This window comes from Strigops habroptila, chromosome 8, assembly GCF_004027225.2.
Source record: "Strigops habroptila isolate Jane chromosome 8, bStrHab1.2.pri, whole genome shotgun sequence".
In the NCBI taxonomy this organism is placed as follows: domain Eukaryota; kingdom Metazoa; phylum Chordata; class Aves; order Psittaciformes; family Psittacidae; genus Strigops; species Strigops habroptila.
The window spans coordinates 28,872,223-29,016,401 of NC_044284.2; the positions used below are offsets into that span (position 1 = coordinate 28,872,223).

The 144,179-nt window shown below is 38.1% G+C and overlaps 1 protein-coding gene across 13 annotated transcripts; it reads right to left on the reverse strand.

Annotated features, from left to right (window-relative positions):
• Nucleotides 1-30,665: 30,665 nt before the first annotated feature.
• Nucleotides 30,666-92,467, reverse strand: ZBBX (zinc finger B-box domain containing). 13 transcript variants are annotated; one of them, XR_003992751.1, is made up of 21 exons: nucleotides 92,015-92,174; nucleotides 88,818-88,905; nucleotides 88,122-88,235; nucleotides 86,467-86,560; nucleotides 84,133-84,181; nucleotides 83,908-84,017; nucleotides 77,836-78,003; nucleotides 77,177-77,351; nucleotides 76,179-76,299; nucleotides 75,749-75,885; nucleotides 75,412-75,515; nucleotides 74,921-75,027; nucleotides 73,928-73,959; nucleotides 72,870-72,911; nucleotides 72,403-72,650; nucleotides 71,465-71,621; nucleotides 70,798-70,953; nucleotides 69,531-69,758; nucleotides 55,291-55,367; nucleotides 49,321-49,405; nucleotides 30,666-30,980 (listed from the first exon to the last, which is right to left on the reverse strand). XR_003992751.1 is itself a non-coding variant. In XM_030495562.1 (20 exons), the coding sequence occupies exons 2-20, from the start codon at nucleotides 88,883-88,885 to the stop codon at nucleotides 66,733-66,735; spliced, it is 2,316 nt and encodes a 771-aa protein (XP_030351422.1). In that variant the 5' UTR covers nucleotides 88,886-88,905; nucleotides 92,328-92,467; the 3' UTR covers nucleotides 66,584-66,732. The 13 variants fall into 13 exon arrangements, 11 of the variants coding, with proteins under 11 accessions (XP_030351422.1, XP_030351421.1, XP_030351424.1 ...); XR_003992750.1 differs by lacking the exon at nucleotides 30,666-30,980 and adding an exon at nucleotides 48,099-48,266; XM_030495562.1 differs by lacking the exons at nucleotides 30,666-30,980; nucleotides 49,321-49,405; nucleotides 55,291-55,367; nucleotides 92,015-92,174 and adding exons at nucleotides 66,584-66,802; nucleotides 67,811-67,946; nucleotides 92,328-92,467.
• Nucleotides 92,468-144,179: the final 51,712 nt, after the last annotated feature.

The window sequence follows — 144,179 nt, forward strand, 5'->3', positions numbered from 1 at the left end:
TTACAGACACCAGCCCTTATCTGGCTTTTTTTTATACACATGGAGCCCAAACTCTGCACATGACTTCAGGTTATCTGCTTTTGTGGGTCTCATTACAAGATAATGACACAAACAGAACAGAGATGATGAAGACCTCATATATGTCTAAGGTTCGACAAATTTAGAGAAAATAAGCACCTATGCAATAACAAGTGCATGTGTTCAACTTATCCTACATACATATTTATCAGATGCTAAGGAAGTTTCATTGGAGAGCACGCCCTTACATTTTACAATCATGAAAAACTATCGGTTGGACTTTATACCCTCCTCAGACATCAAAGTCATCAAATACAAGCCACAGATTTCTAGCAAATGAGACTTAATTAACACCGGTGCTCCTGAATTTCCTTATTCCTGAACATTCCCCAGCTGCTATGGAAAATTAGTTAAGGCCTAAATCATGTGGTTCTTTCTTTAGTACTTGTTGCATGGCAACATTCATTTTTATGTATGAGCTTCTTCCTCCAAACGACTTTATAATAGGCTCATCCAAAAGATGAGCTGTTAAAGTCTTAAGACAGATATTTGCACATCTTGGTTTAGTTTTGTTCAGGTTTTCACTCAAAGGACATGAATTATTCACTGATAAGAGAAACTGTAAAGCTCTGGTTGGTTCCAGGCATCAGCTAAATCAGTCAGTCATTGCAGAGGATTTAACTGGCTTCTTTTTAACAGTCGTTCCCACAACTGTTTTTAAAGAATATCCAGTGGGACAAGCCTTGCTGATTACAAATAGGTGACCTCAGAAGACTGTTGTGTTACTTGCACACTCACAATAGAGTACTCCAAACCAGACTAACTCTGCCACTAAGAAGCACTGAGGCACTGAGCAGCCTACTCCCCCCAACTTCCTTGGTTGCTCTAGAACTTGCTGGATCTCCTGGATGGGGAACAGCAAACCCTGGCTTTGGTTTAGCCACTCCTCACACCTTCCACCAGTGGAGAGTGGGAGAGATATTTCACCTTAGCCTTGGACAAAGAGAAATAGCTCCTAACCAGTGTCCCTTTTTCATCTGCCTCTCAAGATTATTTGTTTTGTTTAAGTTCTGAGCAAGAGGCAGATTCCAGCAAAAACTTGCATAGGCGAACTATAGGTGACTTTTCCTTCCACTGAATTACAGATCAAATTCACTACGTGATGAAATATTCATGCCATGGCACAGTAAGATTAAAACACCAATGGCACAACTTAAATTGTTACTCTTTGTAACTAATGCTAATTAATACTATTGCTGATTTCAGTGAATTTTTCTCAATGGAAAGAAACATAAATCTTAGGAGAAAAGCAACACGTCTCCAGAAAACATTTGTCTCTCTTTGAAGACCCATCATCTGCAAATTCCCCATTCATATTACCTTTTAAACAGAGGATTAATTCTCCTGTGTGTTCGACATGTGATTTCTAATACTCAGCTCATTTTCCAACTGCAGGATCAGTGGGACTCCAGGCATCAAATTGAGACAAAGATTTGCCTGAGAATTTGTATATGAATATACTAACATATTGCAGGTGACTTCTGCTGAAATTCAGCTCTGCTTTGTGCCCATCAGCATTTTGTTTGCTTCAAAATATGAAGACCTGGGATGATGGTAATGGCAACTAATATTTTTTTTCATGTGACAAGCAATCAACTCATGCCAAACTCCAAATATGTTATTAGTATAACTCTTACCATTTCTTCCCTGTTAGTGCCTATTTTGGAGGTTTAAAGCCTTGGCTGCAATAAAAACAGCTACTAAGAGAAACAACTGGCACCTTATTTTATTTCTGAGGAACCACACAAGTTCATATTCCATGAAGGTTAAGATTTCTGATTGTGGATTACTTAAAGCTAACCAAAAAAAAGTAATGAACAAAGTCATAGACTAAAACTAGTATGTAGATAAATGTGAGCTAAAGTATAAATTTTTGATAGTAAGGGTAACTAACAGTGAAGGCTGCTGTAGACTGTCTCTCACTTTGAAATCTTTAAAGTATGACTCAATATCTTTCTGAGGTTCCAGTTCATCTGCAAGATATAGAATTGACGTAGGAAGCACTCAATAAAGCTTGGTGGGCTTCATTTAGCATGCAATGAACTATCAAACCTGCAGATCTGTAAAAAGCTCAACTTTTTTATCTACTGATCCTGTCTTCTCACTTACCCTGCACGGACCAAAAACTATCGTCAAGGAAAAGCAGACTTTAGCTTTAACCACAATAGTAGTATGAAACCAAACTTCAGGTCTCATCATGCTTAGATTTATGCAATGATGCTTATGCAAGGTAAAAACTGTAAGACTTCAGCCTACTGATTTTGGGAGAAGTAATAAATTTAAAAGAAGAACAGAGATTAACAGAGAGTTCAGCTGTCTGCTGTTCACTTTGCATAGTACCCACATAAACAGCAGTTTGGTGCGTTTCCCTCCTCCCCCTTTCTCTCTCCCCCCCTCCCCCTTTTTTTAAACAAAGAAACCCCAAAACATAAATTCCTAAAAAAAAAAAAAAAAAGAAAACAAACAAACAAAAGAAAAAATAATGACAGTTCACAAGAATTAAACTGAAATAACATGGAAAGAATTATTGAAAATACAGACTGAGAGAATGTTATAAAGTTCAGATTAAAAAAACCCAACTTTCCTAGCAGAGCATATATAAGCTTGGAGTTTTCACTATGGCTCTGCGACACAAATGCTAAGGAATAACATCAAGGTGAGAGAACAGTTTCCTTAAAGTTTTAGTTCTCTTGTCACAGCTTCATTTCAAATCCCAGCACTTCATGACATCAGCTGAGATGGCTATGGAAACATTTTAATCCACATATTGTCAAAAAGATCACAGTAACATTTAGAAAGATGGGCTTAAATTCTACACAGATAATTACTAAATTGAGGCTTAACTAATTAAAATTAGTAATTAAAATAAATTAGGAATGAAAAAACCAAGAAATTTCTAATAATTATGAATTCAAAACAATAAATTATACTAAAAACACTGTACTCAAAATCCATTACACAACTTTGTAAATAAATATTAAAAAAAAATCATACTGAACTGATTTTTTTTGCAGACCAGACCATGCATTAGACTAGGAACAGTTACTTCCCATGCTTTGTTCTCTTCATGCAATAGACATTATTAAGAGGCACAGGATCTCATCCATGTACTTTGAAGATTTTAACAACTACTAACCTTAGATTTTGAAGCTGCAGCAAAACTTCCCTAACAAAGACCTAAATATATTTCAGTCTTCAAAAGAACACTGCATTCCTCTGTCTGGAAATCTCTGATCACAAACACCAGAAGTACCATCTTATAAAAGGGAAAAAAAAAAAAAAAAAAGAAAAAAGAAGCAAAAGAAGTATTTCAAGGCAAAATAGATTCCGTAAAGCAATGGAGAAATGCAGGATGATCCGCAGTGACAGAGCAATCACTGGATCTTCGTGTGTAATGTTTAATACCACTTCATGCACTCCAAGACTATCCCATAACATTAATCACAGCATGCTAAGGGTGACAGGTACATTCGCTTGAAAGGTGCTCTCCTGATGGAAGGATGAACACTCCTGCAGCTGCACCCATGGCTTCCTCACTGATAAGCACCTACCAGGAAATACTTGGAGGAGATGAGGCTTAGTCGCTCACGAACATCCCCAAAAAAACATTTCCTCAAAGAAACTGCTGAACTAATAGTCTTATTCTGTTACCTTATTATGATCAATGGGGTTTTTTAAGTATATTAATTTTCTGTCTCTGCCAAAACAGGAATTCTTGTCTAATCAGTCCTTAATATTTGAGTGAACTGGAATTGTTTGCACTGACAAAACTGCTGCATCCAGTCTCAACTGCTGCACCTCTTCTAAAGACATTTTTATTCAAAAAGATAAATAATACTTCAAACTGCCACTGTAGCTCTGCAATCTGTTGGTATATACAAGGACCAACAAGCTTGTTCCCAAAAGGAGATGAGCTCAAAATGGGCAATTCAGACCTCAGTGGCAAATTGTCAAAACCCAGTGAACGCTTAAACTCCATTATAAGAAGAGAGGTGATCTTTAGATTTTGAATCAGCTCAGTAAGAAGATTTGAAGATGTTCAGACAAAAGCTGTTTCAGAGAATTCACAACTATTCTTTCTCATTAACTTTTCACAGTATTTCAGTATCATGAAAACTGCAACCAGCCCTGAACAGAAAGCATACACGGTACACGCATTTATTTAATATTACCTCTTTTTGTCCCACTGAAGCTGTAAATGTCCAGGAGTCTGCTCCCTGCCACTCTTTGGCACTGAATTGGTCATATTACCACAAAATCCAACTACACTCATTCAAACAAGTTTTGCATTTGCTTTCCCTGCTACTCTAAAATACTATATTCAGAGTAACGAGGAATGAATTATGTGCACAGAATAAACAAAACAAAACATACCAATGTATCCACATTCAAACATTTACATCAAGTGTAAAAGAAAGCTCCTGCTGGGAATGTTTTTGGGGGGTTTTTTTTGTTTTGTTTTGGTTTTTTTGAACCAATTCACCACCTTCAGTAATATCTCCACAGTTATCAAAGGGATGTGCAAACAAGTCCAGCAGTACTGAACTTGCATTGCACTCAGAACTAGAGAAGGTTGTACTCATCTATCATTTATGGCAACACACGGGGAGCAGCTGTGAATGCCATGCTGACAATTTGCTTAGGACAATGTAGTGTAACTGGAGAGGCAAACTAGGGTACATTACCCTTACAATAATGCATGCAGACAGAGGGCTATCTGTTATGCAAATTAGCTATGGTGACGTAGAGTTTAAAGTACCAGCTACCAAAAAGGTGGCTCATTTGTATTTTCCTGTGGATAACAGCTATTACAAGATAGCGTTGTACTTGTGAAATTCCTAGGATAGCATGGTATATGCCAAGGCAATAATTTTGTGTTAGCCAGCACACCGAATGCCAGGAAGATCTACTGTGGAGATGATAAGAACCTGCTGTTATCTTTGTGAATAACTAATCTACTAAATGTACTAGTCATTTATTGATAATTTACAAATGGAAAATGCTGGAGAGTTCTGCCTGCTGTTGGCAACCACTCACTGAGCAATCCCCAGAAACTTGCTCCATCCAACACAGAAGCCCCCCTACTCTTTGTTATTATTCAAGTTTAAGAGTCAAGCAAATCACATGTTGGGTTGGAAGCCTCCACACCAGACCCAAGACCACAGGTCAAAGGCCTTATGAATCTAACTTCACTGAAAACATTCAAAGGAAAGTAACAGAGGTGTGGATATAAAATTCACAGCAAAATGGGAGAATGAGAAGAACATTTCTCTCCTGTATTCAGAAAATGTCTGTGATAATTTACGCTCTTCCTTTCACATATTCATGTGGCACAAGCAGCTCCTTAAAAAGGTATTAGAATGAGAAGAGACCTCCTACTTCAAGAAAATATGTTCCTTGACAAAGAAAAAACATGAAAGATATTTGTAACAGCAATAAAAGAAAACCAGTGATAAGATTGTTTTTCTTTTTTTGTTTTTTTTTTAAACTGTGAAGGACAATACAGAAATCATAAAGGAAGAAAAGAAAATCAAAAATAAAGAAAAAAAGATGAGGCAGAATTAGCAGGGACTAAAAGCAAGGACAAATTACAAATCCCTGATGGTGTAAAAAAAATTACTAAACAGGGCCGATGCCAACCTTATGAAGTTTAACCAAGCCAAGTGCAAGGTCCTACACCTGGGTTGGGGCAATCCCAGGCACTGCTACAGGTTGGGCTGAGAAGAGATTCAGAGCAGCCCTGCAGAGAAGGACTTGGGGGTGCTGGTTGATGAGAAGCTTAACATGAGCCAGCAGTGTGTGCTTGCAGCCCAGAAAGCCAACCGTATCCTGGGTTGCACCAAGAGAAGCGTGACCAGCAGGTCAAAGGAGGTGATCCTGCCCCTCTACTCTGCTCTTGTGAGACCTCACTTGGAGTACTGCGTACAGTTCTGGTGTCCTCAACATAAAAAGGACATGGAGCTGTTGGAGCGAGTCCAGAGGAGCGCCACGAGGATGATAAGAAGGCTGGAGCACCTCCCGTATGAAGACAGGCTGAGAGAGTTGGGGCTGTTCAGCCTGGAGAAGAGAAGCTGTGTGGAGACCTCATAGCAGCCTTTCAGTATCTGAAGGGGGTCTATAAGGATGCTGGGGAGGGACTCTTCCTTAGGGACTGTAGTGGTAGGACAAGGGGTAATAGGTTCAAACTTAAACAGGGGAAGTTTAGATTAGGTATAAGGAAGAAGTTCTTTACAGTGAGGGTGGTGAAGCACTGGAATGGGTTGCCCAGGGAGGTTGTGGATGCTCCATCCCTGGCGGTGTTCAAGGCCAGGTTGGACAGAGCCTTGGGCCACATGGTTTAGCGCAAGGTGTCCCTGCCCATGGCAGGGGGGTTGGAACTAGATGATCTTAAGGTCCTTTCCAACCCTTACTATTCTATGATTCTATGATTCTATGATTCATTATTGTCCTCTTTACTCTCTGAAGCCACTGTAAGAGTTTTTATAGAAAAAGTAATTTCTGAAAAGTGAAATGAATGCAATATCCATGAGGTGATCCTACAGACCATGTTCAAACAAGCATAAAATTATCTGCCTATGAAGGTCAATTAGTTTTGACATTAATTTTGGTAGTATGAGTCAGACCATCTTTTTTCTACACTAGTAACAATATATATAAAGCAAATTCTAGAACTTTTGCAAATTGCAAAAAGTTTTCATTATTCTTCCAATTTACAAGTAAACTAAAATATCACTAAATACTTTTAGATTATTTCAACTTCACACAATGAGCATGTGCTTGCACATTCCTGTTATGGAGATTGTGTCTGATTATTTTGCAGGACACTTAGGAAATAGCTGTTTAAGAAAAATGCTGAAGAAATTGATGTAAATTATAAGTTTGAATCAAGCATTGAAAACCATAATGAAAGCATATTTCAAATTAATTATACCTTTTAATTAAAATAGTAGATATGGTGCATATCTAAACACATCAAAATGCAACAAAATCTGAAGTTAAAATAATTAGTTTAAAGACTTCCAAGTAAATTATCATTCTGCATGAGAATTTCATTTCCTGCTTTAAAAAATATGACTTGCTAAGCTAATCCAGCAATAACTGGAAACAGACCAATTTCCACAAATGAATGTTTTACATTTTCAAGTATACTTCTGTTAATTAAAAAATTAATTGCCCTTGAAAATACTGGAGACACTATGTGTCCCCCCCCACCCCCAAGCATATGGGGGGACATTTGTAACAAAATCCAGTTCTAAGAGAAAGCTTCAGGAAGTAGCATTAGTAACTTAAAAAAACAAAAAACAAACGAACAAAAAACTACACTCCTTTTTTTGTAATAGCAGCACAAAACTGCAGTTTGAGGCTCTAGGAAAACCTAGCTTCCACCAAGGAAAGTGGGAATGGGCACGTGTGGAAACTTAAGAATAACATCAGCATGTTTCTCACTCTTGACATTATAGACCTTTTAGGATATTTCCCAAAAAAAATTTCATTAATTCCTGTCAATTCCTGACCGAAATTCCCAAAAAGAGAAAGCTGCAGTCCAAGACTGACTTTGAGCACTGTTTAGTGGTGTTTTCCTGAACAGTTTATCTCCACTGAAAAGTGGCCCTTCTGGAAATCAGTCAGCATGGTGGGGGATTTGGGGATTTTACCTCAACTCTACTCTGCCCAAAGCTGTATTTTCACCCCCACTTCCACACTGCCTCATGGGAGACAGGACTTCTCCCCCAGTTCCTGAAAATAAATTTGCTCTAGTCCTTTCCTAATACATAGGATGCTAGGAGGTAAGAAGGAGCAAGCATGGCTTTGAGAGATTTATGAATAAGCTTTACAAATGAATAATTTGTGGGTTTCTTTCCAGCAACAGGAATAAATATAAAGAATTAACCATTGCTCGATTTACCATAACCAGCTGAGGGAAATTCTGCCATGGCAGATGGTGTTTCTGATCAAGAATTCCCATTATTCCTTGAAATACCAACATTAAAGTGTTCCTATGCGTATATTAATAATTTCTCTTTTCTCATTTATTGTCAATTCTAATATCAATGTTATTTCTTTCTCTTCTTTTTTTTCATTTTTTTTTTTCTTTTTTGAGAAGAAGTCTTTTCTGGCAGACAATGAAAGTCTAGAGCAGCCATAACCGCCCAGCCACGTCCTGAACAAAAACCCCCTATTTGGTGACTACATCTGCCAAGCACATCACATCAGAAAGAAGCTTCTCAGCCCAGCGGCACAGTCTCCTACATTCTACCCAGCCTTTCATTATGGAATACCAGGGCTCAGTTTAGTTGCCAACACATGCACCTTTATTGTCATATAATATATCCTACGGTTTCACAGACGTAGGCCTCCCAATGAAGTATCAGAAAGAAATGGTCTATCAACAGCCTCACATCATAGCCATCAGCACCATGCAGTGTCCCTCATTCAAATAACATGTGGCTTATGACTGGGCAACTGAAGTGCACCCTTAGGAAATTTTAAGGGAAAGAACTATGAAACTTACAGTTATAATACCAAGAAAAACAAAAATCACATTTCATACAGATACACTTCTCTATCCCTCTGTTTTTATTCAAATAGTAAATCAGAACCAGTAAATTTTTAACAGCCTGAGAAGAATGCTTGCTTTGAAAAGTTTATTATTACATATCTATGGCTTCTTTCAGCCTCGGGGAAATGTAAACATCTGGTTATTCTGGCCAAGATACTCAGCATCCTGCTCCCATTAAGTGCTCAAGTCAACAGCTTACAGTTTTTCCCCTATATGCCCTTTTGCTGGCTGAAGAAAACCAGAACTACAGGTTACCCTTTTCTACTTCTTTGTGCACACATTGGTTTCGATGTATTCTTGCACTACTATTAGGCTGCCCTGCTTCATACTGAAATTCCTCCTACAGTTCCCAGCAGGATGCCAGTCACTGGCAAGCTACAAGAGCCTGAAGGCTGTGCATCTGTTCAGAGACTGACAGGTAACACAGCAAGTTAAAAAGCCTATAAATTTGCAACAGGAGGCTTAGCCTAGACAAATAAAGTCCCTGCTTCACTTTGTTTTTCAAAGCACCAGGTCATGCCATGCCACTGTTTTCTTGCAGGGAACCACTTCCCATTGGGGTGCAGTCCCAGCATTCCCTGGAGATGGATGCTCAGTGTTACAGGGCAGATCTACCTGCACCTTGTGGCAAGTGCTGGTCTAACTTGCATTGTCCCTTTTGAGGAAGGTGACTGGCAAAGAGGGATTGTGGATGTCAAGTTTTGTCTGTCAGGCATTGATTTTTCTGGGAGTGTTTTACTATTGCCTTTACTGTCTGTAAGACAAACCGACAGTGCAGAGCTCATGCCATTGTTTCTCCAGTGCATGAATGGGCCTGATCCATGGGCCAGGGATTCAGGAGGTATAAACTGACTTAAGTGTTGAAGTCACCCACACTACATCAGCTAGCAAAAAGTAGAGGTAAAGCTCACACAAAACAACAGAAATAAAATCATTGCAAGAGGTCCAGTAAAATGCATCAGCACGAAGTTTCAGTATCATTAAGAGAAGCAACTGAGTCAGGGCAATCCCAAGTACACATACAGGCTGAGCAGAGACTTGATTGATAGCAGACCTGAGGAGAGGGACTTGGAGGTGTTGGTTGATGAGAAGCTCAACATATGCTTGCACCCCAGAAAGCCAATCATATGCTGGGCTGCACCACCAGCAGCAGGACCAGCAGGTTGAGGGAAGGGATTCTCTCCCTCTACTCCGCTCTCGTGAGACCCCATCTGCAGTACTGCATTCAGCTCTGCGGCCCCCAAGACAAGAAGGGTGTGGAACTGCTCGAGTGAGTCCAGAGGAGGCCACAAAGATGCTGCGAGAACTGGAGCACCTCTGCTATGAAGACAGGCTGAGAGAGTTGAAGTTGTTCAGCCTGGAGAAGAGAAGGCTCCGGGAACACCTTAGAGCAGCCTTCCAGTACCTCAAGTGGCTGACAAGAAAGCTTAAGAGGGGCTTTTTACAAGGCATAGGACAAGGGTGAGGATGACTTTAAACTGAAAGAGGGTAGATTTAGATTAGATATTGGGAAGAAGTTCTTTATCATGAGGGTGGGGAGGCACTGGCACAGGTTGCCCAGAGAAGCTGTGGCTGCCCCAACCCTGGCAGTGCTCAAGACCAGGTTGGACGGGGCTTTGAGCAACCTGGTCGAGTGGAAGATCTCCCGATCTTTAAGGTCCCTTCCAACCCAAACACATTGGCTTCTATTCTCTATGAAATTCTTATCAAGAAAAATCTCAAAGTTGACAGAAAGGTTGGAAAAATGAAATTAATGTTTACTAGTATCATTCAAAACACCAGCTCACTATTACACCTAGATCTACTGTCTAAGTGCTTACTAATGCTACATTATTACAAAAGGCAGATATAACCCTGAACATAGCCAACACCAAGATCTGAAATCTCTTTAGAAGGCAGATGGCCCCTTGAATAGAACATCCAAGCAGGTATGAAGGAAGTCCTCCAAAATTCTTCAGCATCTGGTAACTGAATTACCAGATTCCCAATGAACAAAGCCCAAGCTTGGCCCACACCTTCTCAATGTCATTAAAATCCCAGCGGAGCATGGCCTTCTGTTAGGCAGCACAAAGCCATCTGCTTTCAGATCTTACAGCCCCAGAGAAGGTCTGACCAACATCATCTTTCCCTCCCCAGCACACAGCACCATTTCTCTGGGCTACTGCTAACAAGAAGCTGTTATCTGAGGCAAAGAAAATAACAAAAAGAAAAAACAAACTCAAAAAGTCAAAATGCTAGTTGAACTAACCCATGTCTCATTAATATTCATTTTGCATGGTACATTAGAGAAAACATAGCGCTCTGCAGAACTATCTAGTTCATTGATATCCTGCCCCTGCTCCAAGGATTTTAGGGCTAGGAGACCAAAAGCTGCAAGTCTTTAATACAATTCTGACCACAAGCCCAGAATAAAGATCTCTAGCAAGCTTATTTTTACTACAGTTTTAATTACTTTTTGGTTTAAAACTACATGAACTTTTGGTTTTTTCAAAACCATCTCTGAAAATCCTCACATTAAATTGATAAAAGAAATAGGAAAAAATTAAACTCAGTGCTTAGCCTTCAAAAATCAGCAACCCACTGGGATGAATGATAATAACTCATATTCCTTGTATTGTTGTTATTTCTATCCCATGGAGACTGAAATTTTGTCTGTATTAAGGAAATGTTTCTGAACTCCTTATGGGCATTTTTTCTAGTTCAGTCTACTCTAATGTTAGCAACATTTGGACACAGACTATCTACAGACCCCACCTGTTACCATCTGTGTTTAAAACAGTGCGTCTTCTCAAAGACAATCTAATAAGACAGTTGAGAATGTAAGTTACATTTTTGTCCTGTGACTACAAGTGGAAAAACTCTTGGTCTCACAAAAGCAAAGACTAGGAATTAGTGCTTTTGAAATGCACCTCTCGACTCAAATTCATGCGGCTGTCAAAAACCTATTGTGTACAGCTAATTTATTCAGTCTCTTTTCTCTCACATATTCAACCTTTGATGAAATATTTTCAGGCACTGTATTTCTAGGCTATTGTACTCATTTAGTGGGAGAAGCTCAATACAGAGGAGTGGCAAATGTTCAGCCTTGATAGTATATTCTTAACTCACTTCTTCAGATTCGTGGACACCGATTATTTGGTATTTTAATAGCCTGGGATCTGTATGACTTGAAGGAAACAAGGAGAGGGGAGGGAATGGAAACACCTAAGCAACATCTTTCTTCTGCAACATTGTGTCCCTCCCTACAGGCATGGGAAAATGCAGTTACAAAGAAAGAAAGATTCAGCTTCTGGAGCTAAAACTTAGCCTGAAACAACTTCATCCACGCCAAGTCCTCCCACTCTGCAACAACCTGCAAGTAGCCAATGGACAGAGTAATTTGCATTTACTCAATTAGTAATACTAATTCTGAATAAAGAGAAAGAACAGGAAGACCTTCATCCAAAGCAGCAGAAGTCTAGACCCTGTTGCTTCAAAAGTATGATTAAATAAATATCAAATACTAAATAGTGCCTAACTACCTGTCTTCTAAGGCATATTGTGTGAAACTCCTATGAGGAGTTGAATTCTATTCTTATACTTATATTCCAGCAAGGAAAAAGAGAACACATACCTTTGGAAGAGTGGGTGCTGCCATTATGAAGGTTGTCAGTTCACAAATGTGACAAAAATGGGTTAAGATATATCCGCACCTGTTCTAACTCACAGAGTTTCCCTCACTCACACATTACAAATCAACAAATACAGGATGATTACCTGGTCTGTGAAGAAATGAAGTATCCAGGCAAACATCAAAATCATTACATAGGCACTTCCTGAAGACTTTGTTCACATTCTTATACCACAAATCAATTCATAGGCTTCAAAAGCAGACGGATAGTTATAATCATCTAATTGACTACTTGTGTAATACAGGGTGAAGAATTTCAAATGAGAATTTTTGTAGTCTTGTTATTACGCTTCAAGCATAAATCGTATGTAGAAAGTTATCCAATCTGGATAAATCTCAGCCAGTGAACACTTGGGAAAGTTCTGGAAAAAAAAACCAAAACACCAAAAAACCCACACATAGAAAGAGCAAACATTTTCCTCTGCTTATGTGAGCTATAAATGAGTGCTTTCTTAATTCTGCATACAAACCTAGAAATCGCTGTGCCTATATGAAATAACTGGCTTCAGATCAGTGTTGCACTGGTGCTTAAGGCAGAAGGGGACAGTGAACTGCTCTGATTGCTGGATCTTCAGGGTGGGGTATGCTCAAGGCCACCAGATAGTACTGGAGATGAGAGAAGCATCAGAGTGGGTTAAAGCCTGCAGCCAACTGAGGTAGGATTGCAATGATTGCACTGCTATGTAAACTATCACACCAGTTCCACTGTTCCTTCCCTAAACTATTGCTCTTCTGTCACACAGCTCCTCTTAATAAACTCCTCTTACCTAAGCTCAGGAGAGATTTATTCTCAATCTGTTACATAATTTAAGATAAATTTTCAAGCATTTGCATTCTGTATTTTCTCTTTCTTTCCTGCTGAGATGCTACAGTGAATCTCACTGAATATTAAGAAAAAGCTTTAAAAAAATGTTGCTAACTGTATTCACAGCACCATTATCTATGTACAGGACAAAAGAATTAAAATAAGGATGTAGAAGAAAGGAACAACTTCCCATACAGTTTAATGGAAACAATCTCAGATAAACTAACACGTATTTGCCCACATCTGTGGTTCCAAGAATCCCACCAGATTGCCCAAAGTACGCAAAATAAAAAATAAAAAATAAAACAACAAAAAAATCACCAAACCACCGCTCCCCCGCCATGTTAATTGTTAACTACTGTGTAACCAGACATTTACTTCTGACTGCCTTATTGATTACAGGACATGTTAGTAAAAGCAGACTAAAATTCTAAGGGTTTGGCTTTGGCTGGTTTATTATAGTTGTTCTGTGTTTGTAAACAGACAATCTGTAAAGTCTGACTATTTGTATTACAGATGTTCTGCAGCTGCCTTCTGAGGGCTCCTTCTTACTTCTTGGAAGTACCAGTGCCAAGGAGGAGAAAAAGGGCAAAAGAGGTTCCCAGGCAGAGCTCTTGTGCTCTGTGCCCTCCGAGAATGATAAAAGCTCTTTGCAGAAGGTCTCTGCAGTGAGGAAAAGCTTGACCCACAAAGCAAAGGCCAGCGATGTTACACTTCAGGTCAAAGGCTGTGTGTCAGGCAGTGTCCCCCCTAACAGTGGGAGCCACAGGTCCTCTGACAGGTACCAGCAGCCTCATATGGTCTCTCTGACTTATATCTCTCAGGAGCATCTCGACTCAGGCATTGGGTCTCTGGAGAACCAACTGTCTGACATGTGGCCTTACAGATCTACCAGTCACTGTGATCATTCCCATGCTGATCAGGTGGCAGTCTGCACCTGCGGTAGGCAGAGACCCGTCTACCCACATTCTCCCAGCTTAGAGCAAAATGGTCTGGTCTCTTACAAGCATACAAAATTTACCTTTTTATTTTTTTCTTCTCAGTTACACTGAACAGGTTTTGGACCTGGCCTCTATTAAAGCAGTTTGAGCTTTTCGTTGGCCTTGTTGTTTGTTCTTTAGGACCAGCTATAAATTCATATTTGTTAATTAATGAGAAAATACTTTTTTTTTTTTTTTTGTCAGGCTGCTGTGTGGTTGCTGCCATTGATTTTTTCAGGCCATTTCTTTTTCACATAGCTATTACACATTAACTTAATTCCTGTTTCATACAGCCATTAGTTATTAACTTTGTTATTTTTTCCTCAATTCAGTAACAAAAATACTTTATTCAGCATTGCAGCATGCATCACTCTGACTGCAGATTTCAGCCGGTTGTTACTATATATGAACTGGTGACTGCTAATATGAGACAGTGTCTTCTGCTGCATCTTCAGAAAGTTAAACAGAAGTGGTTATTTGCAGTTTATACCTGTAAACCTTAGTAATGCACTCATGCCACCTATTGGCAAATTACACAAATCACAGCTGAGTTTAGATTTCTGATGAGCACAGATTAAGTATTTAAATACAGTCTTGTATCCATAACAGATAATAAAGTCAGAAAAAAGCAAATATTCTCCTTTTATTTACAGTAGTTGATTTCCATGGGCAAAGTGTCTAATCTTTGGCTAAATATATCTTAGGTTATCAAAAAGACGTGTGTAGAAATAAGAATTTAGTAGTATCACAGAAAGCTGTAACATCTCCTTCATTCCAATATTAACCAACACTTTGCAGCAAAATTAATAGAACCTCATCAAACTTACTTTCATTGTGGGAAGATATGAGAGAGAGGCAGTGATGATTTATGCTGTTGCAAGTCTCACAGGAAAAGTAGCATGATGGCTTTTTTGATTTAGAAAATTTTCTAAAATTAAGCAATGCATTTTGGAATGACTTTTTTAACTTCAATTGCTCCAGTTCAGAAGAGTTTAAAAAATAAAAGGGGGGTAGGGGGAAAAAAGGGGTGGGGGGGGGGGGAAGAGGCAGAAAAAAATTTCACAAATTCAGAGCTCCAAAAGAGCATGCAAACTGCCGCATTCTCCACAAAATCCAGGAAATTCCACAGTGAGTCCTCCAGGATTTTGAAAACATTCTGCCAAGTCAAGTTTCTCATTTCTTAAATTTCTGCTTAGCAAAAACTTATGAACACATCACCTATCAGTAGAAGCACAGTTTGAATGATACTTGAATGTTTCTTCATTTCTAAATATTTATATTTTCAAAACATTTTACCAAAATACAGTTTCACAGACATGTTATGATAAATTTGTCAAATACAGCAGGGTTCTCCAATCAGTAGAGTATCTCGCAGAATATTTTCTTGTAAATCAAAATTCAGTGTCTAGTCAGCATTGGGAGTTCTGCCATTAAGATGGCAATAAAGAACACTACAGGAATATTTACTGCTGTCAGCAAATCAACAGATATGCATTCATTACCTCAGGTTAGAAACTGAGAATTCTTTTCCTGTTTAATTATTTTTCTAGCCCAGAAGGTTGATATAAGGATGCAAGACATTTATGAGCACGTGTTTTATGAAAATACTGTGTGCAGTATCTCAGAGGCCAGGAGTACATAACATCTGCAATTTTTTAAATTTCTTCTGAAAACTGAAGTAAAGCTGGCTTAAAACCTAGTGCTGTGTGTGGCTGGCTTCACTCTGAGTTCTTTTCATCTTTAATAGAAGCATTTCCTTCTGCATAGGATGGTCATCCATTTAATTGCATGGTACAGAGAAAAAAGCAAAGGAAAACTCAGCTGTGGAGATAAATCTCAATAGAAATGTAATGAGTACTCCTGCCAAGAATCATTTACAAAACTTCCTATTCAATGCTAACTGTCAGAAGTGGGACATCCACAATCCCATCTGTGAATCTGGAGATAAGAAGCTGCTATTCAACACCCAATGTAGTTTGCTCCTGGCCAGTAGCAAATCCAGTACTTCAAATTACCAGGAGCATGATATATGATAGCATTCTGAACTGCAACAATTACAGTCCCCTAAGCTAGTGAACTCACTGCCTTTGGGCCCTTGGATCTGTTCTCCTTTGTGAGTTTAGTATCATTCATTAGGTTTGGAGTGGAAAAAGGCAAAAATTGGGGCACTGACTCAGCCATCCTGATGCTATTACTCAAACAATTCCAACAGCATGAGCCTAACAGAGTTATAAAAATGCCCAGTGAGATAAGCACAGTGAGGTTCTCCTTCATAGCTGGGTTTCTGACTTTTGTAACTGATGAGCTAAATATCTGACAAATCAGACAGACAAAAAGAAGGGGAGAATCTGAACTGACATAATCTTAAAACCTTTACAAGATAGGACCACAGAAAAGAATTTTAATTATGAACTTCAGACAAAAGAACAGAAGTGCTAGCCTTTTTAATTTCTCCCAGGTAACAGATGCTTTTCTGTATATCTCCAACTACACTTTAAACTGTAGAATACTCTAGGCATTTGTGGTCTTTTCCAGACTTCCTAACTTTGCTTAGGACTTACAGGAAGAATGAAAAGGGGAAGTCATTCTCTTCCCAGCTGAAGATATTTGGAAAAGACTCTTCAGCATCTGCTAAAGCTGCTGTCAGCTGTCTGGTGGGAGGATCAGTAGACCCGAAGTATCTTACTCCCAACAAAACTTCAAGCCAAAAAGCAACACTCATGAATTCAACTGAGATTGTACTGAGATAATGCTTATGTTTGGATAATCTTCATCTACTTCATCGTGTGTGTCAAGGCAAATTATTCCTAATAACTGTTCATTATTCTATCATTATTATTAATCCATTCTTTCTACTTCCTATGGGGGGGGGGAAGTTAAAACCTAAATGTCTTAAGACCAAAGTAGAGCTACTGTAGTCAATCTTTTCACTCAGGAAAAATGCTGGATCAATAAAGAAAATGCCCTAAGCCTATAACTCTCTGTTTATATATTGGCATTAATGCGAGGAGCTGAGACAGATGTGTACCTCTTCACTACAAAAGGGACAAACATTTTTATAATGATACAAATATTCAGATAACAGATTCAGCATCTACTGTCCTGGATTTGGTACCATCTACCCACTCCAGCAATTATTCCTGTAGTTCCTTGAAGACAAGCTCCCAGGGCTTTTCCCTAGTTTCTTCCTGCTCTCCAGAATCAGTCCCTGATGAGTCTACCCTCCACTTTGTATACAAATTTATTTTGTACATTGGAACAGGACACTTACCAAATCTAAACCTTTGTTTTCTTCTGCTCTGAACTGACAGAGAACTATTTCACTATCATCCAGCCAATGTCATTCTTGACTGCCAGGTAACTAGCACTTGTATGAAAGCTTTGATATTTTTTGAACATCCTTTCCTTCAATCTCCAAAGTTCCCAGCATTACCTAGACAGTGTACCTTGGAATAATACAGAGTCAAGTGCAATGTCCTGAGACCAGTCTAAAAGAAGGCTGAAGACAGAGAGGGACTGGCACCATGAGGAGATGCAGAACCTTGCCTTCTCTTGGGACGCAGACAGACACATGTTCACATAAACATATATTAATGATACAGGAAGGATTCCAGGAAACATGAGAATGGTATGGCCTACGATCCATTTAACCTGTTATCCTGTCTGCAACTGGGGGCAAAGAGGAAATGGTTAGTGTAAACACTGGCAATCACAGAGCGATACTTAACCTCAAAATCTTTTCCTTGTCTGCTGTCTGTGGATCATGGTCCATTCTGAGGCAAACACAGCATTCTCATATCTAAACAACCCTCAAAAGAGGGATAGAAAATTGACCTTCATTCTACCCCGATGGGCCTAGCCACTCCAGGCAGACATTCTTCTCTTCCATCCACTCAGCGACTTTTCATCTGCTGCTATTTATGCAGTGAGAAAGCAAATGGAAGCATAAACATTAAAATAACAATAAAAAGAAAATCACTCATACAGCATGCACATAAAAAAGCACAGCTCGAAAGAGATCGAGCCATTCCTCTCTTTTTGATCCTCAACACAAAATCACTGCAACAACCTTCATAATTCTGCCCAGAAGGCAGCACTGCTGCATTTAAACTGTACTTGAAGACAGTGAAGCAACAACCCCTAACACTTCTCAAGAAACCAGGCACTTTTATCGAGCCAACGTCTACACTGTGATCTGCTATAGGCAATGCTGCCATGTATCTCGTACACTAAAGTGTGGTAATATTTAGAATCAGCACACAAGTGTCTCTCTTCCCCACCCACATGTCCCTTAAATGCTCTCCAATCTATAACATACCTCAGTTCAGTCTTATCTCGTATTAACCCATATCTAGAATAAATCCTTCTGAAACCTAAAGAGAAATCAAAAGAGATCACCTATGGCTCCTGAACATAAAGGAAAGCTTATGGGCTGAATAATGCGATAGGGATCAGCAACATGAAAGCTGCAGAAAAAATTACATTCTGCTGCTTGATACGCAGGACTGATGGTTATTTTGGCAAGATATTCTATGAAATTTATGATCATGTACTGCAGGGCTGAGATGAGGAAAAAAGGCTTGCTCCCAGTGCAGTGGTTTGTGCACATCTTAATAAACAGGAGCTCTCTAATGGCAAATAGAAGGTGCATCAACCTTCCCAGCAACAGTGAATTTCACCTTTCATAGGTATAAGATAAAAGAATTATAATAAAACTAATCCAAGCAGGCTCTCAGGGGAACAAGTAGTATTCAAATGCAATCAAGGCAATACGAAACTGACTCAGTGGAAACTACAGGCACATACTCATAATGTATTGCTCAAATATGACAACAAGTACGCTGATTTTTCTCTCTAAGGCACATTAAGACAGTTGCTCTAAAAACACAAGAGTGCTTTCAGATTCATATGACTAGTGCTTTGAAATTAATTTTTCCAGTATTGGGTGAAAAAGTTGTGTGTGACAATGCAAAATCATTCAGATTTGCCACCCTCCAGAGTGGTGTTAAGAGGTAATATTGCTAAGCAAATACATGCCCACTCAAGCAGTGCCATCCAGCATGATCCATAAATTAAAATTAATTTAGCTGAAGTATCATATTTGATGGGAGCAGAATTTGCATGTGTACATTTAATAATGAATAACTGTGTAATATTTTTATCAAATATAATTCTGTTAATCTTTAATTGCCTTGTGGCACCTTAATTTCACATTTCTCATAGTTTTTGGAGAGGAAAACTGAAAATGTAAAAAAAAAAATGGTTTTAAAAGTATTAGTAATTGAAGTTGAATATTTTTTATTAGATGCAAATCAATACTGTAAAGATAACCAGTGGATTTCCTATCAGTTTTCTAGGAATCCAATTCCTTTATATCTAGTCCAGCAAAAGTAAGATTAAATATCACCAATATTCACTAACCCTGGTATTTTACTGGCAAAATTCTATTGACTTCAAGGTACTTTATGGAAAAGTATGATACAAGAGAGTAAAAAAAATAGCACCCTTTAGCTAGATAATTTTATGTGTGGATAGAAAGATGAAATAAAAATTCACACCATTAAATGATCTGGGAAGTGGCAGGGAAGATTAAAACAAAGCAAGCAATTTATTTGTTTTCTTGCCAAGAAAAGTACTGCTTTCAAAAAGAATCAGAGATTGATGCCCACAGAAAGGGAAGAAGGGAATATGTGAAAAAGTGTGGGAGGGTGAGTTTGTGGCTGGAAATCTAGCAGCAAAACTACCTGCATCAGCTGAAGATGTCAGCACCCAACCTTTTCTCACCATCCTGCACAGTGCAGGCAAAAGATTCTGTGTAGCTGCACAGTCAGCTAGACTGGAAGCCTATTCAGCTATAAAATAATTAGCAAAAGAGGGTTTTTTTATAAAGGATGGGAACAAATCATTTGGATACAAGAGATAAAAAGAGGAAAAGAAAGAGGAAATGACAAAAGAGGGGGGAAAGATTAAAGTCTTGTATTTATAACATTAACTCCAACACAGAATGGACTAAAATATAGACCCCAAATAAGTATAGGCATTAAATCCAGTTTCTAATTATTTCTGTGGAATTCAACTGTTTCCTCCACATTAAGAGGGCAAGAAAGGCTGAGGATGAGTGAACTGAGTACAAAACATATGTAGACTGGGGCCCAAGGGACCAGGTGACCCTGGTATTCCCCTTCCACTGCAATTTTATCTCCATTCTGGCATTTCAGAGTAACACACAGAGCACAGACTATACTAAATTTACTTTTTATTGGCATTCGTTTAAATGGAGGCAGGTGCTTTTCTTCCCTTTCATGTTTTTTTAGACTACTGACTTTTATGTGACCACTTTACCGCAATTAAAAGTTGTATTTCTCACCCCAGCGTAACCTCCATCTCATTACACCCTCTGGCAGTCTTTAGCTTAAACATAATCTCATTCACCTCATCAGAAAGAACAAATGGGAGACCTCGCTCCCATCTAGATGTGTTCACAGAACATTCTTTCATTGAACTGCCCTGGCAGTAGCAATTTTCTTGATGGTTGCTGCATGGAGTCTATACAGTTCATCTTTTCTTTTCAAATGCCACTTCCTGTCTCCAGCGCTATTTTCAGTTTCTCTTTTACACTGCAAGCCTTGATATTTGTGAATAATACCTCTACTAATGCCTCTGGGTAACCAAAAGATTGCCATTAATTACCGCAGTAAGAACTGAAGAGCGGTATTATCTGAACAGAATCTCCCTACCAACAAGCCCTCCCAAACACTGCAAGTTCAAAAAGGTTGTACAAAAAGCCTAACAAAATTAATATTAGACAAAATTCATAAAAGAGATGGAAAAGCAGATAATATCTTCTGTGACTTGAGTGTTTATATAACCTTATTTCTTTTTCTTAAGAGTATTTAGACAGCCAGTGCCCTTCAATTATTTCCGTTATTTTTCACTATTTTAGAGTGGAAAGTTTTGAATACAAAACCAGGGTCTTCTAAAGTTCATAAGCAATGACATTTTTTCCAATAATGGAATTAATATTCTTTTAATAACCAGGGGTATACATTACTTACATTTCTGACTGCAATAGGGATTCTCCAGCACTCTTTAAGCAAGTGCTTTCTACTGCCATGTGTTGGAAAAGATATTTCACATTCTTTTGAAAGAAGAGAATGCGTTTAGTTTGAGAGCATAACATCTGACACCATACAAAGATAATAGTCATATTATCTTTCATGCATTTCATCATTTTTTCCACTAATATGATTTAGAAACAAAACGGATGTAAAAGAAAACCAGTACACATCTTAGAGATTACTCTGATAATGCTAATATGCCCAACTGAGTCCAGCTGGGAAATTGAAAGGGTGACAAGTGGAACCAACTTGTATTAGGTTGGCATGAGACCAGTCACTGGCATGGCCAAATGACAGTTACTGCATCTGGAAAGTGGTTGATAAGGAAATCCTGTTACAGTGCAGTGCTAGATGGTTTGGGTTGGGGTTTTTTCTTCTTAAATTACATCCTTCATGATTTTATTTTTGTCATTTCTTCATTTTCTGACAAAAAAATATTTTAATTGAAATACTGCTTTGATTAAACAAATGCCTGAATTATAGCTTCCAGCACTTTTTTTCTGGTGAAAAGAAATTCTAATGTAAACTAATTTGATCACTGAAAGATTTCTGTTGGGCACCCTTCCAGTAAGAAGTTTAAAATTTATGATAGTAGTTTACAACACACCTTCCACTGAGATAAAGAGAGAGCGTAAAGTCTTTAGACAACCTTGATCTCTTCAGCTCTACTGGAGGTAATCCCACGAGAAGGACTCTACTGTCACGACATTGTCTGTTTGCAGATGTTTTACACAGGCATCAAACAGGGGAGAATTACTACATGAAAACCTCACTTTTGTGGGCAGACATGCTCTAGAAGTACAAGGTAGGGAAGTGATCAACCAAAGACTGCAAGGGTTAAGAAAGAGATAAAGGAGTAAACTCCTAGTACCTTGTTGAAGCATTCTATTCAGCTTATTCACACCTCTGATTTTCTTTTGGGTCTGTTACTACTTTTTTTTCCTCTCAAATACACATCTTCTTGGTCTTTAATTAAGTTGTCCTGTGAGTTTACAGGTTTCATGAACCTGGCATGGCTGTCACAACTTTGTCAAGAGAAGTGGAGTGCTTAAAATAGTCCTCCTGCTGCTGACATTTGTGTTTCTAATGAATAAACACGATCCCTGTCACCTATGACTTCCCCAGGCTTTTTCTGCTTCTGAATCATATTATGCTGCCAATAAGGTGCTCAGGATAGATTACTTAAAAACTGATTCAGAGAATTTATAATTTCTCACTATTCAACATGCTGGCTAATGGCAACATTAAAAATACAAGCCTGAAAAAACAGCCAACAGAAAAGAAGCAGGTAAGCCACTGAAACACATCTCAAAGAACAAATTTGGGGGTTTATGTCATCATTAAGGGTGGCTGAATTAATGAGAAGCAAAAAATAAATAATCTGAGCTAATAACACAGCTGACTTTTCTCAGAAAAAAGTCTGAGGGTTGCATGCATTCCTAAGGAATTTCTGGAACTGTTAACCAATTTCAGTCAGATCTGTCACACTAAATATATAGGAACATAATTATCTTCTCATTTAAAAAATGATTAAAAAGCATATAAGAACATTGCAGAATGTTAATGTAAAGACACTACGTTTTGCATAAAAGGAGGCAGAGTAAGTTTGCTAAAGAGGCTGAAGCATCTCAGAGTCAGAAGGATTTTCAGTCAAAGCTTTCACAACTCTTTAGTATCCAGGCTTCTAAAAGATCCTATTCTTCTCACTATCTAATGACATTGTCCTAACCATGTTCTGGAAAAACAGTGCCCCTGCTCTTCAGCAGCCTCCTTCAAATGTTCCTTGCAATGGCTAAGTATTCACATGAACTGTTGTACTGCTGAGGGTTTTAAATAGCTTCAAAAATACCAGGTAATAAAAGTCAAAGCAAAACTCCAAAGCTGCACTAAAAAACAAACAAACAAACAAACAAAATCAAAAAACAAAAAACAAAAAACAAAAAGCAAAAGTGTGGAACTCCTGTTCTTCGAAAGACCTCAGAGTTTCCATGCTGCGCAATATTTTAATCTTCCTTTCTATTCTATTTTCTTTCTATGTCATTTTGAATTCATGTTTCAAGAAGCTGTGAGTAAAAACAGGATTGTTAGCTAGGTTCTATTCATCACAGGACACTAGTAGTTCTAAACAAGCAATCAAAGACCTGTCAAAGTCAACAGGATGAGTCTGAGGAACTTCAAATGGACTGTATGGCTCAGTGTTTTGATTCACTGGTATTTACCTGAGCACCAGCTACAATAAGATGAATTTTCCACTTAAACTGGATGATATTTCACTCAGCTTCCAATCCATTGGTGCCCGTAACTACTGTCAGGTGCAAATTAAGGTAAAATATTACCCACAGCCTAAAATGGGTTGCATGATTGGTTCTAACTAATTTTCTAGTACTAGTTTTACACAAATGTGCAATCTAAAGCACTGATTTAGCTAAACATTTGCACAACCAGCATTACTCCTGGCACCCCACAATCATTTCATATTCTCTTGAAGTAGAAAAGTTATTTCATTTAACTACAGAGATTAAGTGACTGACTGACAGAAATTCAGTAATTTTGTGAAAATGCCAAGAACACAACCCAGGTCTCTTGACTAACTCCACAAAACCATTCTTTCAGGCGTAGTGCACTGCAGCTGCATGTTTTAAATGCAGAAGTTTATTACTGTCATTTCTGGTCCAATACAACCTATTTCATTTTTCTTCAGAATTAAAACTAATATTTTGTCCTAATGCAAGAACTTTCTCATTGTTAACTTCAGTATTTTATCCCAGGTGGGGGGTTTTTTGGGTTGGTTTTTTTTTCTGTTAACAGAATTCTTATTTGGAACACCATGATATACCTTATATTGGTTGAATTTCTGGCATATAAATGTTGATTTATTGTCAATAAAGTTAAGTATTACCAGCTGTACCAGCTTCCCAGATATTTCTCATTCCTATTCTTACCATTACCTACTGTCATGAAATGACCTGACTATAAAGGTCTCTGGTATGTGCAGTCTGTGGTTAGACCATGTTTTTTGACTCAGAAGTACATTTATGGACCACAGGTAGAAAAGCCTACAAATACCAAGCTATCTGTTCCCGTCCAATAAATGTGGAGTATGAAGCTGCAAAAATCAGGCACCGTATGTTCAGGGAGACTGATGTTTGGAAAACTACACTGATCAGCACACAGCTGGATAACAACATGAGCACTTTTCTGTAACGGAATCAATAACAGCATGGGGCATGCCGTTATTGGAAGAAGAAGGAGGAAGTAGGAAGAAGATTTCTACTGCATCTTTTTTTCATTTCTACTCACCTACTAGGCCCTTCTAGTACTATACAGATCTATGAATGAAATGTTAAATTAGAACTAATTTTTATTTGCTTTTTCCGAAAGTAATAATCAGAAATATTCAGAAAGCTCTGAATAGTTACCCTATACAAGTCAGGCCTTAAAACAAGGCCTCTCATACCTGGACAACAATTTAAATTTCTTGATGCATGAAATAATTTGTTAGTTTCAAACATTAGCACATGTCTTTCCTTTAATGTATTCTTTCAGCAGCTTAAGCTTTTATATATATAAATATTTAAATCACCTCAATATATTCTTCCACCCTATGAACATTACATAGCTGCAGAAGTTACATTTGCTTTAGTTTTCAATCAGAATAACGACAAGCCAACTGATTGTGATCTTTTCCTCCCAGTTCATTTACCAAATGATTTTAAAAGAGAGAAAGTAAACACACAAAACTGGCAATGAATATGAAGCTTCTTCCCCCCTAAGCCCGATTAAAGGAAGTCATTCTGAAGTTAATGTCAATGGAAATATCATGGAAACATGACTGCTTGTGGTATTTCTAATGGAAATACCAAACAAAGAACTATCCAAATACTATTTCTCCTGTAAATATCATAAGGATATTTGCTGCTCAGTTCAAAGGTAGGAGAATAAAATGGAAAAGAGGAGGAACAGAGCAGAAAAAAGGAAAGCAAATCAGGAAAACATGAGGAGCGGACTGTGGCTGACAGCTCTTTGAACATACAAATCTACAGAAGCAGAAAAAGTTCTCAGAAACTCAAACTGAACTTTAAAGGGTGGATAAGATTTAGAACTACACAGGAAATGAGAGAAAAGGAGGCAAGTAGAGTAGAATGAACTATTAGAGTAACAGCTGGAAAATCATGCTTGCCAAAGAAAAAATATATTGCTGGTTCTTGGATGGAAAACAGTAAAAGATTAGAGTATATAATTGCATTTGAAAATGTAATCATCACCTCCAAATTCATTCCAGTAAGAAGACTATTAAAATATAATTTGAATTAACAGAAATGTGCATTGCTAACATGCATTAATAAGGATAAATGGTAATGTAAGAATGTTCTTTAAAAACATTTCAACACAGTTTCCTACTGCTTAACATAACGACTTCAAGTACATGGTTCTTTTCCTGCTTTTAATAAATAACTTCCTTCAGCAGATGACTTGAGAGGTAATCTTTAACTTATAGACCCTTAACATAGGAATTTTAATCCAGTTCTAGTGCCAGTCACAACTATCACTAACTTTAACAAGTTGCATTTACCTGAACCGAAAGTGTAGTCCATCTCCACAATAGTAAGCAGCAAAGCCACTGAACAGTAGGCAGCAAAATACTGTGGGTCTCAGTTATTCAGCTATTTTTTTTTTTTACTTCATATCCACTTTTACAAACAGAAGGATGATTCTAAAATAGTAGATGACAGCACAAGTGGGCAAACCAACCACCTCAACACTTACTTCAATATCAATAGCACATTTAAAATGTTTGGCTTTCAGTTTAATGCTCAGTTTGTCTTTAGGTTAAATATTAAGCAAACTTAAAGTGATTTGAATAATTCTCTATTTTTGCTATTATATTCATTCACCTAGAAACAGCAATAACAGTATGAAACTCTGATTTGAATACTGAGTTTACAGCCACATCTAAAGACCTGCTCTCGTAATATCTAAACTTTTAGAATGATATTACCTTTAATTTTAAATCTATTTCTGTAGCCATTTTCAAAATCCAGTATTAATAGAGGACTAAATTTCTACAAGTATTCATTGCGCAACCTTCGCAAAAATATCCCACAGCTCTGTATCAGTCTCAAAGTAGCAAATATTACCAGCTTGTAAGAAACTGTACCCTCAGCCACACTGTATAACACTTTCTTGTTTGATTCAAAATGAAGATTTCCGACTCCCCTTGGAACAGGAAGTTTAAAAAATAAACCTCCCCCCACAATTCTCATAATTTATTAACCATAATTTATTAACAACCCTGTTATTGCTGAGACAGTTAAACAGTGTTACTTGTGAGGCATGCCTGCCCATGGCAGAGAGGTTGTAACTAAATGATCTTAAGGTCCTTTCCAACTCTAACTATTCTAGGATTCCGTTCATAAACCTTGATAGAACAAGGGGGAATGTCTTTAAACTGAAAGAGGGTAGATTTAAATTAGATGTTACGAAGAAGTTATTTACTGTGAGGGTGTTGAGGCACTGGCACAGGTTGCCCAGAAAAGTTGTGGCTGCCCCATCCCTAGCAGTGTTCAAGGCCAGGTTGGACAGGGCTTTGAGCAACGTGGTCTAGTGGAAGGTGTCCCTCCCCATGGCAGGGGAGTGGAACTAGATGATCTTTAAGGTCCCTTCCAACCCAAACCATATCTGAATATCCATATCTGAATTGGAAACTCAGTTGGACAAGACAGTAAATATCCTCCTATATGTCTTTTCTTGTGTACTTCATAGACTTCCTGGGAAGTGGCAAATTATAGGAAGTTAAAACCTGTTAAAATAGCTTTTCTAACAGAGCAGGGACTTGTCAAGCTGAGGAATAATAATTTATATAGATACTATTTTCAAAATATCGTTTATTCATGGTTACTCTTGTGGGGTTTTTTAGGCTGTTATTGCCACAACAATTACTGACTCCAAACTCAATCTGGGAGTCTGTTGCAGGAGATGCTCTTTTAGTATATTAGGATAAAGGAAATAGAGGTGTTTATAGAATTTCATTGCTTTGCCTACTATTTTGCCAGAATGCAGAAGTCTCTGACACATAGAAAATTAAGTTAACAGGCAAGAAACTAAGACACTGAGATGGAAGAGGCATACTGGGAACTGAGGTAAGAATGAAAGGTAAAAGAATGCTTTTCAGAAGTAATACAGATTTACACAAACACACACACACATCCCCTCCTTATATACATACATGTAATCCTTACATATATCACTGTCGAACCAGAATATACATTTACTATTTTCACATATATGTATTCTTTCATATATATATATTTAAATATATATATGTGTGTGTAATTTTCTGACAGTGTTTTCCTGTCAAGGTAAGTATATTGCAACACTTATCTTGAGACACTCATCCCAGAAGTCAAACATATTAATGAGAGAGAGAGACTGTACAGCCCAAATGCTTGCTGATTTTCTCAGTCCATCCTACACATGATAAAATTAGCAATGGACAACTTCAGACACATATTTAAAAGTTGCAGTTTTCAGCTCAAGTACAGATACAAGACAAAATACGAAGAACATTGGTGGTTATTACTAAGTTTCTTTTGAAAATAACTCCACATGATTAATTCTGTATTTTTTCTACTACAATTACGTGTATAAGAAGTCTAGAAAAACTTTTTGCTATGTAAAAAAACTGTGAAGTAAGAAATCCCATTCACAAATGAAAATTAGTCGTATTCAACTGGTGTGAAAAATAAACTGAATACTTCACTAATTTTGTAGCATGGATTAATAATGCATAACTGCACACAAATTGTATGGGAAGGCTTTAGTCATGTCAAAATCCTCCTGATCAGTCAACATACTGTAAAATGCCATGGAGAAACCATTCCAGATACTACTGAGAAAGAAAGATGCTTTAGATGATAGTAAAATGAACAATCTGTTACTGATCAATTGTTTATAATACCTCATATTTAACTGATAAATAATTATTCATATTACAATTCCTCCTGGATGTCTCACACACATGCAAAATAATCCTGCAACCAAGGCCAGAAACTCTAAAAGAAAAGAAAAAAAAAAGAAGAAGAAGAAGAAAGAAGCAAGCAGGAACTTACCAAGATATTTTCACAAAACATGCTGTAACCAACCGAACTGAGAAGAGCTGTATCTTCAGACTGCCAATTGCAGGTCCCATCAGAGAATTCTGCCTCCCAGCTGCTTAACACAGGTATAAAACTAAAAGTGTGTGACATTTGTCTTCCTTGCTCCTTGACAAAATTAAATCCAAAATTACTACAATGTACAAAACAAATACACATTACAAATTAAATATATATGCAAAATAAATATACAGATTACATATTAATTAAATCAATTCTTATCCTCATTTCCAACCTGACTCTTCCAAAATAGTGGATAAGACCTTTTTGCCTTTTAAATTCATTCAAGTACATAATATCTTCAAAAGGATTCCATTTACCATGCTGGGATGAGAACAAATTTACTTAAATGACAGTTTTTCCATGTAGTTGTCTGCACCAACTTGAGAACATAAACCAGCTAGAAAACAGCTCAGAGATACAGAATCATCTTTAGATTCATACAGCATATGCATTTTATTGATCCTCATGATACAAGATATCATTTAAGACAGAAGTCATTCCATTTTCAAGTACATACTTCGCTAGTTCAATAGATGTTTCTATACTGTCATGATCAGACTGCATACATTAAAGCAGTAGCTGCATTTTCATGTACCCTGGGGACTGAGATTCATAATCCGTTGATTGAACTGCCTGTTTCATTGATTCAGCCAAATTTTCTAATAAAGAAGATGCCTATTGTCCTGATTGAACTGTGGAGTCTAGTAATATCATTCACTTGGTTTGACATATCTTATCGATGTCTTTCTATAGCTCAAACCACGATAATGCAGTGCCCAATTAGCATTTTCTCCTGCATGTTCACCTGCTATTTTCTCGATAAAGACAAGTTTAATGACACGCTCTAAGAGACCTCAAGCAACTATTGGAAGTTTTTCAGTTCAGCATAAGCAGTTTGGCATACAGATCCTTCCAGAGCGTGGCTCTGGCAACCAGTTCAGAGTTCACATCTAGCACAGTACTAGGCTTTTCTCCTCATTGCTGCCTTTATGGCTCACCAAAATCTGAATTCCTTGTTTTGACTAAGTTCTGCTAAATTTTTCTTTACATTAGCCCCACAACTGGGTACATCTGCTAGTACATCATGCAGTTATCTCTTTGATCAAATAACTCGCAGTCCTGCCTGTATTTACTACCTGCTCAGACTATATATATACAAAAATAGATACATGCACACATACTCCAGTACTGGTCTGAGTTCTCTAAAGTCTTAAAGCTCAGCCACATGACAGGATGACAATTTCATATTAAGGGGACAAAAACTATCTTGTAAGCCAAAATACAGCTTTCCCTGCTGTAGAAGTTGACATGAACGGATGGAATCACGTCCATTTTCCCACTTATATCAACACCGTCAAATAAATTTAAGACATAACTAGTTAATAGAGTAAGTAGTTGAGCTGACAGCACATCTAATAAATCAACCAGGTATCAGCTATATTGCAAAAACAAAAAGCTTGACTGGAATAGCAATGAAGACAAAACTTGACAAGTAGAAGCCTTAAAATGCATACTTGATTAAAAAAAAAACAAAAACAAAAACAGAGCAGGCAAGAAAAAACTGAAGATAGCTGTTAAGTTCTGCAAAACAAACAACATAATAACTATCTTAAGTTATGAATCATGTAATTACTTATGATTTAAAAACAGCTTTCAAATAAGCTTAATTATTTTATCCTGAGGCTTGCATAGTAAATGGGAATGGTCTGGTTGACGATATCTTTAACTATGATATCTATTAAGCATTCATAATAACCACATGGGCACAACATTTCTAGGAAAAATCAACTTCTAATTGAAGGTACTTTAGCTACAAAAATAAGAGGGGTTTGCACCTACATCATGCAAAAGATACTACATGATGTGGTCACGCCTACCATTCTTTGAACCAGAATGCACCTCCATCGATTCCTCATAAAGCACAGAAAAGAAGCAAATGACTACGTACATTCAGGAAAAGACACAGCTGATAACGGAGATGCAAGTCCATATTAATAATGGAATTCTAAATCCAAAGGCTTCCTTAAGCAGTTCCATTTTCTGGAGTGACTGAGGCATTCAGGAAAAGTGAGGTGATTGCAAAACTGGCTTTCTATCTCCAAATACCTAGAATTTAAAAGTGTGAGACCTACAGTAAAAGCCAACCATTTTCTGGCAATATCTTCAAATTACAGCATTGCAGCTTCTCCACATTGCCTTGCAATGCAAATGTGGAAATGAGCTTGCACCAGAACATACTAATCAAGAGATGAGAACAATAGTCCTTTAGAAATTGAAATACTAGGAATTTGGGTGGTTCTTCATTAAGGTCAAAAATGAATCATTTAGTGGAATTCATCCTCTAAAAAAAAACATGTAAAAGGAAAAAATCCAATAATTACCTTCTGACTCTATCATACAACACTGTCAGTTTTTCCCAGCTGGTTATCCAGTGACACATCCAGACAAAGAGACATCACTCAAGTCTGGCAGGATCCAACTCCCCATCTATCCAGACATGTCATTCAGGAAGTAAATCTCTCTTGCTCCTACATTTGTGGAAACTGGGGTTTTTCTTTAACCCATGCTTGTCATGCACCAATAAACACTTACCAAGCAGCACCATTGTCCACCTGAAATATGAAAATATAATCTAAGACCAGCTTTTGACTAGGCAAATTGGTTTAGAGCCAAGCCATAAATTCCAGGTGAGCAAGTAGTCCAAACCTCTAATATACTTCTCTGGCTTTAAACATTGCATAAAACAGAACAGGAAAACTTTACAGCTTTGAGCCCATGATCCTTTCCAGCACTACTAGAAGTTCACTGTTTTACATTATCTTTCTGGGGCAATTTAGAATTAGCCACAGATGTCCTAAAAGACAATTAGAATTAGGAGATTGACTGAGTAGAGATGGAACATATTTTCATTCCACCATCCATGGTGCTCCCTTATTAACATTACAAATCTGCGCAGATTTTTAGACAACACAGAACACTGAAAGAAAAAAAAAAGTCATAAAAAGAGATCTTGGAGATGTTCTGGTCACTTAATCTCACTGAAGGGTCACACTCACTCTCAAATTATTTTCGTGTTACTTCCAGAGACGTCCAGGTAAGAAAGAGATGACAGGACAGGAGAGGAATCCCACATAAAAATAAATTCATTTTCCTCATAAATTTCTTCATTCATAGCTCTACAAAGTCTACCAGGCAGGTCTAAACAATTCTCACACAAGATGATAGAAAAAACAAGAGACAGACTTAAGGAAATAAGGAAATGTAAAATATAGATACAGAATACAATTACTAAGAAAGAATTACGTGAAACTGTTGCAAAGTCAAGCAAGAGTAAGTTACAGATACAAATGCACTAGAATTAAACCAGCATTTAATACTTTTGCAGCAAGAGTCATGAGCACATGTTGTTTAAAAAGAAAAAAAAAAAAGGTTCTTTAAATTCAATGTGCCAAAATCTAAATAAGATGAGCAAAAAATTCAATAGCAAGCCAAAACATTTGACTTGCTGCTTTACTATGTAGCCAAGGAATTTCTTGTGTCATGGTAGGGAGGGGGTTAAACTACCAGAAATTTAAATGTGCCATGAAGCACATCTTGTTTATGTGAGGATTTCAAGTTCAGGTCTCATTCTGTAATCCTCGAGAGAACTACAGCTTCCAGTTTCATTGCTACCTCACGACATTAGTTTCATAGCCTTCTGTCTTCCAAGGCAGGAATGGTACTTTCTGTTTTTTACAGCACATTGTAGAAAAATGAAATAAAGTAGTAGAAAAAAAACCCCAAACTGCTCTGGATAATCTGTGCTGCCACATATTTCCCTACTGTCTTCAGCAGGCAATAAAATAAATAAATAAATAAACCCCACCAACTCCCCTCCCCAAAAACTCCCATAAACATAAAAAAAAACCCCAAACAAAAAAAAACAAACAACTTTCTTTTTTCACCTTTTGAAGTAAGAACCACAATTCTGGTTGCACCTGTCCGTGGTGTTCCCAATATTGTATCACATCAAGAGCAGCAATCAGTCCACAGTGTTTGTAAATTCTGATTTGGCCTTTCCTCTCTCAGAAACAAATGAACGTACACACAAAAGCAGTAAGTTCATCCCTTGCAGGCCCAAATAAGAGACCACAGATTACAGTGCAGAGAGCCCATCTCGCTTTCACAGCATTCAGAAGCTTGAGCTTGCACTCCATGATTTTTTTTTTTTTCTTTTTTTTTTAACATACAAACATAAACCATGTTAAGGGTGACTCACAGCCATAATCACATTCTAATCACAGTACTGGAAGCAATAAGTTTTGCTTTTTGTATGGCTAGCAATCATTGTACCAAAATATATGCACACATTCAACTTACAGCAAATTTAAGTGCACTATCTAATCAAGTGAAAAGTAAAAATCAAGAGCTTTGCATATCAAGTATATATACATGATTTTATATTTTTTCTACCTTAAGACATGTCCTTTGTAGCTTGCATACAAGCTAGTGCTTACATACTCACAGACAAGCTATTAAGACAACAACCAGCTATGTTAAGTGAACACTTAGAGGTTTTCAGAATCAGGGCCTACAAGGGAAAGCACACAAAGATACCAGATTTTCTGTCTAGTAGCTCAAATTACATTGAAGGTGCCACAAAAATAATAAATAAAAATTCAAGAGCTACATACAATTTAACAGTAAAAGACAGTTTAGCTCCATAAGGCCTCCTTAAAAGAGCACAGGCCCCCCCTGAAGGTATGTAACACCTAAGTACGTTCTCCTTGAGGAGCTGTAAACATGAGATCTATTTACATCTTAAAATTAAAAGCAAAAGAATGCAGTGAAACAAAAGACACACAGCAAATCTAGCAGTAAACTCCAATTTCTTAAAAAAAGACACTGCCCCTTCCTCTGCCCCTTTTTCTTAGTCTTTGCAGAAGTTCAGCTAAAGTAAAAGAATAATTTGAACTTAAATTCGGTAGAACTTTTTAAATCAGCAGAATTAATTCTTCTAATTTAAGAAGAACTTAAATTAGGTCCCAAAAATGCATCTTTCATACATTAATTTCAAATAAGAAAAAAAAAAAATTAAAAAAAGTAAATAACTCAGTGAATATTACTAAACACACAATTTTCTTTTTTTTTTTTTAAGTGGCAACACAGTAGAAGAAATTACTAGTAGTAGGGAAGCAGCCCAGTATTTCTCTGCTGATGAAAGCTGTGCCAAAGCACAGATGGTCTTATAAACTTTCCAGATATAGAGCGCAGGTTATTTTTAACATTTTGCACCTGCATATTTCCCTCCTTAAAAATCCTTCTGTGGCAGAAGAGCCACAAAACACAGCTTGTTCCTCATGCAAAACCTCCACTCCTATATTTATCTTCTTCTCCATCCACCCTTCCCATGATATCTGCAAATAGAGTCAGATTGAGCTGTGAAAAAACAAACACAAAATTTACTAGCTGAACCACAAAAGGAAGTTGTCTTTTTCTCCTTGCTCACAGTCTCAAGCTAGGGCACAGGAAGCCAGCATACACACCACTAGCCTGGCAGACAGCTGAGGATGGGGTAGGCACAAAGCAGCCTGGCTGAGCACAAGGGGGAAAAATCCTGAAGAAACTTCTGGGGAGCTGGAAGCTTCTAGAGCATCTCTGGATATGTCGACACCACTCACTGCAATGACATGCAACAGTAACAGCTGGTGGAATTGAAAGAACAAGTTCAGGTGCAGGAGGCAGCTTACCCATAGGAAAGAAGCATCCTGCTACACATAATACACTACCCTGGCTTTTCTCTGGACTGGTGCAATCCTAACCAGCGTTACGAGTCATTGCTGTTACTGACTACACCAAGCCCAAAGAAGCAAAGAGAAAAACAGCCTACAAAGATCTAGTCCTTATATACATCATGACCTCTTACATTGCTCAGGCAAAGTGGAAAGCTCTGTTTTTCTCACTCTTCTTTCCCTGCATGCTGATTCCTCCAAATTATTGACCCAGGTGATGGAATTTATGATAGTAGATGCTTGATTTCATTTCTAATTCCTTGTGTAGACATAAACTTGCTCTAACTAATTTGAGTATATATCAGCACAAACTCCTGTGAGGACATCTTCAATATGGGTCTAATTTAATGGATTATTACATTCTAAGCTAACAATGTTCCTAGCTGATTTACATTAACCTGAAATAAACTTAGATTATGCTGAAAAAAGAGTGGCTGCAGAGCCTATTGGACTAGTTTAATGAAACTGATTTTAAATTACGCCTTAATTTAAGGAGATATAGTAATGCATATAAACAAGCCCTCAGCAATGCTCTGAATACAAAGACAAAAAGAATGAATATAAAAAGCTACAGAATTTAATAGGTCGTACATCTCAGCTTCTCAAAGCCCAGCTCTGAAGAGCTCAACATCGAGTCTGACCAAGTAGTTAGTCAAGGAGAATAAATACAGTATAAGAAACAAAGTAATTAATCTTAATTTCTATATAGATTTCTTTTAAATTATGCAAATTCGAAGACTAAGTATTTCTCCAAAACTTAGTGAAAAAGGGAAGGGCATATACATGAGACTACACACATTTGCTCCAGCATAATATGGGAGAAGTTGCCAAATTCATCACTGTGAGCTTGATTCTAATGCTCAAGAAGTTTAATCTGAGATACCATCAATTTTGTACTGGAAAGCAATCAAAGAACAGAAGCAAGAGAGATTGGGGTCATGTGTTTACTCTGTAGCTAAAATTATGAAATTCTGTCTTCTATTAAGTTTTTGTTCTTTGGACACAAAAAAAAAGTGCAGAACTATAAAAGCAGGGCTGATAGTTACACATATAGAGAAAACGAAATATTAACTACTTTGGCACAGTTTACTTAACTTATGCTGTGTTTCAAATAAGGGAAGAAGGTTCTTAGTCATTTCTGTAATTTTTATCTCCCCCAAGGTATAGTTCATTATGCTGAAACAGAGTGCAAACAAAATACAATAATGAGAAAATGGTGGTATAAAACATTGTATTGTACTGGGGAGAAAACTAGACTTCCCTATCTTCTCCAATGCATGCTCCATTTTTTTCTTAGAGTAGGTTCATATATAATTTTAAGAGTTTAGAAATAAAGCTTTCCATATTACTACCTGTTTAATGTCAGCTGCTCACTATTTCATGGTAGGCATTGTGACAGTCTAATACCACAAGACAAGATACTCCTACTACTTTTCTAGTTTAGTCAAAACTAGAGATCACAGACCTTAAGGTTGAGCTCAAACTTTGAGAGCTAACTCTCTTCTTTCTTTACATGCTTTGACTCTAAATGAATCCAATCAAACAAAAAACCCTTACTCCTTCTTTCCATGGATACATAGCACATGCTCATCCTTGCTCTTGTTCTCTAATCTCCTCCCTGTTTGGGCAAAAGTATGGAGGCAGAGCATGACATGTTCACCTTTCACAGATAAGGGCAGGTCCTATAAGACTGTGGGCAATAACTAATTAAAACAGATGAAGATCTACCCCTAGATACAGTCCATGCCTCCCCACTCTCAAAAAAAAAAAAAAAAAAAAATCATAATTTTATTATATTCATGACTCCTGGGAGAATTGAACTGCATTAAATTATAATTTAAGTTGGTCAATTAATTTATGTTAGATATGACTCTCGAACAACAAATATCACAGCAAACTACAGTCATGACATACAGCCATCCTGTTTCTTTACTGAATTCTCCCACTGCTCTACTACATTAATCCAGGTTTATGGCTGCTTTGCACCACCAGAGCAGCATAAAGTAGCCAAAGCCTATTAATGACTAGGGCCTAATACATTTAGCAGAATGTTCTTGGGGTTTCTTAACCTGTTTGGGTGCGTGAAGAAGGGACTATGAAACCCAGCAGTGTATTCACCAAACACATAACAATTTGGATTAAAACTAGGTAACACAGCAGGCAGAGCTTATTAACCTAAATCCTTTAGCACTATCAACCCAGGTGTTAACACAGACAATTTTGTTCATTCTTTATCATTTTTTCCCCCTAATTCTCTATTTCTAATTTGGCACATAATTAAGAATAATCATTGCTGACTTCTAGCATTGTAGGACACATCGAAACCCAGACCACCTATATTCCACATGATGTCCAACATTCTATACCTCAGATATTGAAAATAAATAGGACCATCTGTTCTCCAAAGTGAGGATGGTCTTGAAGCAATAAAAACCAACTGGATCTTTTGCAACAGAATTCCCTGTTAGCACCTACGTATAGGTAGTTCTGCACATTCAGAAGCCAAACACCTAAGCACCTACTTCCCACATAAACTCTGTCCCAGTTCAGAGAGAAATGAAACTCTGATTCACTTGGAGAAGTCCTTGAAGGAAGCTGGAAGGCCAAGTTCAAAGAACACTTAACACACAGGTGGGTGTTATACCCACAATCACACCCACGTTTAACTTATATGAACAGCACTGAGATCCACACAGAGTAAATCAGAAAGAGCCACCTGCTTTTAAAGAAAAATAGGAGAAATGGAACTCCAAAACGTTCTGAGTGCTGCTTTCAGACACCTACTTTTAAACCACTGCTTCATCTAAGCTGGGCCCTTCCTTAGAAGGTCTGACCTGCAAAACCCATAACAACTTGGAAATGCAGTTAGTACAGCAAATCACTTTTGGAAAAAACATACTTTCATCCCACTCCAATCTTGTTATGCCATATAAAAGGGCTGGTTTTATACAAATGTAGTCCAAGCATCTCTTTGACTAAGAAGAAAGGCACAAGACCTGCAGACAGGCTTCCAAAGAGCCTTTTGCAAACTGTAGTTGAAGTGAAAAAAAAGGACACCTCTGCGTGTGGCGAATGAGGCAGCCACATTAACAAAGACAGCTGTTAATGAAGGCAGGCCCTCGAGACTAAGCTGTCTGGAGAGCCTTACCAGCCCTCACAAAAATCTACTGCATCAACCAGCCTCCTCCTGAGGAGGGAGAGGTGGCCGGCTAGCACCCATGGGAGGTGAGGGGAAAAGCACAGTGGTCCAAGGTCACTCACCAGGGAGAGGACAGGGAACCCCAAGGCAGAGGACAAAAACTGAGGTAAGCTCAGACTTCCTGTCTCAGCTTTACATCTTTTCACATGCTGTATCTCTAAGAAAAGCACAGAATTTCACCCAGAAAAATGCTGTCTGGAAACAGAGCAGTGGACAGAAGGCTACCTTTGTGTTTGCAAACTGGGCACAGTTCCACATTTACTAACTTCACATTTAAAACCATTATTTCTATTTGCTAAAATGCTAAGACAAATAAAGTTCAGTCTGAGACTGTTTGTTTTGACTGTTCAGCTTCGGGTATTCATATTTGGTGGCTGCTCATTTGTTATTTTTGCCATGGCTGAGATTACAAACATTTTGAGGAGCAAAACAGTTAGGGCAGAATGTAAATCACCTTCCTAGCTTGTTCTCCCAGTAAAACTTAAAGCCTATTCCTGTTGAAAAGCTGACATACTCTGCAGTTTAATCTTGAAACAGATCCAGCCTGGTAAAACAGTGTCAGAAGTTCAAGGGCTTGAGCTGTAGCCAAGAAAAAGGAAACTTAGCCAAGGTGCTATACAAGTACATACACAGTCTATGAATAAAAGGAGTAACTGTCCTTTCATCTGAGGGAGGTGAGGAGAAGCAGATGAAAAGTCCCACTAGCTATGTGACTTAGCCTAGTTAGAGTTTAGCAGAGCTTAAAACACCATGTGAAAAAAGTAATAAATTCCTGTCTTTCTGAGGAGGTCTGACTTGAGACATTTTAATATTTTACATGCATATGACATTATCCCATGCTCAAGACACCAAAAGCATACAAAATCAGAGTAGAAGCTAAAATAGCTAAGTGGTAAAACCGGCCACAGTTTACAGAAATTGGTTACACTGGAGAATTGGTGTAGGACCCCTATGGAGGTCTGGGATATCTAACTCTGAGTCTTCCCAAAACTCCAGTGTCTGTCAAGATGCACTTATACACAGTTCTCAATAGAATGATTTATGCCATTTTTTTCAGAATATCATCAGGAATCACAAAAGCTGAGTCAGTTCACAGCTGCAGACAGCCACAAAGATTAACCTCTCTCTTGCTGCTACTGCTAGCAACAGAAGATGAATGAAACCTATGTAAAGTTGGAAATCATGAGTATTTTCCAGAGCTGCAAGACCATATTAGTAATGATGTAGTAAGAAAGTTGCAACTGGTATCACTTTGGGGCCAAAGTATGGTTTAAGTTATAGACTGTAGCAGTAATAGACCACTCTACCAAATCACATAAGTGCATGGCCTCAGGAGATCCTTGGAAGGATGTGAATTACCACAACCAGTGCCTCTCTAAACTGGCTGCTTTGCTTTCCCTGACAAGTTGCTCCACTTTGGTCAATAGAACACAAAACTTCTAAAATTTTCAATTCTGCAGTATTTGCAAACCAGGATTTCTTCTGTGCCTGCCAGCAGTAAAATAGTGAAGGCTACTACCATCATTCTTCCAAAATACCAGTGTTGTCCAAACTCTCAATTTTTCCAGCTGGGTGACTCCTCTCCTATATCCATTTTGTTCAAGAAAATTTTTGATGCATCATAGACCCCTGATGAATCCAGTAAGGCTGTGGAGTAGGAACAGTGCATTCTCATGAACTGTTAAATACTTGGTAACAACGATACAGATTTCCTTTGGTAGGAATAAAAAAATAGAATACAACTTAGAAAAACAATCAAAAGAAAATCTGGCTGACTATTCTTATATAAAAGATCTACAAAAGATTTTTAAAAAGCAGTACAGAAGACTTAAAATTTGTAGTTCAAAAACTTACAAGCACATATAAAAAAAATCCCACACATTGATCTATCTGATGTCTAGTCTCTTCCATTTATGAAAACAAGTTTGGAGTGAGCCTTAAAAATATTCTATAAACATATATTTTGGAAATATATTTTCCCTCATAGAACTAAAAGAGATTTTGGTGCATGGCACACTTTAAAACATAGCCCACTATCTTCACTGAAAAAACATCTCAGATGCTTGTTTGGACGTAAGGCATTATCCAAAAGACTTTCAATGGAGAAAAGATGAACATCAGCAACATTGTTAAAGATAAAAATAGACCATATTAATGGATAAACAGAGTACCTTGGGGGGCAGGGATGAGGGGAGGTGTGTTTCTTTGTTTTTAACTTATTTGGAATAGCTGTAGATTTGGATTTAGGTTTCAATTAATTATCATCTGCTTGTAAAGAAGCTAAAGAAATCTCTGATCTTAAAAGGAGTCTTTCTATTCAAAGTTGAAGACGTGCATGCTAAGAAAAAACAGTACATAAAATCATGTTGTATCTTTTTAGTAACACATGAAAGGTGTGAAATCAGCAAGCCACATTTTCATTGTATGCCACACGACAGAGCCAAGATTACAGCTGGTTTGCCTAAGCATGTGGCTAAAATGAATCACGATCACAATATTCACCAGAGACATCCATAGTTCAGTTTTTTGATGTCCACACCATTGGACAACAGTTTTAATCCCCCCATCTTATGCGAAGCTGAGCTGACTGCCAGTCTCAAGGCTGGAATATAGGGCTCTTGTAATGCATTATGCATTGCTATACATTAAACTCCTGTTGCTGTTTTATTTGTTTTGAAGGCACCACCTAAGCAGCAAGTGCTAATTCACATTCCTCTATCTTTGAAAATAATAGGATCAAACGGGCAGTGCACAGCTAAATGTGCAAAGAATAGTTCCAGGTCAATTGTGTATAACCTGCTCCACTCCCAAACAGGATTTTCTTATAATCTAAATCAACACAGTTGCAATTGCTCTTTTAATCACCAGTATTCATCAGCTTTCTGGGCAAAATTTCACAAGGCAAAAACCTGTCTCCATTTCAGATTACCATCACTTCCTGTCATATATTTTTCTCCAAACTAGCAGAACAAATGACTGCTAGGGTTAAGAGATTAGCTCTCCAAGCAGTTATATTTTAGTGAAAAACAAAGCCACAAAACTAGAAAGATGTTATGTCAAATAAGTATATTTAGTTCAGGCAATTACTTACAAACCATTTTATGCTTTAAAGCATTTTCTTTCACCACAAGACATTGGGTAAATGAAACAGCTTCAGCTCCAAGACTGGTTGTTATATTTCTGGTCTGAGATTTCCCAGGCACAAATATATGCAGAAGAGAGCACAGCTGCTCTGTACCATGCAGTAAATCCAGCACTTTGGAGATGCACTGGATTTGCTGTACATGCACAAATTAACTCTAAGTCTCCTGCTTCTTTGAACAGCCAGAACTGCTGCGACACTGTGAGACAGTCTACATATTCACAGCAGACACATTTAAGATTTCTAGAGCTGAAGAGGTCACTTACAGCTACTGCAGAGCAGCTACGAGGTATCAGACTGCTTTATGTCCAACGTCCAGACAAACAGAGTATCCTCAGAGTATCCATCTGAACAACAACGATTCCTCAGGGCATTTTTGAAAAACATTCAGAAAAAAAGAATAAAAAAAAAAAAAAAACCCAACTTCTAAGGGTAGAACCAAACCAGGAATAGCAGTTACACAAATAATCCAGTTCAAGTGATGGATAGAAGCCGAATGTAAATCTAAGCTACAATAGCAAAGATGGATCAAACATGAGCTGGAAGATTTCTTATCCAAATAGGAAGGGTCTTTTGGTTTATTTCCCTTTGCATTTACTTTGATGGCAACAAAGACAGGAAAAGATATCCGCACTATTTTTTAAACTAGATGTAAGAGTCAAAAAAGCGAAAAGGATTAAGAGTTTGGCATTCCTGAAAGATGGCAGCCCTTATTAATCTGCTTCATCACAGCACTTTATATGGCACGTGAAAAAAAAATGTGCTAAGGGGAAGTTAAAATTGATGAGTCATATCATCAAAAATACATTCCTGGAAAACTTGAAGATAGATAGATAGATAGATAGATAGATAGATAGATAGATAGATAGATAAAAATCTGAAATATCACCCATCAGAAAACTGTGAAGTACAAAATGAAACGCTGCTTTTAGCTGCCTTAACAGTGCTCCTGTAATGCCTTCAGGCCTCACTCCTTCACAGAACACACTCACTTGCTTTTTTTGCTTGCAAAATCGAAGACGGTAGCTCAGATGATATGGTTATTACTTTTCCTCACTACATCATTCTTTGTTCTTTTCTAGAACTTTTCATAATCTGTACTTGCCTACAGGCTATTCAGGATTTCACCCAGCTAACACTAGATGGTGGTGTGATGCACGGAATTTTTTTGATTGCAGACTGATCCATTCTTTTGGGGAAAGGAAAGTCATAATAAGTCTTTATTCCAATGGACTAATGTTGAAATAATTAGGATGGCGTATTTAGGGGGGGGGGGAAAAAAAACAACAAAACAACAAAACAACAGCCATAACTCTCCATTCCCTGATTTCTTTAAATGGTAATTCGATTATATTCATTCTGTCCTAAATTGGGGATGGTAACCTTAGGTAATTAGAATTGCAAGATGGGAAATTACACTCTCTTTTACATCTCTCCATCTTTTAAGAGTTTTCCATACCAAAAGAATCACAACTGACATTTTCCTAAATTTGAAGTGGGGGAGGAAAAAAACCCTTTGCTGCAACAAAAGGCCGAACTCTTGGCACTGAAAGAAACTGCTCTAGGGAACAGTTGCTCCAACAGTCCCCCTTAGGTCTTCGTACCATCTACAGAAAGACTGCCTAAAAAGGAGTGCCATGCAGCAAACCCTTGTCTCTTCCCTGTGCTTCCCAGATCATATATTCAAATCTGTTTGAAGTAGAAGAAAAAAAAATAATCTCTCACCTGTCACTGGAAACTGAAGGAGTGAAGTCACTTTTTTAAACATCAGTTTTAGCTACTCATAGTGATCTGTTCATGGAAATTTAAATACCACTATAAATATCATTGTGGTAAAAACTTTAATCTGAACTACCTTAGTAACATTTTTCTCTTTCTAAAAGATTTAAAGAGAAGGAAAAGTTTCATTTGATTAGTTTTTTAAAAGTTCATTTGCATATGTTCTACTTTCTTCTTGAACAAGAAAAATCTTAAGTTTCCATGACTGTCAGGCCATTTTAATGAGTTGAAGAAAGTGTTTTCTTATAAATTATTCATCTCTTTCCTCCCCTATTTTCTTTTTAGTTTCTTCTTTTCTTGCTATATTATATTAATATTCTATATCCTCTGCAACAAAATCCTTACTTCAAAATTACCACATGACTTTTCCACCAAAAATGTGTAATAAATTGACTGCTGTACAGAATTCTGCCTGCAATTTCAATGTACTGTATACAATTCATCCTTTTTCATCTGTCCTCCTTTTTAATTTCTTTCTTTTTAACTGGTGGGAGGACAGAGTAAAAGGAAGAGAGGAATCTGAGATTGATGAAGTAGCCTTGGGAGTGTGAAGGTTCAAGAAACGCCTAGTAGCTTTCACTTGTCTGCAGCACTGGCTAATATCATGTGCTTCAAGTAAAATACCTAACATTGTCAAAAAACATAAAGGATCTGACTAGTATAGGAAGAAAAATCACTGAACCTATCTAAAGATCTATTTATATCCTGAAGCATGAGAACTAATAGTCTGGTAATTTTATTCCAGCTAGTGAAACAGCAGACTCTACTTTTATATACATGATAAATGAATTTACCCCACCAGTGATTTAGAGTCCTACTGGGATAACCAGAGATTAAGTAGTCTTAGTCTACAATAAATTACTCCATTGCTTTTGGCTAAGTAGAACAGACTCTCATAAACATGTTTTCTTCATATACCAGTTATTAGAAAGACAATCACAAATAGTGAAGCTTTAACACAAAATAAGCAGCTGAACAGTTTTGGTAAATATTAATGGTACTTATTAGTCCTTTGGAAACATTCACATCTATCAAATATGCATTGGAAAGGTCACACTTTACAGGAAAGCGATAATACAACTCCCAGAAGGAGATGTGAAGCTGAATTACTCAAAACCTTATCTTCATTCCTAGAAATTATCAGAAGGTGCCTAAAGCTAGAGAAATTATCAGAAGGTGCTTAGCGTGACCAGCAGGTTGAAGAAGGTGACCCTGCCCCTCTACTCTGCTCTCGTGAGACCCCACTTGGAGTACTGTGTATAGTTCTGGTGTCCTAAACACAAGGACATAGAGCTGTTGGAGCAAGCCCAGAGGAGGGCCATGAGGATGATAAGGGGGCTCGAGTACCTCCTGTCTGAAGACAGGCTGAGAAAGTTGGGGCCGTTCAGCCTGGAGAAGAGAAGGCTGCATGGAGACCTCATAGCAGCCTTCCAGTATCTGAAGGGGGCCTACAAGGGTGCTGGAGAGGGACTCTTCATTAGGGACTGTAGCGATAGGACAAAGGGGAATGGGTTTAAACAGGGAAGTTCAGGTTAGATATAAGGAAGAAGTTCTTTACTGTGAGGGTGGTGAGGCACTGGAACAGGTTGCCCAAAGAAGTGGTAGATGCTCCATCCCCGGCAGTGTTCAAAGCCAGGTTGGACAGAGCCTTGGGCAACACAGTCTAGTGCAAGGTGTCCCTGCCCATGGCAGGGGCGTGGAACTAGATGATCTTAAGGTCCTTTCCAACCCAAACCATTCTATCATTTTATGATTCTATGAAAGCTAATAATTAGTACTTAGACTTTAACATCTTCTCTCCCACTATGAAGATTATTGTGTCCTGTTCTTTCTGGGGATTTATACTCATTTACATTCTACAGCTTGTTTCTTTAGAGAAACAACCTGAGCATGAAGGAGCAATGAGTAGAGGCTACATATCAAGAAGGGTCTTAGAATTTCACTAGTAAACTGCACAGCAATTAAGATCCACAAATGTGAAGGTCAGATAGAAAAAAAATCCAGGGAATTCATCTTGGATGGGTTCCAGAAGCGAGGAAGAGAGAAAAGTAATAGAAGTGTAAAATCTTGTAAATTGATTTATTACAATAGTGCTTGAAGCTCAAAGGATGGGGCATAGGATGAAAACAAGTAGCTGAAGCTCCAAAGAGCATATAAACTATGTATTAGATACATACAGAGTAACGGAGTGATAGAACTTGTACAAAAAGGGGGGGGGGAGAGGGGGAGAACCAAACCAAAAAATGGACAGTGAACAAAAAGCCCACCAGAACATAATGACAGCAAACTGCACATTAAACCAAAACATATGAGGAGTAGTTTCATTGATTGTTAGGCTACAATAGATACAGCCCCCACAGAATACCAGTATCTGGAGCAAGTCACCATGATGTAAGTTCCCTTAAAATTAAAAGTTGATGTTAATCACAGTATTACTACATAGAGCAGCTTGAAGTAGTTAAAACGTAAGTCATACTCTCAACTTACCACACAGGAACACACAAAACCGCAGAAAAGTTGTCCATAGTTTTATAAGTCTGCCTTTATCGGGATATCTGTGCATCTTAGCCAAATGATTACTGAAGTATTATTCTAATTCCACTTCTGTTCCCAAGGGAGCCTATGTCTCACCATCTTCTGAAAATATTCCATTTCAAACTTAAGTAAACCCAGAGAGTCTATGCTAATACATATAGAAGACTCTGTCCCATGCACATAAAAGCTCAATTTTATACCCAAACTGAGGTAGTAAATCTGTTTCTATTAAACAGATTAAATTTCTTCTGATAGTTTGCTGAATATTTGGAGGGTTTTTTTCCTCTCACTCACTGAACACTTTTTTTTTTTCTTCTTCTCTCCAAAGAAGTAGACAAAGATCTTTCCTTAGATTTAGCACAGCATATAAAATCCCTGGTTCTTCACATGTAATTTCCCAGTTTGCTAATAAGTGCCCAAATGCCTACTTGAGATGATCTCCTACAGCCAGACAATCAGAGCTGTTCTAGTTTCTTCTGAGCTTCACATAGCTTCTCTATTTAATTAACTGCAAGTGCTGTATTCTCCAAGGAAGCAGAGGGAGAGTTTATTAGGTGGTGTGGTATAAATTACTATGTAATTTGAACAGAGTGGAAATCCAAGACAGTTTGTGTGCAAGACATCTTTAACACCCCTACTGCTTGAGAGGCGAAAGGCCAAAACTCGGTTTCCAGCTCTTATTTAAGACCACATGGCAGTGTGATACCTCAGCATCTCTAGCAATTTGATCCATTAGGTATGCACACAAAGACAAGCTCCCAAAGGCTTTGTACAGATTTTTAGAGCTTAAATCTAAACTACCATCCAAAAAGCCTCACATTCTTGCTTGTTGCCTAGGTGAGAAACTCAGAAAATCTCCCCTTTCGGCTGAAAGCTTTTAAAGTTGCACCTCCATGATCCAACCCTCAGGAGCCAGATACATAAATCCCAAGTCTCTAAGCAGAGGGCCTCGTAACACCCTTGAGATAACAATCTATTAAATATGTTCCAAACACATCTAATGGACAAGAGCAACTGTATTGGCTTTAAATGACTGTCAGAATATCACTTCTGCATTAGAGGATAGCTTAAATAATTCTAACAGCCCTCCAGCAAAGTGAGAAACAAGTCAATACAATCTTCATCCAAAGAGGATTCAAAACCACATCATTCACTGCTGATGATGATACCCAAGCGAGCATCCTGTAGAGAAGGCTAAGTAGAAGAATGAAGGCAAACCTTTTTGCAAAATCATGCTAAATTAAGGTGCCACAAGGAAAGAATGATGCTGCAAGTCTTGATCATGACACCCTGCCAGAAAATGGAACAGTGGCCCTAGGCCTGCGCTCATTACTGTTTTACACATTTTAGCTGCACAAGCATTAGGTTAAAGAAGAAATAACTCACATGTGGAATTCTTTTTGAAAGATTGGACTAAAGCTACAGTTTCTGACATACTCTCCACAGTTATGCCTTGACCACCAAAATACCTGCCATTCAGCCCTTTGGAGATGTGAATATATAATTAGGCTGAACCATGTATTGTACTGGCTATAAGAGGCAGGTTCAAGGCATCTCCTTAAGACATACTTTAAAATAGTAAGCCCTGTTCAACACTTCCTTCAGAATGTAAGTGCATAGTCTAAGCAGAGAGAGCAAGTAGTACACACAAAGGGAAGCCAAGCAAATTTACATCTTGAAAAGCTATGACAAGTAACACCATCAAATCCATGTATACTAATAATTTATTCTCTCAGCAATCAGTTAAGTAGGAATATGAAGTTCTGCAACATCAAATGGCTACATTTTGGTGCCAGTGGAAAATCTTCATTAATTCCATCTGCTTTAATTTTACTAACAGGATTCATTTTAACTGTCAGCATTAACATGATAGAATGTAAACTATTTGGGAAGCCTTTCTTAATTGCCACATAATTATAAAAGGTAAAAAATTCTCTTGCATCAGGTTCATTATTAGAAAGGATAAATAAATAAATCTATAAAATAATTTATTCTGTTAGTTGCTGGGAAACCTCTTTGTTGGTATGACAACCATGGCAAAGTAAACCAGATTACAGCTTGCTTCTCATCTGCGTGTATTCTACATTTTCATTAAGGGAAGCGTTTCCTAACTGCTATACTACAGTGACACCTACAGAAAAAAAAAGTATTTAAAATAGGGAACTTGGGAAGGAATTGGATTAGAAATAATTTTTAAGTGCTGCATAACCACACTTATGAATGTATGCAATATACGTATTGTTTAAAATCCAACAAGCAAGCTTTTGAATATCATACGTCAATCTCTTAGGACCCAATTTATAAATGTTTTCATGGTAGTCATGTCAAAAAAAAAAAAATGCTAATAGCAAGTTTCCAAGCAAAATTGGTTATTATAATTCCTAAATGTATGTTGCTAACATTTCTTCAGAGGCAGAATTTTTACAGTTTTCAAAGGATCAGCACTTTTTTCCCTGTAGTGCTGCTGAATTTACGAAAAGAAACATCTTCAGAATCTTCTATTGATTTTGTATTGTTGCATTGTATTGAAGTTGTACAATGTGTTTTCTCTTGAAAATGTACTCAAGACTTGGCTTCTGTTTTTGCAGAAGGAAGAAATATTCCTTTTTCCTAGGCCTCCTTTAATAACTCAAAATTAAATGCTCTAAGAAATTATGCCACACCTTTTGAGGTTGATGACATCTTCAAAATCAGAAGCCATTTCAGTACTCTAATTCATTTAATGTCACATTTTCGAATACTAAAACCTGACACTTTAAGCACTATTTTCATTTTCCTTTTCAACAAAAATCTGGCAGTACAACCTCTTCTTCCTTCTCTTCTTTCCCCAGGGGGCCTTAACACATTCACGTATTACAGTTAATGAAGAGTTAAATAGCAGCATAACGTCAAAGGCTTCTATGAAGAGGCCTCTTTGAAAGAAAGATTTGATAGAAAATCCTGAATCAATTAAAAAAAGCCTTCATTATATTTCTGAATATAAAATTACAATTGGTATATTATAAAATCAGTATAACTTTCCCGGAGAGGAAGTTCAGTACTGAGGGTAGCACTAAACTCTCTGTGTTAAAAATACAACATCCAGAATAATCCTGCTTTTTAAGAATTACAACATACACTAAGCAGGCAAGATTATAAGAAAAATATACAATGTGTTAAACCATTTTAGCATATCCATCATACAAACAGATTCTACTACTCAGAAATAAAAAGACGTTAGTGATACGTAACCTCAGCATGACAGAAATCTCGCATGGGCTCAGAGATTCTCATGACAAGGGATTAGAGTGAATGACCACATTCTGGAGGTATAACAGTTCGAGGAATCTGCTGTTTTATTGACTTTTTCTGGCATCCTCACTTAATAGAGGCATCCTGGGTGTAAGAAAGTTACTTTGCCTTTTAGCCGATAACAGTTCCATAACCAGACGAGAAAAACTACGTAAAGTTTCTTCTCCCCCATGTCCAACATCTGGATATAAACAGAAGCAAAGGATTCATTTTATTTGAATTTTTAAATACCTGGACTTGCACCTAAATGTAACACAACAAACAGCTCTTGCAGTTTTCTTTATTCATCCCTATTCATTTAACTTATCCCTTTTCCTTTAGGATAAATGATTTTTCAGAGTTTTCTCAATTAACTTGACCTCCATTTGTGCCCTTCCTAGACATATGTATTTGCTAAATTGTACTGATGGCATTTATTTACACAGAGTAGCCACTATCATTAATGTGAGCAGACCATAATTACTCTAAGTAGTGCCTGATCCCAGTCTTAGGACTGCAACAGTTCCAGGCTGGCAGCAGACGGCTTCTGTAGAGTTCTTCGTGAGTCTATGAATAATATGAATAGTCAAAAAATATTACTATCCATAAAACTTTGTTTTATTACTCCCTTCACTTAAGTGTTTATTCAAACTCACAGATAGTCCTTTCTAAATCAAATGATAAATGAAAATAAATAAGGAAGAAATACGTGGTTACACCTTCAAGAGGTAAGGATTAGCTTCTGCCTCAGTACCCAAACTGAAACGGAGAAGATTGGAATAAATGAGAGGCAGAGACATTTTTGACAGACACTGCCTGTGAAGGACAGGCAAGAATGTTTTGCTGTGTACAGCAAGAGTTAAAACCAACTCCATTAGCTCCTTCCTTAGAAAGCTCCTCACATTCCACCTATGTTAAATTGCTCCCCGACTCAAGTAATCATCTCTTTCAAGCCCTTAAGCAATAATAACTGGCTGGAGCTAGGGTGAGTGAAAACCAAATAACACCAGTATCAGTGGAGGAGGCACAGCAGAAGCAGAAGTATTCCTGATACCAGCAAGTGCACAAAATATTTGCAGTTTAGAAAGGAAGGAGTCCTTTTACATATTACAGACATACTTAAGCTAAAATATTAAAAACCTGAGTGCCACCCTAGGCATCCCAAAGTTTGTTGTACCACATAACTCACTTTAACAATTCTCTCAGACATGGAAAACAAAAATAAAATAAATAAAAAAGTATCAAGTCAAGCATACCTGTGGTTTTGTGGAATCTAAGTCCATAGTTCACCCAAAGTGTTGGTTCTCATCTAGACCCATGTTCTGATCATCTCTGCTTTTCCTATGACAGCAAAGACAGCTTTTGGAGTGGGCGATGTGACATGGCAGGCGTCTACCCTAGCAAAAGGAATGAAATGGCTCCTCCTTCTACACCTATCTGCTGATGCTGCACATTTTTTTCCCCATATTTGAAAGCACTGTGCTATCCATCTAGCTGTAGGTCTCAGTGCAGCTGCATCACGGTATTCATAAAGAACTGTATTGCTGTAGTTAATACAGTCAAATGTCCAAGTGAATTCTTTGTCCGAAAAGACATGGGTGTGGATGTGTTCAAGTTTTTAAAGCACTGGTGGCACTAGGTGTCCATCACACATCACACCGTATTGTCGCTCTCAGTGGATTTTTTTATTCAGCATCTGAAAAACAGCAACTTTGGGTTTGATTTTTGGATCAAATAGCGGGGCTGCCTTAAGGCCTCTACACTGTGGCTCAACTCTCATAAAAGTATGCTGCTTTAGCTTCCATTATCTTTTGTGACTGTTTTAATTTTGTTCTGTTCATCACATACTGGTGAAGAGTCAGTTATTAGGTTTCCTCCTCTCCTAATCCTTTGCTGTAGCCTGGAGAAGGAGATCATGTACTATTTTTAAGCAGTATCCTGCAGCAATGATAAAATAAAAAGGGAAAAATCTGTTCCCAGATGTCTCACCTCGCTCTTTTGCACCCCCTTTTAAATTGATCACATCCAGGTCTGTTTATGGCAGTTTAGTATATTATGCAACAAGAAATGAGAACTTACACAGCATCATTGTCTGGTGTCTGTCTTTGCTGTAAAGTAAGCTTTACACTTACTGTGATTACTTTTGCTCTTCATTTTGAGGGTTTGGACTGTGGATGCCTGTAAAGGGCTGATCACACTTTTGGCAACTGAAATACTCGCACCTCTGGACATCAGCATCATTTCATCTTCCTTCAAAGCAAATCATCTTGGTGGATTTGTTTGGTAACAGAGCTTTCAGGTTTCACTTTCTGACTGTGGTGAATTTTTATGTCAGAGCAGTATTTCAGCTAGTTCCTGTTCTTTTTATCATTCAGGATAGGAATAGGCTTATTTAATTCAGCTCATGTTCCTTCCTTTATTTCATTTTCTTTTCTTTCCACAAATGGGATTCTCAAGTCCCATCTCAATATTCAAAATACACTACAAAATATGCAACACTGACCTAAAGAAAAATGCATATACAAATCCCCCCTCTATATTTAACTGAGCACTCCTAAACAGTAATTTCTTTCCAGTAAAGTCCAAGCATAGCTTTTAACATCTGCTTTATATGCTACCTGTACATAAACAACATCAACCACATCACAGACAGGACAACACTGCATGGGGTAGGAGGGTAGAATTTAGATTTCTATAATACCACCTGCAAAGTTTAATTTTATAAATAGTTCTGGTTTTCGGACATATCAGTATCAGTTCACTGATAGTTCACACTTCAGCTATCATATCTGAATATGTGGATTGAAACACTCTCAAGAAGTGTTAGACCAAGACAACTACCGAGTGACATCTGTTTCAAATGCTCCTGAAGATCTTACTCTAAATGCCTTCTGAAATCCACCCTTTATATTACACATAGAAGCAGATGCATAGTCACATCATAGTGAAAAGAGAATTTGTGATGTATGATCATGTTAGACACATAGAACACATTGCACAGAATTTAATATTCCATATTGGATATGAATCTTCTCAGCTTTCAGAGGCAAACACCACATGCAGCACAATCCTCTACAGGCCAAACTGAAACTCTTTAAAAGTCATCTACAGACAGATGTGTTTGGTCCTGAAAGAAGTCCAAAAATGTACACACAAATGAAGAATATTTTTGGCCACCACTGCAACAGATAAGTTCAGAAGAGTTCTGAATCCAGCGAGGAGCTGATAAAGCAAGTTATCGAAATGAATAATAAGCCATCCAACCAAGAAAGGAAGGAGAAATGTCTGTAGTATCTCAGAGAGCCTCCCTCTATCCACTGCCCTTAACAGTTTCAGCTGACCTTAGCCAAGCATTGAGCAAGCAAAAATAGCTGAACGGTTTGAATCTGATGAAAAAGCAAGACAGAGCAGTGCACCACATGCATACTGATGGCATTATTACTCCAAGCACTTGGATAGCCACTGAACAACGAACAAAAAAGAATGTAAATATTTGAGCTGAGATCAGGGGACAGGTACCACATCACAGGAGAGAACCGCCCCCCTCCTGAACACCCCCCCCCCCAAAGATTGGAACCAGTAAAAATATTTTGTCTAAGTTATTACATCAAGAAATTTACACTAATGCTATTATCAAAAACTAAGGAAAGATGTTTCATTTTAGTGTCTAGAAGACTAGTCAGTCAGTTCAGTTACTTTACTTTTAATTTTGCATGCAATGGGACATAACTTTACTTTCACAGGGGATGACGGTAGCAAATACCACAGCATGAAAGGCAATTTTCCTTCTAAACCAGAGTGCAGTAGTCATTCTACAAGTCTATTGAAGCCCCTATCAAAAAAAATCAAGATTCAGTAACTCCAAATGTCTGAATTAAGCACCCAGCTGTTGTGGCAGGCCCAAGATCCTGAGCCAGCCCAAGGCAATCACCCTTCTCAGAGAAATGAGTGCTTTCAAGATTTAAAAAAAAAAATTGTTCACAGGTGGCTAGCAGTAAACTGGATATAAATCGGATTACGAAATTGTCAAACGCAAGATTAACTGTTCTCTATTCAATGGCAGAAAAAGGTTCTCTCCATTGTTGTGTTTGCTTAGGAAATTAGAGAAATCACATCCCTGAAAAATACACAAGCTCATTCTTACTTGCTGAATAGCCTTAGCTTTGCAACAGAACACAGCCTTCAAAAAGCAATGTAAGCTAAACCACTCCTTTAACTTGGACACAAGAGTGTTTCCAGCTACTGAACTGATAAAAAAGAAACTATTTATCCTTGCATAAAGTTAAACACTGGATAGTGGGAAAATTATTTAGCTTCCACTTAGTCACATTAAGTTCTTTGTCACATGCTACAGAAGACTATTCTTCTGCAACTATTTTTTTTTCGATTTAGGTAAATGTGGGGGTTTGTGCCCGTCTTAAAACCCCACTACTTAAAGCATCTTAAATCTGAATGTTAAATGTAACCATTAAGCTTTATTGGAGGAATAAGAAAATAAGAAACTATACAGCAAATTTCCCTGCAAATTTCCCAAGTTCTGTTGATAAAAGCTTCATTCTTTCTCAAACTGTGCCATTATGTATTCTTATCACTCACTTGATGCTTTGCTGTATAATTTTCCATAAGCACCTTTGATCAAAAGCATCCAAATATTTTCTTCTACCTCTGCCAAATGCCAGATTTCACATCTAAGCAACAAATAAGCAATTTTATGAGCATTATACAGTCAGACTGCATGGAATCTCAAATGTCATTCACTTTATGTGGATGGCTGCATTAAATATCTTCTAAACCATTTAGCTACATTAATAAACAATGTATCTCACATACCTTTCATACCAAACAGCTGTAATCATGAAAAGGGAAATTAGTCATACACTGTTATGAGGATCAAGGGGGAAAGAGCGTCTTGTCTTTGGTTAGTTTAGTAAAGTACTGTCTTTTGGGTTTTAATTGCTGCCTCTAAGTAAACACAGTGAATTGAAAGAAAAGCATTAATGGAGAGAGAAGATCCATTCAAACTAAAAATGAGATTTAAAAATAAATAAATTTCTGATGGCCAAATAAATAAAATCAAAGTTAATCTGGAAGCAAGATGAAGGTTCCAACTTGACTCACAGCAGTGAGGTTCTGGAAGTACCTTGCAAACATGGTATCAACAGCAAAAAGCACCCAACCAACAAAATTACGTGCTGCCTGCAAATAAGGTTTAGACTTGCTGATACAAAACTGCTTCTTCTAGGTCCTCTAATGGAGCATTTTTTTCCTAGAGCAGGCAGGGAATTTGAATTCTTCTTCTAACATTACAGTGTCACTGTACGCTGAACAATGTAGCAGGACTAGCATCCACATAAAGAATTACATACATGGCAGTTTGACTGCCACTCAAGCTAACATTTTCAAGGAACTATAGATCATTATTTCCCAACTAGCAAATTTAAAACTCATCCACAACTTTGACTAAGGCTCTTTCCCACCCACAGACAGTAATTCATTTATCAATATTCAATTTCCTCTATCATACAATTATTTCTGTAAGCTTCCACAGTCAGTTTTAATTAGAATATTCCAAGCCTTTTTATATCAACAGCAAATTGTCACCCATTTACATCCTTTTCCAGACCACATTTGTTACATAGTTGAGGCCTTGTAATTGTCCTTCACATGAAAACATACAATCCTGTCCTCCAGTTCCTTTTTTTTTTCCCCCAAAATAAGTTACAAATGCATAAAAGGCCTGCTCTTTACTCCAATACTCATTCAACTTCCTAGAAGCTTTTTATAAAATTTAGGAAGCTTTTTTGAAAAATCTACACACAATATGTAAATTATGTTACCCACATCAATGTATTTGTTAACTTTTCTAAGGATCTACAAACTTACAGGTACTGTTTATCTCCATAAAAGTTACAGTGATGACACTCCAACATACGTTTATCCGTTCCTCTGATGACTTTACTTTTTTCTTACGCTGTACTAATAAGTCAGACTTCCTTGTCTTTGAATTCAGCTACACACTGAAACACTAAAAAAGATGGTGTAATAGTTACCCCTGCTATTCCTCTTGCACTGAGGCAGATTTAAGTGGTATACCACAGCAGCAGTCTGGTAATTTCACATTTTAATTCCCTTAGAAGTATTGGATGAAGACCATCTGGTCTTCGTGAAGTGTTACTGCACAATTTATTGATTTGTTTCACAAGCTGAGGATTGCTGAAGAGAACAAATCTGTGTTATAAAGGTCAATTCAGTTCAAACCCTACAGAAAACCTCACATTTTGCAATACCATTTACCTACAAAAGCTCAACTACAGATGTGGTGCCTGTTTTTCTACAAAACATAGCTTGTTTGCCATCTTTCTGGCTGGGTTAAGTGAGGTAGGTACCACAAGGGAATCTGACCGAAATCACAATACTAAAACTACTATATATCTTGCAATCTTGCTACAAATCATTTGCCGTTATTAGACAATTTACACTGCTTTTATACACACATGCTCTGAAAACATACAAACATAAGGTTAAGCATCTATAAATACATTGCTGCTCTTGCAGTATGTAATCTTCCCATTTGAAATCTAGTTTCCGGGGGGGGAGGGAGGGGGGAATAAAGAAACAGTTCCTTAGTTTCACAGTCATATACACATACTATACACATCCATTCAATTAAACCCACTCTGCTCTTCCCTCTCCCATTCCTTTCCCTACTCCCCTCATCTTCTAAAAAAGAACCTGGAACCCAAACTGATTTTAATAGGGCTTTCTCTACTGAATGCTACTTTTCTAATAAAAGAAGTAAATCATTCTCATTTGATAGAAACGCATACAACTTTCAAAGTTTTAACTTGTACAAAAGAATCGTGTTGTGTGCATTATGTGGGAGCTTTTACTTCTTGACTGTCATACGCGCAAAAGAATAGCAATCAATTATATTGGTTTCCTGACCTGAGATCTATATGAAGTGTTTCGAAGGTACTGCTGAGGGCTGCCTACCAAAAAAGAACACCGGTGAACAAAATAAAGGCTGCAGCCAGAGAGCTGGCTGGGAAACGCAGGTTTCTACTGCCTGACAGTAGGGAATCAAGAAAAAAAAAGTCAGAGGAAGCTTCCCTTGACTGCAGCAAGGGTTGGGGTGGAGAGGGTTGTTGGGTGGGGGAAGAAGCCTGGGTATGTCAGGCCTGGAGACCAGAAATTTCTGTAACTAGTGCCCGAAACAGAAAACTTACCATTAAAGACCAACTCTGCTTTGCAGTCAGCCACGTATTTTTCTGGTCTCCTTGCTCTTACATTTGTTCATTACCAGCTACAGTGGGAAAGAAAAGGAGATATTAAGGGCAAGAAGCAAAGTTTCAGGAACAAGCAGTAGATGCTTCCTATAACAAAGGATAAAGGAAAAGAAGAAGGAATTGTGAATGCTTACACAATAATGGTTTATTTGCTTTACCTTGCAATATATTGCATCTTGATTAGCACCACTGGAATGAAAGGGGGTAAGGGCAGTTGTAGAACATGAAAAGAAAGCACAGAAGAACGTGGGAGGAAACTGGGCTAGATCTGTAACGGTGTTCAACACCCACAAATGTTTGCATAGATTTCTGAAACAAGCAGCTTACTCAGAAACCTAGATAAAAGTTTGGCTTTTTACTGTCAAAGAGAGTTACTGAAAAAAGCATTTCTAAATTAACAATTAAAATATACTTCCATTAAACAAAACAAACAGCTATAACATTCCTCAGTTATATTTTATATAACATGAACCTAAGAATGGAATTGCTACTACATTTGGCTGATGATATGTTGACGTTTTGACACCCCATTCAAATTCAGAGCACCAGAGCATTTTTCTACTCTCTGAAGCAAACAGATTTTGCTTTAAATAGCCCACTTCACGCAGTGATACTTACAGACTCAAATCCTTGGTTGTCATTCATGAAAAATTGTTGAACTGATTTATAACTTCTGAGTGACTTTTAAAAGCACAGAGAGATTTTCATGTTATAAGACAACAGAATTTGAATCAAAAAGAAGAGTCAGATATAGAATAGACATCACCAAAAGGAGAAGACATAATGCTCAGGTTTTTAATTAAGAAAAAATAGCAACAGCACACATCAGGATATTTAACACTTGTTGAATTCCTGGACACAAGACACTGACGCATAGCACTCCATGGGCAAAGTGAGCACCAACTACCCAACTCATGCTCTGCAATGCGAGCTACAATGCTGCAGCCAGAACCTGCGGCAAACTTGGAAACACAAAAGCTCTGTCAGAGGATGCACTCATGCTCAGGTCAGCCTTACCGTACAAAAACCAAATGCTGCCAGTAACATGCATATCACTCTGTTATGCTATTTCTTTCATAAAAATTTCTAAAAGTATTTCAGTTTATTTCATTTCTTGAGAAGTTAGATATAGGCATAAACTCATTTTGACTCAAATCCTACCATCCAATAATGTGCTTTTGAAAGTCACTCAGAATCAACAAATCAAACATTTTCACATGAAACAAAGTTCATGCCTAGCCTTACAAGGCTTAGCTCCCTTCCTTTTCTTATTTACATTCAAACAGATACCTCCTAAAAGATTATAAAACACTTGTAAAAGGCCTTATTAATTTATGGCCAGTTAACCTTTTGGAAATTGGGAGACTTTCAGAACACAGTCACACATCAAAGTAGCATGGGCAATGACAGTGGCAATAGAATTGGGGGTTCCCAAGAGAAGAGCAACAAATCTGCTCATTTCTTTGGCTTTTCAGAGATCATTAAGATATCTCCATTGCAGGAGGAATGCAAAGAAGTTGCCGTCAAGGCTTCAGAGGTTTTCCAGGTTACTTAGTTACCGGCTGGTGTTAAACCATGATACCAGTGGAGCTCTTCCTCTTCCCAGCATATTTTTCCTGAACAGGACATCAGGCCCTAGTCATCTTCCTCCACTAGATGAACTGTTATTAAGCATTACCGCACTCAGTTGTTTTCCTGCTGCCCAGAATGCACAGCAGAAAGCAGCAACAGCCTTAACACCAAGCAGGAGAAATACTGCATTACTCTGACAACGATACTCCTATGCCTTGGCAGACTGCTTAACCCTGTTAATCCCTTGGAGTGGCCCATAACTTTCATTGTGTGTTTTAAATTGATTAGCTTCCTAGCCCGCTTTGGCTTCTGAGACAATTTTTATTTTGACAACATGCTGAGAGTACAGCTGTCTGGGCAAGTTATCTGCAACAAACAAAACTCTACAGTTATTTCTTTTTCTGATATTTGACTAAATGAAAACAAGCTTTTGTTGAGCAATAAGCATTCTATCTTGTTTAAAGAAAACTGTCAGAAAAGAAACCTCATCATTCTTCAGCTACCTTGTTAAGCGTAGATGCTATACAAAGTAGTAATGATAAACACCCTGCAGGCAGCTCAAACTCCTCTAAATGAAAAAAAAAAAAAAAAACCCAACAAAAACCCCCAAAAACCACTGTTGTGAAATAGTTTATGTACTGTGGGTTTCTTCGCATATGTGATACTCCCTAAGTGCTGTGCCATAAGACATGGTCCTAGTACCGCCACACCATTCTTGTTTCTGCAGCCTTATGTTATAGAAACAATGTAAATACAAGAAACATTAATGTAGAAGTTGAACTTGCCAACTTTTAAAATTTCAGTATAAAATGCTTCAGGGAAGTAGAAGGAACATGGTTTAAGATTATTGGTATATTTAAGTGTTGTAAACAAGTTATATAAGCAAACTCATCAACTTTCCCAGAATTACATTGCCAAATATATTTAAGGTAGAAAATTTAACATGCAAAGTATTCTCTAGAAAGCTATTTTGACGTTCAGAACAGAGTCATCTCATGCAGCATAAGAAATGTTACTTGGTGATGCTTATCTAAGAAAGTTAAGCAAGTTTTAATTTGTACTACAAAATGAAATCTCATATAACTATAAAACACTGTCTTCTGAAGTGTTGTAAGTTATAAATGTCTGTTAAATTATGGAAAGATACTTCATGTTCCCAGTGCAATATAGAAAAAAATAACACATTTTTGTATTGGTTTTTGATGAACAGCATTTTAAAATGTAAACTCCTCAGAATACTGATCTCCTTATTCTTTCCAGCAGTTTGTAAAACACCAGGATGATTTCCAGCACCCTTTAAATACAAATCATACTGTTAATTTCAAAAATTTTCTGTGAAAATAGGTTCTTTCCAACAAGGCCTAAAGAGTTTCTAGTAAAATTAAAGCTGACTCATCAACAATAATATTCATAACTATTAATGCTACTTACAATTATTGCTAGTTAATCTATCTGGCCTAGTTGATAATGTCATGGTTAAACTAGCCCTTAAACTTTCAGCCTGATCTAACCAGTCCTTAGACAGCAGGAAACACCTGCAGTTGCATTAATACCTCTGTTAAAAGTGTAAACCAGCAAAAATATTCCATACAAAGCAGGTTATTGTCTCTAGCCATGCTGCATTTCCTACAAATTCTAATTTGTAGGAAATTCTATTTCATTTAGCAATGTCTTTACATATTGGCTATGAAGCCTTCCAGCTTGAAAACTGAAAAGTCTAATTAGCTTGCTTAGTATCCACATTGAAGTTTAATGCTGTAATCCATCAAAATGGAAATGTTGAGGTTTTTTCCCCTTTCCATCTCAAACCTATACAAGGCATGAAATTTCAAAGCATACAACAGCAAGCAGTTTGAGAAGGAAACAGAGCCACAGGAACATCATTTAGAAATGCTCCTGCCCGGGTCTGGTTTTCCCACTCCTGGCTACATCACAAAGAGAAAAGATTAATTTATAACCAAACTCTCGTTAAATACTACAGCCACCTGCATGGGAAATACTAGTCTACACACAACCAAGATCAGGATTTTATTTCATTCCACATAATTCTTGCAAGCACTGCAAATAAGCACAAGAAATTCAGACAGCAGAATGTAAAACCTTTTTGACTGTCATTCTTATCACCTGCTATGACAATACCTACCAGCGAAATTTTGCATGTCTGGGGAATTATTTTAGAAGTCATATCACAGATTTAAATAAAAACAACGGACAGAAGTTTGTGAAAATTGGGTAATCTAAGGTGGTTTTCATGGTTAGTTTACAGCAGAAGTCAAGCCAGTCACGAGATCACACTGGGCACAGAATATATTCTCTGTACTAGAGCATTTTTTTTTTTTTTTTTAGAATTATTTCCTTAGCTTTCTCAGGCAGTTTATCAGCCTGAACCCTGTCTCCTACACTTGACAAAGTTCATAGCAGTTGAAAGACTGGAAATTATTTCCAGGAGCACTTCCCTTAAACGGTACATAGGGGTACTGCTCTTGACAGGCCAAGCCCCTCTTTTCAAGCAATCCTGTACATTAGGTTCACAGACTAGGGTGAAAGCAGACAAAGTCCAGCATGCAGTAGTAAATGCAGGCAGGGGAGTCCATTACAGAGATGCAGAAAGATACTGCAGTATGTAGTACAGTATACAAAATGGATTCCAAAGCAATTTAAACAGCAAAAGCAAAAATGTGATTAAGAACATTATGTGCTTTTTCACCGGCAAGACTCCCACAGACTTTATTAAGAACAGATAGGTTGTCCCTGGATGTTCTTAAGATTTCATCATTCAAAATTAAGACATTTGCATAATCTGTGCTGAAAAGGAGGCCAGGATATTCTTTTTACTAACGGTAGTAAAAAGTAATCAGTCCTTATCTCTGCTCCTGTTTTGACCTACACAAAAAAAAAAAAAAAAAAAAAGAGAAAGAAAACCACACACACAACAAAACCACCTTGTCTTTTAAAGAGATGCAGGTTCTCAAAGTCACCTTTAAAAATGCAAAAATCAGAACATAAGAAAAAACGGAATGGGGTGTGGGCAGGAGAGGAGAAATTGTATCTATCACTGTAGCTCTTTTTATTTTAAAAACTGTTGTCATAACTACTGGCTTGTTTCTGAGGTCCAACTTTTCTGAAGCACAGGCCATCTCACCTACAAAGAATGCTGTGTAGTAGAATGAGGCTTTAACCTTGATTAGCATCTTTTAGCGCTGGTCACACAGATATACTAACAATCTGGGGGGTGGGAAAAACAACAAAAACACACACACAAAAAACAAACCAAAACATAACCAAAATGAGCATAAGAACAGCTTAGCCAACAAAGAAAGAATCTGTGAAAGCTTAACGACCAGAATTCAAGAGGACCTCTCTCGGTACCCCTTTGCCTCAAAAGTTTCTGGGATTTTTTTTAAAATAAAAAGTCTTCGATCTTTCTGTTGCTTGGCTGGTGCTCTAATTGCAATCATAAAAGCTATTTTCACAGCACTTTAACAGCTAAATGCAAATAATGCCAAGAACAGTAGCTGTGTTTTAAGCAACACATGATGGCTCTAATTGATAATTTAATAATACTTCTAATGTAATATAGTAAATAGGGAAAAGAAATGTAGCAGTGGAAAAAGTATATATGTATTTGGCAAGCTACAGTAGCCAAACAGAAAAGATGCAACTGAGCATAACCTTTTCAGGATATTTCATAGTACATTAAAGAAAAGTGTTCACATTTTTCAAACAGAACCACATTTAATCAACTTTTCTTCAGGTTTCTCTGCAGAAATGATTCAAATTTTCAATTAAAAAAAAATTTAAAAAGGCTTTGTCAGGGCTGTCATGCAGAAACAGCACTGGTAGAAACACTTTGTGTGCACCACACCATGGGCACATATTTGTAAAAAGATTAGACATTATCAGAGATGAGCTTCCCTCATCTGCACCCTCTCCAGGTCTCAGTGACAGAGGCAGACATAAATGCTGGGACTATTTCCTTCCAAGCCCTGTGGGCTTGGCCTCCTTTACAACAACGTCTCTCATGCTTCTGAGACATATCTGTCCAGACTAGCTTCCTTGTAATTTCACCTTCCTGTGGGAAGTGCAAGCACAGAGTTACAGGGAGCACAGATGCAAAGCAAATACATACAGTTTCTGTTTGTATTCTTCAACATATTAATACTAGATTATTTTTGTTGAATTAGGTTCACAGGAATGTTTTATGTACACATTTGGCCAAATCCAGAAGGATTTGCTGAGGGGGTTTTGTTGGGTTCTTTTATTTTTTTTCCCCCAGACTTTTTAGTTAAACTAGTGTACAGAATCTAATTCTAACCTACCAAAGTTTCACACTTGCCACTGCAAACTTCACCTTCCTTATTAGCTAATACTCAGAAGTGAACCTAAAATGACCTTTTGATACAGACTCCAAAACCTGACCTCTGCTTCTCAAAAAGCCTGTGCAAGTGCGAATTTTGACTGAAGTAAAACAAAACCACTCGAAAAGAAAAATATTTGTTTTTTAACATCTCTGTTCTAATTCCTTTAGAAATCAGCATTTGAAATTCCTCCTTTTACTGAGATCAAAGACAGGAGGTTTTGAGAGTCTTTACATTTCTCAATATATGTAAAATGTTTTGGGTTTGAGGCTTCCACTTTTTGTGCTTGTTAACTGATCTGTAATATTAATATTAAGCAAATTATCATGTATCCCTCCCTTACAAAAAGCATAAGCATATTCAACAATCTAATTAATCCTAATTAAATAGAAAGTCATGCAACACTTCTCTTGACCAAAATAATTAAGAAATGCCCTTGTGTTTATGGCTTTCAAACTGCAGAATTCATTCTTCACATGAAAAAGACAGATGTATTTTTCCCTGATCTAAAGGGTCTGGAAAAATTAAAACTAATTGGGTTTATGTGTTTCTGATAATTGAATAAGATGCACATAAGCTATATTTTGATGGAGGAAAGAACAACCCTTAATTTTTATAAATAAGATGTAGCAAATGACAACATCTTAAAGGTTCTTAAAGGTTAGAATCAAACAGTAAAACAGAGCTCTGCTCTTGTTAGAGGAGGAGTCTTGTACTAAGAGTATGTACCAGAGACCTTTACAGTAGAGCACAAGTAGAGTCACAAACAGTTTGTAACAAGTAGAGTCACAAACAGTGTTTTCAGTGCAATTCATTCATTGCCAGAACTGGCTGAAATGATGCATTAACAGAAAAATCTCAATTCTCACTTTCCAATCTTAACACATTCTTGCGCATACAGCCAACTACATTAGGAGAAGTAGACAGCACTTCACGTGGTTTCTGTAACTTGACTACTTGGATGAGAGCCCCTTCTATATAAAAAAGTAACAAAGTTAAACATTATCAGGCAGAGAGCCAAAGGACAGACAATTAAAAATATTTCAAGGTCTCCCAGGTAAAGGCTTTAGAAATAAGCATTAAACTGAACTTAACAGCTGTTAAGTTCATCTGTATTTTGAGAACAAAACACATTCATTTTACCCTGCACATTTTTTCATCCATGGTTATGGAAACTTGGCTGTTTCATATTAAGCAACTAGATAGACACATGTCAGAATCTGGCATAAGAGCCAAGCACCCTGGATGGATAGTGCTGGTTTGATGCTACTTTACCAGTGCTTGTTACCTCCCCTGAAATGCACAAAGATACCTAGAGGAAGAGAAGGAGAATAGAAGCCTTGGAATTACAGCACCTTGGAATAACAAATTTCACGTGATTCCTTTATCATTATGCTGGATACTTCTCTTCCAGCAAGCTGAAGGAAGAACTGGTATTTAAAACACAGATAACAGAAACTGACTGAAAGATATTTGGCAACTTGCTACCAGCTAGAATTACCTGTAAAAGTCATCCACTGGTGCCAGGCAATCTGGCAGGTACACAGGGAAAGGCAATTTCAAGAGAACAGTATGAGCTCCATTCAATGCACTATCAGTTTGAGGCGTAAGAAAAAAGAAATGCTGGCTGGTAAGGGAGAATTCTGTAATGAACTGGGACTAGGAAAGCTCAAAATCTTAATATACGCATAGAGTTTCCCCATCAGACATGGGCAGAAGATCTCTGTGAAGCACAAGTGTTCCTCCAAGCATCCAGAAACATCTGATTATTGACATATGCTAACCTGAATTGCTGAGATCAGCAACACTCTGACATGTAAACTGCACAAGCATACAGCTCTTTGTACTGGTCATAAAGCTTGACAATGGACAGAAGACTCTTCCTACTTTTCCCAAATTATTCCATTCTCTGGTACCAATTATGTTTGCAACAAGTTTCTAAGCAAAAGAGTGGCAGAGTGAGATTTTTCCCTGGGTTTCACACCACGCTCTTGATTACAAAATATCACAAGGGAGGAAAAAAAGAAAAAGCAGCTGAGGGTGTAAGAATACTAATATTCAAACTTCACACACAAAAAACATGCTTCATGTATCTTGTTTCCTTTCTGTCTTTTCAACGGAACACTTGCTCCCAAGATAACAAAGAAGCCCTCAAGATCTCTCTAGTAATCCAATCCCTGCCAGGTTCACCCATTCTTCTACTGTAAACCCACCAACCAAGCAGTCTTTTACATCACTGTATATTATACTGAGAGTTGCTTGAAAGCAGAAAATGGACACATTCAAAAAGGCAAAAAAAGAGACAGACCTGTAGAGTCTGCCAGGCTACCAAAAAGTAGCTGTGTCCACATGAATCCTAGAATACTTTAATATATAAAGAACATGTTATCCTCTTTCAAAATCCAAATTGATCGCCAAGATGATTCACAGGACTTACATTTTATAAGATCAGGTTACCAAAAGTTCATGTGCACAAAACCACAGGAAAGATCATTTTTCACTGCAAATCCCTTGACACTTGGGTTTAGCTCTAGCCATCTCTACAACAGGCACCGAAGGAAATAATAAATAAATAAAATAAAATAAAAAAAAGAACATAACCATTTGCACATTGTATTTGTATAAAAGCAGAAATACATATCATAAGATCATAAGCAGCAAGCTATCAACACTAGTTCTTTCTATCTGCAGCTGAAAAAACAAGCAATTGATGTCCCAGAGTTAGATGCTCTTTTTGGCCTTCTAGTTAGGACATCAGTTCCACCACTACATTTTAAAGAGATGGGGAAAAAAAAAAAAAACAACACAAGAAAGACATCTGCGAGCATGTTAAACCTAGGAATACTAAACTGTGATGCATTTAAATCATCACTGACTAACCATAGAGATTACTAATACATTGAAGGAAGTTTATTTTTAGTTCAAAATTTGTTAGAGGTATTACCAGAAGCATTTTTTTTTTCTTTTAAGAAAAAGGGATGGGAAGGGAAAACTGCTAAAATCAGATGCTGAAAACAGTTGGTGATTTTCTAGTTATCTCCAACAAGCACAAAGAATTAACCTGACTATTGAGGGCTCTAGGCACACACTCCCAGTAGCACCTGCTTCATTGGTTTTCTAGTTAAAAAGGGCTGGGAACAACATGCAAACAGTCAACCTATCAGTGCAAGGGAAATTAGCGTAATAGGAATATTTGGAAAAAGTAACTCGAAAAGAAAGAAAAGGTTATATTCATGAGAGAAAAGCACTGGCCTTAATCTGCCAAGTAGAACACCTGCTTTCCAATTTTCTTCTCAGAATTTCTGGCAAAGAACTTCTGTAATAAAACATCAATATATGGTAAACTCTATAAAGAAAACTGAACTGGAAAATATGCCCTCACCTTAAAGACAAGAAACGAGGCAGGAAATCAAATCAATGGTCTGTTCAGCCTGACAGCTCTAGTTTCTATGAATTAGGGTTACTGAAGTAATTTTTTCTGTAAAAGAAATTGTTGAAAACATTAAGTCTGTGTAAAATGATGTGGGGGTGAGGGCAGATGACTAGTGCATACTACATTAGAGTCCTCTGGTGTCGGAAGTATACAAACAAGTACGTGTTTAATTGTCAGAAACTAAATAATATATTGGAATGTTTCCACTGATAGATTAATGATGGTCACTTGCCACCTCTGATTGCAGAATCACAGTTTTCAAGATGAGCACTCAAAAACATCGTTAAACATTTAAGGCTATAAATAAAATCAATTTCTTAAAACTACCTACATTTCCTAATTAACCAATTTAGTGATGAAAATCATGACTTTCAATAAAAGGCTTCTGACAAAGTATCGTAACTTAACGATCATTGTTGCTGTGGAGAAAAATGACTGAAGTTGACGTATAATCCTTTCATTAAATATAAAATAGATAACATGGTCAAAACTACATAGAGTGTTGTGCGCTGAATTTCATCTGCTACAAACTCATTTAAAGCAATAATGAGAAAAGTGTTGAACAGAGATGGAAGATGGAAAGCAGGATATGAAGTTTCCCTTTCTATACAAAAGTTTCTGTGAACAATTACCATTGGTATGGTGTCAGGTGATTTAGCCATAAATGGTTAAGACCAATTGTCAGACAAAAGCTTTGAACTAACCCCACTTTCAAAATTTCCCAGAACAATGAGACAGGAGTCTTTGTGACTGTGATTTGATACACTTTTTTTGATCAAAACTGGGGAGAAAGTGTAGAGAGCTTTTAAGGTGGTTTGAAAATCATTTTAACCACAGTGGAGGAAACTAATAGAAGAAGGAAGAAAAGTGTCCACTGCATCCAAATAGAACACGATGAAGGGGGAAAAAAAAAAAAAAAACAAACCAGCAAAACTTTAAAGGAAAGCTAAAGCATGCTGCTGTGTCCAAGAAACCTAAACATTTTACCAAAAGACACAACTTAGACCATTTTGAAGCTGTAACTTCCTGCCACAATGGAACACTACTGAACTACTGAGTACAATTAAGGATCTCCTCAAAAAGAGAGCAGAAAGCCAGCAAACCCTCTTTACATTCAAGTACCATGGCAGCATGTAACAGCCAAGTGACCTTTTACTGAAGTTATATTAACTGCATTTAACTTTACACTAAACTGGGAAGGGGAGAAGAGGAGGAAGAAACTTTTCTATATGTCATGAATATAGCAAGGTCAAAAGTACAGTTGAGGCCTCCTCACAACGAGATAGAGAAATTGAAATGGTTTGGTATTTAATCTTTGTTCTCCTAATCATGAAAGGCCTGGAAGATCGCAACCTCCAGTACAGCTGAACTTGGTATGCTGAACATACATCCCTATGAACTGGTATATTGTAACAGCGAAAACAGTACAGTGCAGATAGAGGACCAACTTCCCATCAATACTGAGCAGAGGGAGCAAAGTTTACTGCTAGTATCTTCTACCTGCTGAAATTAAGGAGTGTAGCCAAAGTGAAAAACTGTAAAACTGTTAATTGCTACTCTGCAAGGCAAAAGTCACTTGGTGGTAAAATTTATGACAAGGAATAAAGTATACTAGACCTTATTACGCTTTCCACTATGCAACTCACCATATAAACTTGGCCATACTGAGACCCCCAATTTAAGAACACTCCAGATCATTACCTCTCAGCTTGGCAGTAAAAACTGCATTTGGAGACATAAAATTCAAACTGCAGGCAAGGAACCTTATACTGAATAAAAATTAAAGAATTTTAAAAGTTCTAAAAAATAGCAGCACAAAAACAGTTTTCTTTTATTCTGTTACTTCCTCATATCAATAAAAAAGCAAAAATCAAGGGATTTTAAAGGATTTTTATTGAAAATTTTACAAAATAATCCTTATTGAGTGCTGCTCGAGATGTTATTTCAGACACCTCTTCATCTGCTTCTTGGTTTTGTACGATATGCAAAGATAGAAATTGCATTAAGTTCTTTGCATGTTCACTGTAATGCAAGAACCTGTTGCTTATCCTCCAGAATTTCTTCCTCTTCCATTTGGTCATCCCAGCCCCTTAAAAGAAACATACCAGAATGATTTTCAGCAGCTCAAATTCCTCAAGCTACTCTGCTTTAAGCTCTAGTGACATATGTTCACATATGTAAAATTAAAAAGCATGAAAACAGCTTTTTCTGTATATTTTGCAGGTATACATACATTACAAGCAAATATATTCATTTTTCTTCCCCTCAGTTTTTGTCACATACATTTTAACCTCTTAAACAAGTAGACAATAAATAATGTTGTCACTAGTTTGCCTTAATAGAGAAATCCCACATCCTAGAACAGATAAGCTAGGGAAGTGGGTCTCATTTACACTCTCGGCACTATTTGCAAACATTGTTTTGTTTTGTACTGATCTGCAATTTCAATATTACGAACATTAAAAAACAAAAACAAACAAAACCTCAATCAACCAACCCTAACTAAACCCAAACAACCACAAGCCTCTGAATCAGCCATATTCATACAGAATGTAGTTAAACTCAAGAGCATCTCACTGACCTTACTAATTACAAGATCATAGTAATAAACCAGTGACAGACAGAACTTTGGGGAACTTGTTTCCAGTCATCTCCTTCACCTCCAAGGCACTATTAACAGATACATCAGACTACAGACTATGGTGAGTTAAATGTTATCGTCTCACCTGCTGACAACTGCTCTTTTAAAAGGTACCTTACAACCACAGAACTTAGATTATTTAGAAGAAACATACTTTATAAATCTCAGTGCTATATATTGTGCACTATATATAGTGCAAAACCTAATGCATTAGAAAAGACATAAACCCAAAATTTATAGTTTGGAGTCTCAACAACAGAATATATCACTTAATCTGAGCTGCCTGAGTACTGGTTTAAAACATCAAGATACAAAATAGGTCATGCTGACCTTTGTAATCAGTATGTAAAGTACAATTAAAAAGTCAAGACTGTTCTTATTTCAGTTCTGGCAAGATATTTGGCATATTGAGCATATTACAATATCATAAAAACATATTCAGCAAGTTTAACTTACCCTAAAGTATCAACTCCGGTGTGGTCTGTTACCTTTAGGTTTTTATGGAAATCTGTAGTATTTCTACTAATCTTCTCTGAGTCTCTGATGGAGGAAGCTACATCTTTAGAAGTCAAGAGGTAATGTTTTTCAGGACCTGAAATATTTTAGGCCATTTCAGGAACAAAAAAAAAAAAAAAAAAAAAAAAAAAGGCAGTATCTACCTTATGAATCTTAGAGAATTTCACAGTATCAAAAACTTGCCATTGAAAGTCTCAACACAACTGCAGCTGATGAAGGATGTCACTACAAGCCCTAAAATAAATTATGACTTTTTATTATACGGTTCTTGAATCATTTGAAGTACTGGAGAGAGTTTGCTTCCAAGATGTTTATGCCAATAAAATACGAAACCTTATATATACGGCCCACTAATACCTGTGCGACCTCAAAATGTAGAGCTCAGGTAGCTGACTCATGGTAGTACATACGTATTTAAAACAGAGTAACAGGATATATCCCACATCCATCAATACAGAAAGGTGATCAAGTGGGTCACAATCTATGCTTCTTGTACAACACACATGCAAGTATGTCACTATTTTGCCAGCTAGCCATAAGTCTCTGCTATGAATTTGTAAGTAAAAGTATTCCAAGAAAGTGGAACAAAAAGGGAAAGAAAGGACAGTTCAACAATAACTTCCTTGCCTATACTTCGCTAAGCATACTCAGCATGGGTGCTCATTCTTCAAGTATTAACAAGAGAAACTTCCAAAAACACATGGGTTCTGATGAGTAGGTATCAAAAAAGGAAGGACAGCTGTCCTGAAATATGGTACTTGGAAGCCTCAGAAGAGCTATGGAAAAATGCAGCAAAAGCTAAGGCAAAAACATTTTAAAAGGTAGAACACACACTCTGGAATCCAGACTACTTTTGTTCACTGAAGATGCACCATAGCCAGAACCTGCCAGTATAAAAGCACCATTGCAACTCAGAAGTGAGAGACCACATTACAGTCTATCAAGGCTGCTTATCGCACAAAGTATCTTAGACACTTGACATTGAGATGGAACAAAAGCATCCCAGTTGTTTTTTTGGGGGGTTTTTTGTTGGGGTTTTTTTTCTCCTGTATTCAGAAAACAAAACCAGGACTCACACATTCTGTTCAATCATAATGAACTCATCCTTGTCTACGTGCCGTCTCCCCCACCCTTGAAAAGCAAGGAGATGGGTTTAAAAAGACAGAGGAAAGGGGGTTGAGTCAACCCCAAGATGAGAGGTAAGACCATGTCTACTGTGTCTTATTAGTGGCAGTTCTCGTCAGGACAGATTTATAAAGTTTCCTGTCCATCTTTTCCCCTTCTTGCTACCCTTTCATCAAATCACATCTAGCTTCCACCACCACCTGGGGTGCTCATTATTAAATATCCAAGGAAAGGATACCTATTTAAAAGAAATTTGTGATCTGAAGTACTACCTAGTGCATCCTGAAGATTTCTGCAACAAAAATGCAAGGGATAAAAACTAAAGGAAGTTGTGTGAAAAGGTTTGCTTTCCCTAAATTACTGGTAGGTTAAAGTATGATTGAATGGAAATAGATCACTGTTCAACCACAGAAGTCTTGCATCTCCAAGTAGTTCAGTAGATTTTTCCACCAAAACCGGTTAGATCTCAGAAGGCAAATGAAATAGCTTCTTGCTTTCATTATGTTACTTGTAACAATGCAGGACTGCCACTTACCTGTATAACTTTGCAATTCTTTTTCCAGAGTAAGTAGGGCTACTTGGTCAGCCTCATATTCCCAAAAATAATCATCTTGTTTAGTTACATCATTGCACTTGTGTTTTGGTATATCAGTATTAACTCTCAAGGGTGAACTCTTTGGTTTTCGTTGAGTGCTAGTTGGACAATTTCCAGTCAGTTTACAGCGTGGCATATTTGTTGACCAAGGTCCTCTAGAATCATTCCCTGAAATAACAGGAAAGGTCACAATTCCCAACAATTCAAGATTTCACACAGAAATTTTATCTTAGCTCATTAATGACATTAATTGTAGTAAAAATTATAAAATCATGGAATCGTTTGGGCTGGAAGGGACCTTAAAGATCATCTGGTTCCAACCCCACTGCCATGGACAGGGACTCCTTCTACTAGACCAGGTTGCTCAAAGCCCTGTCCAACCTGGCTTTGAATTGATCTCAAGAGAATATTCATTTTGCTTAAGATTGTGAATTCATAATTCTTAATAATGAGATTAAATTTATATGAGGAAGTAGCCTCTCATACTTCAGCAGTATCTTTCAGAGAAAAATATTTTTAAATATTATGTACAATAGCACAAATTTTGTGTAGAAAGCTTAAAACTTTAGTTCTGTCTTTTTTTAACTTAAGGTAACATGAATAAAATATAGACAATCTCAAATATTTTTCTGAGATTCAAAATTGACAGTTTCAATTTCCACACATAATGTTTTTAAAATTAAAATGCCAAACTGGTTGCTTAAGATTAAAGAAATAATGTAAGCTACATTCCTTGAGATACAGTTTAAATTGAGAAAAGTAACTAAAAAGTACAGTTGCAGTTATGCTTACTTGTTTCCTTGTTTTAGTTCATGTAGTAAGACTTATTTCAATAGTATGAAGAAATCTTATTAGATCAAAACCACATTGTTGCAGAACACATAGTAATACATAACCTTGTTCTAGACAGCTTATTGCCTAAATATTCAAGCTAAGAGGGGAGTAATGGCATAAAGACAGGAGTAGAAATTAAGCACAATAAAAAGTATTATTAGTGACAGCTGGAAAGAGATAATTTTTAATACAAAACCCCATTTTTACAAAAACAATACCATGTATATAAGCCATTATACCCAAAATAAAAATACATGGATGATTCTGTTGAATTTAGGTTATTTTTATATCTTCATCACAGACAGTGCTTCTACTTTTTTCTAAGAAAAAATGACTTCTTCAAGTAGGACCTAAAAGCTGTTGCTAGCCTTACCTGGGTAGGACTGCCACACTGCCATCAGGGTTGAGATTCTACGGTGAGCCTCCAAACTACTTGAAGGTCTATTCAACTGACTTTCTAACACACCTTGAACTACAGTGTCATCAGCATATTCACTTAAGCTCCTTTCAATAAACCACCTTCCATCTCCTGAAATTAAGAAGTATTAGAGGAAATTATTTGCAGATTTTGTGTTAATATGAGTTTACTGTTACTGCATTTGTTGCATTTAATGTGTGTGATTTAAAGAAGTGATGCAAAAAATTTCTACATAAAATATATAAAAAGAAAAAAATCACATATATAACACTAGCAAGCTTAAATTCAAGTGATATACTTGATCAAATTAATATTCATGTGCACCTATCATTTCACATAGTTTCATATACATGACTAAAAAGCAATAGGTACCTACTGAAATAAAATTCTGAGGGAATATATAGAAGCATATAACTCTATGGTACTATATTGATGTAATTTACCTCAAGGTAGTAAGTTTATTTTATCATTCCAGAGCACCAGTTGTGTGTGTTCACATGGCTGCTACCCCAAAGTGACTTCTACAAGTAAGCTAGCTAGATCAAAGTTACATGAAGAATGTCTAAGAGTGATAACAGTGATAAATGTGTATCATTTGAGAACTTTATTTATATGCCTTTACCTGGAAATGAGATACTACAGTCCATAGGGATAGAGTCAGCACACAATGAAGAACATGCTTCAAGCATTACTCGTTTAGGGTTTACACCTACAAAGAAACCTTCAAGTCCCCAGTACCATGTAGAAACCAATTTCTGTCTTTTGGCTATATCCTGTAACTTGAATAAAACACAAAGATACTAGAAATAGGAAACTTGAAAAGTTGTCCTTGCTCATTTCATAAATCTTCGAATTATTCCGACAGCCTGATTAACAGTTATTCATAAGGACGATGGTTTTGCACAATATATGCTTTAAAATCCTATAAACTTTGATTGCTAATGTTGTGAGAGTTTGAGTCTATTTTTCTACTGTGGAAATGAAAAGCAATTTTTCATTGTTTGCTTTCACTTCCCTTTGTGTGCATCAACTAAAGCAAGTGTTTAAGAATAACTCCAAATCTAATGTCCCAACCTTCTCTATGCTGAAAATAAAATCGAAAGCAAAATATCAAAAGAACATGTGAATAATTTAGGTTAGATAAGAGTATCTACAATTTTTGGCATTCAATCGAGAGGTGAAGCAACCTTGGTACAACATGGGAAGAGCTGCCTTCTCCCCCAGAACACTTTTTTGGTTTAGTCTGTTCTTTCTTGTGCCTTTTTTGAACATCAGCAGAAGATTGACAATACACAGTGGAAAGTACAGAGGCCTTCATTCCCTGCATAGGAAATATGGTTGGCAGTGACAAACCTCCGATTAAAACTATCAGCTTCATTGCTTCAGGGTTGGGTTTCTGAAGGAGAATTGGGAAAAGTGGTAGAGTATTTCATGGTAACCATACAACTATCACTATCTCCCAACTGATTCAGGAACATGAAATGTTGCCTCATGCTTAATGGGGAAAGTAGTTTAAGCAAAATAATTATATATTTAGCAATAAAAGATATAATACATTACCAATGAAGACTTTGTAATTACAGGCAAAACCAAACTCTGACTATTGCAGACACTGTCCAGTTCTTGGGAACCTTTATGGTTTTTCTGCAGTTGTGTCTCAAGGAGATATTTGTTGCTCATTAGTTGAGTTGGGTTAGAGATCTTCTCAGGTAGTTTAGAGGAGGTAAGTGATCTTCCCATAATCGTTACCTTAATACTCTCCTTTTGGACTACATTTCTTTCAAGACAACAGCAGACAACCATTTTTTCTACAAAAGCCCAACAAAATAATCAAAATCGGATTTTTTTTTAATGGAAATTAATATGAACTATAACCTGCAAGTCTGATATATTTTCTTCATGAGCTTAAAATATGAAACCTTCATTGAAGTTACCCCTAAGCCATAAAATTACAAACAAGAACAGTCAGCTTCCATTAGCTTCCTGCCTGATATCCAGAGATGCTAACATACACAGGCAAGACTTACCAGGTAGCAGTACCAGTTCCGTATGTTCCTGTACATCACTGTCTGGGAAAACATTAGATCTCAATAATAACCTTAACACATTTCCAACTACTACTTCATGCTAACGTAATTTATTACATTTAGAATGCTATAATCTAACCAAAGCCAGTGTTTGAACTGCAACATCTTAATAAAATTTCTTTATGTGTATATGTAATGGTTTGAAATGCATACTATCAGGCTGTGAATGATTTTGCAAGTTCTTTTTCTTTGTTTACAGAAGACATAGCCATTTCAATTTTTATCCTGTGACCAAACACATAACCAAACACAACACCAAACACACAAACCACATCTCATTAGTCAGCCCTTGTTTTCTTTTTCATATTTGAAAACTTAAATAAGCAGTTTCTTGAATTCAGCAGAAAGAGAACAAGTTCTAGGTCCTGAAGTGCTGGAGTAATTGCTTGGTACTTGCAAGAATAAGAAATGAATTACCATTACATCCTAACATTTCTTCGTATTAAAAAATTGACAATATATTTCACATAGGGTAAGAACTTTGGGACCCCTCAAGAGTGCCAAAAATAAAGCTGCCAAACTTTCACGGTGATTTCACTGACATGCAACAACACTGGAATACTTATACACAAATGATCATATTTCATGCAAAACAAGTTTCTCAACTTATCTATATTTAAAAGCATTTTTCTACATAAAAACACATGCCATACATTAGATCTAATACAGTACATATATACTGGTTTGTAAAATCACTTCATCTGCTTTACAATGGGTTTCTTTTCAATATACAACTCATATTGGGGCAGTCTCTCCCTCAAATACGAGCTTACAGCTGTGAGGTTACTGTCACAGTGGATGCCTATCCTTTCAAAATAGCTTGCACATGCCCTCAAATTGTGGTCCAGGGACCTGCATAGCTCAGGGGATGGTACATAATTTAATGACTTTTTGTTTTTTTCCTCTGGACAACCAGGATAGTTGACTACCACATCCTATATGAGAATGATGAAATTGTATACACTTATGTATATTGTACAAATACTTTCAGAATTTACCTTGAGAAATTTCTTTAGAAGAAACAGGATTTCTGTCAAGAGGAAAAGGGAAAAAATATTGTATGTCATCTGTAGAAGTTAAATGGCAAGATAACCTTCTCATTATGCCTACAGTTTCTCTTGGCAAAAGGTCTGGTGGGTACTGTGTCATTCTGATTTGCAACTGCTGAACCACTTTGAGACAGGGGAAGAGGGAAAGAGCAGAAGAACACAATATAACAAAACAGATCACATCCAATCATAAATAATTTTGAGAGATCAGAAGAATTGCACATGTATCATTAATTATTTGGAATCTTAGTTTTGCATGGAATGACAAGATTAGTTAAGTGAGAGTATCTTAAAAGCATACAGCACTGACCAGTTACAGACTTGTCTGTATGCTAGTCCCTCCTCCCACCAAGGTAAGACGATACAAAAGAGAAATTCTACCTGTCTTTCAGGACGTACACATATAAAAAAATGTATCTTACACAGTTGAACATTGGGGTGATCAAGCAAACAAAATAAATAAATTTCAAAGTGAAGCCTCTAGTTACAGGCAACTAATACACCTTTTGGATCACTGACAAAGTTGAAGACACAAACTCACTATTCACGAACTTTAATGGTAAGCAAGTCCTATGCCTGTTAATGGACAAACTGTTCTCCGACTGTCTTACAAACCAGCCATTAAATCATCAGGTCATTCAAATGAAAACTTTCAAGGACAAAAAACAGCAGTCACAGACAGGATCTTGGAAGAAATGTAAAGGAAGGGAAAGCAGTAACAAAGTGTCATGATATTGGCACAGTCTATGTCTAGCACCAAGGATGAGATGTCTATCTTAACCATGCCTTAAAACAATTTACAATTTCCAGTCAAGGATTCTCCCCTTTCATATGAAGTATGACTGTCTGCAAACAAAAGTGCCTGTTTCTTAGGAGTGTAGCTAAATCATAAGATAGGATTCTTCCCTTTTCTCTTCCAAATAATCTCCATATTTCTGATACCTTCCACACTGCTTGAGTGGTTCAGCTTTTCCTTGTTTATTCATGCCCACAGCCCCAGCTTCTGTCACCAAAAGGTTAGATGATTCTTCCAAGTCCTTGTCATAAGACTAATTAAAAAACAATATTAAAAAAAAGAAAAAAAAAAAAAATCAGTAACAGATTAAAATTAGAAAAAAAAAAACGACGAAAGAAAAAGACAAAAAAAGAAACACCAAAACACACAAAAAAAACATTAGCCCAAGTGATTAAAACCCTGAAGATTTTATTTTTCTATGTAGTAAGGGTCCCTCGACACAACAGGAAAAAAATATAGGCAACCTTCTGAAAGATAAATTTTCCACATTTGTATGGAAAAGCTAAACAATGCATCAATATTTTTTTAATCAGAAATTATTTAACTGTTCCTACTTCAAATATTTAACAGATCAACATTTAAAAAGATCACATCAGATCACCGTAAAAGTTTGTGAAGTCCTCTATTAAATACTTACTTCTTCAAGGAATTCAATTTTCAAAGAGGACTCTGCACTTTCAGGAACAGTGTCGGGTACTTCTTTTCTAACAACAGATGTCCAATATCTCTTCACCTCTTCAACTATGAAATATAATTAATTTGATGTATTTAATCTTTTTCTGTTCAAGATGCACTTATAGAAATGCAAACTTTTTACTTATTATAAAGTACCATAAAATTCTCCTTTCATTATTGTTACTTTCTTTAAGCAGAAACTGCTAAAGTATGTAACTATTCAGTAATCATAGGAAAAAAAAAAAAATCCAAAAGAAAGTATTTAACAGTTAGATTCAATAAACAGAAGACTGTTACACCTGTTAAGTCATCGACATCATCATCATCGTCATCATCTCCTTCTCTCCCTCCTCCAGTCATAGCCTGATGTACACTCAGTGTTAGCACAGGCCTTAAATCTTTAATGCAACTAACAGAAATTTGATCAACAGGAGCTCTAAAAAAGGAAAAGAAATCAATCTTTAAAAGTCGTCTTTTTTTTTTTTTTTACATATAATACCACAGTCATTTAAAAAAGAAACAAAACACCACATTAGTTACTGCATTAATTCTGAAATAATAAGTCATCAAGTCTGGTTATAATGGTTATCTTATTAAAATAAAGCACTCTCTATACAGTCACCTTAATTCTTGATAATATATCTAATATTTTTAAAGTTTCAATGGAATTTTTGTTAATGCTGTTAAGGATTTCTGACTTTCTATTAGTACCAGTAACTTCAACATTACCTTCTGTATTTCTTAAGCAAGAGTTTCTCCATGTAGCTCAGGCCACCCTTCTTGAATTCAGTTTGGATAGGTTTCTTCATAACAGTGAGATTGGTCTGTACCTCACAAACTCCCACAGATTCTATTAGAATTGTTAAAAAAAAAAAAAAGTATACAGCCATTCAGATTTACAAACTTGCCATATTAGTAGTCTATGCCTAGCTAAGTTTTTGCATCATTCCAAAATTTAAATGACCAGCAGTATTACATTTACACAACACAGTAGAGGCAGCCAATAAAAACTCATTTATTACAGCTTGTCACATAATGGAAGATTACCACATTGGAAATCCCTAACTCCACAGATGAAAGTCCCACCATGTAACAGGAAAGAAGAAGCAAAGAAAAAAAAAAAAAAAAAAAAAAATCAGTATAACACTTTTTGTACAAAAATAGAGGAAGAACGAGCACCATCCAGGGACTAGAGGAAATAGATCAGCTTGCACAAATCCAATCAGAAAAGAGGTTTTTTCCACATTTTTCCATGCATACTTCAACTGATTACATCTTTTCACTGGGACAAAGAAATATTAAGAGCCTGTGGAAGGCAAGCAGAAAATGTACTTTGATACAACATACAAAATCCTGAGCTATGCACATTCCTTGTCTCAGTTAAAAGCCGTGAATTTATGCTTAAACATTACAGTTCACGTAAAAGTCTCATGTGAGAAAAAAAAGTCATGGAAAAGTTTGGGGACACAAGCTAAACAATCTGGCCAGTGCCACAATTCATTACAGGAATTGAGAGAAACACTAATCTGCATGTTATTAAAAAAAAAAAAAAAAAAAAAAAAGAAAAAATATCAGAGGTTGTTGTTAATTTATGAAGAAACACAGAGAGAAAACTTAAGAAGAAACATTTACTATTCTAACAGAACATCTACCCTCACAAAATCTGCTAACTCACCAAAATGGCTCCTAATGTTTTAAAACGCAATTAAAACAGAAAAAAATCATACCTGATAGGACACCACTGGCACACAGTTTTTCTCTGTGATCACGATTACCTTTTCTCCATTGAAGCAAAGCTTCCTGAAAAGACTCTGCAGATTCTTCCTCATTAAATGTACCGTTTAGTAATAATCCCTTGTTGTGATATTCAGTGCTTGTACAGGTTGATGCTGAGGACAGTTCCTGAATCAGTTCCACGACATAATTAATACAGCATTTCTTATTACTCTCCTCAGTTACATACAACAGCAACAATATTTTTAGTATCAGCTATGGAAATGCAGCACCCTGTTTTCTGGGCTTATGATATCTACCCTAGTAATTAAGATACCTCAGTTTTCATGTGGTCTTGCTCACAATTAAATTGCAATGTTCTATCAAAACCAAAATAAGAAAACCAAAAAAGTTTGTCTAAGCAGACACTAAAGAAACATCTAACTTAAATGCCTTTAGTAAGCAGAAAGCAGCAACCATGGATAACCCACATCCTGTGTACAGGATGGATATTATATCAACAGATGTGAATATGCATCAAAGGGCTGTGCAAGTCTGAGAGCCTGATCCCCCCTTGGCACCCTGTGGAAAAGCCTAAGGCCACTCTACCCAAGATGTCCTAAACAATAAAAAGACTTTTTTCAACATTTTTTCCCCCCTAACCTGTACGCACCTCAGCACTGCCCACTGACACTAACAGAGATGAAAACTTGTCTGATGTGACCTGATGCTTGCTATTTACTGTCTTTTGCTCTTGAATAATTTTCAATTCATTCAGATTTATTCCCTTGACGAAGTGATCAACGACTTCCGATTTTCCAACACGCGTATCAGCTTCTGTCTGTTAATGAACCATTATTAAACCATTAATTTATAAATATACTCAAACATTCCACCAAACAGCATATTTAAAGCAGGCAGGTAACCACATATTGAAGAGTGATGATGACATAAGCACACCATAATTTCAGTAATCAGTAGAGTGCAAATGTGTGAGCAAATATTCAATATTCCATTAGGTACTATACCTGACGGAATAGGTGAAGCATTTTATGCAGCACATATCATTTAAACAAATCTATGAGCTATGTACTTTATTAACGAAGTCCTGCTTACTGAACCTTTTCAGTAGACAGAAACACATCTGCAGAGGTCAACAAGAGGAAAATGTCCATTTAAGGGACTAACTGGAATACCAGTTCATACACAAAAAAATAGCCCAGGGAAGTCCAAACTACAAAGAACTAGATTAGTTTGGCTGAAACTGGCTAGAGAAGGAGAATAACAGTTGGGACATTACTGATTGAGACATTACTGATTTGCAACCTTCATCAGAACAAAGAAAATTACTGTGGAAATGTAACATGAGGGTTTTGATTACCACCCCCTGAATTATTAACAAGCAAAACCAAAAAATATTTTATGTTCATTCTCTCCCTATGCCCCCTCCCTATGCGCAGAGGCAGACCAGAAGGAAAGATCGTTTGTCTACAAAATCCTCAAATATGGCACATACTCCTTCCACAAAAGCACAAAAGCAGGAAAGGTACAGGCAGAAAATGCAACAGAACAAGTCAAAGTAGCCATTGCAAAACTAGAATGTGCTCACATCTCCTTCTTTCCACCTACTCTACACTATGATCGACTCAGTGACTTTGCAGCTGCTGTGATGGATATCACAGAAGCATATATTCAAAGAGAAAGGGGAGTTTCTCTGCGAAATTGCCCTTCTCCTTGGCTCATTCTGTTTCCTACGGCACGTGCACTCAAAAGTACATAGCTAAAAATTGTGTTGATTTCTTTTCCACCACACAGAGAAATTAATCTTAACATTACAGAGGAAGTCACATTCCTCTGAAGGAGATAATTTTGTTGGTGTAGTTTAATACATCTGCTCTCTTTGAGCAAGCATACTTGCATTATGTATAGTTCTTTTTAGTACTCTGGCCCACAGTATAAAATAGGAGACCAGTATTTGAAAGGCTCACCCTACTGTGTTACTTGTATAAAGGGCATCAACATCTTCATCGAGATTTTGCTAAATTGCTTCAAAATACCTAAGCAAGAATTGCAAAACTGATTTTAGAAAATACTTGCAAAGCTTATTTGTTCTGGCCTCATCTTAAACTTCCCAGCAGTTTAACTCAGCACTAATTTTCTCCTACTTCAATGCCTAACCAATCGGTTAGGCATCAAAAACATCTACTCCCAAAGCAGCAGCAAGGGAGGGGGCAGGGAAGAGTCCAAGGCAGAAGCAACCTGACCCATCAAGAAAGTGAGAAAGCACTTCTCTGGATTCTCACACTATACTGACTGCCTTGGAATTTTCTATCGCATATTTTCTCTAAAAAACAGCCTTTCCCCCTCACTCTAGATCAAGAAGCGCAGAACCTCACTTGAACTGCAATATCCTTTCCTCCCTTTGAAGAAATGGAATTGCAGCTACTCTTTTCTAGTCCAAATTCAAAAGACACTTTTTGCACCCCTCTGCTTCCTGCACCCTTTTGCTAGTTCCCTTTATTAATAGAGGCAGTTTCTAATTAGTTTTAGGGTAGGACTGGAGAAAAGAGTGAAGACAACAAGGGGGAAGCAGAGAGAATCAAGACAACCAAAGTGGAATCCTCCTGATGCAGATGGAGTCATCACAGCACTCCATGATTCTCTATTTCAATCCTCATATTCTTCCACTGAACCACTCTATCACCTCTAATCCCCACAAATAAACTTCCAACACCTTAATCCAGTTTGTCTACCACCAAAAATGCGATAAGCGGCTTATCCCTTAAAAAAAAAAAAAGTCTAAAAGAGAATGTATTACACATGTCAAGATTTATCATTATCTTACTGCTGCTGCCACCCAGTTTTCAGTTCTAGGCTTAAAAGATCTGCTACAGTCTATTAAAAAAAAAAAAAAAAAAACCAAAAAAACCTAAACAGTCTTCATTTAGATGTGTTTGGTGAAATATTTTTATATCCATGCAAAACAGCTCAGGGAAAGACTTTTATATCCACTGCATAACTTAGGATAGCACATCATCCCCAACAGATTATTTATCACTGGCTTTTTTTCGTTACTCATGGGATGGTGTATCCTTCTGTAACTGCCTTAAATTCTCACCTGAAGTTTTCCACCAAATGATGTAATCTTTCTACTAACATACTATAAGCAAGCATCATTTCTACCAAGATGTATTTATCAGACCAACAGCTTTAATAATTTACTGCATTAAAAGGATCATATTTCTGGGAAGAAAGAATGAGATCATCAAATAAATTCTAGCAGGATAACAGAATGACATATCCAGTGACATTATCAGAGAGCAATATTTGCCTTCATGAAAATCTCATACAGTAGAACTGAAATAGTTAAATCGATTTACATTCACTATCTACCTTTTCTATATTTATGTTAGCTTGCATTCTCTCAATAAAGTAACTTTGATTATTTACAATCATATGAATGAAATATGAATGCAAACATTTTTTCGTAAGAAGTTCTTGACATGGCTTCTTTTTCATTAAGTCCAACTATAAACCAGTCATCATTAACACAAGAATGAAGGAAAATGAAAACAAGCAAATAACATGTATTTGAAAAGGTATTTAAAAAAAGTAAACCATGGAATTAAGCAAAATCAAATCTGGAATAACCTTGGAGAACAAAATACTGGTTTTGCCCTAAAGAGAAAATCCAAAATGCATGTACACTTTGGTCCAAAAAAAGAGTTATTACGACCCATTTATGAAATGCAATCAAACATTATGTATGAGAAATTTAAGTTTGGTACAATTAAGTGTCACGCAATAAATCTAGTAGGAAACTTTACTACCCTAATTATAAAACTATTAAATTTTTATTGTTCCAAAACAGATACGCAACAAAGTTGTGTGTTAGAAGCTGAATATTACTATATTGCATAATAAAATCACCCAGAACTGAGGTCTCCACTGTATTATATAACATTTTACTTTCATCATACTTTATTTCTTGTGAGAGGAATCCAAGTACGAAAGATTCAGGAATGCTGAAAGCGGCATCTGATAGAACAGACACAACTGTAAGTAGAAATTCAAAGTTTCAAGCTTCCTTATAACTACATTTAAATTACACATAACAGATTGCTATTTATACTCACCAGGGTATATAACAGTCTGACTAATGAACAAACACCTCTGGCCATTTTTAGTACTTAACAAAACTTCATTTTCTAAACTGTTTGACATCCAACAATCCAACAATCTGGAAACGTCTCAAACACAGCAATAACAGTATTTCAAAGAGGCTGTGTAAAAAACCTCCTGACCCAGCAATTTCTTACATATTTCCAATCACGTAACACTACCATTGGTTCAATTTAACTCACTTTTCTATGAGGTGTGCATGACTATAAAATCCATCAAGGCACAAGTAAACAGAAGGGCGGGTGGGGAGCAGGCATCAGAAAGTATTGTGATAAAACAGCTATGCTATTTACTTCTATGAAAACTCTTCCTTTTTTTAACTAAAAAACTTTCTACGGAGTAAGAAAGTCACATGTGATTGAGCAACCTGGTCTAATGGAAGGTATTCCTGCCCATGGCAGGGGGGTTGGAACAAGATGGTCTTTAAGGTCTCTTCCAACCCAAATCATCCTATCATTCTATTATATTGTGAAAGTAACCCCTTTTTAACCGAAGCAGTGTGAAAACAATGCCTTGTTACCCACCAGTGTTGTCCTAATCTTACAAGTTCAGGACCTATTATACTTTCTGGGATCACGAATTGAAGCAGCACTAAGGCGGGGGGGGGGATGGGCGGGGGGAAGAGAGAGGGGCGGCATTAAGGAAAAAGCAAATCGTAGTTGAATTCATCATGAAGGTAACGATTTGCAGCCCGCCCGTTTGAGCGGCTGAGCAGAACACTGGACAGGTGCAAGAGCAGCCGTGCCACAAGACACGGAGCAGCCACGACCGGTGGTAGCAAGCCGGGCCTGGCCGCGCAGGGCCGGCCGGGGCCGCGGGGCCGGCGGCAGCATCCCGTGGGGGCGCAGCGCCGCCTGCCGGTGCGGTGCGGCGCGGCCGGGCAGCGCCCGCGGTGTGCTCCTTGCGGCCGAGAGGGCCAGGCGGGGCCGCGGGGCTGCGGCTCCAGGGATCCAGCCCGCCGCTTCCTGGGAACGCACCCACCCGGGGCAGGCGGCGAAAGTCGCCGCAGGAGTTCGGCGGCTGCCGCCCCACCGGTCGCGCCGAGTTCTGAACCTCAGGGCCAGTATATTCATTTTTAGGCAAGCTTTAAGGAAATTAGGGAGTGCGAGAAAATAAAGAATCAAAGGAAGCGAAATCCCGGTGGCTTCGATGCCGAGTATCTTAACCGAAATTTAAAATCCACACGCATGCTTTCCTAAGGAAAACCATTAAAGACACACAAATAAAATACCGGTTCCTCTTGGAGTGTTAGCAGCTCCAACTTCTTTTATTTGCCGTAAAAGCAATACAAATACAACACAGCATGTGTTACAGGGTGAGGGGGCATCTTTATAAGAGAAGAGCTACTTTATTAGAACAGAAGTGTTATTTTCTTATTCATCTACTCTATTTGCAGAAGTTATTTCCCATATCTAATAGTATGGGGCTACATCCCATTTTGGAGGCATGGTTTCCTATTTATACTTGCTAAAAGGCAAGATCTCTTTATTGAATATAAATCACCTCATACTTGATACTACTAATTTTCTATCCTAACATAGCCAAAGCCAGAAAGCAATCAGAATTAAAAATGTGCTTAGCAAAGTATTTAAAATTAATATTCACAGACCACGCAATTTTGCCCTATTTGCCTACAACATTACATCTTATTTTAATCATATGGTAGTGTCCTTTAGTTAAGTAAGAGATGAGTTGTCTTCGATTACATTACCACACTGGGCAAATTAATAAAAATACATCTTAGAAAAAACTCCCTGTGAAAGAACTGGTAACACTTCTGATAACAGAATCATTTAATCTGTTTCCTTGCCATTCAGGTAGATCAGCATATAAAACCTCCCTTTACCTTACACACACGAAGTAGTTATCACAGAAAGAAATCCCAGAATTCAAGTGGATATCACCACTTATTTTGGGAAACATGGGGAAAACTACTATCATGATTTCAATTCCAGAAAGATAAGATATTTAAATAAAGGAGGATCAAATTAATCTCAAATATTCAAGTAATTTTTCCCACTTTTTAAGTTGTTTCACATGCAACAGTCACTATGGCACCTCAAGCTGACCATCTCAGAGAACTCATTTTTCCCAGCAGAACAAACTGCCAGACTAAGGCATTTTAAAAAAATCTTCACCAAAAAACCACTAAGGCTACAAATTCAAGTGAACTCCTTGATTTGATCATTTCAAAGTAGCAATACTGCCATCAAAATGATTCCTTGTTACGGAAAGGGCAGAGGCAGCTAGTATACCACCTTCCACAGACTACCACAGCATTGCATTGCACAAGAAAAGCTGATGTACAAAAAGTGTTTTAGGGATGCACGAATGTATTTCCATTTTCCTTCTCTTCATGAAGGAGCCTGGCAGTGAATTACAAGTCAAAGAGCTTGTCTGTACAGACCACACACAGCTTACAGCCTGGACAAACCCAAGGTAATTAATTTTACAACATATTATCCTAGATAAAATACATGTGTCTAGATATTGCTACAAAGCTACTATATATACACACATTATATTCTGTTGCTATAGACTAATTTTTAAACCATTTACTTACCAGCAGGGCACTCTTAATTTCACATGGTCCATGTGCCATCCCCTTCGCTTCAGATTTTTTATGAGCTGCAGCACTTGCCATTTCACACTTCAATGGTTCTTTCACTGGCTCTGGAAAAACAAACAAAGCAACCCCATATTCCAGTCTCTAATTCCTTTATTGTTTAAGAACCAGACTCCACCAGGAGTTGGTGAGGTTTTAATTAGTTAAGAAAGATGTCTTTACCTTGGATCTGTTCTTTGAGAATTTGCCACTTCACTTTTCCTGAAGAAACCTATACAGAAGAATATTTACATATATATCTAAGGTGCTAATGAAAATGAGCAAAAGTGTAACTTCTATAGAATTAAAATGCTACTGCTCCTAGGAAAACAGCTCTACTTATAGCTCATGGCTGCTATTAAGCCTGTGACCAGCTTTCCTCCCCGTTCATGAAATGTTATCATCCTTGCTTATACAGCCAGGCATGCACCAAGTGTTTTCCACTCACGTAGACCTACAGAACATTCACAACCGCAGTGACTTAATCTCAAATGTCAACCAGTGAAGTCTACTGCCCATATGATTTACACATATACCTACCTATACCTACGCCTATAGGGGAGGTGTTAGTTTGTTTTTCTCCTGCTTCTCCCCATTACCCTTCCATGATCTAGCACCCCAGTAATACTAAAATTAATACTAAATATAAAATTAATAATTTTCAACATTTTTGCTCCTCATTTTTTGCCAGCAGAGTCCATACTACATACTCACTTACATCCCACCACCTCTTATTCATCTGCAGGCATTTTAATTTTGCCCTTTTGAGAATTCTGCCCCACACGTCATCTCCTTAGCCAACGCAGCTGAAATCTGAAGTCTTTGAAGTAGTAACAGCTCTGAGTTACTTCTCTCAAAGAAAGGGAAGAGGTGGGTTAAAAGGAAACCTTTTTGTTCTGATCCTCTCTTCTGCTCACAGGAAAGCAAGCAATTTTATTGAAATTGAGAGTGTTGGCTGCAAAGACCTTCACACCAAACCACTGCTGCTGCTTCAAAAGACTTCAAATAGCAACTGTGACTGCTTAGTCTGAAGTCATCACTGTCTGTTTTTCTCTTCAGACTTATATAAGCTTTATTCAGCTAGTTTCAAACGGCCTCTCTTAATTAAGAGCTCTCATTTCAACATAGCATACATAGTGTGGGTTCCAGGAAAAAAAAAAATTGTAAGATAAAAACTCTCTTTTTATGTCCCACTCAGTCCAATTTGTATGCCCCTCCACACACATCAACGTCTGTCAAAGGAAAGAAGTATCTCTAAGTTGAATTAGTTTGGATTTGGGGATCCCCTACAGATTTTTTCATCCTAATTCATGGCACAACTAAAGAACATAAGCTCTGTTATCGCAATTGGTATTTTAACAGCACTCATGAACATAGATACACCTAATGCTTGCTTCCATGATGTATAAAGCCTCAAGGACAAAAGCCTAAGCTATTAAAATAATGAATTCCTTTCACCAGAGAATGAAATATAAGACTAGGTTATTACAGTTGGAAGTGATAACACTCCCTACAAGGTCCAAACTGCAACTACTTACAAATTCGACTAACTTTCACCATTCCTATACACCTGCCTTATTCTTAGTAATTTTTGAGAGTTTGAGCAAAATTGCCCTAGTTATTTCCAAAAAGAAATGAGGGGAAAATACCCCATTGTGCACATATTAAAAAGAAAACAATTTTTGCAATGATTTAGCAGGGAGGTTCTGCATCCCTCCTTTTAGGTCTGAGCAAGGACGTTATAGAACAGGAGTCAATTGATAAGCCTAATCCACATTTTAAAACACTCAGAAGCATTCAGTCACAGTCCAAGAGAATGGATTTAGTCCAGCTGTCACCCAAGAAAATGCTTCAAAGATCTGTTTAACCCACACTTGACCAACTAGCATCAGTCCTCAGGGGATGAATGTAGGGTCTCAGTCTCGTTCTGCACTTACTGAAAGAAATCCGGAAGCATCATAATAAAGATTATAGGACATGCAGAAGTAAGGAGGAAGAAGGGGAAGAGAATGAACCAGAGTCATATGGGAGTTCTACTGTGAACCATTATGTGTTGACTGAATTAAAGAATACCTTTAACAGTAGTATGTTTTAATGTTGTGTGCCTTACTTATAGCATTTATCTATGAAGATAGAGAACTTGAGCTCAAAACTGCATGTGAAGCCTTGTATTTCAGATTCGCAATGGACATCAGACATTGGAAAGACAGGCTCCTGATGACATGTATCACTACCAAATTAGGCTCTTACAATATTAAATCCATAGAAGCAATTATAATTAGCTATCTATTGCAATTAAAAAAAACAATGTATCACCAGACAGAATGTGATGTTCTTCCAGCTCAAAGGGAACCATAAGCTTAGCATGGAAGAATAAACAATCAGAAATTTTACTCAGAAGGTGCTTAACCTTTTATTTTTACAGTATTTAAAATTCCCGTGTCCCATAGCATAAATCTAGTTCTAAAGCTTCTTTTTCAAATAGTTTTATCTGCAATTATACTGATAGTTTACTACCTTATTATTGTTTCCTTTGCTTCTTGACAAAACTCGGGCTTGGGTGGTCACTAGTCCTGCCCGTCCAGATTTCCAATGGTAAGCACTTGATGTCCTACGAACCAAGAGCAAGAAAGAACTTACAAATTACATCTTCTATAAGCAACAGAAGCATAAAGGTTTTCCTTCATGTTCTTAAATAAAAACAGCACATCACAAAAATTAACTACTTGTATACAGGATCATTAATTCCTCAAATCACAAACATCTTCTTTCCATTGAAACCTGCTTCACATCTACTTTAATAGTAGTAAATATATCACACATGTAAGAAAGTACTGAGACCATCAAATTGGTCTAAACTTTTAAATATAAGAAAACCCCATCAATTCTCTAAGATTGGTTTTAGAAGAATAAAAAAGTAACACAAGTACACTTTAGATAAGTCTTCATTGTCCCCATTTACTCTAGGGCATTCATCCAGCACAATTAAAATGCAACATCTTCTAATAGGCCAAGAACACACACTTTAATTCACTGAAATTAAGATTTCAGTGAATATCAGTTTAGATATTAACTACTTTGACAAACATGGAAGGTAGTGGGGAAGAATTTAAGACTAAGGGACATAAAGCAGTGATTTTCAACTTTAGCACACTGCATAATACGTTATTGCATAATATTGAGCAAGTATTCAAATGACTGTCTACTTTGTTTTACAGAAAACCAAACACAGAGTAAAACAAACTAAAGCATAGATAACAAAAGGTACGGAAAACATGTAGGAAGGAAGAGGGATGATCTTTCCACCAGTGGTGCAAATGCCATTGATTCCTGTCATTTTAACTCACCATAACGCTACCGGGGTTTGCAGGCACAACAAGGCTATGAGAACAATGTAAGAACTACTGCATAAGAACAATATGGGGGGAAAAGTGCCACAGAGCACCTGGAAAACACTACCCCAACAGCTCAAGCAAAATTTTACCAAGCTGCAAACAGCAAGCCCTTAGCATTACCAAGACTAAGGCACCAAAGTATCCAAGGCACTACTCATATCTCCAGTGACAAAGTATGTCAGGCAGAAATACAAAGAAATGGAAGCAGATGTTGCAGAGATTTGCTAACATTCAGAGGGAGCCAGCAACAGAGCTGAGAGATTTGAACTCCGACCCTAGCACTTGATTGATTACATTATGCTTACTTTCCAAGCCATGTTTTCCATCATACAGAAAGTATCTTTCTGAGAAGCTACACAGATGCATGCAAAACCAGACCAAAGCAATATTAAGAACAGCATCCTCTTTAGAAACTTCAGAAATAACACTGAAATAGCACAAGTGAAACTACTTTCTTTCTCCTGCTTTAAAACTAAGGTGACAAATCCCATCAGACAGTGGAAAAAGGGAAAAGAGGGAACAAATGAGAAAAATGCTGCTGAAAGAATATCCCTACCAGGAAGAATTTGTTAGTTTACTTCTGAATAAATAAATAAATAAAATTTTCACATGGAAGTTTAAAAATAAGAAAGCCATAGTTTATCAAAGCAAGTTTATCATTGGGAAGAAGAATTGAAGAGAGAAGACTAAACGCTACTGTGAATTCCAAACTTTCCTCCAAGGTGTAGAGGGAGCATCTTATTGGACTCTTTTTTTTGAAATAGAAACTTAACCTACTTTCTCTCTTCTTTTTCTCTGTTCATGTTTGACTGTAGTTGCTGTAATTTCTTCTCCATCTCTTCATTTTCCATTTCTAAATGCGCTTTCTCCAACTGCAATTCTCTAACAGTTCTGGAGGAGATAAAGTAGTAAAATATTCATTAGAAATTACATGGAAGACTGTAAGGTACCTGAAGAAGTTTAAAGTATAAAAAAAGAAAAAAAAAAAAAAAAAAAAAGATGAAAAACTTGTCATTAAAGGCACATCACCCTTTTATCTCCCAGCAAGACTGAAAACAGTTCTGGAAAATTTAGGGCAGGTCAAGTGGACCCAAGATTACCTCATCGCAGAGGAGTATGCTGACAGTGATATGGCTACTCCAAGATAAGCTTTAGAGTAGCCAATATAACAATTGTGTCTATATTTGGAAACGTTTGTGTCTTTATATTAAAATTAACTATCCCAGTGAATTCTTTAGTATTGCTTGTTTTCAAATATATATGTTAGATATACAGAGTTATAAGGCCTATAACTTACTCAGAAAGTACATTAAAGCCTAAGAAAAGAAAGGTTTAAGGATAAAAGGGAAAATTCTAGAAAAGAATTATTCTTCTTGCTCTTACACAAATAAGCTCTTCTAAGTAATGTTGTATTAAAACTTATAAAAAATTATGAAAAAATATCTCTACCACAATTAGATAAAATGCACTTACTTTGCTTTTAATCTCACTGAGGTTCCAGGTTTTGAGCCTGGGAGTATTACAAAATCATTGACGTTCATGATAACCACTATAACCTCTTCTAAAAAAAAGAAAATTTCAATGAGCTATAGTTAGCAGTCTGTTGAAATGGGAATTCAATTTAAATTAAAACAATAAAAACTTGTTACAAATCCAAAAATAGTGTATAGGAGAGAAACCGAGCACAAAACTTGTTTATATGAAGCACCAATAAAAATTCTAGAGCAACTTTAAATTAAATTTAACTGAAAGAAAAACTTTTTATTACATTTATGATACCCGGGGAAAGATTTACTTGTCTGTTTAATTTGGGCAATTCCCTAAAGTTCAATGAAAGCAGTTTAATATTAAATAAAATGTGGCTTCCTTGAACCAGATCCACAGAAAGCACAGAGAAGGAGAAAATTTTATCAATGGCTGTGTAGTCAAACCATCTCTACTGATCTGGAAAGATAAGTGCCTTGTGTCATATACAAACTGATATAAAAGAATATGGTTACTTGCAGAGCACAGTTATTCCCTACTCTCAAAACTCCAAGACAGCAGTATTTTAAAGACAATTTTTTTCCCCAGTTTGTTAAATGCTCTTCCAACAAGCAAGTTCATACAGCATAGAAACAAAACATGTTTCTTACTGTGCCTGAAAAGCCAAGCACTCCATTCTTTCTTGCAATTTCAAAACAATTATTCTTTTATCACATCTTAAGACAAACTAAGGTTCTATTAATTTTTAATAGAAGAAGGTTCTTCTATTGGTGAAGGCGTGCTAGCAGGACTAGTGCATGTAGACAGGCAGGGATAAGATATGGTTTCAATGTAGCCCAAAGACTACTTAATAGTAAAAACAGAGGTAAATGACAGAAGCCAGATCACCAAGCTCAAGTAGGGGTACAAGTTAATTCATATACATGTTTTTTGTTTGGTTTTTTTTTAAACAAACTTTAACCTATTCCACTGGAAGCAAATATTTAAAGAGATAACTTAAAAGTGTGATAGTATCAGAGATAAAACAATCTTCTATAAAGATTAAGGAATACAGTAATACTGGATGGGAAAAAAAGTGTCAAATTATAGATATTAGGGGCTATAGACAGAGAGATGGCAATCTAAAACCTGAATTGTTCTGGGAAAAACAAAATACATTAATTTAATAGCTATTAGAACATCACCCTACTTTTTTTGTAAAAACAGGCATTAAGCACTAGACTAAACACTGAGGTGTTAAACATTCAAAATTAAATACATCCCATTCAAGGAAATATGAACACTTCTGTTATAGGACATCCTTAATTCCCCATGAGGGACTGCCACGGAAGCCCCATGGGCTGTTGGGACTGCCACGGAAGTCCACCAATGGCAACGACTACTGTAGCAAACCCAAACTCCTCAGAAACAAACTGTATATTTGAAAACAGACTTGTTAGTTAAATATAGACAAGAGTTTCCTTTTCCTTTGTGCTTTTTTTTTAATGATTCCACTTTCTCTTTCTAATACAAAAGACAACGTTCCAGTGAGGCAAAGCAACTCATCAACATAAATAAAGCATTAACTATCCACATCTTTTCTGCCTGCTCTTCTACACACCCCAGTACTCAAATTCCATTACTCTAGCAGACACGTCAGTGCTGCTAATGGATATACAGTGCAACTGAACAAAACAAGAATTGGTGTTTCAGCTAACTAAAACTGAAGTCAATTTTAAAGCCTGCATTGCCAAATGAACACAAATTCCATATACCTTCTCTCTTAGCCTAGCTCAAATTTCTTCCTAATCAGTTTAAAGACAGCTTTATAACTTAAAGACAGATGATGCAGTTTATTTCAAACTACAGGAGTTGAACTAGAGAAGTCTAAATTCCAACAGCTTTCTCACATCAATAAACCCATAAAATCCAAAGAGATACTACCATGTATGTACTAGCTCACATACAATTGTCATAAGCAGGCACACAGATTTCACACCAGACTGACTCCTACCCATTTACCAGTAATTCAAACCAAACTATTTTCTTTGAAGAATTCTCAATGTAACAAAGAAGTTGTCTCTCACTGCTGTCCACCCATTTGCTATTAATTACATCATCTGAGACTGAGACTTCTGGTCTTTCCAAACGTTTAACGTTTCACCAATTACAAAATAAATAAGTAATAATAATTTAAAAAGTGACATTAAAAAACCAAAAAAGGACACAAACTTTGCTTGCCCTGTAAATCTGCTCCTAATAGCTAGCCTAAATCCAGCAGTCAGGTGTACTAATGTAATCTCACTCTCTCAGGATAGACTCTTATTCTCCATGCCCCTTTACCCATGACATCAACCATTTCTAACTTCACTTCTTATTTTTAAACAAAACATCCTTTTCTATGTTTAGTACCATACCACAGACATAAAGTAAGATCATGAAAAGCAGATTAAACCAGCTAAATGATACTTTCCATAAGTTGTTTTCCCATACTTGACAATTTTGTCACACATTAGAAAGATGTATTGTCCCAATGACTCTGACAAGTCAACACCTGTTTCTACCAGTTTAAGCAAGAACTGTGATGTCAATTATATTTTAAGTAACTTCAAACAGAAAGGAGTAACATATTAGTCTCTGTCTCTTCATGCAATCTACAAAAAAAAACCCTAAAAAAAAAAAAAAATCACATTACCAAATATGTTTCATGAGATAAATGCTGTATCAGCCACACTGTATAACTACAGCAATTGCCCTGTGAACTCCTGCATTTGCCCAGAAGTAGGCAAAACCAGTGAAGAAGCAGGTGGTGATAAGAACGGATGAATAAATGGAGCAAAGTCAGTACTTGCCTTTAATGCTTCTATCAAACTCTGATCTCTGCTAAGCAAGGCTCACAGATTTCAACCAGAAGACAGCTTTAGGCAAACACAGAGCAATGCCCAAGCCAAGACGGAAAAAAAAAAAAAAAAAAACCAAAAAACAAAACAAAACAAAACAAAACAAAACAAAACAAAACCCTCATGTCAAAGCAATGGGCTTTTTGTTTGTTCGCTACCGATGGCTCTGGTTTTTTTGGAAGACTGATAGAAGGTAAGAAAAGACGGGGAAGAAGGAAACTGCCCAGAACTGTAACCTAAAACCAGAAAGACGTAAGGACGGGGGGAGGGACGATAAAGAGAAAAGTACAGAAGATGAATACAAACTCATGCTGTAAGGGTGCGTGGTGAGGGCAGGGTTTGGGGCACTCCCACCTGCTCCCAAATACTCTCTCGGCCCTTCGGCACCGGCCTCGTGGCGGGCGCCAACCCCCGGGCGGGACCCTTCGCCCATGAGGGGAACCCCCAGCGGCTCGATGGGCCGTAGCCGCGCCACCCCGGCCCCGACACAGCCTTGGGCCTCCGCCCCCGGGTCCCACCGGACCCGGCGTCCCCCCGGCTGCCGGCGAGGGCTCGCTCCCAGGCTCACCGCCGCCGGGGACCGGTGCGGTCTGGTGTTACTCCCGGCCCCCGTCCTCACCGCTGCCGCCGCCCGCGCCGCCCCGCGCGCATAGCCACCACCGTGCGCCGTTCCCATGGCAGCGCGGGTTGAAGGAGAGTCCATTAGACGCTGCACGGCTGGGACGTGGCGAGAGACGAGTCCGTGGGGCGGGGGGAGAGGCCTCCGCCTTCCGCCGGGGGTGCGGCCCCGTCCTGCCCAGCCGAGCTGGGGCAGGGGCAGCCTGTTGCGCTCCGGCTCCTCTGCGGGTGCCTGTAAGGCGCCATGGGCGCATTTAGGTGAATTCAAACCCCAAGCCAGCACAGCCGCCTGTGAGGCGCAGGTGTCCAGGCCAAGGGCTGCCCCACAGGCTCCAACCCGGCAGACATCCCCATGGGTGGCCCAAGAGCCCCACACTCCAGCCATTGCTGGAGAGGAGCAAAGGCAGACCCTCCTCACTCCTGCTCCCTACAGCTGGCTGGGCCTCTCAATTTTTCATTCACTGGCTTTAAAGCTGACCCTCAAACTCCCTTTGCATCACGTGGAACCGGTTCTGTTGCTGGTACACACACCATCAACAGCCGTCGGGCCACAGGGCAAGAACGACACCCTCCAAAAATCCTGTGGTACACCAATGCATTTACAGGACGTCTACCCCCTGACTTGTCAGTTTTCAAGGTGTACTTTCTCCACTTTTTTTCCCCACGATAACTGCAAAGGCTTTTCTGCAGTGAGAAACAAAAGTACATGTCTGGTGTTTTCACACTACTGCATGGGGTAATGGTTGTATGAACTGCATTCTCAGCAGAAGTGGTAGGGGATGCCCTGAAAAGCATGGCAAGGGGGAAATTGCGTCCAATTATGTTGACTGCCTTCCCATTCTAGCTGAGTCAGAGTTAGCTTAGATCTGCCTTTCAGTAGATAAACCCAATTGGTATGTGGCTGTGGTGCAAAAGGAAGCCATGACATAGAATCATAAAGTCATAGAATGGGCTGGGTTGGAAGGACCTTAAATTAGTTCCAACCCCCTGCCTCAGGCAGGGACATCTTCCACTAGACCAGGTTGCTCAAAGCCCCGTCCAACCTGGCTTTGAACACTGCCAGGGATGGGGCAGCCACAGCTTCTCTGGGCAACCTGTGCCAGCGCCTCAGCACCTTTACAGTAAAGAACTTCTTCCTTATATCTAATCTAAATCTCCTCTCTCTCAGCTTAAAGCCATCCCCTCCCTTGTCCTATCCCTTCTAAAAAGCCCCTCTCCAGCTTTCTTGTAAGGCCCCTGTAGGCACTGGAAGCCGCTCTGAGGTCTCCCCAGAGTCTTCTCTTCTCCAGGCTGAACAAGCCCAGCTCTCTCAGCCTGTCTCCATAGCAGAGGTGCTCCAGCCCTCAGAGCATCTTCGTGGCCTCCTCTGGACTTGCTCCAACAGGTCCATGTCCTCCTTATGTTGGGGGCCCCAGAGCTGAACCCAGTACTCCGGGAGGAGTCTCACAAGAGCAGAGTAGAGGGGGAGAATCAGCTCCTTTGGCCTTCTGGTTATGCAGCTTGTGATGCAGCCCAGGATACAGTTGACTTTCTGGGCTGCAAGCCTCTCCCCAGCACCCATACTGCTTCCGCTGCAAGTCTTCACATCTCCTCTCAACCTTTTTTCCCAAAGCCACTGCAAAACATGCAAAACATCTTTGTATCTGTGGTTTTCTTTGTTTTTATTCTAACTTCTTATTTATTCAGAACTTGTCTCTGGAGGAACCAATATACTGTTCCTGCTGATTTAGTGCCATGCTTTAAGCAGCTAAATTTAAATCAACCTTCCTGAGTGCAAGGAGGATTTGAATAGCTTTTCATACAAGTTATTCCATTATCCACTGCTAACACTAACTTTTAGTTATTGCTCAGTACCCTAAGAGCTTCCTTGTGACATTTAATTTTTCAGAAAAGCTCTATCTATGCCCACCCTGTAGATATGTGCAGTTGTAGTTCATGCATCGCTTCTTGGCTATTACAGAGCACATATTTATGTATCTGCCAATAAGCAATAATTCCCATGCCATTCCCTCAAAGGATACCTAGAGTGCATGGTAAGATAATATTTTTTTAACCAATCATATTTTTTCAGTTTATTTGCTTCAAGTCTTCAAGTTTATTTGCTTCCAATTTTGGTGGTAGACCGTTATTTATAATTGATGCTTCTTCAGGGAAAAAAAACAGTCTTGACAGAAAACTTGGCATTTCAGGAAAAAGCACTCTGTTTATGATCCAGCCAAGATTTAATAAGTGCAAAGTATAATCTCTTTGAAATTCATCCACTCTAAGCTGAATTTCATTTGGAAAATTTGCATTTGTCCAATACGTATTCAAGCTAGGAAGCACAAAATAACTTACACCGTTTTTCTTGACTACATAATCTGTCTGGCAGTAATTTTCCTTCATCATCCATTGTGGTTACAGTACAGTTTTCAAGATTTTACTCAGCCAGGCAATTTGCATTGAGAGCCTGTAGAAACATGTATGGATTTTTTGATCTTGAGAAGGAACTATAGTTTGCATCATGTATATCAATCTAAAAATATGTCCTAATGGTCTCTTATTTGAAACAAATTTGAAGTTGTTTTCTGTTTGACCAAAAATGTTTGGTGTAGAAGTAGAAATTAATTATTTTCTCTTTTAACAAAATATTTCCAATGAGCATGCAAACTGAAGCCAGCTTAGGCTCTCTTACCTGGCAGTAGATGAGTACTTCAGACCAAAAAGGGACATAGGCATCAAGAAAAAACAGTCTTTTTAGAAGATGCTTACACGCACATTGCCTTTAAAAAGAACAAGTTTCTGAATACAGCAGAGGCTGTATCATTCTAAACCCCTTCTGCCCTGTCTCAGTTGTAACAGAGCAGAGCGGTGCCCACTTTGTAACCATGCTATTAGCTACAGCTCATGTGTGTTCTGGACGTTATTTGAAACACTGTTTTGTAGCAGTTAAACATGTTCTTTCCCATAGGAAAACCATATTGTTAGTAGACACGTAAATACAATTCTTCATATCATATATTCTATAATAATGCCTTAGAGAGGCATTGTACATGGGATAGTTACCTATTATCTTTAAAGAATGTAAAAGTAATACATTATTCTAGATAAATTATGTTCCAATCATTGTTACAATACTCAAGTCTACTTTTAATTACAAAGAGTCCACTAGGAAAAATGCAAGACTTTCCTTTTGGTTTATATGTAAGATAATTTTCTGGAAAAAAAATTTGCATTCAGCTTCCAAAACTTACATGATTCATATTGACTTTTTGAGCTCTGGATCAAGTACTTCAGTTGGAAGAGTATCAAGAGCCTGCTTCATATGAAGTGTGGACTGTTAGATTTATGTACATGGGAGATGTAGTAATGTAGAATTTGATGCTGGCATTCTATACCTCACCGTATTTGTAATTAGATTATGTAAGTTTCAACCATTTTATGTGTCCTCTCTGGTGTTCATTTCTATTTTTTTGTTTCATTTACTTAAATCTGATTTTCATAATCAAATATAATTTCATATTTTTGCAATCAACTTTCACAAATGTAGATCACACAAAATAAAGGAGTGCATGCCTAATTTCTTCCAGAGTCACTTTTTTTGAAAGTAAATGTAAAGTTTATAAGGGAAAAAAAACCCCACCAAAACCAAAACCAACCTGAAATTCAACTAAAATCCATCTGGTGGAGTTGTGCTATAAGTTATAAGCCTTCTGTGTTTCTTAAGACTATTCCTGTTGCCATTATCTACCTTTGTTCTCATACTGCTCTTGACAACAAGGGAAACCAGATTTGTTTACTTTGTGGGTTTTCTCTATTCAATCCATATTAAAATATTTTTAAACGGTTTTTGAACTCTGTATTTAAAGCTACAGTTAGAAAGAACACCCGAGCACAGAGGCAAGAACCTTATCAAGAATGACTTCCAGGGTTTTTTTCCAACACACATTCCTATTTCAATTTCCAATCCCTTAAGTTGGTTTAAAGCTTCAGGTTCAAACAAAATAAAAGACTGTTTATTCCTATTGGAAGCAGCTTTTACTGCATCAGGACTGAGGAACTCCAAAACTCTCAAGAGGTTTTCAAATGGATTTCCTCTTTAACTTTAGGTAAAGTACATAGGACTTGGCCCACTCATTGCAGAAATGCGGAGCTGCAGGATGCATGAGAAAATAAGATTCTGTTGAGTTCTGTCCTGGGCAGCTTACAGATGGATTAAGACCAGGCATTTGGCCATTCCATCATGTTACCTGACCACACTTGCATACCGTAAGGCTCAGCTGTCAGGATAGATGACTGTTACACAGTTTGTGGCTGTCAGGCTTGATTTGGCCGATTTTACTTCCATCCAGCCATTCACAGTCACTGCATGCCAGTCTGGAGAGGTGGGCTGGTGGAGGAAGTTGCCAATGGAGGAGAGAAGGCTCCTTTTCAGAAAAGCCACACTTCTCATCCTTCCTGCATCTGTGGTGGGCTGTAGCACCAGCACACCTATGTCTCCCTGGCAAACAGCGAGACACCATCTCTCGGGAAGGTGTCTCCCAGACCCAAGATGTTAATACTGAAAACAAAGAAGGAACAGAAAATATAATTCTGTTTTTTCTCAAGCTCCTTTTGTTCACTTTCTACAAACATTCATGCAGTTCAAATTCCATTTTAATGAATATTTACCAAAAGCCAGTTTTAAAATCTCATAAACCAGTATTTGCAGGAAATTAATCTCAAATTTGCTCTGGAGCAGCTTGTTCTTATGAACAGGCAAGAAATGGAAGTAACATCATTTCACTTACCTGACCATGCACTACTAAGAGACTTTCAATAAAATCAGGGTATTTTTAGTATTCCGGAGGAGACTGCATTAGTTATTAGTTGTGGATTATTTGCTCCATTTTGTCATACAGCAAAAACCTTGTTTTCTCCAATTTTAGCAGCAGATACCTATATGGAATGGAAGCAACCAATCAGTCAGTTGTGAAGCATATTGTACTTTTTGTCATATCAGATCCCATTTAACATGGTCTGGAGTATTAAAGCTATTTAAATGCAGGTCAACCCCTGAACAGCATAATCCCCTTTGCTTGATAGGAGAGAGCAGGTTAAAGTATGCTGGGAAGACAGGTTGCATGTTTAAGGAAGACGGTGGTGGAAGCACGCCAGTTAGCCAAGGAGCTTAGTTGGCCCTCGTGGTCAGTGAGCCGAAGCTCATGCTCCATGTCATAGAATACTCCAGCTTTTCAGCTTGTCACTCAGTAAAAACCCTGAGATCAAAGTGTATTACATGTCTGGTTTACTGTCAAAACTGTCTTTTGCACTTCACAGAACTCCAGGGCTACATTGTCATGTTCAGTAATTTTTTAGCATTATTCATAAATAAGGATTTCCTTGCTTAGCCAGAGCTCCTTGTTTGATTAAAAACCTTGGGATCAACCTTGGGCTCAGCTAAGCACACATAGAAAGGATCTCAAAATTGCACAGAGGAATGCATGTCGAAGCATCGGAGTTTAACTGACAAAAAGAGATACTGTTGACCTTGAGGAGTGGTGTGAAGACTAGGTAATTAATTTGCGCTTACAAATGTCTTGACTGGTGCCTTTACTGGCCCTGCTTCACCCAAAATTTTGTGGGACCAGGTGTTTCAGATTTCATTACCAAGATTCAGGTAGCTCTATAATCTGCAGCCTACACATCTGAAGGTAAAGCAGGCTGATACCTACAAAGAAAAGCACTTTTCAGTAATAAATGGAAGGGATTAACTTCAGTGCCTCCATGAATACAGCTGCTGGATAGAGTTTTATTTGCTCACTTTGTAAGGATAAAAAAAAATGAACTTGTCATAAGCCATTCAGGTTTAAGACAGGCTTTATCTCCCTGGTTGGAGGGAAAGATTAGCGCTTATTAGAGCCTAATCTTAATCATATCCATTTATAAATAGGGCTTCAAATTGTCTAAAATATTTAAACATGATGAAATGGAAAGACTTAAGACAGCTGAAGTCTAAAGAGAAAAAAAAAGTCAAAACCCTGGAGATTTATCTACAAAGATTAAAGAAGCTTTCATGGCAGAGTCCTAAGAAAATAAAAGACAATAAAAGATCAGAAGGAAACCAACAGCTTTTGCTAGTATCTGTACAGGGCAATTTAAGTTATAGATATACTAAAATGACTTAAGAAATTATAAGCACTTAACCACCTAGTTGCTGTTTCATAGGCAAAGACAACACAACCATTTTCCCTTGTCTAATCGTTCATTTTTCTGAGTGTTTAGACAGTCCTCACTTTTCATATAAAAGAGTGTTAAAGCATTCAGGTGTATTCAAGTATTAAAAATAGAAATGTTATTTTTTTCCAAACTGCATGAAAGAGAAAACATAACTTATTTTTCCTATGCAAATACGGTGAAGAAGCAAGAGAGTTACTGATCACAGGGTGAGGCCAGGTGGCAAGCATTGCCTTGAAGACATTCCACATTTTAGCCCCCTGAAATTTCCACCTTTGCACAGGATCATGCTTCCCTTTTGCTCAAAAGCTTCACCATCATAAGTGAAAATGATCTCTTAAGCCCAAACCTCTGAGAAGTGTAGGTACAAAAGGCCTTTTCTTGAAGGCTTTTCAGTAGAGAATCATAGAATGGTTTGGGTTAGAAGGGACTTTAAAGATCACCTAGTTCTAACCCCCCTGCCATGGACAGGGACACCTTCCACTAGACCAGGTTGCTCAAAGCCCCTTTCAACCTGGCCTTGAACACTGCCAGGGATGGGGCAGCCACAACTTTTCTGGGCAACCTGTGCCAGTATCTCAGCACTCTCACAGTAAAAACTTCCTCCTTTTATCTAACCTAAATCTCACCTCTTCGAGTGTGAAGAGCAGGATGGCAATATAAGCATGGTGGTATTCACTGTTGAGAGGTTTTACTATAATATTTATTACAAAAAATGTCTTTTTGCAGGTGTGTGCATCATGAGATGTACCCATCAAGCCTGAAGATTACTGTGTCAGTACTGTATTCAAACAGCATTTTTTTTTCTGGGTAGACAGGGAATTGGCAGTTGGGTTTTTATGAAGGTAGGATGAATTTGGCTTGCTCTTTCTCCTCCCCAGTTACTGATCTATGATAACACATTTTTAAATGCCCAAGATTATAGAGATGTGCACCTAAACTCACCTTGAGTCCATTCTTCTCTTCCTCAGATTTGCAGCACTACTTTTCTTACATGAGAGCCCAAAGTCTCTCAATGCTGCTTTTCATATAGCCATTTTTAAGAGACTTTCTGCCTTTCCATGACTTGCTGTTAATATAGGTCTCATATAGATCTTAGCTGGTTTAGGGCAGCATTTACCTAAACTTAACTGAGCAGTTCTGGTGTTTGAAGTGGTTAATAACTTTTTGCTTCAAATTTCACAACTGCAGCATTTTAGTTTCTTTCTATTCTGGAATTAAAAAAGAAAAACCAAACAAAAAACCAAAAAACCAAAACACTCCCCTGCAAAAAAACCCAAAAAAAACACAAACCAAAAACAACAAAAAAAAAAAACAAAAAACAAAAAACCCCAACCAACGCCAAAAAAAAAAAAAAACCAACCCAGGAATCGGGAGATAGTATACTTTGTATATTGACAGTCACTTGATATGGTTAGTGAGTGCACTTCAGTTTTGCAATTCATTTCTGTAATAGCTTTGGAGAGTTTCTTCAAAGCCTTGTCAAGGTATTTCTGTGTCATCATCAATATTTTAATCAAAAATTGGATATGAGAAACAGGCAGTTTATACATGAATAACAATTAGCTTTAGCATCAATACCAAATTATTTCTCATAGCCCTAGCAGAAATAGTTCAACCATTTCACATGTGTAAAAAAAGTGAAAGAATATGATACACAAAAAAAAAAAAATGCAGATCACAGTCATGTTTTACAGTCAGAATGCCAACATTTCATCTTCTAAAGAACTATCACTGGAATTGCTTACAAATATGAGGAAATACTGCTTATTTAGCACGTCTGTAGGGGAAAGAAAGATGCTTCTCTAGCGAAGAAAGTTTGAATATAATCATTAAAATAATTCTGTCTAGCTAAAGTTTGCAATTTTGCTTTTGCTAGCTTTGCAAGACTGCGGTCTTGCCAACTTTTCTACATTTTTACTGTTCATTTATTCCAGCTCCTGTATATTTAGTAGACTATGTGCAAAATGTGATAAGAATGGTTTGGTCTGCTTGTATTAAAATCCTTTCATTGCTAAACCACTGCACTTGCCCATTGAAATAAGAAAAATCAAAAGCTCAGATGCTAGTTTTCTGGGCTTACATGGATATCAGCTCTTAGAAGCACAGGTCATATTGCTATCCTTTCTAAGTTGCTGAATACCTTTTAATAAGCTATACAGAAAGCACTATGATCACCAGACAAATGTTACTGGAGTCACATTGAAATCAGTGCTAGGTGGGTCAGAAAAGGTGACAGAGCAAAACTCAGTGTGCATTGTAAAGCCTTTGTTATGTTAAAATAAGAACTCCGCCTGATTCCTGTGTTTAAGTTGCTGGGAAAGTTTCCATTATAAAAGATCTTTGCAGCTTTTCCAGTTCTGTAATCAATTCTTGAATTGTTTTCAGCAGGCCTTCAGAATTAAGAAAGTCTAGAGAAATTACTTTTATTAGTACTCTACAAGTTTGCAAGATGTAAACTTTGAAAAGATTTCTCTCCTCCAACAATTTCATAACAGATATGCTTAGCTCCCTTAAGGCACATAGCTCCTAGAGTGGTATTCGTGTCTCTGGATAAGCTATCTAAATGCAGCGCACAATGGATAGGAGAAGAAAGCATCTCAGGAAGCTGACCTAAAGCAGTGATTGTGCAAATTCTTTATTCTATGCAAGAATTTCTTGTTTTCATGTTAAGAACTACAACTGTACATATATCCGCCTCTAAAATACTCAACTCCGTTTCCCTCCAAAAAAGGGGAAAACTTTGGCCCTTGATCATCTCAAACAAAGAGGCCTTTAATGAACATTTCTGACCTCCCAGCAGACCCTCCTTTCCATAATTAGCAACTTAGAAACATCCTTGGCTCTCCTATTAGCAAGCAGGTTTTCCCCAGTCTCCATCAGGCTCTGTTTCTGTGCTTTGTTCTGAACTGTCATTGTTGGCCTCTTTTTAAGTCACCACCTTTATTTTTTTTCTAATTGTGCCTGCTTTTATAACAAATAACAGATTAAGCCTTCTAAACTTCAAAAAGAGATATTTTTTGAGTCCCAGTTATGTTAGGCAACTGTGAACAGCAAGCTACTCAGACTGGAACATCTCTGAGCAGAAACTGAACTATGATGCCTCGGGAACATTAGTATCAATATCATTGATCTATTTTCCCTGATTTTACATTATGATTCTGGACTTAGGTATCTCAGTTCTGCCTGAATACTGCTAAAAATGCCGAAGGTCTTTACTAGATAGATTCCTGCTGTGCTTTTCACAGAAATCTATTTACAAAATGCTATAATTAAATGTAATCATTGTAAACACTGGTACCCTACAAATGAGCCCCCTCTCCAAGTAAAATTCTAGTAAAGCCTGCAAAAAAGTACTTGCTATCTCGTATCTTGTAACTACATAAGGCTGTGGCTGCTACAGTACAGGGGGTGGCTGCTAGCTACAACTCTGTTAAAATTCCAGCCTTGGTCATGGCTCCACCAGAATTTGAGATGAAGCAATTAGCATATGTTAGGTATTTCACTATAAACAAAGATGTCTTTATAGTGTAAATTTTGTAGTCTAATTATTGGATCATTACTGAGAAAAGATCCAAAAAAAGATGGAATATGTATCATGAAATTGCTGACAATACCACAAATGAAGAAGATTCAAGTTGTGTGTCTAAAGAAAATCCAACAAATAAACAAGCAAACACAAACCAGCTGTTGCATTAAGAACAAAAGAAGACATAAAAGGGGGAAAGGAATGCTTCACTGTAGAAAAGCTTAACTGGAGTCCTCTTTTGTCCCAAAAAGCAATAGAAATTAATCATCTCTGCTGGCATGCCAGAGTTACAGACTAAAACATTAGTCCTGCAAGTAAATACAAGTGAAGATCTTGCTTTTAGAAAACTCATGTAAAAATCATTCTAGCAGAGGAATAAGATCAGGCATTTTCTTCCAATTCCAGAAAGCTGACAAAAGAAAGAATTAGATACCAAGTCGCAGTGTGCATGAATTAATCAATATGGATTTCGAATACATCTCCGTGATAGTTGTATTAAGATGAACAGAAAATTATTGCATGGGCAAAGAATAGGCTCCTAGAGAAACAGAATTTTTATTCGTAGTAAAATACTTTGTTAAATCACAAGTTAAAGACAAATGAAAATTGTAGGGAGAAAACCTGCCTCAGTCTTTATATGGGCACTATGTAATATGCATTTTCTTTAAGGACCTAGCACAAATAAGCAGCAATAGTAACTGACTTGAAATAGTGGGTGGTTTTAACTTCTTCCACTCAAGACATGGCATTTCATTTTAAAACTTATGCACAGGGCATATTGTAACTATATTTGTAACTATATTCTGTTTAAACTATAGTTATTACTTCCCCTGCAAGCATTTGGCAAATAGAATCGTTTAAATGGCCCATTAAAGTGACAATGGATATGCTCAAGAACAATGCTTTACAACTGAAAATGAGCTGGTAACAAATTAAAATTTGATACTAGCAAACTCCATCATTAAAAAAAAAAAAAAAGTCAAGTTATTCCCAACTCCCTCTTAGCATCCTAGTTAAATGTAGTAAATCACATTTTCTGCAGTAGAACAAGTTGACAAGCAGCTTAAGGACCAGAAAACTAGAGCAGAAGTTAACTTAAAGGCAAAATTAACATTGCCAAGGTGTAATACAAAAGTGGTGCCAGCTGTCAGGGCCCAGCAGCCCAGAGTTTACTGATGTTCTGCAGTCCAGGACTCTTCTAATTCTTTGCTCCCATACCACAATAGTTGGAAGTCGAGCAAGCAAAGTTCTCAGTATGCGCAGAGCAGGGCTTCTTGTCTTCCCTGGGGTAGATTGCAGTGAGCCCAGGATTGAGGACCTGGATCTTCTGCTTAGCAAAACCCATGGGAAAATTCCCATTAAATTATGAAAAGCAAGATGAGAGCTTGATACCATTAATAGCATTGGTATCATCCTCATAATTTCTTTATGTTAAGCCTTCAGTGTTTACATCATGAAAAATAAAAAAAGATAGTGGAAAGAAGTCCAATACCAAAAATATGTTACTGAAGAGAAGATTCACTTCTACCGCTTCCTCCTGAATTTCAGTAATTCAATCTCAAATCAGATGAACTCTAATACTTTTTTCTACTAAGATGGACTTCTCCTCTTTTGTGGCTGTTGCAAAATCTGATAGATAACATGGTTTTCAGAAAAATGTCTAGAATAAAGGCAAAAAGTTTCATCTAGTAATTGACAATTAAGGCAATAACTAATACTTGATGTATGTGGAGAACCCCATTTATATTAAAATACCAGTTCTGGGAAAAATGCTGCATTGATACCTCAGTGACAGAGAACTCCTTCTTAGTAAAGCTGCTTATGAGCAGCCTCTGTGCTGACACTGTTTCACTCTCCTGGGCAGTGGAACTCACTGGAACAAGCCTAACCTGACCAAACTCTTCACTCAGAATGAGGTATTTTTTATTATTTGCCCAGAAGAATTGTAACAAAATTTGCCAACATTTGCTAAGACAAAATTGCAACAGTATCAGCCATTATCTTTTAAATAAAAATAAAATCTAAAAGCAGGTACCACTTGAAGTCTGTCCACAGAAGCCCGTCGCTCCTATCAGAAATAAAAAATATCTTTGCTTGCGTGAGCAGAAGTATTGATAGGTGTGAAAATAGTTTGTGTTCACAGTAAGAAGTTGTGATACATGGCAGTATCTATTATTTTGCAGTAGACTGTTATTTTTTCTGGTAGGAGAACAGTACCCTTCAGAGTCTAAAACCCTTCATAGTGAAAGAAAATTTCCCTGCTAAATGTCAAATTTCAGTTGCAGTAATGGCAAGGTGCATCATTAGGAGTAATTTACAAAACAGAGACATTTTGCTTGGTGAGTTCCCAATATCACAACTCCTTAAGCTTTAGAAAACACCGTTCAGTATAACAGTATTAAGAAATGCTTTTGACAGCTGAGAATCTAAAAAAGATCACTGATGTTTTCAGAGCAGCTTAGCAGCTTTCCTGTCCTTTACAGATTAGCCATTCATGTGAACAGGCTATGGTGCTGCTGACTTCCAATTCCACTGAGCAAAGTCTTAATCTGTCATGGATCGCAAATTCATTGTAAAACAAACATTCAGGACATAGGGGAAAGTGGAGAATACTGGCAAAAAGTGATTCCGCAAAAGCTGTTGAGAATTTACCATCTGTTTTGTTTTCTATCCAGGTACTTCTGGGCTCTAAACAAGCTTTTGTGCTTTGGAAATTCAACAGTTTTATAGCCATCTGAAAAAATTCCTCGTTGCTATGGCAATACCATTCTTTCACAACAAATCCTTCTTGAAGGTGAGGACATTGCAAGATTAAATGTAAATCTTTTTATTTTTTTGATGGTGTGACAGACAAAAGCAGCTGGAGCAGGGAGAATTCCTCACCCCCAAAACAAACGTTACTAATGCCATCTTCATTTGAACAACATAAAGCAGCTGCATGATAGCATTGTTAGCCATCCACAAAATGCATCCATAATCCCCTGAAACTCACAGTGCGGTACCACTGATGCTGCTTTGTGAATGAATTGCAATGTCCTGAATGTTGCCTTCATGCGTGGAGGTCTGTTTTAATGAAACAAAAAGTTGAGAGAGATCAATACTCATCTCCCCTTCCAAACAGCCCATTAGTGCAATCTTTGTAAAGGCGATAGGTAAGGAAATTAGGTGTCTGTTAAAACTGGCAACATCCTTGGCAGGTTCACACAAAAGAGGATGCCTTGTCATTTTCTGGCAAACCACAGCAGAAGGAAGTTACCTGCAGATACAGGAAAGTAACGAAGGCTGAAGAGTGTGTGAAAAGAATGTGATAGCAAAGCTCCCTCCTTTTCCCCCCACCATCGCTCACTTTTTTTTTCCGTGCACTCTCTGCCTGCATACCAACACACCTCCAGCTAAAAGTACCCCAGGTCTGAGCCTCAAGATGAGCAGCACAACAAAAAGACAGATATGGTAACACTTCATATCCTGCTCCCCATTCAGAACCTTCCTATAAATACCATCAGATGGCTACCAAAGCCGCTGTCGACCCTGGTTGCGTAGAGTAGAAAATAAAATGAAGCCACCCCTTTGGCATTAAGACCTTATCTATCCTTCTGCAACTCAGACATGTGCAGTGATTTACGACCAAATTCATTCCGCCCCTAAAATGTACTTAACATCACAAACAGGCTCAGGGACTACTCAAAAAAATTAAAACACAGCTCAGCATAAGCATGGCAAATCTGTCTGTTAACCTTATGACTTTCTTCAAAGGGTAATACCGAATAAAATTAATTTCAAAACATGAAAAAAAGCAATTTAAAGATAGTGTACCAATGAGATCTTTTGGCTCTCTAATAAACTGAGGCCAGGAGCTGCAAATTCAATATGTTTGATTGATTGCTTTTCAGCATGGGTAGCATCTTAGAGAGACAGGTGATTTTTTAAGTCACTTGTGTGCTTTAGCTGTCGTTACTGAGAGTACTCATATTTTGAAATCTTCAACTTAGTGGCTACATGTTTGGTTCTAATTTTTATTTTTGAAACCTGAATCAACTGCAGTTCCAAAGCATCTCTACTGATGTCACTAGCATTACAGCTAAACTGCTTTATGCCAGTCAATCATTAGTTCAGTTTATTACAGCCCGTTTTTTCCTCTAAGTTCCATACTCATCTTATTCTATCCCTTTGATCTTGTAATTTTTACAACTTTTGCAGGATATCAAATTCATTTAGTGTTGCAGCCACCTACTGTCACTGCTCTGCTCATACCATGTCGTATCACTAGGCAGCCTGAAAAGAGACCTTTCCCTCAGTGACTGACTGCAGAAGTCAGAGGTGGTGTTCAATCCAACTTGTCTAAGTATTTCTAATGGTGGGAGAAACAAACTGTGATAGCTAGTAATCACCTGCGTGAATGAATAGGCCTGCATCATAGAATTTTGGTCTATGAATACATGATGAAAGACAGGTTTTCCCTTGGTAATTTACTTGGTTTTAGTCTAAGAAGGGCTCTGGTAGGAAACAGTGGTTAAAAGCAGCATTAAACATACTGCAGACTTTTCATTCTAAGTGCAAATCAGTGACTGTACTTGTTAAGATTGTATTAGAATGATAAAAAGTAATTAAAATCGACTTAACTGCCTTTCTAAGTTTTGAGATGCAAATACTCTTGCTTTTAAAAACCTTAATTCATCTTTCCACACCGGTTCCACACCTTTTAAAAATATTATCAAAAAATGTAGACTTGCCTTTTGAAGTTTTGTTTGTTCGTGGTTTTTTTTTAATCTTTCACTGTCTGTCTTATTTTTCTGAAACAAGATATTTGACAATACTCATTCTGTAATCTGAGAAGAGAATGGAGCTACATCCCATTTCAGGCACAGGACCATAATTTGACTCCAGAAATCTCTTGTGATAGTAACAAATGTTTCATTCCTTCAGCAATTTTAGCAGGGAGCCTGTGGGTAAAGTTTGTACACTGGGTGTCAGATCGTAACTGCACATGCATCGCCACAAACCTTTCATAGGTACCAAGTCCTTTGGCTGAGATGTTGTGGGTACCTCCAGCTTCCCTGCACAAGCTGGAACTGAAGAAATGCAGCACAGAAGTCAAGGACTACAGCCTCCAGCCGCCGCTTGCCCCGTCCCATCATCAGCAAGACTGTAGCTGAAGGGCTGCCTGCAGAACACCAAACACACACTACGCATCAGAAAGTCACATCCTAGAATCCTAGAATGGTCTTGGTTGGAAGGGAAGACTATCTAGCTCCAACCCTCCTGCCATGGACCGGTACACCTTCCACTAGACCACGTTGCTCAAAGCAACTTATCTTCAAAGTACTAGGCTTATCTGAGAAAATTAAATAAAAACAGCTCTGACTTTTCTGAAGTTTTATTGCTCAATGTCTTCAGCACATATATAAGGAACTTGTAACTGTATCTTTTGGGAGCTCTATCTCTGACCTGTAACAGGACTTTGTGCACATAGCTTTCCAAAGTAAACCTCTGTATTGGAATAGATGTCAGATCTAATCACACAAAAATCCCTGTAAGCGAAAGATAACATTTGTATTTATGGTACTTACAAGTATCATTTGGGTTAAGGTAACATATTCCTTGAAGTGCCCCACTGACACACACAATGAAAGTTGTTTCACAACTAAGAGAGAGTGTCTTCCCTCTTGAGAAACAAGTTTAATGATTGATTTGTTTCTCTGATGAGGGCAGCAAACGCTATATACACAAATGTTGTATCGCTCTTATACACAGTACCGAGCATGTACATTATTTTAATTACAGTAAAATAGTCTGTTGCAAGTAGGGAGTGGCTCTCACAGCAAATATAACCTGGATTTTCAATTGTATAGTGCCTCCATCCATAATTTTTAAGTCAAGATGAGTAAAGACACTGGTATAAATCTGACCTTATGTGACATTTAAAGAATAAGAATTTTTTCACTGAAGCTCCTAAGTCCAAGTCAAACTTTCCTTCAGAAATGCTAGTTTCAGATATTGACTTTGAAGGTCACTTTAAAAGGATCACCCACACCCTATTCCTCCATTCGGAGAACTGACAGCATGTTTATTTTCTTTTATGGAAATCTTATTTATCACTAGACAAGTGCTATACAAAGAAATAAGCTATCTCTAATGTGTTAACCTGGAGTATAAACTTCAATCACATTAGGGAGTGGAAGTCAGGGCTTTTGAAAACATCTCACTTCAACTTTTCTGAGAATCCTGCACCAAACCCATAACTCTGTTTATCGCTTGCACTGTCCTAGAGGCATCATCTGAACAAGAATAAAACCAATGAGACTCTTCCCATTTACTTTAATGGACTTTGGATCAGTGCCAAAACATGTTAAGATAAATATATATCTAATTCAGTCAAATTTTCCAAAACAGCTTCTGTTGAGATCAATAGGAAACTCAGTGGTCTTCTGGGAAATGAGATGAGGCCCACATTCACTGCTCTGCTGTACTGCTGAAAGCTTAAGCAAAAGTAACCTGGATTTAGGCAGGTTATACCAAACACAATTTAAAATATTTATCTTTCTTCTGTTAATAGCTGTCACTACTTGCTGTTGCAACACTCTCTCATGTGAATAACCATCACTACTACATTAACTGTTCCCAAAAATCATTTAAAGGATTAACATGTATGTCTACCTGGAAAACAGTATTACACCTCCCCACCGTTCAGTTTTAAAGTAGGTTTGCCTTGAAAAATAAAGACTACAAGGATACAGCTAAGCTTATGGTGAAAAGCAATTTGATTAATGCACCAAGGCCCATAAGAGGTGAGTGCCAGCTGTGTACCATGAGGCTGCCATCCTGAACCAAGCAGCATTAGCTGGGCTGCCCGGTCTGCCTTTGGTAAGAAATTAATGGAGGGAACAACATTTCAGTTTAATGTGTTGACGAGATCTTAAGAAATACTCACTTGTATCTCAATTTATCTGTCATTTTTATCTACCTTGCAACGATTTTTGAAACAGAGTTCAGAGCTCTGTATTTGAAAGCAATGTATTGCACAGGATTTGTGGTAATCTTGCCCTTTGTGGCTCCATAAGGAACTGCTTTGTCCCCTGTCCCTTTCCTTTCTTCCCATAGAAAGGAAATCAGAAGCAACTTCTGTAACCTTCCTTAGCCAGCACAGGGGCTGCAATTCAGCCCAGCCTTTATCTGGGGCACACTCTGCAAATGCAAAAAATTCCTCAATCTGTAACTAGCTGAACAGGCATACGTGAACAAAACAGCTTTAGCCTAAAAGCAATCTAGTCTAACGCAGAGAAATATTGTGACATTAAAAGTGCTGGAAATACGTGATAGAATGTCTAGAAAGCTTTTAATCTGGATGACTTTGAGCTAAGGCTGTTCTCGCTTACGGGAGTCATCATGAGCACATTGCAAGTCAGTAATGAATTATCCAGTCTGTGTATGCTTTATTGTATACCAAGAGCATTATTTGTGGCCATTTTACAAACATCCATGTCACTCTGCATATTTGAAATTCAAACTTGCTGAAGCTTTAAAGGAAGAGAATGCTGTAAATAATGTTTTAGAAACTTCTGAGATTGACCAAATATGTTTTTTCTGTAGATAAAGGCGACACTAGTTTAAAGTTCAATGTATTTCCATCTCCTAAGACTAGAGGCAGGTCTTGTGGGAGGGCAGGAACCTTCTTTGTGCAAGAGTATAGAGATTTAATTTCAAGCGCTGAGGACAGAAATAATCAAACCTAAGTCACTGGTACAAGCAAAGCTGTTGCCCATTTGCACCTCAGACCTACACAGCTCTGATCTGGGGCAGATGTGCAACAATTGCTTTCCATTGCTGGGAGACAAGAAAGGGCATTGCTACATCAGAACAATTTTTAAAAATTGGCCTCTGCTTGAAACTCCTCAGGTTTGAAATTAAGTTTAACTGGTATGAAGAAGGAAACGTTTCGTGTGAGCATCAGGCAGTCAAAAGGGAAAGGAGCCTCTGCTCCCACTGTGTGGGCAGATATATCTTTCTGTCACCCTTCATGATAATAATCTCTCTGACTTTCACACCATCTGATCATACAGCAGACGGGCAAAGCCTCTCTACTTCTACCCTGCAGTTAAGACCCTCCTGTCTTTGCCATATCGTTTACAAACCTACCTACATACTCACGTGTAAGAACTGCTTGTTTCGTTTTGCTATGCCATTTGATTATTTTAATTATCTAACTTAGAGTTTCTCAGGATAATTTTTCACTGCTTAGAAAGCATCAAGCATCTACTATGTGTGTAATTGAGGTCCTAAGTCATTAAGGCAATAATACAAGGAGAGCTGTAAAAATATTATCAGAGAAAACAGAGAGAGAAAATATGAGATACAGTTCTGGTGGGTGAAAAAAAACAGACTTTAAAATTCTGTTCTTCAAGTCTTTGTCTTAATTACTTAACTCTTCTCAGCTTGCTTTATTTCATGAGGTTGTCCCTGATTCTTATTTCCATGCCACTAGGTGCTAAAATGGCTCTGAATTAAGGAACATATATTTGATATTACCCATTATTGTGTTACTATGCAACTATGTTCTTGTAGGAGATTTTATTTACTTTGAAGTTTACATGATACTGGAAAAAACAAGTTTTGACCTTGTAAACAACTATGCACTTGAGGTTTTTTTAAAGTGTATGTAAACCTGAATAGTCCTACTGAATTTAGTGTTACTAACGTCTCAAATCTTTGCAGGAGTTGGTCTGGAAAATTACATGTGATAATTATGCTACAACAGGATATTCTGCAGATTGACTTAAACTTGAGGATAAGCCAATATACAAACATTATTTCAGTAAGATATGTAAATTGGTTTGAATAAAGTCTATTATCTAGTGAGAAAATATTTTCCAGTAGAAAGGATCAGATAAACACTCAATCATATACTGTGGAGAGCAGTATTTCCTGAGCAGAAGCTGCATCTGAGGTTGGCAACTGGGGGGGAGGTTCATATCTAAAGAAACACAAAATAATTTTCTCATTTTTCAGCCGAAGTGAAAAAGAGCCATGATTGCCATGATTAATGGCAATCATACCAAATCAAGCATCCAGCTCAGCTGCATGTGGCTTTACAGATACAAAGGGATGTCTGGTAGAAGTGTGAGATCAACTTCAGGGTCAGTACTTACTTAATCTGAATTTATGAATATCAAACCTCAGGGACAGCACATACTTAGGAAGAAAATCTCTGCAAACATCAGGTTCTTCTCTGGCCTCACACTTGCATTTCTCTTGTTAGAGTTAGAACAGGAATCTCTTACAGAAAACCTTAAATTTGGAAGAAGGTAAATAGGTGACAAATAACTTTGCTGGACCCAAACTATTTGATTTAAATCAGATCTGGATTTGATTGATCTGACTTTTAAAACACTCCAAGAACGTCCAAATGCCTAGAAACTTCAGCTAGACTTCAATCAGAGAAATGATTCAAAACAGACACACACACACACAAAAAAAAAAAGGCACCAAACACCGACTAATTGATTCAGTTACTTTGATGAAAACCACAGGACAAGCCAGAGAGATAGGACCCTAGTTAAGACCTAAGGGCTGTGTAAAGACGAGTTCCCAAGTAACGGCTGAAACTGTTGACCCTAAGAAAAAAGGGTGTGCATTGTAAAAACTAAGAGCATGTAGCAAAGGCTGTTTCACTCTGTATATGGCATTCTTTATACACACCTTCCTTTGTAAGAAGAGGTTTATTTTTCTTCCAGCTTTGCTTGCTTCTGATTTTTTTTTATCTTGCCTTCACTGCACACCCACTAACAGAGTTGCCTTGCTTTTTGTTCATGATCGTGATTTTCTTTTGGGAACAGGCTCTTCTCCATCAAATACAGCTTTCAAGGCTACAAAACAGGAGTGAATTCCACATCAAAATCAGCTATACATTTGGTGAGGTACACTGTGAAAATTAGACTGCTGGAAGAGATAAAAAAAATAAAAGAGGCAGACCTCAAGCACTATACTTCAGAGAGAACAATACTGAATTTTCTGCCTTCAGTTCTGCTGACAAGTTTAGCGTTTTGCTAATTTTTCTCCCAGTTAAAGAACTGAGGCTTGTTCAGTCCTGAGGACTACGCTGTATTCATCTCTCCCTTGCACCCTTAGACTTCATTGGCCAAGTGAAACAAATCTGATAGAAGAATGAAGATTTCAGAAAACTTAATTCCTACAAAACAGGAAAACAGATGGACTAGATGGAGGAGAAAAAGCCTTTCCCTCAGAGAAGTACAGCAAGTAACTTTGGTGCCTACAAAGGAGCAGGGGAGGACAGCCCTTCTTTGGGGATGCCTCTGTGCCTGGGAAATCCTCAGCCAGAGCCAGCACCTTGTTGGGCACTGAAGTCAAACCCAGTCAGTCTCAAGGACAAATCCCTGGGAACGTGTCTTCACCGGTGCTTTTGTAACTGCTGGGGAATATTTTATTTCTTCCCCACTTAAAGCTGTGTATTAAGTTAGCTGGAGATACTGAAATGACCAAAGGGAGAGGCCACCCTCCCTGAACATCCTGCCCATACCAAAACCCTTCCAGGGTCAAGCAGAACTTTGCTTTTTACTTTGCCACAGAGGCAGTGAATCCCCTGCTTGACTCAGGGAGAAGAGAACTTTTTTTTTTTCTTCCTCCAGATCTCCATTATTTTAATTTATTATAACTTCTATCCTGCCATTATGGAAAAAAAAAATAAAAAATAAAAAAAAAGTTCCTCTATGGAAACAAGAGCATTAAAACTGTTCACTGAACGCCTGCATGACTGAGCAGGTTTACCTTGCAACCATTTATTTACATATAGACAGCAGGCTGATCTTCAGGGATTCCTCCAGTCCCAGATTAAGGACAAGATTCTTTCTTGTGTGTATATATCCCTCCCACTAAAGTCAGACTAGTTCATGAATAAGAATTAAATTATATTCTCTGAGCTGTTACTATGATACCTGATAGTATCTCAGTCGAGCAGTGTAGGTGGGAAGTCTGTACAGCTTTCTTTGGGAAAGAGACCTGAGGAATTAACTTGTTAAGAATTTCACGTACTCATATATTGTTAACGAGATGATGAGCGTTAGCTCATCACAACATGGATGAGCTGCAGAGATCAAAATTGCCGCAACCATTTAAGCTGAAAGGTCACTAGCATTTAACAAGCTATGAATCTAGCAGGCAAAGACTGAATTTTATTCCAAAGTGATTGTTAACACCATAGAAGCCATTAAAAAAAACAACAAAACACAAAAAATCAAAGATACACAATACTCACTGAGCCCTGCTCATTATGCTTTGGCAGGACATGATACCCTTTGTGCAGGGTAGGAAAAAAAGAAGCAAAAAATTAAAGACAAGTTTTTGTCCAAACTTACAGCTATAATTACAGATAGTTAGCTCTTGGGAAAGATACAGGAGTTGATTGCTTTCAGTAAGCTTCGGATGAAACTTGCAATGATTTAAAGGATTAGAATTTTAAAGATGTAAGTGGCTTCAGTTAATTTAAAGGTACATTAAACTCAAGAAAAAAAAAAAAAAAGGCTAATTAATACATTACCAGGGCTTAATACTTCATTTCAGATACAAGAAATCAACTTAAAAACACACTTAAATGTGAGCAGTTTTGACTAGGAATTGTTAAAGTCAGCTGCAAAAAGAATCTGATAAAAATTTACTGATACTCTGATCCAAAAGGCAGTAGAGTGCTCTTGGCTTTAATGACAGATGGTTCAAAGTCTCAGAGAACAAATCAGTTCACAGTGCCTATGTCTACAGCACAGCCGTTGCAGTAAAAATCTCAATAATCAGTGTGCTTGAGGCAGGACTGTGTCCACAATGCATTAAAAATACTCGGTGGCACAAACTGGACCAATGTGACAGAGATTTGGATTAACCATCCAGCTGTTTCCTCTCTATATAGTGATCACTGAGAAGCCAAGCCCACTTAGAAATCAAATACAGATTTACTACTCAGAAATAAAATACAGATTTACTTTGAAAATGGTGATATTCACACATAGTGATGACACTTCATTCAAGTTTTGCTTTTAGAACTACACTGCCCACAATATTTTTACTGCATTATCTCTCATTTATCTCTCATTTTTGAGCAATTCACAGTAATGTGGAAGTGCAGGACTTATTCTTATTTTGCTTGACAAGCATGAGTTTTGGATAGTTAGTTAAAGTAGTGGGAACATTCTGAAATGCTGGAATCATCTATATTAAAACCACAGTATTTTACACCCTGCCTTTCACAAGAAAAAGCAGAGAGGTGGAGAGAGATGTGGAGCAAGAGAGACACTGCTAATGAAATCCTTACTGAGAAATAACATCCCTTGGTCAGATGAAAACAGGCACCTGATTAAGCAAAAATAAAGTTCATGTGACACTTTATTCAGCTTCAAAGTGTTTAATGTAAAGACTGAACATTTGGCCTTGCTGAGTCAGCTGCAAAGTGTCTAACCCAATCAAGTTCTTTCACCTAATTTCTCTCTGTGAGCTTAGCTATTGACCTTTGCTATCCATCTCACCAACTGCTGATCGGGTCTCACAGAAGAGCACCAAATACTGACCTTCAAATCACTGATATTTTTGTCTACAAACCATGATCAATTGAACTCAATAGCATGCATGTTTGTGCCATATACCCTTCACACCGTAGTCAGATTGTTAGCTATTATGTTTTGAGAGGAGCTTTTCCAAAGAATAAGAAAAAAACTGCAAAGCAAATTGCAAAGCCATCAGAAAGGCTCATCAAAGATGCAAAGACACTAATGAATGCAGAAGTCAACTCCTTTAATGAATCATATTAAGCAGCTATACAAACTTTGCCAGGAGCCAGCTTGACTTGAACAGTGGAAAGGTGTCTCTGACATCAAGATCACAAATATCTATTTTAAGGAGACTGATACTGCTGTCATTTTACCACGACCTTGCTTGTTTAGTAGGAACAGGTAAAGCAGAATGTCTGAAGGTGTCTGAAGGTGGTTGGTAAAGACAGGCTGCAGGAGTAATTGAGTTTTTTCCCCTGCCTCCTTTTTAGTACTATGTTTACTTTCAAGACATTTCCAACTTTGTTCCATTTCATTAAAAATTCCTTTTTAATGAGCAATTAAGCCATCACCAGGCACTTAACGCATTCAGTGTCAGGGAAATGAGGAGTTGTCTGGTGCTGCTGGGTTTTGACTGTAACTACACTAAGGAGAAAATCACTTATCAAGTTAGCTGGGGCAGCCTCTTGCCCAGCTTTCTTTCTCCCATCTTCAGTCATTTGGCTGTTGCATGAAGTTTATGTTTTCCAAATGTTCTCTCATCAAACACCATACCTGAGCAGAAATCATCTGTTAAAATATCCCAAGATATTTTTCCTCTCATGAAAGTATGTTTTAAAAATCTGTTCACATATTGAAATCCTTTTTCTTCAGATAAAAACATTCGGAAGTCAGTATTTCAGGCTAATTTTTTCAATTAACCTATAAAGACTGATCCAGCACCTGACGAAAGAAGTTCTGATTTTCCAATCAAATTCAGTGGGTTATGGAACATGCCCCTACAAAGTAAGAAGTTGTTGATATGCAATTATATGTCTTGCTACTTACTTGAAGCCTTGAATCGTCTGCCAAGCAATAAATCCTGGAGATCTCTATTACCTACATCTCATTTTAGCAGATGGTAAAAGCTAGTGACCTTTATTTTTTGCCTTTCTGTGCTGAGAGCTGGAGTAATGAGAATATAATGAAGGTCTACTTATTTTCGGTCTAGGAAGATTCAGATTTTCAGAGCATTGCTCCTGTCTTTCCCCTAAAATATTTCTCAGCGAGAAGAACAAAGTCAGACTGGTTTGTGCCATCAACCTCCTTGGGGGCTCCAACATTCAAAGACCTAAGCACACCTTAAAAATCCAGCTTTACTGAAAAAACAAATGCAATTGTGCTTCTATGATAAGTTAACTTTTCTTATCTAATCTTCATAATATTAGTCTATCAGGCAGACAGTGGTTAGAGGCAAAAAATGTTCAGGACCTCTAAATAAATGTGCAGGATAAAACCATGATTAATTTCTGCTCCTTAAGAATAATCAATTCTTTACTGTCTTTTAGGAGAAAGAAAAAGTTACCTTTCTTTCCTAAAACCAGCTTCCACTTCAGCTAAAAAGCCAAAATTCTGACTGCTCCAGATGGGATCCTTCCCAAATGAGATGAACGCAGCTAGTACAGGAAGTGCCGGGAAATCAGGCCAGACTCTTGAAGATAACTAATAGTGTTAATTACTACTTTGTTTTGTGAAAACAAGTCTGTACTGAGAACATTTCATTTGTTGCTGAAATATTTAGATGTCATTTGAAACAATGATACAGAGAGAGTCAGTTGGGAATCAGCTTGGGCCCCTATCAAAAGCAAAAATCTCTGTGAAATAGAATGTAAAAATGTCAGCAGAAATAAATCTCTACCTGCTCACTTACAGACTCCCCAAACACAGAATGCATCTCCCTCAAAGTCAGGCTTGCAGAAGGAACCTGTACATATTCTATGATTCTGTATTGATCTGGGGAGCAGTTATCCACCATTTGCGTGCCATTGTCTACATTTAGATATTGCACATGCTGTCACCTTCAGTCTTTTCCTTAGCTATAGAATGGTGAGATTCATCCGTATTTGAAAAGCACTTGGGGGTCGGGGGGGCATATACTTTATATAAATACGTTTTATATATTTAATGTATTTCTATAGTTACATATGTATATAGGTATGGCATGAAGCGGATCTTTAGGGAAGAATACAGAATAAATATTTTATTGCGTGCCAGCTAAGTAGTAAGCTTTAAACAGCCATAACAACACTGAAGTAGTGTTCTGCTTTTAGCAGATAACCTTTTATAACATGGCTGAAGAAAGAGGTTTGAAACTGTAACAGTCCTTCAGTAGGAAGGCTCTTGTTCTTTTGGGTTTTTTCCCCATTCTGAAAAGACAAAAACCAACCCCAGAATATTCTGTGCTTAGATATATACACGTAACTAGGGAAATTATGTCAAAATAGCTTTCTACCACTTCACTGCTTCATGTTGTTTTGGCATTTCAGATGTTTCTTTCCTCTGTGAATTTTTTCCCAGAAAAATGGAACACTTTTTGGCTAAAGTATAAAGAGAAAATCCAAAGGGCAGCATATACTCCATCCTTACCCTGAGATGCACCCCGCTTTCAGAAATAAATAGCCACTGTTTCCCCAGTAGGACAAAGGGATGGTACCTACAAACGTGTTTGCAAGTCTGTGCATCTTCTTTCAGCAAGCATAAGCAACAGAACTAGCTGTAGCAATTTATGGTCAGATCAAAAGCCCTTTAAATTGAAGTGCAAGTTTCTTCATGATTTTGGAGGGCTTCAGATTAGGTAAATAACCATTTGCAAATCATTCATGAAATGACCTACTCATACAAATACAAGCTAGATGTTTAGCAAGTGAGCCAGAAATTCAATTTACATAATAAGGCTCCCAATAATCTTTTTTAAATGAAATTTTAAGTATGTAAAAATTAGTGACTGGTCTAGAGGTTTATACATTACCCTAAATGTCTCCAAAAAAGAACATACTCTAAGAAATGCCTCACAACACTGCAGAATTGGAAATTAGGCCATGTTGATGTGATCCCAAAGCAATTTTTACTAAAAGCACTATTTCTAAGGAATCTGGCTCTAACAAAAGAGAGAATCCCTCATGAGGCCACTTTCTAATAAAATATTCACAAGAACACCCAAAAGCCAGTTTCTTTTTCATGTGCTTGTAAAAATGTACCAAAAAAGGAATAACTGGATCTGTTTATCTTTAGGAAAAAAACCCTCTGCCACCCCTCCCTAAAGTGCTCTGCCAAGGCACCTGTTGGGCTGGAGGATGGGAGAAGGGGCTTGCACCTCTCCATGTTAGTTACCGAGGCTGGGAAGAGGCAAAACATGGCAATGCCTCGGAAAAATGCAGACCTCACAAAATGGCACTTATTTAGCAAATTGCTATTTGCCTATCAGAATAACAAAAACTACGGTGTTGGACCCAATTCAGGTCTTATTTCTAACTGCTTTATAGAGTGAAATCTAGGGGGAATGCTCTGAAAATAGAGTCTAGATTTAAAGTATATTAAAAATGGTTTTCACTTGGTGTTCTTTTTATCTGTGTTCAGTCTTTAACAAATACTTTCCCTCATATGGAAATAACCCTAAACACAACAAAATTACCTTCAATTTTAATTATTTTGATGACTCAGATGCTATTGCTAAGATTAAATTTTCAAATGTTATCTAAAATACTTTCATACTGCAAGTGTTTCAAGATTTTATGCTCAGAAGATTTAATGCAGGGAAGTATTTTAGTACAATTGCATTTTACTCTGTTTGTATTTTGTATAGTCCATGTTACAGAAGCTTATTGAAGACTTAAATGCTCAAGTGCACACCAAAGCAACAAAGATTAATACATCACATTGCCAGCAGGTCTTTTGTAATGGCATCTAACAAACCACACATCATTTTTGAGAAAACAGAATCCATAAATGTAATAATAAATGTACACTACATTAGCAAACAGGCATCACGGTGTACCATCCCCCTTCCATTTGAGGAAGACACTTTCTCGCACATAGACAAGATGCACTCAACAGATTCAGTGCCAGGAAATTCCACTTGCTCTTTGCACATCCCATGAATCCATGTTCCTAACTTAACTGGATGATAGAGAAAGCAAAGCATGAAAAACTTGGGAAAGCACATGAATTCACTTGAAATATAATTTCTGTTAGGTTAACAGACAAATGGCTCAAATTGGAGAGAATTTCAATGTTTTATTTTAACGTAAAATCTTGAAGTCTTCCACTTGAACCTGAAACATCCAATATTTTTTTGCTTTTTATCCAATTTTGACATAATAGGTCAAATCATACCACTGCAAAAACTCACCTTTTTTAAGTTGCTTACAGGTAAAATTATTATTTATCCTCCATACCAAAACTGGGAGATTCCTCTTCAAGAAAAGGAGTTGCTTTTCTTTGTGTCTTCATCCTCATCAGCGTTTTCTCTTGTACTTGTTTTTTGCAACATCCTTTCTGTGAAAAGCAAGGAGATTTTGAATTTGCTGATTTTCTTCCCGAAAGTATGGAGCAAAGAGTTGTTTGAAGCTTGAATAATTTCTTGTAGTCTTCAAATAAAATAAGGAGACTCTCCTATATATAAATGTATCAGTTGTCATCTTTTTCCTGAACGAAAAGAGACAAGGAAAGAAAGCACATATCTCCTGAGACATCTGTAGAGCTATAGTATGTATTTCTACCATGGCAGTCCTTAAAAGTGTTGATTTTTAAAGCAGAATAACTACCATACTACAGCTACTTTTACTTCTATTTTGTATTTCTACCCATGTACTGCCTGAAGAGGGAAAAGTTATTCCTAAAATATTCCAGCCTTCCACTGAAAGAGCTGGTACAGCTGAACAGGAGTGGGCTGGGTTTCTTCTCAGAGGGACCCAGCAATCCCAGTCAGAAAAGATACTACCCAGGTATCTGAATACAGATGGGAGGAGTCTGAAAGCTTCCTGAGGACCATTGCTCACTACTCATAATCCTGGATCTGGAGGTTTGATAAGGAAAAATCTGCTAATCTCATTTTGTGGTGGGTGGGAGTGGGAAATAGTTTTTCTTTAGCTGACTGGCCAAACACTCATGAGAGACAGGTAAAGGGCTCCCATGGGCTTCCCTCAATAGCTTAGACTTGAAGTTTGAAGCTTTGCTCCATTTTCCCTTTCCTAAAAACAAAACAAAACAAACCCAAAACCAACAAAAAGAAAATAAAGCCACAAGTAAAACCCAATTCCTTTGCACTTGTCCTATTGAATTAGAGAACAAAATATAAAGTGGACTGATTTTCTTGCACTCTACCTATATTTTCCATACTTTCACTTCCCTGACCTGTTAGAAGAGACCAACTTGCTATATCAGTACCAGCTCCACTACAAGCATCACACCCAGCCATCAGCTGCCTCCCTGGGGACTGCAAAGCTTCTAGGGGAAACATTTGTTACACACCCCTCCTAAAACACAAGTGCAGCCAAAAGGCCAGGCTCAGCAATTCTACATTGAAGCAGCCTCTCTTGTGCACAAACTTATTGTTCCAGTCACTTTTTAAATATTGAACGGGACAAATCTTTCATCCAAATGAAACACATATTGCAAATTGGTTCCTAGAAGCATTCACTTCCCTGAGCAATGTGAAATGCAAAAGAGTTGCTGCACAAAAAACATTCTTTCCGAAATTTAACCTTTATTTTCTATTCATGAATACTGTGATCCAAAGTAAATCTCTGTGTAAGCAGGTTTTTTTGTAGGATTGAAAGTAACTGGTGAAACTGAATATACATAGTGGGGGGGTGTGTGTGGAATCAATAGCCATATGAACAGATTTCTTCAAACATAGCAAATAAATCCACAGCTTTTCAAATCGTTTTGTAGACATATGATGCAGATTTGAAGAATGCCCAGTAAAAACAACAGAGAATGTATTTTGCATTCTCAAGACCCAAAACAGTTGAAGGTAACGGTACAAACCCCAAATGTGCTGTGACATATATCCTATGCAACCTCATTGACTTTAGAGCAATTTCATGGGCTATAAATGTGTATATGTCATAATTCTGTTTGTTGCCAGACTGGGTTTAGTATATTTAAATTCCCTGCCGGTATCAGTTATGGTCAAATCATTTCACATAAAAGGTTAAATGGATCCATAAGAAGACTTTATACTTTGGTGTTTGAAAAACTATTCCAACATGCAGTTAAAAACTCCAAGGTCTCCAATTGAACTGGGGTTTTTTAAGAATAGAAAATTAAAGATTGTTACATGCTTAATAATCAGGGTCATTTATAAGCCCCTTCTCCCTAAATTTCATTTAATTCATTATAGAGAAATTGAGCCAAGCCAGTGTACAGAAAATACTTTAAAACACCTGACGAAGTGTTTCCTTCTACCATCCAGAAAGAAAAGCCTCATAATAGCTTCCTGAAATTGGTGTCAGTCATTAAAACCACTTGCAGACATTGTGTGCCTTCTAGAAGTCCTTCTTGAAGCACAACCCTGTTGCTGTTTTAGTCACTGCATATCTACAAGATATATTCCCAGCTTTTACCTAGGAGCTTGTGTTTGTAAATAGGCATTACAAAAACTCACAGCTAATTTTCCCATTTTTTGTACTTAACTGCTTTATGAATCCCATTCTCTTTTGAAGAGAATTTGCACATTCATACGATTTTATTATAATAAGCTAAATTCTGCCATCCTTCATCATGATAAAGAGAATCATATCCCAGAGTTTAATCACTGAATTTCAGTAGAACTATTCATTGACTAGTGATCAAACTCAACAAACAAGGCAGCAGATGGTGGCCATGAGATTTCTAGTGCCTTCTTTAATGAGCACAAAATACAGTCTCTATCTCATTTGCACATCCCAGCCACTACATCAATGAGTTGTCTACACACAAGCAGCTGTCTGAACAGAAAAAGTGTTGCCTAATTACAGGGCCAGATCCTCAGTTAGCGTAAATTGCCCTTGGTCTTTTTGGATCTGCAGAGATGGAGAATTTATATCACCTAAATACTGGGTTTGTAACTTCTGGAGAGGGTCCATGGGACTGTAAGATCAGCAGCAGACACCTTTTCCAAGGAGCCTCAGAGCTGCAACAACCAGCTCCCCAGCAGCACTGGTCGTAACTTTACACTGGCTTACACAGGAGCAGGCTGAAGAATAGACCCCTAAAAGCTCAATAGGCTTATTGTTCCTTTGACATATCAGTGACATTCACAGCATTGTACGCCTTCCTCATCTAAGATATTTAGCTGCTTAGAAGCAGTCAAACAGATACATATCCTAGCTGGCATACACATGCAGCAGATCACTAATTTATTTCTTACAGCTCTCCTGGGTGCTGTATGTGCTGAGACAACTGCATTCCGAGAAATGGACATAAATATCTGCATTTATTTTCCCATCATACTGACTAGGGAGTTGGGGAGAGGGAGCCAGAATAAGAATCACAGAGAAAACAGCCTGACAAATACTCTCAGTGCACTTCCTTCAGTGGAGTTCTCGTCTACTGTGCTACATTTTAGAGCGGGCCATAATTACAGATTTCCAACTGGCATGATGATTATTGTATATTAGATGTTAGTCTGTAAAGACTGTCAAACCAATGAGATTGTCAGGTTTTGAGTGGCCTCCAGGGTAGGGCTCTGCAAGACTTGGTTTCATGAGCAGTTAATGTTATTTATAGTCTAGAACTAAACAAGGCAGAAATTAAGGGAATGCTCCTCGCTGAAGGTAATGATATGAAAATGCTGATTCAGGTCTGTGACAGCAGACACAAACAATAGCCCTGAGAATATATTGTAAGTGTGGAGGTGAAAAAAGCACCACCTCAAGGCTGCTTTTTGTCAATCTGACAAAGTCATAAATAATCCTTCCCCCCCCCCCCCGCCTATACTCAATTATCTGTAATTTAGTAGTCCCCAGAATATTATATGCACAGGAGAAGTTAGCATGTCAACTCCAGTTCTCAACAAAATCACTCGAATAAGTTGCTTTTCCACCTTGCAGAGGATTTGGAGGATTAAAGTGCAGTTTAAAGTAGGCATTTTCCATACTGCTGTTCCAAACAACTTTTCCATCAGCTCCCTGGACTAAACACACTAACTTTAAATGAATCAGCCAATCCTGAGCCTAACTTACAGAAAAAACTAATTCTTACCAAACCTAATACACACATGTGCTATATGAAAGTTCACCTTAAAAAGGATAACAGAAGTTGCATTTCTATACAGGTTTGATGCTGGTCACGGAAAATAAAAAAAAATAAAAAAAAAAAAAAGAAAGAAAAAACCAGGTGCTTTTTATAAAGATCAGAATATTGAAATATTGGTAAAGGTTTTCTAAGGAGTGAGAAATGGGTCTTAAGGCCTTTGCTGTTCCATATATTGCTAGCAACTCCCAATTCCCCACCAATTAAACACCATCCTTGGAAGGGAAAGGGTTTCATTTCAGGTTATTATCTCAGAACAAGACCAGTGTGTGTCATCTAAGGGCAATGCAGAGTTCTGACCTGAAGGTGAAGCTCTGTGTTAGAAGGTTTACATTTGGCACCATCTCAGAAATGCTCGGAGCTGACTGCCTGTAGACTTTGAACTAGTTTCCTGCCCAGATTTATTCCTTCAGTCTTTGAGATGGGAGGATGGGAAAAATGGGGAGGAGTGAAGCATTTCTACTGCCCCTGTTAGACGAGCAGTAAGGGACATTCCCAAGGGCTTTCAATCCTGCCCACTTAAAGTCAGGACACGAGCTTTGGCTCATGTCTTCTTTCAGTGCCTGTGTAATTGCCAATTCTATTAGCAAAAATTGAACCTGCAATCTTCAGTATCAAAAGCATCTAGATTAAAGGCTGAAATGCCTTACCTGCTATCTCTGCTAAATAAGCTGCTAAGGAAAACACCCCAGCTAAGACAGTGAGTTATTTAAACAGCTAAAAACATACTGATTCAAAATGAAATCAGTGAGAAGATTACATACAGCATTACTTTTGAAATATTTTTAAAATATTTTGTATATACATTGTACTTTCACACATGATACACTACACAGAAAATGTTCTTTTGATGCTGTGTGATGATATGCACTTAACTGTCCTTTCAGTCCCTCCCCTGTATATTACACCCATCCCTACACGCCTTTGGTGCAAAAAAAAATTCTTATATTTGAAAAATACACTTGTCCACAGTACGCAAAATCAATATGAACCTGCATTTGTCCTTGACTCTCAAAATTATCTGGTATCAATGCAGGCTTGGCAGAGAATGGATTGAGAACAGCCCTGAGGAGAAAAACTTGGGGTTGTTGGTTGATGAGAAGCTCAACATGACCTGTCAGTGCACTTGCAGCCCAGAATCACAGAATAATTAGGGTTGGAAAGGACTTTAAGATCATCTAGTTCCAACCCCCCTGCCATGGGCAGGGACATCACATGCTAAACCATGTCACCCAAGATTCCATCCAATCCAGCTTTGAACACTGCCAGGGATGGAGCATTCACAACTTCCTTGGGCAACCCATTCCAGTGCCTCACCACCCTCACAGTAAAGAACTTCTTCCTTATATCTAACCTGAAGTTCCCCTGTTTAAGTTTGAACCCATTACCCCTTGTCCTAACACTATGGTCCCTAATGAAGAGTCCCTCCCCAGCATCCTTGTAGGCCCCCTTCAGATACTGGAAGGCTGCTATGAGGTCTCCACACAGCTTCTCTTCTCCAGGCTGAACAGCCCCAACTTTCTCAGCCTGTCTTCATATGGGAGGTGCTCCAGCCCTCTTATCATCCTCGTGGCCCTCCTCTGGACTTGCTCCAACAGCTCCATGTCCTTCCTATATTGACGCCAGAACTGTACACAGTACTCCAAGTGGGGCCTCACGAGAGCAGAGGGGCAGTATCACCTCCTTCAACCTGCTGGTCACACTTCTGTTGATGCAGACCAGGATATGGTTGGCTTTCTGGGCTGCGAGGGCACACTGCCGGCTCATGTTCAGTTTCTCATCAACCAACACCCCCAAGTCCTTCTCCGCCCAACCTGTAGCTGTGCCTAGGCTTGCCCCGACCCAGGTGTAGGACCTTGCACTTGGCTTGGTTAAACTTCATAAGGTTGGCATTGGCCCACCTCTCAAGCGTGTCAAGGTCTCTCTGGATGGCATCCCTTCCCTCCAGCGTATCAACCGAACCACACAGCTTGGTGTCGTCGGCAAACTTGCCACTGTCCATGTCGCCGACAAAGATCGGTCCCAACACCGACCCCTGAGAGACACCACTCATTACTGGTCACCAACTGGACATTGAGCCGCTGACCACAACTCTTTGCGTGCAGCCATCGAGCCATTTCTTTATCCACTGAGTGGTCCATCCATCGAATTGATGTGTCTCCCGTTTAGAGACAAGGATGTCGTGTGGGACAGTGTCAAACGCTTTGCACAACTCCAGGTAGATGACGTGAATTGCTCTGCCCCTGTCCATCAGTTCTGTAGCGCCCTCATGGAAGGCCATCAAATCGGTCAGGCAGGATTTCCCCTTAGTGAAGCCATGTTGGCTGTCACCAACCACCTCATTGTTTTTCATGTGCCTTAGCATGCTTTCCAGGAGAATCTGCTCCAAGATTTTGCCAGGCACAGAGGTGAGACTGACTAGTCCGTAGTTCCTGGGTCTTCCGTTTTCCCCTTCTTGAATATGGGGGTTATATTTCCCTTTTTCCAATTGTCAGGAAGTTCACCTGACTGCCATGATTTTTCAAATATGATGGACAGTGGCTTAGCAACTTCATCCCCCAGCTCCTTCAGGACCTGCGGATGGATTTCATCAGGTCTCATCAATTTGTGCACATTCAGGTTCTTAAGATGATCTTGAACCTGGTCATCTCCTACAGTGGGCCTAAGGTCTTCATTCTCACAGTCCCTGCATCTGCCTTCCAAGACTTGGGTGGTGTGGTCAGAGCATTTGCCAGTGAAGACTGAGGCAAAGAAGTCATTGAGAACCTCAGCCTTCTCCAAACCCAGGGTAGCCAGTTCTCCCAATAGCTTCCGGAGAGGACCCACATCATCCCTAGTCTGTCTTTTGTTTGCTACATACCTTTAGAAGCCCTTCCTGTTATCTTTCACATCCCTTGCCAGATTTAATTCTGACTGGGCCTTAGCTTTCCTGACATGGTCCCTAGCTTCCCGGGCAATGCTCCTATATTCTTCCCAGGCTGCCTGTCCTTGCTTCCACCTTTTATAAGCTTCTTTTTTCCCCTGTAAGTTTCCTCAGCAGCTCCTTATCCATCCATGGAGGTCTCCCAGTCCTCCTGCCGCATCTCCTTCTAGTCAGGACACAACACTCCTGAGCTTGGAGCAGGTGATCCTTGAATATCAACCAACAGTCTTGGGCCCTGCTGCCCTCTAGGGCTTTAACCCATGGAACCTTACTAAGCAGGTTCCTGAAGAGGCCAAAGTCTGCTCTCTTGAAGTCCAGGGCAGTGAGCATGCTGCGTGCCTTTCTCCCAAGATGTAGCCATCATGAGATGTATCTCATGATTGCTACAGCCAAGGCTGCCCTGGAGCATCCCATTCCCTACCAGCCCCTCCCTGTTGGTGAGTACGAGGTCAAACATGGCCCCTCTCCTTGTCGGCTCCTCTATTGCTTGCAAGAGGAAGTTGTCTTCTACACAATTGAGGAACCTCCTGGATTGCTTGTGCCGTTCCTCCAACAGATATCAGGATGGCTGAAGTCGCCCACGAGGACAAGCGCCTGCGAGCATGAGACTGCTCCTATCTGTCTATAGAGCACTTCATCCACAGAGTTCTCCTGATCAGGCACCTGCAAAGCTGTTCTGGATGGGGACATCGGATTTTGGAGGAAGCCCCTTGCTTTTAATTGCCCTCTTCCAACTTATGTTGTTCTTTTTTAATGCAGCTTCCTGCATTAACATCCTCCTTCTTTTCCGGTATGTGCTATGGTGGACACTTGTGGACCCTGCACAGTCTGGGCCTGGAGCAAACAGTACAGCTCCCTCTCAGCTTCCCTGACATCTTTCAGCTGCTGACAGTGTCCCGCAGCTCAGCCCCTGCTGCAGCAGGGCCTCCACCAGGGCGCACCGAGCGCAGCACTGCCCATCGTGCACCCTCGCCTCAAGAAACCAGCGGAGGCACTTTCTACCCCCCGAGCTCTGCGCCGCAGCCTCCCCTCCCCTCCCCTTGGTTTTGTTCGGTGCCGCCGCTGCCACCGCCTGGGCAGCCGGAGCAGAGCTCCCGCAGCGGGCCCTGCCCTGAGCCGAGCGCTCCCCGCCCCGCCCGCTGCCCGCCCGCGCTGCCGGCGCCAAGGGCCGCGCCTCGCGCTGCTCCCGCGCTCCCCGGAGCGGGTTCTCCCCGCTCGGGCGGTGCCTCCCTGCTGGCGCCGCCCCCGGTGAGTCCCTGCGCGCGGCAGCGGAGCTGCGGCTCCTGGGCGAGGCCTGGCGAGAGCTCGGGGCTCCCTGGGGCGCTCTCGGCGCTCGGAAGTGGGGCTCGGGGACGCGGCGTTGCCCCTCGCTCCGGTGCTGAAGGCTCCTCTATGGAGCTGCTCACAGCGGCAAATGACCAGAAAACCAACCACGTGCTGGCTGCATCGAAAGGAACCTGACTAGCAGGTTAGGAGAGGGCATTCTTCCCCTCTGCTCTGCTCTCATGAGACCCCACCTGGAGTACTGCATCCAGCTCTCAGGCCCCCAACATAAGGAGGACGTTGACCTGTTGGGGCAAGTCCAGAGTAGGGCTGCGAAGATGCTGGAAAGGCTGGAGCACCTCTCCTATGGAGACAGGCTGAGAGAGTTCGTGGTGTTTAACCTGGAGAAGGCTCCGGGGAAACCTTAAAGCCTTCTAGTACCTAAAGGGGCTGACAAGAAAGCTGGAGAGAGGCTTTTTACAAGGGCATGTAGGGGACAGGACAAGGGGGAATGGCTTTAAACTGACAAAGGGGAGATTTAGATTAGACATTAGGAAAAAGTTCTTCCCTGTGAGGGTGGTGAGGCACTGACCAGAGAAGCTGTGGCTGCCCCATCCCTGGCAGTGTTCAAGGCCAGGTTGGACAGGGCTTTGAGCAACCTGGTCTAGTGGAAGGTGCCCCTGCCCATGGCAGGGGGGTTGGAACTAGATGATCTTTAAGGTCCCTTCCAACCCAAACCATTCTATGATCCGATTTGGGCATGTCTGGTAAGTAATTCAGCTTGGCCACCAGCAAGCACCTCAGTCCTCTCACATAGTGTCAGAGCCAGCCTCGTGTGATAACAAGGGCATGTTCCGCACTGGTGTATTAGGCAATAAACATTCTGCTATCTGTAACGAGACTATGTGGCAGAAAAACACTGCACGGAGGGTATTGTAACTGATAGCAACCCCCCTTTCCCTTTGTCTGCAGAACAGAAAATTGCTTCGTGTTATTCGGGTGGAAGGCTGTAATTACCCTCATAAAAGATGCACAAATAAACCAGTCACAAACAAATTAATCTAGTCACGCCTTACTACTACAGAGAAGTGTTTTATAAGTATTGTCTTAAACATGATTATTATTTCTAATAGGTTGAACTGAATTTTGAACTGAGTTGCCATAAAAATGCTGTCTGCTGACAAATCAATAAAACGGTAACTGCCAGAAATACTGTTTCTCTGCCAGCACTGATCACTGCACCCAGCTTGCAGCAGTACCAGCCTTACGGGATGTACGTTCTTATCAGCAGACGTATCAGTGATATTGTGGCTACAGTGACTCAGATATATAATAATATGAGTGTCTCAACATCTGTTACCAACAAAGTAGAATGACATCCTAACCTCAAATGGTACTCGGTTTGACAACATGAGTATGACAATCTTACCACCTAAAGAAGAGATGCAGATGTTTTTCTTATGATCAGGGCTTAGGAAGGTGTCTGTACTTGCACAGAATTGTATGAAAGCCAAGGAAATTTCAGTTAAGTACTTCAGTGATTAAATTCTTTCAGTTTCTGTTTATCTATTGATTGGAGACAAACTGAACTAGATAGCAAAATTTATACCTCCCCAAGGGATCACAATAGCAAGATTATGTAGGGTACAAGCGGACATGGTAATGTTATAATCAGAGAAAACAGATAGCTGTCTTTGTACCTATGGTAATTTAATAGGCCAGATAGAAATAGGAGGTAGAACTAATAAGTAACAATATTTTCTTTAATTTCACTATTTGCTTTTAGGAAAAAAAAAAAAGGCAAGTCACTCAAATGATCCCAGCTGAAAAATGATAGGCACAGTAGCCTGGTAGGAAGAAAAATAGACTGATCTTCACCAAAATAAAGGCCTTTAGTCCTGTTTAATGTGTACATTACAAACAGAATTTAGTCTGTCTGCAAGAATATTTTGCGTAGTAGAGTGATGTTTTAGTGTCTGTAGATTAACACTGACTTTCTATGCACCATGCCAAGTAAAACTTTACTTGAAAGAATCAAATCATATGCAATTGAAAAAAACAACAGGTCATTGAAAAGACAGAGTAGAAAATAAAACAACCTCCATCACTCTAATTAGAGCCTTAAGTGCCTGTGCAAGCACACAGAGGAGCTGTTCTCAAGCAGAAGTCACCTGGGACGTTGGCCTTGTCGCTTGCCAGAAAGCCCAGGGGACTGATGGGCTCCAGAAAGCTCAAGCATACAATCAGTGCTTGAAAGTTTCCAACAAGTGTGCCGACAGCTAATTGAGATTCATTTCATCTTGTTAATCACCTGTATTTTGACTGTATCTAAAGCAGTTTCCTGGTCTCCTACCATGGTCAATGGTGCTTCAGAGAACAGTTTACCTCACCCATGTAAGCAAGGTAAGAACATAGTCAGCCTGTGCTGACTGGAGACAAAAAAATAAAAATTAAAAAAAATAAAGCATTCAGATGATTACATTTGGATGAGGTGAAGCTTAGCCCCAGATCTCAATTGAAGACAATGTAAAAATTAGTATTATTTGTGGTTCATTGTAAACATGACGAATTCAGAGGTTCAAAGGGAGTTTTAGCTACTTATGAGCCACAATTACTTTGCAGGCATGTGAACAGCAACAGTATGTTCCTACCTTGCAGCTGGGAGTTGTTACATAAACAGAGTGGGTACTATAAATGCACAGTGCAAAACAGAGAGGTAGTATGCACCACTGGTACTAAAAGGCATTTTTCTCCATTTCCAATGCACTGTATCAAGCACGTTTTTGGCTATAACTAGGTATTTTCTTTGCTGAATGAATATCCTAAAAGGTATGGAAAGATACTTGTTTTGGAAGTTTCAAAGGAGATCAAAAGACAAAAGCAATTTATTCGTTTTTACTCCTCATCTCACAGTGAACAACTGCTGTGTAAGTCAACTCCTTAGATAAAGCAACATCTGTATTCTTTGAAATCCCAAGTTTACAAATTAGAATTTGTAATTTTGTACATTACAATTAGAACTGTAATGTTTGCAAATTTTGTCTCAATATTTTTCATAATAATGGTATAAAAATTTGGCAGAGAAGTGATTTTTCTAATTTCAGTTCTTTGATGATCTTGAACGATTTTAAAGTGCACTTTCTCCTGCACTATAAAGCAGAGAGAACAAAGCATAAGGAAGCCAATATTGTGGCAATCGTGCTGTAAACAACAATCTTACACTAGTCTGAATATGGTCAGACCCACAGCTTGAAACAGGATTTGTTGTGCAGAACTGAGGCCTTAGTTTGCAAGAGATAACATAAGGCATTCCTTCAACTGTGCTGCAACTTCTAAAGCAATATTTGATAATGTGCAGCCAGACCTAAATCTTCTTCCTGAACCAAGTGCCAACCAGCTAGTGAGTTACTAAGCTTTGAGAAAATTAGACTCTGATACATTTTTATCATTAAAAACCTGAAGCAAACAATACATTTCAACAATATATATTTGCTTGCTTTTTTAATGACATGTAGAGTACCTGCCCCAACATATAACCCTTATCATCCTCTTTAGTACCAGGATGTGGGAAATGTCAACTGCTTTGTCCTTTCCAACACAAAGTTTTTGATGGTAGTGAAATCAATCTTCTAAGTAAGAAAAAAAAAAAACCCACCACAACATAGTATAGGCAAAGCAGAGAAGTGCTCTAGTCATTTCGGAATCAACAAGGCAATGAAGGAATATAGCAAATAGGGAAAAAAAGGCAAAAAGAAAGGTGATGGGAATTACTAATTACTGTAAGTCACATGTAAGTCACACACATTATGGATTTTTTTCCTGATAAAAACATACAAAAAAGGAGCACGGTATCCCCCATTTTAATGGGCAGAGGAAATAGACAAAAATTTAATTACATGTTGCAGGTCAAAGACAGTAACAAAACTATGTATAAGTGGCAGGAGATGAACCAGTGGCATGCTAGTCAGGAGATAAAAATTTTATCCAAATCCCCATGCTTCTGCCTGCACAAGTCAATGCTTTCAAGGAAACTCCTCTGTTTTTCAGGTAATTCTATGCATATATATATGCATATAAACCTCCAAGAGCACTACTTACTAGACAAAGCCAAGAGTTTAATTCACATTAACCTCCACACCAGCATTTTGGATAATGGGGAAAGGCATAAGGGCATGTCATGATTTAACCCCAGCTGGCAACTAAGTACCATGCAGCCGCTCGATCACCCCCCCAGTGGGATGGGGAGGAGAATTGGGGAGGGAAAAAGGTAAAATCTGTGGGTTGATATAAGAAAAGTATAATAACTTAAATAAGATATTAATAATGGAATTGTAATAACTGTAATGAAAAGAGAGACAAGAAAAAGAGAGGAATAAAACCCAAGACAGACAAGTGATGCGCAATACAATTGCTCACCCCCAACCGATCAATACCCAGCCTGACCTGAGCAGTGATTGATCCCTTCTGGGTGACTCCCCCCAGTTTATACACTGGGCATGATGTGCTGTGGTATGGAATACCCCTTTGGCTAGTTTGGGTCAGGTGTCCTGTCTCTGCTCCCTCATGGCTTCTGGTGCCTCTCGTTGCTGGCAGAGAATGGGACTGAAAAATCCTCGATTGGGGTAAGCATTACTTAGCAGCAACTAAAACAGTGTGTTATCAGCATTATTCACATACCGAATCCAAAACACAACACTGTACCAGCTATTAAAAAGAAAATTAACTCTATCCCAGCCAAAACCAGGACAAAGCATAAGCTTGATCTTTGTTACAAGACTGAGATCAAGGCAGCAAGAATGCAACATTTAAAAGAGATTGCCATTATATAGAGAAGTTTCTGCCTGTGAGGTACCACCAGATGCTAGAAATACTTTGAACGTTTGATTTAGCCTGCTGTATTTCCTACAGCTACACAGCATATATCCGACTTTGACAAAACAGTCCTTTTGTCAAATCCCCAGGGTAAGCCACACGTATGGTGTATTTGGAGCCAAATCTAGTGACTTTCAAAAGCATCACCAGAGGAGTAACAGCATGGTTTAGTGAGCAAGCACCGCACTGGGAACCATGAGATAGATGCCTTGGCCAGCTCAGATCCTGAATTTGTGCATTACTTTTATTAATGCTAGCAGTCTTTCCACTACCACCCTTTGCTGTACAGCACCATGAACTCTCTTGCATATGGATTTTCTGCTAGCATCTGCTGATATATATGATGTGTTTTATTATAGAGCAAAGTAAATGAAATTGCACGTGTCAGAGCTGGCCCCTTATGAAGTTAGAGCTTAGTGTACATTCAGGTTAAAAATTGGTAGTGCTATGTACTGGCCAGTTCATTGTGAAGCTGGTATTTTCACCTGGAACATACACGCCAGTCTCCTTAGTTCACGTAGTGGTTTGCAACATAACCAAACATTTGAGAACATTACAAACCCATTTAATTGTTATTACCTTTTAACACAAGCAACATTTCAATATGCACTGCCAGTGTACAGACTAGCAGGTTATGATCTTTACCAACATAGCTCCCATTTCAAAATCTTGATCTTGCAGTGACAAATGTATTAACAAGGTGATAACATCACTAATTAACGAGTACTCCAACTAAATACCCTGCTTTCATTTTCAAGAGTTTCATCCTACACAGGGCACTGCACGTTACAGGGGCTGCTAGAAAGCTTCACTAAAGGGCAGCAGGTCCCACTGAGGTCAGATCCTTGTAAGGTTTCTGATACAGCCTCTCTCACTTAGCTGACTGGAAATAATTGAGTAAGAAAAACAGGTTTTCTACCGTATGTTGCACAGTCCTTGAAACAAGGAATATGTGTCATGGTTTATGTGTGCATCTAGGGTTTTAGAAAAGCGATGAAATCAAACCCCATTTTCCCAGCAGCATTATGGCTTCAACGCCTTTCTTAGCAAGGCAGTGGAAAACAATATGCTATTGTTTTGATATTTTGTATGCAAGAGAAGCCAATACCTTGAACGGCTAACGGAGAAGGACCGGCTTTCCTATGCCTTTATGGTCCCACTGGTGGTCCTGGTAAAAAGCTAGTTGCATTACAAGCAAATAGCAGAATCGAGAGCACTGAACAGTACAATCACACAAACTGAACGAACAAAAATTAAAATAAATAAATAAAAATTCCAAGAAGCAACTTGCCAGAGTCAAAATAAGAGGAATAAGATGAAAACCAGGGAAAATGGTGGTTCAGTAGAGAGTAAGATTTCAGCAAAGAAAGATGACCAAAGTTTATTATTTAGTTAGTCTTATTAAAGGTGTCAAGCAAATGGTTAACACCCCCGACAGAAGGGTAAGAGCTCTCCCTTGAAACAGGCCCGATCATAATCGGACAAGACGAATGTTTTCAAAGTCTGAGCAGTGAACCTCAAAATCGTCACAATTTTCATTGAGGAATCCTGGGAAAAAGCATGATAGCAGGAAACTGAATAAAGCAATTCCTCTCCCTGTCTGCTAGAAGAGGGAGAGAAGAGACGAGAAAAGAAAAACATGACACCATTACTTCCATCCCAGGAAAAAAAATTTTGGAGTAATATAATCATATTAGTGGTAAGCAGTAAAGGGGAACAAGAGGTGAGCAGTCGCCATCACTCACTTGTCATGAACAAAGCACATCTCATTTCCTTTCATAGCAACATAACAGAAAGAAGCAGTTAATTTCATTTATCTTGATTGTTGGGATTCTCCTAATTAGTTGTCAAGATAAAACTATTAAGAGAAGCAAAGCAGGAGGGTAGTCATCAGGACTTACTGCTGCAGTGGAAGGGCACGTGACATGGCTGTGTGTCACCCAGTGGGCAGAGGTCTGCCTCCTTTCAATGACATCATTTACCATCTGGATGATGGAAAGGATCTGCTGACACAGATCTGAGAGGTGCCACCTGTCAGTGGAAACAGAATGGGGAATCATGATAATTTTAGCTGTTGTTGTTCTACAGAACCCACAGGTTAGGGGTATATTTACATATCTGCAAGACTTGTGAAGTATTAGAACTGGGTCAGGCTTCCCCTGCAACACCAGTCCAGTGCTGTGGAGAAGTCCAGAAAAGATCTGGATCAAGGAGAGCAATAAGGCGTAGGTATGTGAATATTTTAGTGTAGAGGGAACTGAGGAAAGATAATATAACAATTCCAGTTGCCCGAAGGCTGTTGCATTGTTAGAAGGGAATCGCCTGTTGTTCGTGACCCTGGGAAGATTGGCAAGCATTGGGGACCACAAATTGCAGGAAGGAAAAATCTAGTTAGACCTTAGAAAAAGCTTTTTAAAAGCTTTTTCTTTTCTTTTTTTTTTTTTTCCTCCCCCCCTGCCCCCTCCAGGAGAACAGAAGTGTAGAATACATTATTTGAAGAATTAATGAAGACTCCATTATCAGATGTTTTTAATAGCTTAGAACAACTTTTAATGACATAGGGCTGCCTCCCAAGACCCCACTTCTCCCCTGTGGCCAGCATCCAGCAGGCAGAGGTTTACGATCAACTCATTCAAGGTAATTTAAACAAGGAGTGTGAGGGAGAAATTTATATCTAGTGATAAAGAAATGGGAAACAAAAATTAAAAGAACTAATACCAAGAAATGTAAGCTCTGTTGCTGGCTGTGTCACAATTGTTAGATAAAAGGCATAACAGACCCAGAAAACATGGTTGTACCCCAGTATGAGAGAAAGTCAGAAAGATGGGGAAATCAATTTAGGACTAGACAGTTATGATTACAGCTCCTGACAACTTCTAAAAACTAAAGTTTCATTATTGCTCTTAGGAGATTTGATCACCAAAGCAATAAAATTGAAGATTTACTTGACATAACAAGTAAAGGGTTCTGCATTTCATAGCAAAGTTAGCAGACTGGTCACTTCTGGAAGGCTTACCTATTCAATCTTACCCATCCCAGTGTGGGAGCAGTTCAGGATATGATCACTTGGGATGGCGAAGGCAGCATTGAATTCAGCATTAAATTCTACACCTTGCTTCTTAGCTTTTGCAAAGACCACTTTTCTGGATGAGAGGTTATAAGAAGGGGTTTTTTTCCCCTTTTAAGCAATTTCAAATAGATATTTTTATTAATACATTTATTGGTAATTGCAAACAATTTTCAGTGTATAGCTGCATAGTTAAATTTTGCCTTTTAAACCAAGCTGAGAGTATTCTGAGTAACTCCATTTTTGTGATACATGCCGGTGGAAACAGAGCACACTGCCCAGCTTTGCCTGACCCTTCACACGTGATAGTGCTGTTCCTGTATTATAAGAAATGAACTTGTATATAATATAATTCTATGTATATCAATGGGTGATATTGAACATTCCAAACTCAATAGATGTACTTACTGGAAGACAGATGCTGCTCAGTTAAAGAAAATCAGCCTCTAAAATTGATTGAGTAGAAGATTAAATAGTAGAGGGGAAAATTAAACACCACGCAGGGAACATCAAAGGCCCATACGGCAGTGTAAGTGAAGATGTACATTTACAGTCAGGAAAACACAAGTTTCATGGGTACCTGCCCTAGATGTGCTTACCTTCACATTCAGGCATGGCTCCTAAAAAGCAAAACTAGTGCTAGTAATTTAAAACACAAGCCATGGGGCAAGAAACAAGTTTTAAATCTAGACATCAACTACTCTAAACATCTGAGGGAAATAGATTTGTAATCTAGATCACATCCATTTATAGATACGAGACACATTTGCTCTGTGGAAGAGGCCAATTCATCTAAATAGACTACCAGACTTGTATTTTAAGCTTTTGTGAAATTATTCTGTTCTCCTTCATATGGGTATTACTTTATTATAAGCTTTTTTAAATAAATGTTTAATTTCAGAAAAGTGAACTAAAAATGCAACATTTCATGTCAAATCCATGATGTTCATTACAGCCAGAATTAGCTGTGGTATTTAAGCATCTATTCCCAAATCACCACGCAGCAACATCTTAACTTGTTCCCCTGAGCCACCCCAGTAATTATGTGAAATGTTATATGCAGACATAACAAAGAGGCAGATAAATAGTACACAGGAGGCAAGAAGATTTCTTATAATAACCACTATTTTTCCCAACTTCAAATAGGCAATTTTTCAAATTTTAAATTTAGGCAAAAAAAAAGCCCAGACTATTTGAACAGTAGCTGTTTCCATTTGGCCAGGGCATGATTTTTTGCCATGAGTTTTGGAAACCTGAAGGAAAAACTACCTTTTTTCCTGTTCATGGCTATTAGCTTTTCCATTAGTCCTGTTTTAAGCATGAAAAATATGCAGTAAGAGGCCCATAGAAGCATATAAACTAAAGAAATTGAGGTGAAGAACCATTGCTCAGCCCAGCACTGACACAGGTGTCCAAGTCTGTGCTGCTCTGTGCTGCTGCATTGGTGTTGCCTTCTTACCAGTGTTTTGTATCAAAAATTATTGTCTGTGCTTTGGGTATCTAACTTTTCAGTGTTACATCAGAACAAATTGATCATCCAAATTCAAGCATACATCTAGCTTTCACATACCACTACCAAAAAACACTTACAGATGTTTTTGTCTCCAGAATAAAAGCATGCAGTGATGGTGCTGTCTTAAGGGAATTAGTCATCCTTTCCTTTTGATTCTGATTTTGTGGCTCAGAGAGCCTTCAATTATAACAGCTAACCTGAAAAAAATATGTACCTTGAGAACAGTGTTCCTCTTGCTAAGTAACACTTTATTAATAACTAATTTTATATATAATATTCCAAATCCCTTTGAAATCTTAAACAGAAAACATAAAGAATTGGTCCATTGCCCGGGGAACTTCTGCTACAGCCATGATCAATGCACATGTATGTTTTATAGCATTAGGATAGTAAAGGAAGAACTCTTAGTCAATTACAAATGAAAGAGGACTTGCACTGGCAAAATGCAACTGTCATAGTTGAAAACCAGGTAGGATACCAATGCTAAAGACTCAGCATTTTCAGAAATGCGCTCAGCTGTTGCATGGAGTTAGGCTTACCTACCACAGCTGAAAATCATTCCCTTCAGTAGCCCATTTACCCCAACATCAAGACTAAAAGTCCTGCATGTCCTTATCTGCTCAAACACCAACTTAAGTTCTTTTACATGTACCTATAAAGTCTCACAGAAGATTGCTGTTACCTCTTTTTGCTCTAAGCCTGTGCCACTGTTTTGCTGTTACAGCATGATGCATCTATACTGATCTAGAGACAAACAAATTTCTCCTTACATGCTGCCAAGTGACATTTTGATTCAGCTTCCTGAGACAGGAAAAAACTCTCAAATACCAATCTCATCTTCGGAGCTCAATTCAAATACAAGCTATGATAGATTTCAAGTGCACCATAAGCTATTTGGGAAAGACAATTCAGCCTACAATTTACCAGCATAAGCATCAATGATTCTAAAAGCTGTTTTAGCACTGAGTGATGGCTGACAAAAAAATTGTCAAGGGATAATTGCAAACCATACATATTCCTAAGAGATTGCATTAGTGTCCCCGTTAATGAAACCGCAAAGAAACTTTTCATAAACAGAGTTTAAAATAATATCAACCTCTCTTAAAGCTTTAGGAGACATGTATAAGTAACTTTTGTTTCTTTAACCTGAAAACACTTTCTGTCCAGAGGGAGAGAAGTCCAAATTATGCTTTCAGAGGGTGGGTACAGGTAGATGGTTTAGGCAGCAAAATAGATCATTGGCTGCTTTTCTTTGGGATTTTGTTTGTTTGTGTTTTTTCTTTTTTAACCAGATCGTAGCACTGCTGCCATGCCATAAACATTCATTTGCACCAAAGTGATGAAAAAGGTCATGATACCCCATATAAGACCACAACATGCTCTAAGGTTTGCACCTCAAGCAGTAGATAAAAGATGCTGTTTGGGCTGATCTCAAGAAAACATTATCAGAGGCATTCCCCTGTATAACAACCATGGCTCTTCATTGAGATGCAGGTAGTGCTTCAATACCAAAGACTGCAGTGCATCATTAAAGTATTGTGAAGACAAACAACACTCATGCTGCATACCAAGTGGCATTACATTTAACGGAATCATTTTAGTGTGAGTACATCCAGGCCTGCCACCGTGAGCCACTTGTGTAAAACGTGCTGGCAGAAATGGATCTGCACTAATTACATTTCATGCATATTTCAGAATTAACCTCAGGGATATGGAAAGGTGGCAATAAAGAGGAGTTTTATAACCAAGTTCATTTGCAATTGGCAGCCACATGATGACTAGCTTTCCTCAGAGATAACCCTAGAACATCTCAGATTAGGAGTTCTATTTCTATTATGTCGTTTCACTGAAGCACAGGACACGTGAAGATTTTGTATCTCTTTGAAACATGGAACCTTCATCAGAAACTAAACCCCTTTCAAGTACGAAAGGCTAGAGGACTTCAGCTAGCGTGCCAGTTCCACTAAAACTCTGGAGAAGCAGACTACCCCTATTTCTCTCCAGGGAGTGTCACAAAAGATCACAAGTAGGCTACATCGTTATGAGATAGTTTCCTTTCCAAAATAAAGAGTTGTTTCATTTCATCCCTCTAAACTTTCTGAAATCTCTTCCAAGGGCACACTTTCAAGCTTTTTTTTTTCTTTTTTCCCCCAGGGAAACACAGAAAGCTCAGTTTGCCTTTTTCCTTTACCTGCTTCAAGACTGAATCGCACAGGACACGACTGACAGCTTTTCCGCTGCCTCTGACCCTTCCACTAGTTTCCTCCTCCATTTCCAGTAACATCAGTTCATTATTAAATGAGATAAAGGAGCCTCTCTGAGCTTCATTAAAACAGAGAGAAGAATGGGATTTCAGATCTCTGGGAAGAAGCCAGTAATCTTCTGGATGCACAGCTGATACTGAATGCCCCAGATCCTCAACACCTGTGAACATAATAGAGAAATCACCAATTATCTCCAGTTCTTGTTTCAGAACAGGATTCAGAAATGAATAGCTCACACAGCAGTAAGTTTGCCTTGCTTATTATTTTCCTCATTTGCTGCTAAACACATTTTGGTTTGCTTTATAAAGAGTTGTCAACCACCATTTTCCATTATTATTTGTTTTATATCAATAGCCAGACCCCTGTTGCACTATTATTCATTGCATGAACACACACATATTCCAGCAATATCCTGTTCCTACTCTGGCATGTTACATTTTGCGGCTTTCATATTCCTTTACAAAATACGTTATGTTTGTTGTATGGAGCTGCAAAGAGGTGTGACTTGCCATACACATGGTTGTGAGGTAGGTGAGGATACCTGAAACAAAACATCTAAAGCAGAGGTGCCTGTAATTGCAGGGGAATCATCCCAATGATCCCAGTTAGCCCTTCAGGTCATCTGTTCTCAAGACAGTCTTTGCCTATACAGGCTTATGTACCATGTGCTCAAAGGAGGGTGGAAAAAAGCCAACAGGTGGTTTAACCAAGGTCACAAAGAAGATAAAAAACACTGTTTGGCATCAGTCCTGTTTCTGATCTCAATACAATGTCTCAGCTAATCAATCATGCTCATTTTCTTTTCCAAAGTTTGTGCCTTTTGCATTTGATGTGCCTGCACTGAAATGTATTTGGTTCATACTCAGGCAAATGAGAGGAAGCAAAGCCATTACCTCTAAAACCTCTTGCTCTTACACACAGAAAAAAATTAGAATTATCAGAGAAAAGTTGAAACACCAGCATTGATAGACCTACGTTTCTCAAGGGTCTCCAAAGACCTAGAAATACTACGTGAGTTCTGCAGCCAATAAGGCCAGTTAGGAAGCAATACGGTAAAACTCTTTTGTGGAATCCTGTAGGGGCTGATGCAAGACACTAGCGGCTTAGACTGAAATATCATGGTCTGTTGTGCACATAAATGAACAGGCAATTTCTAAACCAATATTTACTTGGTATGTTGTAAAGGGCTTTTAATAAGCCTATGGCAGCAACTGCTGCAGACCATGGGAAATTGCCTGTTCTGCAGGGACGATGGGGGTCTATTCTGTCTAGCATTCCTGAAAATATACAGCTGCAAGATATCAGTAACTAAATGCAGACAAGTAATCGACATGCAGGCTCCTTCAAACAGGGTTTGCCAAGCATTTTCCCTGGATCCCTTTCTGCAAGAGGCCATCCAGAAGAGGCAGAGATTTTTCTTAATAAACTATCCCATTTCTCAGAAAATGGGTGGGTGACATCCTTGATATATTATCTTAAAATCTAAACATTTGTTATGGCAGTAATCATACATAATGTATTTTTCTTTTAATTCTATCTTCAGTTACCCAAATTCTCACCAAACTTTTTTTTCAAATTGAATCTTTTCTTTTTGAAAGCTGATTTGTCTTTTGAAATCACAGCCACCATTTACCTGATGTGATAATTCACTCTGATGGGTAACATGCATACAGGTTAAAGAAATATTGGTAAAATATGCAATCATAGCCATCATAATCAATCATGGTAAATTAGTAAAGATAATTAATTTTAAAAATTTTAGCATAACAATTAAGATGAGTTGAGAGTGCAAAGCAAGAGCATAAATTCCTTGGGCAGTTCTGAAAGACAGAGTTGTAAGAAAGACTCTCTCTCTCTCCACACCAGCACTAGTATATTAATAACACTGGTTGCCCTTGAATTAAAGGCATTTAATGAAGAACTATAGGCAACTATGAAAAGAAAAATAATCAAGAAATTGATCCATACGGAACTAGGCACATAATTAAGAAATATATTAAACTTCACCTGCAGACTAATACCAAGATCCTCACAGAAGCTCCCCATTATGATGAGCTGCATTTAGTTTGAGTAAGTCCCAGAGATGTTGGATCCTGCAAGGTCGCCAGCGGTCATGCTTCAATTCAAGATGGCTCACACACTTCATTGTGTTTCTGGAGAACCTGCCAGTGTTCTTGGCATATATTAGATGTCCCTATAGAGAACAAAGACGTGTACTTGACAGCTTGCTGGATAATGTACATTTAATCCTGTGAGGTATTCAGTGGCATCAGCCCTTACAGGCTCAAAGTTGTAGGAGACTCTTTGTTTCAGAATGGACCAAGAAAAGGAATCCTCTGTGGTGAAACACACTGCACTGGTATGTAGTGTGCATATGTAGCTTACATAGTTAGGATCCATATAGAAAGAGTGACTGTGAACCACTGTTTCTAAACCATTGCCATTTCTTCCTAAATACAGCTCTGAAGTGATTTCTTATAAATGGCGTCAATTTTGTCCATGCTACTAGGCTAGTTATTCTTCACTCAAAGCAAAACCGGCATATAATGTTTACAATAGACACAAATTATTCTTCAACAAATCCACAGCTACTCTACAGATGATGATGGGATCAAACAACCTAGTTGATTCTATGAAAATGTGTAACTACCTGAGAAATTCCTATGTTACGCCTTTCTAGTTAAAATTCAAATGCATTTTTAATTTTTGCTCTGCAGTCCATACAGAAAGACAAACGAGGGAGCTTAAAAGCCTGATTGTTGCTTGAGGACTTAAATCTGCAAGGTTGTAAGTGGCATTTATGAGAAGTTGTGTTTCACAAGCTTGGTAATTTTCAGTTTGTTACAAAGGCATAAACTCGTTTCTGACTAAATTGTATTGTAAGTCATGCTCCTCAGGGAATGCCTGACTAAAAGGTGATGTTAAAGTAATTTCCATAACACCAAACTACACAATGAATTAAAAAACTTCATAAAGGAGAAAACTGGGGAAAAGGAGCAGGCTGAGACAAAATGAATTTCTTTATGGTAGTGCTCGAAAACTGCAATGCTAAATCTGTTTTAAAAAGCCCAGCATTTGGTTTTCATCTGTTTGACAATGACTGACTTAATTCTTAGAAATCGATTTTCAGCCACGTCCAGATACTCAGCAAAACCTTTGCCAAGGAGCAGACTCCTGTCAGGTACACACCAGCATAGCTGCTGTGGTTCTGGGAGCTTCACTGCACAGGGATGTGGCCCTTACAGTTATCTTATTATAAGCAAGATGAAAACCAATTCTCACCTCCTAAGTAAAGGATTGAATCTGCACGTACTCTGGCAATCATAACTGCTCACTGCAATAATGGGATATTCTGAGGGGAAAGATTGTTTGATCATTTGAGAAAGAAAAAAAATAAATTTGCAGCCACCCTCTTAAGAAGAGCAAGCTGAAATAACTCATACCTGCCAAAGGCCTAAGTTAGGGGGACGTAGGGGAAAGGTTTGGTCAACCTTGACATTTCAAGTCAGGACATTTATCAAGGTAGCTGAATAAAGTGCAGCAAGGAGATCCTGTCTTATTAACAACCCCTGCCTGGCAGGTCTTTACATGTTAGTATCACTGTTGTGGCTATTTTCCTTAATGAGGCATGAGGGTTGTCTTATGAGAGACTGAAAAACCTAAATGTGTACGACTTGAGTATGTAACAAGGGGGTGACGAAATGTGAGATTCATTGAAGGCAGCCAACATAAATAGGAAAAAACCTGTTTAGTATAGTACAACGATTATAAATGTGAGAAATGTTATGCAGTAAGGATGAGGGTAATTTATCCTGAATACTACAAAAAGCTCTAACAGTGAGACTGAATTCATGTTCTGTGCTGTCAGGGGAATGGACTAAATGACATGAGAGGATTTTTTTCCCCTCCTGTAATTTCCAGCATCTTACGATTCAGTGATATATTTCCTTCCTGCCTTTGCATTTCATTCAGGTCATGCATACGTACAGTACTAGAACAAACTTCCTAAGCCAGTGGGTTGAAACCTCTAATCCTGTGAGCAATGTATATTATACAGTCTTTTCAAAAATTTAATAACCTCTCACTTAAATGCAGTAATACCACTTGGCTATTTTCTTGCTGTTTGATAGTTTGTATTTCCTTCTTACAGTTCCCACTGGACAGATGTACTAAAACTATCTGCCCTAATGATAATTGCATACCTAAATCATTCAGGGCCAATTGATGTACATTCTTGTACCAGTACTGTCCTTTTACCTGACTATATTTTTCCACACCCCTTATTACCCTAAAATATCTTCGAATGCCATCACACCCTCTCTCAGCCTAGAAAGACTTACCTCTAGGTTTACAAAAAAACCACTCTGCAAAATATTATGATGAGAAGAATGAGGAATCTGCCTTCTCATTTACTCAATGAGATAATGGTAATTTTAAGCTGAATTAAAATTTATTATAGAATTTTCATCAAAATACAATTATGACATTATGTTTAAAGTGCTAACAAATGTCCATGCATTATTATTTCCAAAGGTTAGAATGACTTCATGCTGATCATAAGCTTTATATCAAAGCTTATACGTGGCAGTGCTCCTGTACAAGCACTCCAGTACAGTCTGTACTGACAAAAGTTCTCACTGGAATCTGGGTTACAGAATCAAACCTATTTACTTGCAAAAACTACAGCTATAGAAAAGCCACCACAAATTAAAAATAATGTGTTCAATAACTTACATATCCTTCTAACAAAATGGACTATAAAGAAACTTCCTTGAATTGTTTACTGGTTATTTTTGCTACCAACTGGGAGTAGCTGTCTAATTGCTACAGCTATCTGCTCTAATCTCTTGTCAGTCTACCCCTTTCACCCTGCAGACTCTAAAAGGGCAAGAAAATAACTAGAGTATGTGTTCTGTTGCTCACAAATCTAAGACTGTATTTACCAAGGAGCCAAACCAGCTTTACTCAGAGTTGTATCCATGCCACCAGTTCTTAAAGATCCCAAAAGATCTCGATTGTTATCATATGTTAAATAACTCATCTGTAGTTTTTAATTATGAGCATTAAAAAAACCCCAACAACCAAAAACCAAACCAACACATTCAAATGATAGTTGTCATCCTTGTCTTTAAATATATACAGAGAGCTCTGAAGTTGACCTGAAAGTGTTCAGACTCGGAAGACCAATCCTGATCTCACCATAAATACTGAAAGTCTGTGCCAACATGTAATAATGATGCAGTAAGATCAGTATTTGAACAAAAATAAGAGGCACATATATATTTTGAACTTTAGACAGAATTGAGAGTTCTGGAGCCTTCTCTGACATTCAGGGATGAGTTTATTCCACTGTAAGTATGCCATCACTTACTATAAGCTACAACTGTAATTGCAAGAGTGAATTTCAT

Excerpts from the sequence above, each read along its gene's own strand:
- ZBBX (XM_030495556.1), bottom strand. The coding sequence starts at position 92,141 with ATGGGCGAAGGGTCCCGCCCGGGGGTTGGCGCCCGCCACGAGGCCGGT. Across the intron at positions 84,018-84,132 it reads TCTCAAAGAACAGATCCAAG|AGCCAGTGAAAGAACCATTG; the intron begins GTAAAGACATCT and ends TTGTTTTTCCAG. Across the intron at positions 69,759-70,797 it reads AGTGTGGCAGTCCTACCCAG|GGAATGATTCTAGAGGACCT; the intron begins GTAAGGCTAGCA and ends CTGTTATTTCAG.